Source organism: Aplidium turbinatum, chromosome 10 (assembly GCF_918807975.1).
Source record: "Aplidium turbinatum chromosome 10, kaAplTurb1.1, whole genome shotgun sequence".
Lineage (NCBI taxonomy): Eukaryota > Metazoa > Chordata > Ascidiacea > Aplousobranchia > Polyclinidae > Aplidium > Aplidium turbinatum.
In genome coordinates, this window is record NC_137481.1 from 5,704,737 (window position 1) to 5,835,002 (window position 130,266).

At 38.2% G+C, this 130,266-nt stretch overlaps 5 protein-coding genes across 8 annotated transcripts; 1 reads left to right on the top strand and 4 right to left on the bottom strand.

Moving 5' to 3' along the window:
* Window positions 1–16,698: 16,698 nt before the first annotated feature.
* LOC145778411 (prostaglandin reductase 1-like) lies at window positions 16,699–26,034 on the top strand. Its single transcript, XM_082589889.1, has 9 exons — window positions 16,699–16,858; window positions 17,477–17,522; window positions 18,616–18,666; window positions 18,795–18,962; window positions 19,624–19,741; window positions 22,254–22,409; window positions 22,906–23,011; window positions 24,816–24,940; window positions 25,566–26,034. The coding sequence occupies exons 1-9, from the start codon at window positions 16,753–16,755 to the stop codon at window positions 25,680–25,682; spliced, it is 993 nt and encodes a 330-aa protein (XP_082446015.1). The 5' UTR covers window positions 16,699–16,752; the 3' UTR covers window positions 25,683–26,034.
* Window positions 26,035–28,550: 2,516 nt separating this feature from the next.
* LOC145777988 (prostaglandin reductase 1-like) lies at window positions 28,551–34,310 on the bottom strand. Its single transcript, XM_082589364.1, has 9 exons — window positions 34,088–34,310; window positions 33,672–33,717; window positions 33,167–33,217; window positions 32,307–32,474; window positions 31,752–31,869; window positions 31,086–31,241; window positions 30,440–30,545; window positions 29,621–29,739; window positions 28,551–29,050 (listed from the first exon to the last, which is right to left on the bottom strand). The coding sequence occupies exons 1-9, from the start codon at window positions 34,191–34,193 to the stop codon at window positions 28,934–28,936; spliced, it is 987 nt and encodes a 328-aa protein (XP_082445490.1). The 5' UTR covers window positions 34,194–34,310; the 3' UTR covers window positions 28,551–28,933.
* A 15,192-nt stretch (window positions 34,311–49,502) lies between these two features.
* Window positions 49,503–55,845, bottom strand: LOC145778033 (prostaglandin reductase 1-like). Of its 3 annotated transcripts, none has more exons than XM_082589424.1 (9): window positions 55,692–55,845; window positions 54,504–54,549; window positions 54,136–54,186; window positions 53,558–53,725; window positions 53,091–53,208; window positions 52,331–52,486; window positions 51,703–51,808; window positions 51,095–51,213; window positions 49,503–50,344 (listed from the first exon to the last, which is right to left on the bottom strand). In XM_082589424.1, exons 1-9 carry the CDS (start codon window positions 55,795–55,797, stop codon window positions 50,216–50,218), a joined length of 999 nt encoding a protein of 332 aa, XP_082445550.1. In that variant the 5' UTR covers window positions 55,798–55,845; the 3' UTR covers window positions 49,503–50,215. The 3 variants fall into 3 exon arrangements, with proteins under 3 accessions (XP_082445550.1, XP_082445551.1, XP_082445548.1); XM_082589425.1 differs by lacking the exon at window positions 55,692–55,845 and adding an exon at window positions 55,067–55,138; XM_082589422.1 differs by lacking the exon at window positions 55,692–55,845 and having other exon boundaries at window positions 54,504–54,858.
* Window positions 55,846–68,330: 12,485 nt separating this feature from the next.
* LOC145778171 (prostaglandin reductase 1-like) lies at window positions 68,331–76,080 on the bottom strand. The gene is made up of 9 exons (XM_082589603.1): window positions 75,938–76,080; window positions 75,437–75,482; window positions 74,948–74,998; window positions 74,421–74,588; window positions 73,904–74,021; window positions 72,947–73,102; window positions 72,081–72,186; window positions 71,304–71,422; window positions 68,331–70,096 (listed from the first exon to the last, which is right to left on the bottom strand). Exons 1-9 carry the CDS (start codon window positions 76,041–76,043, stop codon window positions 69,968–69,970), a joined length of 999 nt encoding a protein of 332 aa, XP_082445729.1. The 5' UTR covers window positions 76,044–76,080; the 3' UTR covers window positions 68,331–69,967.
* A 6,763-nt stretch (window positions 76,081–82,843) lies between these two features.
* On the bottom strand, window positions 82,844–95,588 carry LOC145778558 (prostaglandin reductase 1-like). 2 transcript variants are annotated; one of them, XM_082590066.1, is made up of 9 exons: window positions 95,438–95,588; window positions 93,171–93,216; window positions 91,630–91,680; window positions 91,040–91,207; window positions 89,582–89,699; window positions 85,328–85,483; window positions 85,094–85,199; window positions 84,443–84,561; window positions 82,845–83,614 (listed from the first exon to the last, which is right to left on the bottom strand). In XM_082590066.1, the coding sequence occupies exons 1-9, from the start codon at window positions 95,541–95,543 to the stop codon at window positions 83,501–83,503; spliced, it is 984 nt and encodes a 327-aa protein (XP_082446192.1). In that variant the 5' UTR covers window positions 95,544–95,588; the 3' UTR covers window positions 82,845–83,500. The 2 variants fall into 2 exon arrangements, with proteins under 2 accessions (XP_082446193.1, XP_082446192.1); XM_082590067.1 differs by lacking the exons at window positions 93,171–93,216; window positions 95,438–95,588 and adding an exon at window positions 92,428–92,541 and having other exon boundaries at window positions 82,844–83,614.
* Window positions 95,589–130,266: the final 34,678 nt, after the last annotated feature.

The following is a 130,266-nucleotide window of genomic DNA, read 5'->3' on the forward strand; positions in this document are numbered from 1 at the left end:
TAGGCATAGCCTACCGTGGTTAAGTGCCTTGTCAAAGACACAGTCAAGTGCTTTTAACAGGATCAAACCGACGCCTTTCGAACATCAGCACTCTTGTTAACGTACCATGGCCGATCTTCATAGCAAATTTTTATTTATACAATTCTTGAAAATATCAGCTACAGTTAGCCTATAATATTAGGCTATGGGCTGTTTTTTATTTTTGTTTGTAACATTTTCTTTTAGGCCTATTTCCTTTTCTATCTTAAATTTTTCTGAAGGTATTGCGACCGTTCCAAATCCTTTAACTTAATAACTTACTTCGGTCACAAGCACGTTTTAACGTTCGCGTTTTGTCGCTTCTACCTTTTTCTCAACCTTCGCTATGTTGACGTGTATTGTTTTTGCTGTGATGGTCAGAAATAAAAACAACTGAACTGAACTTGTCAAGGACACAGCCCACAACCCTTTGAGTGGTGTCGAACAGGACCCCCTTCGACCGTCGAACCAGGGCTTTAGTTCAGTTTCACCACTAAGCTACGCAGTAGGGAGGGCCGTCGGAAACAGATCGCTTAGCAACTCGAGTTTCTTAGGAGGTTTGTCGAGTAAATGGCGAAATCGAAAACCATTTTTTAATTGAACGCCAGGAAGACGGTGTACAACACGGACCTAATCGGTAAATCACCCCATTCCAGGGATATTGCCAGGGTTGCCATACCGTCCTTATTTCTAAGATTTGTCCTTATTTTGAAGAACTCTATCTTTAAAAATATTACTGTCCTTATTGCTAGGAAATATCCTTCTTTTTGATTTGAGTCTTTATTTTGTCTTATTTTCAACAATTAGTGAATAAACTTAGTGGAATGACAGCCAAATCCCTACTAGAGTAAAAGTAAACCTAGACCTGAGTTGTCGTGAGATGCACAAAGTATTTTTTACGAACAATGAGTTGCTGGAACACATTGTTTCTGGCAAACAATATGGCATGTGATATTATAATGGCTCGTATAAATGCTGAGATTTGTTCAAAAACGTTTGTTTTATTTTGTATGAAAATTTAATTTTTCTGTTGTCCTTATTTTGGGGTCCATGTCGATGGCAACCCTGGATATTGCAGTGGCGTATATTCAGAGTGTGTGCGCCGCACACCCATCAAACATGGTTGATCAGGGTTGTCATAATGGCGTTTTTTCTGCCAAATTCCACAAATTTGGCGTTTTTTTAAAGCGTTTGGCAGGAGAAAATTGCGCTTGGCAGTTTGGCATTTTTTTGGCGTTTTTCATTTTTGTGTCTGGCATGTTTTGGCATTTTTGTAATTATTACCGGTACAACTCACCACTACAGTTTTTCAAAAACGTTTAGTAATGAAAGTCCATCAAAAAACTTTAATTTATGGACTGGAAACTCCGAATTCCTAATTTATTCAAATGGAAGCTCCAGAGGCCACTGGGCAGTCACCAACCAAAGTTGGACTGGACAGCTGGAGGGATTCGTTTTTGACATTTATTTTCTTGCCAATGGTACCGTAAGTGTTAACAGGTTATGGTTAATGATGCGATGTCGCAGTCGCACCGTTTGAGTTGAAGCATTGCTTAGGCCAGAGACCTTGTATAAATTTGATCCGGAACGTATTTAGCCTACCGGTACGCCAAATAAGTTATCACTAAATGTAAAAAAAACAAAATACATGTTATTCAATAATACAAATAAACTTTCAAACCTCTCTTACACACTATCTATATGCAATCAACCCATTGAACGTGTCAACACTATTAGTTTTCTGGGCATTTTGCTGAGCGAAGACTTGTCATGGAAACCCCACATGCTATCTTTACTGCAAAAACTTCGCAAAAACTTTGGAGTTATCTGCAAGGTTAAGCCCTACCTAAACACCAACAATTTGATTTGCCTTTACCATTCCTTAATTGAAAGCAATCTCCGGTATTGCATAAGTGTATGGAAGCATGGTCATGTAACTGTTTTAAAAAAGCTTCAAAAGATTTGCGACAAATTTATAAAAATGATTGCAAAACATGAATCAAATCACTCTGAATCCCATAATTTCTTCACAATTGACGAACTATACACAATAGAAACTGCAAAATTTATGTTCAAACTCAAACACAATCACTTACCCCAATGCTTTAATTCTCTATTTCAACTTAATAACAATTTGCACTCAATATCAACCAGAAGCAACAATCACTTTTTCCTCCCCTACTTCTCCAAAAGCTTGACTCAACAATCCATTCAGTTTAGTGGAGTTAAAGTGTGGAACCATCTCCCGAAAACCATCACTGAAATTGAAACCTTTTCAATATTTTGCAGTAACCTGAAAAAGCACTTGCGTTTTGAAAATTAACCTCTAACAACCTATGCTGTAACTCTTTAATTATCTGACTGTATTATTGATTGTTGCACCATATCCTGGTATAGCATGCCTTTCCAAATGCCACTTTTGTAAATTTATCCTACATATCATATATTACTATATTATACATTAACATATCTTACTATACGTATATCTTATATATTACACCCGACCGGATAAGGATGATGATTACTATCTTTACTCTTTCATGAATAAGCTACTATACCGTATTGCATAATTTAATATTTGCCAGATAAGAATATATCACTAAGTTACTACCAGCTTGCATCTAACTACTCCCCTGATTATTATAAGCTATTATGTTCGTTCAGAGGATCGCTTGACTTTTCGTAAGATTATTATTTAGGTTGGTTTGGAAAAGATGCATGAAACAACTCAGACACTACATCCTTCATCGGCGCTACCAAAGAGTCTCCACCTCTCATTAGCGATACCAAAAACACTCCATCCCTCACTGACGCTATCAAAGATGATTCAACTCTTATTAGAAATACCAAAAACACGCTGCTATATCATCATGCTTGTTATGCTCTTACATGCGCAGGAAATTAATTTAAAAAACAAAGCTTTTTTAACTATTTTATCTTGATAATGAGCTGCCATATTATGTATTTGTTCTACAATATATAGGCTACTTAATATCGTTGCTGCGAACACTTTATTTCTGTATGAAATCTGTAAATAGTCCTTGTTTTGATAGTCCGTTATGTAATTTCAATATGTGTGTGTAACTGTGTATATTAGTTTGTTTTTGTGATGTTGGGTTCAGTCGTGTTCTCATTGCTTTAAGAATTGGCGCTCCAGTTGTTCCAGGAACGAGGAGGCGACTGATTCTTAACTAATTCATCAAATTATTTTAAAGTATCAGGTTTGGTGGCCGTGCTTAACTATATTTATTGATGCATATACCGCAATATTAGATCCTTTCACGCACGTCTTAAACCATTAAGGTTTTGCCACCTTTTCCTTTTGTTAGTTTTGTTACTGTATTTCTTTTTCTCAATATCATTTCTTTTGCATTCTGACAAAGAAAAATAAATTGAATTGAATTGAATTGAATTGTGTATGAATGGCTGGCTGGGTCGAACACGTTGGCATACAGGTAGGGCGGTAGGCTACTGTCTTGAACAGCTCACGGTTACTGTGCAGCCTACCAGGAATTTCGTTGATTTGAGCTGCTGAATTGATGAAGTTCCTGAGTAGTTAGTTCATCACCAGTAGGCCTACCGTAGGCCTACATACAGTGTACCATAAGGATGCAATAAAAACTGCCTTTTTAAGCCCATTTCAACAAAATTTACTGGTAGGCCTACGCCAAATGCATAAAAAATTCAGAAGAATTTCAGTGGGGTTTTGAATCCCCTAAAATCCCCTTCACCTAAATATATAAATCGAGAAAACGTAGGGCCTACAATATGTGTGCATTGTGTCAAAAAGCCATCCAAGTATACATTTATGTCTTTTTTTTCAATCATAAACAGCTAAAAATCGATTTTGATCAGCTAGCAGGTAGATCATCTTCGGTCAAGCTTATTCAAATAAAATGTTTGCAATTTGCGACGCAAAAGTTTCACACAGCTGTTTGATATTATGAATGCATGTGAAAACCCATCGGATGCCAGAATAGCTCCACATCCATTTGTAAAAACATGCACTACAAGATGGCTTGTGAGAGGGAAAGTTCGTTACAACTTATCAACCAATTGGAATGAGCTTACCGCATACTTTTCCGCAGCAGAAAATGCTCAATCAAGACCTGATGCCAGATATAGGCCTAAAGCACGTTTGCTTAAGCAAATGGTAATAGATCGCAAAAATTATCTCTATTTTGTATTTTCTACACCAATCATCCAAGAATTTGAGGGCGTCAATGCAGATGCCATGCATTTGTGGTAATAACTGTAGCGTCTTGACATGTAAAGTTATTAGGTGTATATATTTCCTTTATGCCATTAACATTGGATATTTACCATGGTGTTTCTTGACATTGTCCACTAGAACCTTTGAAAGTTTGTTTTAATTTAGCTTGATAGTACATACAGTTTGTGTTTCATTATTCGTACTAAGTGATCTATCAAGTTAAATCAAGACAATATACCATCAGAGCTATATGTAGCACCAAATATTATGGTGTAGGCTAGGCTATGGCCTTGTTGATTAACAAAACAAGCCGCATTAACAGTTTGGCAGCTTTTTTGGCAGTTTTTTTGAAAACCAGAAAAATTTGGCAGTTTTTTGGCGGTTTTTATAAAACATTTGGCAGGCAAAGCTATTTTGGATCTGGCAACCCTGTGGTTGATTCATCAATCATCATACAGTTAAACCATAGATATCTTATATATAGATATGCAACTCAGTGGTGCGTAACGATGTTTGAAGGCTAACAGCGTAGCTATGGCTGTATGCATTGACTTCAAACTTGGCACAGCAAAACAACTTTATTTTTAATATATTTTTTTGGTTTTTGTTTAAATAAAACTTTCTTCGTTTTCAAGCTGACGTATGGATTGCTTGTGATGACGTCACATTCTCGTTCCGCATGGACTGCTTTATGGAGATTCTGGCGATTGAAAACAAATCACAGTCACAGAGGGTACCTCTAAATACCCATTGTCTGGCATTGTAGGCATTGTCGGGCATTGTCAGGCATTGTCGGCTTTTTGGGGGGTTGTGGAGCATTTTCAGGGGTTGTCGAACATTTTCAGGGGTTTCAGGTATTGTAGAGTAGGCTAACTACTTTCAGGCATTGTTGGGAATTTCTAGGCATTGTGTAGGATTTCCAGGCATTGTCGATCATTATCAGTGGTTGACAGGCTTGTGAGGCATTGTCGAACATTTTCAGGCATTATCGAACATATTCAGGGGTTGTCGAGCATTTTCAGGGGTTGTCAGGCATTGTAGAGTAGCTACTTTCAGGCATTGTTGGGAATTTCCAAGCATTGTCTAGGATTTCCAGACATTGTCGATCAATATCAGTGTTTGACAGGTTTGGTAGTCATTATGGAACATTTTCAGGCATTGTCGAACATTTTCAGGGATTGTCGAGCATTTTCAGGGGTTGTCAGGCATTGTAGAGTAGCTACTTTCAGACATTTGTTTGGAATTTCCAGGCATTGTCTAGGATTTCCAGGCATTGTCGATCAATATCAGTGTTTGACAGGTTTGGTAGTCATTATGGAACATTTTCAGGGATTGTCGAACATTTTCAGGGGTTGTCAGGCGTTGTAGAGTAGCTACTTTCAGGCCTTGTTGAGAATTTCCAGGCATTGTCTAGGATTTCCTGGCATTGTTGATCATTATTAGTGGTTGACAGGTTTGTCAGGCATTGTCGAACATTTTCAGGGGTTGTCTAGCATTTTCAGGGGTAGTCAGGCATTCTAGATTAAGCTACTTTCAGGCATTGTTGGGCATTTCCTAGCATTGTCTAGGATTTCCAGGCATTGTCGATCATCATTGGTTTTTGACACGTTTGTCAGGCATTGTCGAACATTTTCATGCATTTTTATTCTCAGCTCTGCATGCGCAGCAGAATGATCCCTTTCTATTTTGCGTAGGTTGTAAACGTATTTACAGTATACACAAACACAGCAGCGTTTAAATGATCTGGCTATCATAAGTATCGACAATGCCTGACAAACCTGTCAAAACCTGGTAATGATCGACAACCCAAGAAAACGTTCGACAATGCCTAACAAACCTATCTAACACTGAATGTGTTCGACAATGCCTGGAAATCCTAGACAATGCCTGAAGATGTCCGACAATCAGTGGCGTAGCTAGGGGGGAAGGAGGGGCGGACCGCCCCGGGCGGCACGTCTGGGGGCGGCACTTTCAGACTACGATTTTTGATTTTGATTATAATCTGATAAAAACGCATTTCATTTTCACACAGGGCCGGATTTAACTGATGGGGGGCCCGGGGGCACTTTTAGATCAGGAGCCCCCGTGCAAAAAACTTCGCCTACGGCACGAAACACCCCCTCAACGTCTACAGTAGCATCAATCCAGCACTGCACAACATTTTGCAGAAACCACAAAAGCTAAAAGAAAAAAACTAACACGAAATCACATTTTTTTTACATAGGGGGCCCTTTAAAAGTCGGGGGTCCGGGGTACCTGCACCCTCTGCCTCCCCCCTAAATCCTAGACAATGCCTTGAAATTACCAACAATGCCTGAAAGTAGCTACTCTACAATGCCTGACAACCCCTGAAAATGCTCGACAACCCCTGAATATGTTCGACGATCCCTGAAAATGTTCGACAATGCCTGAAAATGTTCCATAATGACTACCAAACCTGTCAACCACTGATATTGATCAACAATGCCTGGAAATCCTTGACAATGCCTGGAAATTCCCAACAATGCCTGAAAGTAACTACTCTACAATGCCTGACAACCCCTGAAAATGTTTGGCAATGCCTGAAAATGTTCTATATTGCCTAACAAACCCGTCAACCACTGATAATGATCGACAATGCCTGGAAATCCTACACAATGCCTGAAAGTAGCTACTCTACAATGCCTGGCAACCCCTGAAAATGCTTGAAAATTTCCGACAATGCCTAACAACAAGCCTGTCAACCATTGATAAGTAGGTAAAGACCTTTTTTGGAGCTGTAGTTTCAGGACAAGATGAAGTTTTATTCAATTAATCTACTGAGTGTTACCAAAATGAAAGTTACTGCTGGCTACCGAAAGCTGTGCTATAGCATTTGGTAGCCTAGTTATGGTGTGTACCAAACATTAAAATTGTCTTGGTTTGGCGGTTGGATCCGTGATGCTAATGAAGCTGTCTCAGCAGGGGGGAGGATGCCCCCTGCCCTCAAATTTTCTCTGGATGGGGGGCAATGGTGCCCTTTTAAGGTCATGTAAGCTACTGCACATTTTGCAATATAGGCTAACAACTTCTGCTATTCCCTTTTAGCCAAATTATAGGGCCTATAGCCTACAGTAGGCCCACACAAATTATCCCGTGGACACATTTTATACTTTGCAGCAGATTGTGATGCTATGAATGGGAAATTTACCTTTCGTTTCTTGTTCAAGCTATTTCAATCATTCATCTGTCTCACATTTCGACTTTCATGGCTAATAACGGGAAAACGAACGAGTTGCCCAGCATTATCGCTACCGTATATTTCACTCTACAATCGTTCCGGCGCCCCTCTATCTCAGGTTTGTAAACTGCCTACAACAAGCTTTAATGAGTCACTGGAAATAAGCTTAAATGGTAGTTCCAACGATCATGAAACAGAAGTTGCATAACCTACGTGAAGAAAGATTATTGTCTTGATTTTTCATAGTAGGCTATTCTGTGAAAACTTGAAATATAGGCCAAACAAAATATTCCAAAGGAGCTCAAAAGCCGCCACTCGCCAAGCCCAAACCGTACAATAATAGCCTACCATAGATACGCTAGCCAAGCTGGCAACCTTGATTGTTGATTGTGTCCATAAAGTCAGTCGAGCGTGACGATAATTCCACGATTGCTGAGTTGCATATCTATATATAAGATATCTATGGTTAAACATGCAAGTAGGCTACTTGGTAGCCTATATAAATGATGAAGGCAGGGTATACAAGTAGCCTAAGTACTTGGTAGCATGTATAAAAGGTGATGGTAGAGTATACAAGTAAGTAGGCTTCTTGGTAGCCTATAAAAAAGGTGAAGACATGGTATGTAAGTAAGTAGGCTACTTAATAGCCTACATAAAAGGTTAAGGCATGGTATGCAAGTAAGTAGGCTACTTGGTAGCCTATAAAAAAGGTGAAGGCATGGTATGCAAGTAGGCTACTTGGTAGCCTACATAAAAGGTGAAGGCATGGTATGCAAGTAAGTAGGCTACTTGGTAGCCTATATAAATGATGAAGGCAGGGTATACAAGTACGGTAGCCTAAGTACTTGGTAGCCTACATAAAAAGGTGAAGGCATGTTATACAAGTAAGTAGGATTATTGATACTCTATATAAATGGTTAAGGCATGGTATGCAAGTAGCCTATAAGTACTTGGTAGCCTATATGGGTAAGTCTTTGTCAACTTGACCAAGCTATGTAACCCATAGTCTCAGATTTTGATGAAACTTAGACACTTTGCAGAGCAAGTCATTCTGAGAAAAATGATACCAATCTCAGCAAAATCGGTTCAGCGGTTTTCGGGATATGGCCATTTGAAAATGAGGTGTTTTTGCGTTCGCTCAAGCATGAAATTAGTGAAAAGTTGGTACAACAATTTTAAACGTAAATAAAACATACACCATTAATGTTACAAACTTCAAATTTTGTGAGAACTTAGATTTGGTTGAAGTCAACACATTTACAAACTTTCAACAATTTTGGTCATGGTTGAATGATTTTGAAGACTAGTTAATATTGTTGTGGAATTGAAATCAATCAACCGTGACGTAACTTCCAAGCACTATACTGAAAAAGGCCCCTCTTCAATTTTTTCGAGTAATACATCATTTGAAAGGTCTTGACTTCCCCTATACAGTGAAACAAAGATATCTTTGTGTATTTGAGAAAATCTAGATGTAGTAAGTCGAAACGTAACATATACACAAAGTGGCTAAATTGATTGTTTTTATAATTGTTCAACAGTGCTTTGCTTCCCTTTTTTCCAATTATGCACAAAATATATACATTAGTAGACATAATAGGTAAGTTGAAAGCTTTGAATATCTTGCTTAGTCAATTAACCATACTAATTACTATGACTACTTAAAATCAAAGCAAAGATTATTGAAATTCAATGTGTAAAATGTTTTACTTGAAATTGGTTTTTAATAATTGTATAGTTTAATGCCAGAAGGAAATAAAACCAAGAATACTAATAGAGAAGTGGCTCTTTTTACCTGGTCCAAAGATGCAATTTAATCAACAAAAAAGGTTATCGTGCTTTGAGAAATTTTGAGAAAAACATAACGATATATCACAAAATTCGTCCGCAAAAGCCAAAGGATAATTATATTGAACTCTCATTGCAGTTTTCAACCATAAAAACTTTTGGGCTGCTTTTCAATTTATATTCCCAATTTAAAGAATTGGTCAAACTGGATATTAATGTATATATAATATATTCCAAAGCATATGTGTGACAGAAATTAATTATTTATTAGCTGATCTCCAATGAGTTTGAATTTGTTGCTAACATTGCATGGAAAATTGATATTGGTCTTGAGTAGTTGCAAGGGTTGGACTGTCTACAACACACAAAACATGTTCAAAAGGAATCCAACATTCGTCTTTGTTTCTTGGCCAATGAAAAGATGGAGACGGTCCATTAGGGTGCAGAAAATTTACAACGATGACACCATTTTCTGTGTCAACTACCAAAGTTACTCCAACATAACCACTTTCCATCATACATGGCTGCTACAAAGTTTCCTTGATTGATGCTTTTGTTGCTGTACTTGGTATCAAAGTTGAAAGTGTAATTATATGTGAGTTCATTGCTTATTCTTTTGATGCCAATTTTAGACTTGTCAACTGGTTCAAAGTAATGAAATCCTCTGGTTCCTTTTATTGTACTTGCTAGCTTCCACCTTTCTTCCAGGCGTTTTCTTTCCTTCGTCAAATCTTCCTTGAGAAGTTTGATGAAATGTATTGAAGGCAACTTTACAGTGTAGTGATCCATCATTTCATCTAAAGTACCAATTTGATGATGTAGAGGTCTTCGTAAACTTTCCATAGCTATTGAATGCTTCACAGTGCCTCCAGTGCCATCGCAAGGTGACTTACCATGACTTGTGGCAAAGAAAGACCATGATGTTTCCAGGCCAAAATCATGTTTGTGCAGGCACAAATGAAATTTTCTTTGCCAACAAGCTAGCAAGTGCAATAAAAGGAACCAGAGGATTTCATTACTTTGAACCAGTTGACAAGTCTAAAATTGGCATCAAAAGAATAAGCAATGAACTCACATATAATTACACTTTCAACTTTGATACCAAGTACAGCAACAAAAGCATCAATCAAGGTAACTTTGTAGCAGCCATGTATGATGGAAAGTGGTTATGTTGGAGTAACTTTGGTAGTTGACACAGAAAATGGTGACATCTTTGTAAATTTTCTGCACCCTAATGGACCGTCTCCATCTTTTCATTGGCCAAGAAACAAAGACGAATGTTGGATTCCTTTTGAACATGTTTTGTGTGTTGTAGACAGTCCAACCCTTGCAACTACTCAAGACCAATATCAATTTTCCATGCAATGTTAGCAACAAATTCAAACTCATTGGAGATCAGCTGATAAATAATTAATTTCTGTCACACATATGCTTTGGAATATATCATATATACATTAATATCCAGTTTAACCAATTATTTAAATTGGGAATATAAATTGAAAAGCAGCCCAAAAGTTATCATGGTTCAAAACTGCAATGAGAGTTCAATATAATTATCCTTTGGCTTTTGCGGACGAATTTTGTGATATATCGTTATGTTTTTCTCAAAATTTCTCAAAGCACGATAACCTTTTTTGTTGATTAAATTGCATCTTTGGACCAGGTAAAAAGAGCCACTTCTCTATTAGTATTCTTGGTTTTATTTCCTTCTGGCATTAAACTATACAATTATTAAAAACCAATTTCAAGTAAAACATTTTACACATTGAATTTCAATAATCTTTGCTTTGATTTTAAGTAGTCATAGTAATTAGTATGGTTAATTGACTAAGCAAGATATTCAAAGCTTTCAACTTACCTATTATGTCTACTAATGTATATATTTTGTGCATAATTGGAAAAAAGGGAAGCAAAGCACTGTTGAACAATTATAAAAACAATCAATTTAGCCACTTTGTGTGTATGGTACATTTCGACTTACTACACCTAGATTTTCTCAAATACACAAAGATATCTTTGTTTCACTGTATAGGGGAAGTTAAGACCTTTCATATGAGGTATTACTCAAAAAAATTGAAGAGGGGCCTTTTTCAGTATAGTGCTTGGAAGTTACGTCACGGTTGATTGATTTCAATTCCACAACAATATTAACTTGTCTTCAAAATCATTCAACCATGACCAAAATTGTTGAAAGTTTGTAAATGTGTTGACTTCAACCAAATCTAAGTTCTCACAAAATTTGAAGTTTGTAACATTAATGGTGTATGTTTTATTTACGTTTAAAATTTGTTGTACCAACTTTTCACTAATTTCATGCTTGAGCGAACGCAAAAACACCTCATTTTCAAATGGCCATATCCCGAAAACCGCTGAGCCGATTTTGCTGAGATTGGTATCATTTTTCTCAGAATGACTTGCTCTGCAAAGTGTCTAAGTTTCATCAAAATCTGACACCATGGGTTACATTTTCCCTTTTTTCTGGTCAAGTTGACAAAGACTTACCCCTATATAAAAAGTGAAGACATGGTATGCAAGTAAGTACGGTAGGCTACTTGGTAGCCTATATAAATGGTGAAGGCATGGTATGCAAGTAAGTAGGCTACTGCCGCTACTTGGTAGCCTATATAAAAGGTGAAGGCATGGTATGTAAGTAAGTAGGCTACTTGGTAGCCTACATAAAAGGTGAAGGCATGGTATGTAAGTAAGTAGGCCACTTGGTAGCCTATATAAATGGTAAAGGCATGGTATGCAAGTAGGCTACTTAGTAGCCTATTTAAAAAGTGAAGGCATGGTATGTACTGTGAATAAGTAGGCCACTTGGTGGCCTATATAAATGGTGAAGGCAGGGTATGCAAGTAGCTTAAGCACTTGGTAGCGTATATAAAAGGTGATGACAGGGTAGCCTATGCAAGTAAGTAGGCTACTTGGTAGCCTATATAAAAGACGAAGGCATGATATGCACGTAAGTCGGCTTCTTGGTAGCCTATATAAAAGGTGAAGGCACGGTATGTAAGTAAGTAGGCTACTTAGCAGCCTATAGGGCCTATAAAAAGTAGTCAGGGTATATGGACGACACAGGTACCGTAGCAGATAAGTATCAGTGCTCAGTGAAGGCAGAACAGGTAGGGTGTTACCCTACTGACTGAAGCAAGTAGGCTACCATAATTGGGTTCTGTTTCAGTGATACATATAATCATAATAGTGAAGTGATATTTAAAACACAATTCGCAATTTATTACAGGTATTCAGGACAGTAATTCGTAATAGTGCTAGTGTGGTAGCCTACCAGTCGTATTTTACGTTGATTGATTGAATGCAAATAATGACAACATACTAGTTGCTCCGGTGAAGTCAGCAGAAACTCACTGAGCCATCAATTCTACGCGATTTCAGCATCCAACAGCTCACAGAGCTTTTCGTCGAGACCGATGTTCCTACATCGATTGACAGTTTTCCATGCTGCACACAAGCAGTTGAGCGCGCAGTCAAACTTGCCACCGAAGTGAGCGATGAAGTCATCGGCCATGATAGCAGACATGAACTTATTGTGACGCGAACTGCTGCTCGTTCACAGTGTCCACGTTTTGAGTCAAAGAAAGATTACGTTTTGTGATTGTTTTTGACTGTTTACGTCGTTTTGTGTATTTTTTATTTTTTTAATTACTTTTGTTTTGGAAAAACAATTTATTTTATTTGGGTGATATTGATTTTTTTGTGCGGCGTCTTCCCGCGGCCCGATCTAAAAAAGGTTTTCAGATTATTTGTTTGTGACCTAAGCCTCCTATCTGAGCCGAGTTGCTAAGTGATTTGACAAAAAAAGTGCATTGACGGCCCTCCCTACAACGCAGCCAATAGATAGCATGGTGTAGGCCTAACTACAGTGCAAGTATAAAATTTGTATTATAACTTTAACAACATTTTGTTGCTTCAATTCATCTAGGCTACTGTAGAATGTAGATTACTAAAATTTGTAAAAACAAAACTTCAAAAGAAAAAACTGCTTGCATTGAGCACTGATGGCAATCCAAAAGGTGGTAATCTCAAAAAACAGTGCTCTCATAATGACAGTGCATTTTTGAGATGAGCAAACACTTTAGAATACAAGGGAAGTGACATTCTTTTATGCTGGTGTAAGGTTTCACGAAATCGCAACCCGTGCGTGTAAGGTCACACATGAATGCACACATTCCGTGATGAAATTCAGCGAGTGTACATTGCTGCAGCCGGCAGTGGTTAGGCCGCACAGCGCACGTAACGTAGTAGCTATTTTCTGCTATTTCATTTAGGTTATGCCGGTTTGCTGGCAAATACTGTAGGCTATAATTACTTGTCAGCGTTTGATGGCGGTTGTCACGTAATTCTTCATCGTGGTGGAACTGCTACTTGCTGAACAATTACAACAGAAATCATGTAATGATAACCTTTCCGTTGTGAATGCAGAGTACAGTTAAGCTACCGGTATTTATTTTATAAATCTATCGTGAAAATGTCAAGCGCTTGGATGCACCGTAGCCTAAACTAGTTATGCTTTGTGACAGAGGAACAAAGCAAAAGTTAACAGCGAAAGACACCAGTGTTTTGGATGGGGTTGGGATCATTGGCAGTTTTAGCTACTTTTTATGTTTGAAGCAATTTTTCTTAAAATGTTTGAAAGGTTTGTGTTGACCAGGATGCAAACACGCCGCCTAAACCTAGATTGCTGTAGCCACAACACAAATTTAACCAATAAGAAAGTAAGTACGGTATCGTAGGCTACAGCAGTTTTTCTCTCGCGGCAAGGAAATGTTTGTCACTTTTAAGTTGCAGTTTGAGCCGGTGGCAGGCGATTTAGGAATGCTTCGTTACAAAACGTCAGTTTCAACAAAATTTTATAAGGCTTGTAGGGTAGACAGGATTATCAGACAATCTTCAGGTACCGTATCCCACGGTGGGAACGTTCAAATATTACGTAACGCTTTTTTTCCGAATTTTTGACCCCCCCCCCCATGTAACGCCAACGTAACGCTTTTTTCAATCCCCCCCTCCCCCATGTAACGCTTTTTCACTACAAATTCAGCACAAAAAACTACCATTTCGTACTCGAAAGCGTTACGTAACGTTTTGCTTGAACCCCCTCCCCCCCCCCCGATGTGACGCTAACGTAACGCTTTGCATAAACCCCCCCTCCCCCTCGAAGGCGTTACGTAATATTTGAACGTTCCCGGTCCTCTTAATCCCTTTCAAGCAATTCTTTTCTACCATGGCGGCAGCCCAAGTACAAACAAAACAACTAATAGAACGTGAAATACGAGTAGCAGTCGCACAAACAGCGAAGTAAGCAGCTGGAGCGTCGAGCGCCCGAGAAAAATTGGACTGATATGATATTTGATATGATCTGCCGTTTGTTCTTCACAACTACATTTGCTAGAATTACAGTAGAAAACGCCACTCGTCATTGGTGTAGCCTACGGACCTACGGTAAGAGGAAAACTCCACAGTCCGTGTAAAAATGGTTTAAGCGTCAGCCAAGTCTGTGTTAGGTAGTAGCATGGGCTGGTGGCGGAGTCGGAGATAAAAGAACAGAAATTGGTGGTGTTTAAATTCCATTCATGGTCCATCAACTTCATTGAGCAAAAGTTGGAGCGGTTGAAACGAACCGGTGTCTTGATTTCAATCGACTTTGAATAAGGTGGTTTGTCACCAAAGCCCGACTAGGCCTACTGAGGGAAAGAGTGCTTCTTCGCGACGAAGCTCAAAGGGTAAGATATGCCAGCAAAGATAGCGAGATTGTTCATCGATGTGGGACACAGCCATCGGTCGTCGGACCACTCAGCAAGTGCTTCGACTCTGCAATTACATTTCAGCTACCGCCAAGTCAGCAAATGGGATCTACGTATTCAAGTCGGACTTGCTTGGTCATCGTTTGCCAAACTGATTTTGCTGACTTGTGGCATGCCAAGTAATGGCATGCTCCGTCGTTACTGAGGCTACTCAGTTGCATCCTTTACCAACTTGAGCCACTTGCTCAAATGTTGCTAGCTTAGTTGCCACTCTTGCTCAGTTGCCGTTTTCTCAGTCCACAACTGCTGGCTTGTAGGAGTCTAGGTAGAAGACTCCAGCCAAGCCATCAGGTCACAGTGTGCATGTCGCGGTTGATAGCAACGTTGATGTGACAATGATTATATTATTGTGGCTTCAAGCAGGTGCATCGTATTCTTCACAAGAATAAAAAAGTCTCGGGCTGATATTTGATATTAAATCTGCATGCGAATTTAATAATTTTCATTAATAGTTCATAAATTTAACATTTAAATTACAGCTAACAAAAATTATTGCTTTTACAACTGCACAATTTTTTTTTCCGATTTCCAAAGATATCTCATGAATAGCTGTTATGAGCTGTGTAAGCATTAGTAAACTTTTGTTCAACTTCGCCATAACAGCGTCCCTAACAGTATCCGTGTTGAGTAAAGGTAAAAACATTTAATGAACGTCATTCTAGTTCCGAAGCTCAAACATCGCACGAAGACATATTTTGATGTGTCAAAGTTTGTCTTGTGCGTCTCAGGATGTTTTCCGAAATGCGTCGTTTGACTAAACGAGAAGTTTTTAAGCCACAACAGAAAGAGATAGCCCGTTCTTATTTTATACCCGAGGGCTATCAAATGCTGCGCGAGGTGTTATTGGGACACCAGGTTTCACAAAGGCAGAATTCAATTACAGTGTTGAAATTTTAGATATGTTATTATATTTTACCAATGCAGATGCACAATTTGAAAATTTAGAACATTATGTTAGATAGGTCAGACCTGGGATTCTGCCTCTTTTTTTTGCAGCATGACCATCCCATCCCAAAAATATTGAATTGTTTTTTGCCTCTTTTTGAAGAACCCGTCCCGAAAATATTGTCAAGGTTGCAAGCGCCTATTTCTCTTAACTACAGTATATAAATTTTAATGCTAACAATTAATTGCTTTTTCCTAAAATCAAATTAATGCATTTACAAAATGCCCCTCAGACTCCTTTACAACTTTTCAAAGAGTCCAATGGTCTCCTCTATCGTCAGGTAAGAAACCTCTCAGTTGCAGGGTGAGAGAATCGCGTCTCAAAGGGGTGCTGAAACTGGCTTTGAGGGAACGTTGCTGTGGAGTGCTAAATAGATGACAGTATAACCAAGTGTTAACTACAAAAATGTCAATACAACGTTCTGAGCATTCTGCTCGTGTTGTCGGGGGATAAGCCTGCAATTGTATTCGGACAACAAGGAGGACTTTTTCAAAAAACTGACAGTTGATTGCAATTCAAGACGCCCTCAACGTTAGTCCTGAAAAAGAGCCTAAATTTTTCTACAAATAAACAGCAATGTGATAATAGTTTCAAAAATGCGATTTGCTGTATCGACATGAGACAATAGTGTTGTGATAAAAAGTCATTGCTTGACAATTGTCGATAGCTATGCTTGGAATAAAGTTAATTCTATTTTGTATACTTTTTTAGCATTACCACTTAAAAGTTGTCTAATTTAGAAAAAGTTGATCTTTTTTTAACAACCACAATGAAGACTAAATATTGGGCTAAAGTTTCAGATTTTGAAGGTCTTCCAAAATTATCAGATTTCAAAATCATTGAAGAAGAAATTGATGAAAATTTAAAAGAAGGAGGTGAGCCTAAGAATAAGTATGATCTACGAAAGTAAACTGTATACAGTATATAGCCATTGTTTATTTTATTTGTATTATCGCCTACCCTCCATATCTTGGCTTAGCCAGTTTTTGACAATGAAACAATGCGCATAAGTATTGTAGGCTGCGCATTTTCAAGGACTTGATTTAGACCAGGGGTGGGCAACGCGCGGGCCGCATGCGGCCCTTTATCTTCTTCCAGCTATTTTTCCCCAAATAAGGCTATTTAAATTAAGGCTAGTTTCATCTCGATTTACACAATTTCGAAGCTTAAAAAGTGATATGACCGTCTTTTCACTCCCCTGTACCTGTGAAATAAGTTTTGCGCCTGTAGAAATTCAGCTTGAATTGAATGCACTGCAGGAGGAGGACATTCTTGTACAAAATTTAAATAAGATAAACTGCATTACTGAAAGTATGAATTAGTGTTTATTTGATGTGCGGCCCTCCTGTAAGCATTACATTTTCCTAACTGGCCTTTGTATTGAAAAGGTTACCCACCCCTGATTTAGACTAATCGAGATTTTTTTGTATCCCTACTGCCAGTGTCCTTATATTAGACTTGATAAAACTAATTTATTAACTGTTTTCTCTTAGAAATTCTCACCGAAGCTCTTGTTGTCAGCGTAGATCCGTACATCAGGTAGGAAACTTGCTAATGTTATGAAAATCATGATGAATCACTAGGAAGAACATCATGATCGATTTAATATACTGTAGCATACATCGATGTGTAGCCTACGTTACATTAGTACAAGTGACGAAAAGCCTAATTTATGATCTAGTAGAGTTTAAGTTTATTAATATCTTGCTGGCTTGATAATATCGCATCGCGATAATGAGCTTCCTGTTATCGGGTACATTTTACAAGCGCTTTGTCTGGGTTGCCACTCTTACCTTAGTATTTTTTAGTCTTCACAAATAAGATTGACAGTAGTGCAAAAGGACGGTAGTTGTAACCTACTGCAATTTGTTTTATTAATATTTTGATTCTTTCTCACATCTCAATATTTTTATCGCATCGTAAACTTTTAGTATTGTCTCATGGTGGCTCCAACCAAACTTGTCAGCAAAATTGGCCGATGAGTTTAAAAAGTGATTGAAAAACAAACGTATGATATTCCTACTGATCATCATTCTGATATAAGTTTATCACACATGTTTTATAAAAAGGAGGTTGGAAGCGCCAACACTTGCTCGTAAGATTGTGCTACCGTACTGCTACTACTCGTATTTGATTATCACAGAAGCAGCAAAAGCAATTGGAATTGGCGATATTATGCTTTTGCTTGAAGATAAATTGGTATTCCTATTGGCATCTATTCCCTTGAAAGGTTTAGTTCCTACTGAGACTTGAACCAAGTTTCATGTCATTGCATCATTTGTATATCGTCAATTCGGTTACATAAAAGATTACTTAAGCTGCCAACGGGGTAAATGAGAAAGCTGCTAGCTTTTTATCTTAGCATTTCAGCGAAACAAATTGCTGCATTTTTATTAGTGGAGACTAAAAGCACGATAGCCTATAGAACTATGCCAAAAAAGGACATATGTGGGCTTTCAGTGGAACAACATACTGTCTAACAGGGTAGTCTTACAAAGATATAACTAATAGCTCGAGATAGTGACACTGAATCAAAGAATGTATTTCCTTGAAGAATGATATAAAACTTAATTTAATCGTCATAAAAATTTCAATATATTTTTTGCAAATAATTTAACTTACTTTTTTTCAGAGCATTTCCGTTTCCAAATGGCGTACCGGTCAATGCATTCCAGGCTTCCAGGTATTATTCATTTTGTAATTTTATGAACTATCAATGGATAACTTGAACTGTAGACTATAATAAAATTAGAGACAAAACACGTTAAAAGCTAATATTACTTATTAAACTCGAATTTATTTTGCAACCAGAGTCATAAAAAGCGCAAATAAAAAGTATCCAAAAGGAAGCATTGTGATGTTCCATGGAGGATGGCAAACTATTTGCAAGACAACAGATGAAGATGTTTGGTCAAGGGTGGATGACGTTGAACCAAAAGTTAAAGTCTCTCATGCAATTGGAAGCATTGGAATGCCAGGGTATGAATTAGTTTACATTTAAGATAAATAGTGTTTGGGTGTTCTACAAATTTTTGGGGTTCCTACATATGTTGCAGTCGGTGGCGTAGCATGATTTATTTGATTTGGGGAGAGGTACTCCAGAAGCACAAGTATTTAACTTGACATAAAAATTAGGCAATTTTTACTCCATAAAATTTGAAGTTATCAATTATTATCCAATAAACGCCGTTGTGATAAAACCTGGCCACTCTCACCTTTGTAATTCAGCCTATTTGCAAACTCATACGATATTCACCGCACGAAAAAGACTCATAATAGACAAAAATAAAAACATATACGTAATTTGACATACGCGAGGTTTTTCAATTTTTCTGAATTCGGCAAACGGGTTTTGAAGGAATAAGGCCTAAATATTATTGAAATTAGCCCACAGTAAGTAACAGAAATTTAACTGTAACTAGGCCTGCAGAAACATAGAAAAGTAAGAGTGTTTGTATCATTTCGCAGTCTTGTTTTAGCAAAATAAATTAATTTTAAGTAACTCTTTTGAGAAATCAGTGAGAAAACCACCTTAACTGCTCAACTGGCAGAATACCATGTAATAAAATCCGTTCAAACGATTGGAACGTTTCTAAAGTTATTGATTGCTGAAAAGTTTCTTTTTGTATTCAAATATTAGTGTTGCTGCTTACTATGGATTATTGGACTACTGCAAACCAAAAGAAGGCGAAACGGTTTTCGTGAATGGGAGCGCTGGAGCTGTGGGTAGTCTAGTCGGACAAATAGCCAAGATAAAGGTGCAATTTTTTAAGCTTTGTTTTTAAAATATCTGTTGATAATGTGTTTCAACTTAATCCTCTCCTTTTTGGGCCCATGATTTCAAATTACTGTATATTATTTTTGCGTAGTTCTTACGTCAAACAATTGAACAACCTGTGATAGTAGCACTCAGGCCTTTGTATTAGGTCATCGTGGCAGTGTCATAAAAATTAAACTTGTATGTTTAAAAGTTTATTCAGTGCAGCTGTTTAAAAAACATGGGTTGGCTGGTAATGCAAAAATGTCGCGTCTCATAGGCAAATGGTTGGATAATAAGCTACACAATAAGGATAGAAAGGATTTGCAAGTGGTATGCCTTTGTAGGGATGTGCTGTCCCGGATTTACAAATAGTAATGTCACTGTATAATGTGTGCACTGTGTGATCATGTAAGCAGCTGTTTGATATGATGGAAATGTTGCTTCTTCCAGTCATGATAGAATTTGACTACAAGTAGGCAAAATTTTCTCTAAAAACAATACAATCACGTTGGCGAGTTTTAATGATAATGTTATAGTTATTTAATAAACCGTAGCTTACGGGTAACAAGATCCAGTTTTATAAGCTACAAAACGATAAATCATTACTGTATATCTTCCGTCGCGGTTGTTTTCGTACTGCAACATGTTTTTGTTTATACAGACTTTTGCAAATTGTTTGCTTTATTGTTTGCTATTTTTCACTTTTTTTCTAAAAAATGATTTTACAATGATTCGACAAATCACATGTTTCCACAATCTATCAAAGAATATACTTGTTCTAATCACCGAAGTTGTGCTCTATGGTAAATATAGCTTAAAATAGAAAAATAAAACATAGTAACTTTAGCGGGTTTAGCATACTTTATTTCACACAAAATATAACATAATTAAAATAAAATAAACTCAAACGTTTTCGACACGTACGTGTGTCCTCATCAGGAGTTAAATCTGCAATACATAAAATGAAAAATCGTAAGATAAATTTGACTATGCACTGTAACTGTAACGACACTCTGGACTGAAAGCACAAACTGAACAAAAGGCTTCCATGATCTTAGTCTGAAAATCAGATCTGCCTCGAGAGATGATTTTAAATTGGTCGATCGAGACATTGTCAGTGCACGTTTCACAAGAGGCGATGTGCTCTTTGATTGCACTTTTAGTTATTAGGTTTGGATTTAAGTGCTCCCCTGCCCTTGTCAACAAATGTTTGGTTGACATACCAATGTATGTCTGGTTTGCGTCACGCAAACAACTAAATTTATACACAACATTTGAAGAAAGAGCAAAAGGGGTAGGCGACTTCAGTTGAAAATATTACTGCACTTTAAATGTTTTATACACAGGATGAATGTCACATGAAAATTTCTTTTTTATAAGTTTAGCTAGGTTTTTTGCAAAGCTTGTTGAATCTTTTCCTAAAAAGGGTATATTAATAAAATAACTAAAATCTACTTCTTCAGGCGTGTCTTTTGGTTCATCAGCCATGAAGGTGTTTAAGACTTTATTGAAAAAGTGGGAAGGATATCCATTTAAATAAAACATGTTTTTTAATTTCTTGATTTCTTTCTGAAACAACTGATCATCAGAACACACCAAACGAGCACGAGATAACAGACACAAGATTAAACCAGATTTCCATTTGCTAGGGCATACAGCGTTATAATTTAAAAACAAGCCAGTGTTGGTAGGTTTTCGCCAAATCCAGATGTCAAAAGAATTGCGTTTAATTTCAATTTCAACATCTAAAAAAGCGATGGTATCATTGGATTTTTCAAGTGTAAATTTGATATTTTTATGTTGCGAATGTAAAAGGTTTAAAAATTTTGAGCACGATTCATCATCATCAAAAATGGCGAAAATATCATCAACATAACGTAAATACAGTTTGGGATAAAAATCACGATAAAATTCAAATATTTTGGTTTCGATGTGTGCGAAGAAAAAGTTTGCCAGTGTTGGGCCCAATGGGGAACCCATGGTGACGCCATCTCTCTGTTGAAACAAACTATTGTTGTACAGGAACATGCCTTCTGTGGCTAAATGCAATATTTTTATGAAGTATTTTTTCGCAATGGGCGGTCGATTCGGTTGGTTTTCACTAAAAATATGGTCAGCAATTATAGTAATAGTTTCTTTCAGAGGTACGTTAGTAAACAGAGACACAACATCAAAACTCACCATGCGACTATTGGGTGGACACTTAAAATCTTTTAACTTTTCCATAAATTGATTAGTTGAATTAAGCATGTCGTTACAGTTACAGTGCATAGTCAAATTTATCTTACGATTTTTCATTTTAGGTATTGCAGATTTAATTCCTGATGAGGACACACGTACGTGTCGAAAACGTTTGAATTTATGTTATTTCAATTACGTTATATTTTGTGTGAAATAAAGTATGCTAAACCCGCTAAAGTTACTATGTTTTATTTCTCTATGGTTCAACAAAGCAAACTCTCTACCAAAGCTTTATAGCTTAAAATTTAAACAAAAAATGCAAATATTAGGGTTGCAAAGCTGTTGGTTGCTGCGGGTCTCAAGCCAAAATTGACTTTGTTAAATCCGTTGGATTTGATGACGCCTTCAATTACAAGACTGAAAAACCGTGGCCTGAAGCTTTGAAGAGAGTCGCTCCAAATGGAATTGATTGCTTCTTTGACAATGTATGATTTCAATACTTCATATTAGCAGTTGTGTGGTGTTATTGAATGTAGTATTCACCACATTGCTTTTTATCTGTATAGTATATTGCACACAGTAAAAGCTTAGTGAGTTTTAGATTGTTTATACCGCGACTATAGTAATTTTTTTACTTTCTTACCTGGACGAGTTTTTAAAAGATCTATTTAAACGTTTTTTATGCAGCCTACAGTAAGTAGGCTATGATGGTAAGCTTAAAGCAGCGTATAATTGTAGCATAATAATAACAGTTTTAGTCAAAATTTCACTATTGTAATCTCTAATCAGCGAAGTGTAATTTATAATTTAAACACTTGAGGCTCAATTTTTCGACTTGAGTTGGGCCTCCTACCATTTAGCCTCCATCCCCATTGTTTGCAGTGATTGCTAGTTTGCTTTGCTTTTGTACTTTGTTTATAAACTTTATTAATTCAGACTTAAGTAAGCTGTAATATTAATGACAACTTGCTTTTTATTTAGGTTGGCGGGCAATTGGCATCAGACACTATGTACCAAATGAATATGCATGGTAGAGTAACGGTGTGTGGCTACATGGGTTCTTACAACAGCTCAAACATGCCGAAAGGTAAGTTACAGCAATTGTAGTATCTGTGCATTTACATAGTTTATATTGGAAACCCATAACGCGCTAGCATGTAATGACTCGTGTCTTACTGTCTCTGGTTCTTTTGTTCCTCCGCGCCAGTTAAATCTGAACTATCAAGTTGTGTAAAGCAGACTAGGCAGACACAACAGTTCTACACCTTTTGATTCAGTGTTTGCAAAACTTCAGACGCAGTAGGTACGAAGATAATGTTTAACTCGGTTTGAGAAATAACGTATTTCCTTTTTTACCAAAGCGCCATCGCTGAACGCAGGCAAACTAGTCTATGTTTCCACTCTGTTAAACGGAAGTTCTTTGCCTGGTTTCCGATTGCTTATTCTTTTTCACAGTTCAGATTCTCTACGCCACCAAGCTTTATTGATTTTGACAGGGCGGTTACACTGCAGTACAAATAGTCCCTCAAAAAAGTAAACACTCAACTCCATAGAAATGAAATCACGTTTAGCTGAGAATCCGTAGCTTAGCGCAACTCTTGTTAAAGCTAGATTAGAAAAAGTAAAAAGTTAGCAATTTACCCGCATCAACACTGGAAGGCGCGCAAAGGATCACCCTGCCGTTCATTATTTATCTTTTTGCCAAAGTTGAAAAGAGTTTGTATTAAATAATTGACCACGTATTTTTCGAAGCCTACTTTTAATTTCAATAGGATGGTAGGTTTTTAATCTTTATCCTCGGACTGACAAAGCCTTGATAGGTTATTTCCAGAGATGTACGTAGGCTATAGCCTACGCCGCAAATTCTACGCCGTAGACTTGCGGTGTAGACTTGTTGTTTACGCTAACGCTTGCGGCCACATTTTTTTGGATAGTTGTCGCTTGAGGCTACGCCGTAAAGTTTTCGCGGTTTTTTAGCGCATAGCGTCAACGCATACTTTTTAATGTCTTAGCTGTTGTTTGCATGTTTTTTTATCAAACTTTCCAAATTTTGAATAAGTTGAAAGAATGTTTTCAATGGGCAAAGACAATTGAAACCAAAACGCAGCAAAATGTCAGATGAACACTTTCAGATGCTTGTGTTTCTTCGTGGAAATTCAAAATAAAACTTGTTTGTTTTGAGTGGTTTATACCGTGTGAATGTTTGGCACCTAGCAAACAAAATGAGTTTACGCTACTGTATGCGCTGACGCCGCCAACTTTTTTTTACAAGTTACGTTGACGCATACGGCGTATGGTTTTTCGAACGTTTGCGTTTACGCTGACGGCGTTAATATTTTTTGCATGCGCGTACATCACTGGTTATTCCTGGTATAGTTTCGCATACTTGTAGAGGGTCTTGACGCAGGGTCGGTTACCAAGATTGACTGAGTGAAGTTTGCGATTGTTGAAGTGTTGTTGCTGGAGAATTATTTCATCCATTAAGTGCCGCTGAATGGAGAGCAGTCCTTAGAATGCGTTGCTCAAGCTCGCACCCCGAGAGTCGAACCAGCGCCGCTTGATCTTGAAGCTTCTTCGTTCACGAAGACACGCGCTAACCAACTGAGCTATCGAGGCAGGCTTAGAAATGTGATTATCTTATATAATATTGTAGAAGTGACGTAACTAGAAAGAAAATTTTAGGAGGACAAAGCAACTGTTAGGGGATAAACGTCATTCAACAATAATTACAATGGTGTTAAAACGTTATAGCCTAATAGTACTTTAACATATTTTAAGGGGCTAAATAAAATATTGAGAGGGAGATTGCCCCCTTCCCCAAGCCCCTCTCTCCCCCCGTGGTTACGTCTCTGTGTAGCTGTGTAAATCAATTAACTCCTTTTGTTTTTTAGCTGACATCATTCAGCCTGCGGTGCTTGGTAAAAGGCTTAATATAAACAGCTTTGTCATGTTTGATCCACACTTTCGTCCCAAGTTTGCAGCGGCCATGAAACAGCTTTCTCAGTGGACCAGCGAGGTGACGAAAAATAATAGCATGTTGTATTTTAATAGTTGAAAACGTTAACGTTAAAAAATATGGATAGACCTATATTTGAAAATCTTTTCCGTTAGAATTCATGCTGTATAGGCCTTGCTATTACGGCTTAGAGCCTATTGTTTAAGCATATTGCAACCTCATTTTTTTTAATTAGGCCTACATACCGCAAAACATGGCAATATGTTAAGGTTAGATAGTCTCTTAATTGACTTGGCACGTTGATTTAGATAAACATATGTTGTTGTTTTTTGTTTTTTTTCGGTGCCTTATCGGTGGAGGCTATAGCTTCAACATGAATCAAAGTGATGTGTTGCATTAAGCCTACTGAAATAAGTTTCGAGTTGCCTCCTCATTTTTTCCTTGTTTAATACTACGCCCACTGCAAATAAGTAGAAAGTTCTACAGAATACTTGACTTTATATGTAGAATTTCAGTGAAAGCTGCTGCGTAGTAAAAGTTTCATTCTAGTTACAAATTGTATTGTTGCTGAAATAAAGAAGAGCGCGTGCTAGTTTGTAGCTAAGAAATAAATTGCCTGCTACAGACACATATTATCAAAATATCTTTAAATAATATTGCCCTAAAACACATTTTCCATTTTTAGGGAAAAATCAAAGTCAGTGAAAAGATTGTTGACGGCTTTGAAAACATACCGACAGCATTCATTAGCATGTTGTGTGGAGAAAACATTGGAAAAACTGTCGTTCAAGTGTCCAGCTGAACACTAAACAGCTTTGGTGTTTTCAAGCAACCGATAAAAATTACTGTCCAGGGGATGTCATTTGTATCTTATAGTTGTATTGCTTGTAAAGTGTGATGTGATATTGTAGCGTAGAAACATAATTTAGACTTTAACAAGTTGACATCTTTAGCAAGTTGACATCCTTAGCAAGTTGATATCTTTTGCAAGCTGACATCTTTAGCAAGCTGACAGATTTTTCACTCTTGTGGAATGGTAGCCTAATGGTATCCTAAAAAAATAACTGACATTAATGTCGTGCATATTTTAAAAACATTCTTGTTGTTTGCCAATAACAGTTGCATATCTAATAAAATCTTAATACCTGAAGACATTTGGTATGTTTGTTTTAGTCAGTCAAATACAGGGGGGTTTAGGTGGTACTTTTGGACCCGGGCCCAGAATATTTAAGGGGCCCGGATTTAAAAATTTCCCTGCGACTTCAAACATTATCAAGATCTTAATATAATCAGATCTAAAGGAATTGCCATCAGAGGTTAAAACAGCCATAAGATGGTAAAGTACCGGGCCCCTTCTGGGTACCGGGCCCACTTCAGTTTTCTTGTAGTAAAATAGCCACTTCTGCCACCAAACAGTAAAATAAGAATTTAGTCTAGTCCTTATAGTGATTTTCTTAACCACAAGTATTACCCGAAACACGAATTTCAAAATAAACAGGCTAATATTAGATCAAACTCAAAAACTGAAATGGCACAGGTAAGAAGATTACTATCCCTATTTCTGCACTAAAAATTAGACCAAAACCGCTTTTCAGATTGCAGCAATCAGCAAATATTTGACCTAGGCCCAAACACTTTTCCCAAATCAAATTGAAAACTTTCTGACTGCCTGCAGTGCTGTAAATTCTCTTCTGGTGAGCCTAGAATGACCAGTGAAACATCAATGGAATCGGAAAGTAATACTCTAGCGCCATGTGACAAACAAAAGTTTAAAAAAGCAACTGCTAGATAGAGATAGTAAGTTTTGCGGTTCAAGAAGTTTTAAGATTGCGCAAGATTTGTTAAATGACCATGCTTAAACGACATCAATAAAAGTTCGTACACAACCTTTATATTCATAACTTTGTCGATGAAGGGGGCCCGAAAATAAATTGATACCGGGCCCGAGAAATCCTGTCAACGGTCCTGGTCAAATGTGTAATGTATAGATACATTGTGTCGTTGCTAGGCTGCAGCATAGGTACCGGTATTCAGGAGCGTAGTCAATAGGCCTAGTGGGCAAAGGAGGCAATTCTCCTCTCCCAAAATTTTTTGCTGGCTGCGTCCCTGTGGGTATCTTTATGAGAATCTTATTCACTTTTAACCCTGAGCTAACGGGTTGTCGCATCAACACCACAGAGCCTCAGGACGTTGCAATTGCTCCTCGAAGTAATGGTAATGAACTTACTATAGAGTTGGTACAAAGTTTTTTTGCAGGCTACCACAATCACATGAAACTGCCCAGACAGCAAAATCCGTCATTTTTGCATTGATTCGACGTTTGCAGACGTACTAAAGAGATTCTCGGCTCCTAAAAGACATTCTCAAAAAAAATTGCTGTATCCAAAGAATATGTGATAGTTTCTTCATGTTTTCGGGCCCCTTGGAATAGATACGGGTCTCTAAATCAATTTTGGATCCGGATCTAAAGGTAGGTTTCCACCTGGACTCCCCTGTCGACGCTACTTCCAACTACCAAGTTGCTTACGAATAAAATTTGGTGTTTTTGCAACCTCATTGATCTAGAACTGCATTGTTTCAAGTAGGCCTAGCCTACACAAAATTGATTTTAATCTTCACAATCACCAAAACTAGAGATCTTGCCCATCATTGAGTGTAGAAAAAAAATTTCCAAAATCAGCGAAGGAAAGAACGCATCAAAAAATGTTGGGAAATCACTGGTATATAGGAAAAATAATCTCTGTGATAGTTTTGTTCTTCAGATAGGCTATAGTTAAATTGATTGATTGAATCTTTATCCTCGGACTTGGAAAGCTTCTTGCAGAGCTTAATCCTGGCAGTTTCGCATACTTGTAGAGGCTTTGAATCACTGACGCAGGCCCGGTCACCGAGATTGACAGAGTGAAGTTTCCGATTGTTGAAGTCTTGTTGCCGGGGAACTATTCCATCCATTAGATGCCGCTGGATGGAGAGCAGTCCTTAACGTGCGTTGCTCAAGCGCACACCCCGAGAGTCGAACCAGCGCCGCTTGATCTTGAAGCTTCTTCGTTCCAGAAGTGACGCGCTAACCAATTGAGCTATCGGGGCGGACGATTATTGACAATGACAAAAACACATTTGATTCGCTTCTTAATGTACAGTAGGCCTACGTAGCCTAGGTTATTTGTTGTTATGTGTGCTAATGTAGCCTACAGTAAATGCTATATCTGGTTGTGGGAATTGGATGAGCCTATGTTGTTGGTTGTCTTCGTGGATAGAGTACCAGTCTTTGAGCCGATGCTTGTGGGTTCGATATCCTATCAGGTCATGCCAAAGACATGATAAAAATAACACAAAATCCGACTCCTACTTAACACTTGGCATGGACTTACGATGCTGAAAGAATTTAAACGGCCATGCTGAAACCATGGTTTTGTGATACCGGTACCGTTTTATTTAAGTTTTTGGTTGTCATAAGCCTGGTCATAAGTCAATTGCTAAACGACGTAATTATTCGTGAAGAACTTCGATTATACAGCAGTTTGATTGATTGTATCTTCAGACAGAGAAAGCTTCTTTGATAGCTTAATCCTGGAGTTTCGCATATTCGCAGAAGCTTTGAACCACTGACGCCGGCCCGTCTACCTCGATCGACAGAGTAAAGTTTCCGATTTTTGATGCGTTGTCTGTAAATTATTTTATTCAATATTTGCGGCAAGTTAGGCTTAATAAAAGAAAATCGACCATGTCATTCTTCTCGTTGATAGAAGCGAATAAGGCCAAAAAGTTTCCATTCCATTCTCATACACTGCGATGCTGAACAAGCTCTACATCAAAATTTACTAGCAAATTCACACGCATAGGAATCTCATTTATTACGTCGCCAATGGAAGCTATGTATTTCGGAATCGTCCGTAGAAGCTTGCGTTTTAGTACTTCTTTTGGTGACACAATTTTGATCACGTCATGGACTACAGAGGTTGTGGCCAATAACAAGTTTAGCAACCCAGATAGCAAACGTGTAGTTAATTATGCTGCAAATTAACGATTGAACAACATAGATGGAACTCGTGTTCAAGATGACATTCGGACAACAGCTTTCCCTGTGTTTTCTCCAGTCAACATTCCAATGAAAGCTTTTGGAACATTCTCGAAGCCATTTGTGGTTGTCTCCCGAACTTTGATTTTTCCCTAGAAAAAAAAATTATCTATCAGCTTGAATCGTTCAATCAATGCATTGCATCGCAGCCTGCCAGCAATAGGCTACTCGTTGGCAGAAGAATATTCACAGGTTCAAACAGTTGATGTACTGGGCGTTCGCTTGCAGTTTCTCGTAAAGCTTACAGATAGGGATTTGTGTGTTGGGTAAGTCGGAACTAAACCTCAATCAATTTAAATTCAAAAGAGAAAGTTTGTTCAAATTGTTGGAGTCGATAATCAACAACCACTTCATCATCATCATAAAGTTGATGTGTTATATTATAATAATAATCGTGTTTTTATTTGCGCCCATTGATAACATTCAGTACACTGCGAACACAGATGAGATACAAGAGACGACAGGAAGCAGCGAAGTGACATATAGTCTTCGAGTCAGCTGCTCCCCAATTATATTTACACAGTGTGATCTCAAAAATTAAAAGTAGGGAGCTAAGGCTTTCTCCAAACAATATAAAACGACTAGTTATATCTGTCATTAGTTTAAAACAGTATTTATAGCAAAATAAGAAGCTAAATTTAACACTGCACTGTATAACCCACCTCACTGATCCACTGGGCCATTTGTTTCAAACCTTCGGGGAATCTTTCCTTCCATCGATGGACCAAGAACCCAGTGATAGTGAGCTCCTTGAACAAGATGGTCGGCTGCAGAATTTCGACTGAAACAAAATATAAATAACCATTTTAAAATGACGTCACCAATCAAACGTGACCCCAATGCTTAATTCCAAGCATTAGGGTGAGAGGATAAGGTTCTCATTATATTGATTCTTCGGCACTAACAAGAGTAGAGTGCCAATTACTTTCTCTCGTCTGCCTGTTCTTCAGAAATTGATTACATTGAGTTGAGATGACGGATTGTTTTTAACAACCAGCCTAAGTCTGGAATGGAGCCAGCTTCGCATGATCGCAGAACGAGCGCCTCATCTGCTGCGCTATCTCATTCCAGGTATGCCACGCCACTCATGTTTACAATACGACAATATATCTACAACAGAAAGATACCTCATATTGCAAATTTATGTACTACTTACAGTATAGTATCCTTGAAATGAAAATAACAGAAGTATCAGCAGACCCAATACTAACAAGCTAACAGCAAAACCCGACACAAAGAGTTAAAGTTTCTCGCCAAGCAAACTTCAGGCACAAACTGAAAAATAAAACAAGGAAAAAAACTTCTACCAAACAAAACAAAACAATCATAAAGTAATTTTCTATTAAAAAAATTAAAAAAAAAAAATTTCTTTGTAGATGTCATTCTACTGCTTAAATGACGCCAAATGATTTTTGTTTCTGGCTGCCTGCAATGATATTTCAGGCAGTCGGTCACCAATTATTGCATTGCGCTTGGTATACCTTTCGGCTTGCTGGTGCTGTTGTAAGCGCTTATACATCCACAAACGGCAACTCGGCCAAACTTGTTCATGTGATCCATAATGTCAGATGCCAACTGTCCACCGACCTGTAAAGCATTGTTGACAAAACGATCAAATTGTTGCGTGCAGATGCAGAGAAGTTGCGAGGACAAACTGGGTCCGGTAATAAGAGAATAGGCTATCGGATCCCTTTGGAAATTAACAAGCAAGCTCTAATCAATGTATTTTAAAGGTCACTCCTTCATTGAGAAAACACGGCCATAGTATTTTTTTGTACGATTTAACGTTAAAATTTTCCGGGTTCTTAAAACGACACAAAATCTAAAAGCACCCCCGGGATTACCTGCAATGCCACTGTGCAGATAACAACACATGCAAACAGTAGCCTGAGTACACTTTTTAAACTAGTTTAATTTTTGCAACGCATGAAATACCTTGAAACATAACCTAGTAATAGTGACAATTTTTAAATTACACCTTTCAAGACGGGTTAAACCAGATTCAGTTTCATGTTGAAAGAAGTAGCTTACAGTCGTAGAATTTATAAGCAAAGAAGCGAAATTACACTTGATTGTCTCATATTGTAGAAAATAAAAAAATAAGCTTGTAAAAATGCTCATTCATACATTGTCAAAGAAACAATCGATTCCATTCGGAGAAATTCTCTTCAAAGCTTCGGGCCACGATTTTTCAGTCTTGTAATTGAAGGCGTCATCAAATCCAATAGATTTAGCGAATTTTACTTTGTCGTCTGTTCCACAGCATCCCATAACTTTGCAGCCCTGCATGTTAACAAATATTGAAGGTAGGCAACTTGACTAAAGTAGTAAACGACGTCTAGATAGCAATTGCAGTGGTAAATGAAGAGGCTTCAGCACAATTGTAACTCTTATATTGATTATCTCAACAAATGCATGTACCTCCAAGGCAAATCATGGACATTGGATAGAATCATGATACGGCACGCACAGGAGAGTCGGCTACTGTGGTATTGTCAACGTAATATTAGCATACCCCGCTGTAGGCCTATCTACGTAAGAAATTGGTATGGCACGAAACGTGGCCTTGCCTGTAAGTGCAGCCAAGTTCTGCAGCGTAAAATATATTGCTACGAATTTCACTTGGGAGACAGAATGCAGTCAAAAGTTTCTTTTGTTACTGTAACGAAGTAGCCATCACAGTATGACAACCAGTACCGCAGGCTACCCTTTCAGGTAACTAAGAAACACACACGTTGAAGTAGAAGCTTAGCCTAATCTTGTAAATTTGGTCAATGATGCAGAGCAATCTACCTTGATCTTAGCGATTTGTCCGACCAAGCTTCCCACAGCTCCAGAACATCCGTTCACAAAAACTGTTTCGCCTTCTTTCGGTTTGCAAAGTTCCAATAGTCCGAAGTACGCAGTGAGCCTGCCATTGAAAAGAAATATTGAGGATTCGAGGAATCACAATAACAATTATGAACTAAAATTCTTGAAAAGAAAGAAATTTATTGTCGAGCACGCTTTGTAAGTTTTGTTCTTGGCTGAAGTGATGCCTACAAGCTTACCATCGCTTGAAATTCATATCGTGAAAGTATGCTATTTTACAGTTTTAAATTAATGTGTTTGCAAACGCGTTGTTCTAATATCACGATAGAAGTAGCTCACACAACTTCTACACTATCAAACTTGGTCGGCTGTATCATTGCAGGTTGTTTTAGCAGCCAATGCCAAACTGACAGCTGAAAGGTTGCTACAGCTTACAGTGTATCCGTGGAAAGGATGGTTTGAAGAAAGCATATTTATTGAAGTAAAAAAGTGAGAGAGTCTTAGAGTATTTCAAGTATTTCTAAAGTATTTCAATACCCTGGCATTCCAACAGATCCAATTGAATGTGTCAATTCAATCTTCGGTTCGATCGCGTCCACTCTTGACCAAATATCGTCTTCCTTTGTCTTGCAAATAGTCTTCCACCCACCAGAAAACATCACGGTGCTTCCTTTAGGATACTTCTCATTCGTGCTTTTCAATACTCTGTGTCACAACAATCGAAGGTAAGTTGTAGGCTACGTGAGGACAAAACAGTTAAATTGCGCAAACTCGCTGCATGTCATAGAGCAAATCAACACATGGTGACAAATTAAAAATTAATTTCTTGCGTTCTTCCGGTGACTTACTATCACAAGATGTTGAAATAATGAGTAGGTTTTTATCTAAGCGCAAGAAATTAATTTATACTTTTAATGCCTGGTGAACACTGAACAGTCCTATTTTGTACTTGGTGGTAAACCATCAATGTTGCCGTTCATCCAATGAAATGAAGTTATCACTTGGCTAAGCAAAAACGCAAGTTAGCAGATTTTTTGTTACTCAAAACCTGGCTGTGTTTGCGTTAGTGTACATTGATCCAGAAAGGCTTTGTATGTTCACACATAAAAAGTTTTTGAAAGCAAACACTGTCGTCATTTCTCGCTGCTAATTGATTGAGAACGCCTCTTTCGAAGCTTAATCCTGGCAGTTTAGAAATAGAGCTTTTCAACCCATGAAGCAAGTCCGGTCACTGATATTAACAAAGTGAAGTTCACGCTTTTTGGTAAAGAGCTGTTGTCTGTAAATTTTTCGCTCTACCAGGTGCCGGTAAATGGAATTAGACATACCAGATCGCTCGTTTCATGCTATTGTAGGCTACTAAATCTGGAATTAAAAAAACACACAAGTTCTCTTACTTGGAAGCCTGAAATCCAATGATTGGAATTCCCGGGGGGAAAGTATATGCTCTGAAAAATACATAAATATACTTCATAAAATTGAAAATTTTCCTTGTGCACGTTGAAATAGCCAGCTGCATGGCTAAGTGGTGAGAGCCCTGGTTCGACGTCCTATAGGGCGCCGGTTTGACACCGCTCAAGAGCATGTGGCTGTGTCTTTAGCAAGAAATTTTAAACGTGTGCCGTCGATTGCGGAGTGGGGCCCCTTCAACTATAGCCCTAGATTTCTCTCATGATTATGAGCAATAAGCTGCTTTGGACAGAAATACCTACTCCTTTTTCAGGGCTATGGCCTACTGAACTAAACGTAGCAATTTTAGTAATATATACTAGTTTATAAACTCCAGATTGAAATACGACTCGTCTGCATTGTAGACCAACAGAACAAAGATACAATTTCTAGCTAGATATAACACAACTTTGTTGTTTCACAATCAGTCCAAGCATAAGAATCCAAACTAACCTGATAAAAGGATCGACGCTAACCACAAGTGCTTCAGTGAGAATTTCTACAACAAAAATATTAATGAATATTAATAGCTCTATAAAAAAGAGTGGCGAGCAAAGAAGAAACCAAATGAAGCAAGGTCTTAGTTTTACTAGGTTCTGAGGCAGTTTTAAATTAAAATTCTCAAGGTTTCTGATCGTTTTATTCATCAACTTCCATGGAAATGAAACATTTTATTTTAAATATATTAAATGGTTAGATTCACAAGAATGCGAACATTTTGCTGCTTTCGCATAGCCATTTTTCTATCATTGTTACAGCTGCAGTATATTCTACACTCCTACAGATTTGGCAAAAAAAATTATTTCTCTCTCTAGATTTTTTCATTGTGCTAAACTTAGTGCATTGTAAAACAGTGTCAATAATGTTACCTCCTGGTTTCAGATCTTCATCGATTTCTTCTTCAACGACTTTAAAATCGGATAATTCTGGAAGTCCTTCAAAGTTTTTAACTTTGGTCCAATACTTAGTCTTCATTTTAATGTAGTTGTTAATAACTTAATAGTAACGTATAATGTAACCGTAGCTATAACAAGGATATAACTTAATTTTGTTTTTAGCTTATTTTCTTTCGCTTCCGTTTTGACAACATTGGCTACCTAGCCTAAGTAGGCTAGTCTACAAATAGCGCAGTAAAAGATGCGAACACAATAAACACAACAAATAACTTATTCCACAGTAAGGTGCGGTCATCAAGTTAGGGTTGAGGTCACGTCAATTTATTTTGTTTCCAACTACCAGGGCTGTGGAGTCGGAGTCGTGGTGTCGGAAGGATTTTGGCGTGTCCGGAGTCGGAGTCGTTTAAAAAAGGCCGACTCCTACTCTGGCTTGATACAAACCAATAAAACGTTTGTTTGCAAATGTTTTTAGGTGCATTTGGCATTTTTTGAAAATTTGGTCTGGCAACCCTGGTCAAAGCCAACCAGTTACAAACCTCGGAGTCGGAGACCTACATTTTTGCCCGACTCTACAGGCCTGCCAAATACGCAGCCAGTGATGGGCATTATCGGCGATAATTTACCGGCGATAATTTACCGGCGATAATTATCGCCGATAAATTTTTATCGCCTATCGATATCGCTCAATTATTTTTTCAGTTATCGTTTATCGTTATCGCCAAAGGCAATATTTGATTATCGCCGATAAATTTTATTTCGGATCAACACACAAGTGGAAAAACCATGAAAAGTAATATTTTTACTAGCCACCTAGTTAATGAAACTAAAATTGAAACCAGTTCTTCTTCAGTGCCTGAAGTGTGTGTGCACAGGTCGTTGTCAGGGGAGGGGGCACGCCCCCCTCTGCAGCGACGGCCCTGACAACACAATAATTATTAAAGTTGCAAATTGCAATAAAATGCATATGTAGGGACCCGTGATGAATGTCTATTGTTTTTAACTTTCTACAAAATAGAATTCTCCCATAATATTTGCGTTTCTTAGGAAGCTCACTTGTTTTGAGCAAAAGTGGTGATTCTGTTGTATAGCGATTGATGGCTCAATTTTCTCCGTTTTAGCAAAACGTTGCATTATGACGTAAAATCATTATGACGTAAAAACTTTGTAACGCCAGCAGCGTATCTGCTGTCTTCAGGGGAATAAACATTTATTACAAAAAAAATGTAGAACCCCTGCACATGCAACAATTCTCTTGTTGTTTTGCTTCAATCGGCAATCGCGAGCGAATTTTACAATTAAAATGTAAGCGCACAGGCGACTTTGCTGTCAACAGCCCTTTAAGCAGAAAGCAAAATACAAAGTTTGGAATTTTTTATGGTATTTTCATTTGATTTAATTATTTTGCCTACTGCACGTGAGCGGCAGTGTAACTGAATTGATAAAAGCATCCAACTGATATATGAAGGTATAACTATAAGCACGGCGGTTACCTCAGTGGTTTGATTCTGGATCAAGAGGTTGAAGATTCGATACCCACTGGCGCTGTTGCGATTCTATTCATGCATAACCTACAAAAAGTTTTGTCCCTTTACAGTATATTATGTTCGATTTTTCGTCATGTTGATGAAAACAGTTCGTGCTGCATGGGATGGGGCAGTGCTAACCAAGATAAAAAAAATTATCGTTATCGGACATTATCGGTGATAATTTTATCGTTCACCGTTATCGCTTAACTTTTTTTTGGTTTATCGTTTATCGTTATCGCTTTAGGCATTTTTCGTTTATCGTTATCGCTTAACTGAAAAGTAAGTTATCGCGCCCAACACTGTACGCAGCTACGTGGTTTCTACAAGAATCGAGCAAACAACACTCTGACCTTACGTCATTATATACGTACTTTAACTTAGACAGCACCATCAATCCAATCGGAATATGTACAATCACGTTATTTTTACAAGTGCCATAGCCTATAATTGTTTCTAATAAAACCAAAACGTACGGTTGAGAACGCACACGACTTAACAATTACATGTGTTGCTAACCTTGTAATCTTTATGATATACTTTTGATCTGAATCACGTCATAATAACGTTCATTGTTTGCATTGAAAAACAGCACCACGGTTGCTGCAATACAATGCCACTTCGGGTGGTCCAGCATTCTACCTGAGGCACGAGTGAAGATTTTGTGTGACCGAACCGCGACAACTGCACGCATTGAGCGGCCTTCTATGCCCTCCTTTAGGTTGTTCGTCTCTTTTTTAGTTTGTTGCATCGTGGTTAACTCCTCCGAATGACAAGTGGGTGGTGGCCCATGTATTCATCTCCAGTGGTCGGTACGGTATACGACATGGTAGCAATATCCAGAAATCTAGCGATTTTGAAAGGCGTTTGGCTACACTTTTGTGGATTGGCTATTTTTGGAAACCGATTTGTAAAACTGTGTTTGGTTACTTTTTGGCAAAAGTTTGGATCCAAAATTGTTTTGAATCTGGCAGCCCTGGTATATGATCTCTACCAAGATCGAATCTTTTAGTTTTAGATACCGTATTTTCTTGAATAGAAGCCGCCCTCGAATAGAAACCGCACGATTTGATTAAAAATAAACAACAGAATACAATGATGAACAGCTTTTTCGCTTCTTTACTGATAAAAGAAAACAAAAAGAGCTTGCACGCATGGAAAAACAGCAGCTGTCACATTACACTTGTGGTCGGATAGTAATAGAAAAATAGAATAATAACTTTTTGACAAAAAAGAGCGCAGATTTTATTGTCACCTAATCATAGGCTTACCATACGTCCCGTTTTAGGCGGGACAGTCCCGCTTTTTAACGTCTTGTCCCGGCGTCCCGACCGGTCAGCCAAACGTCCCACTTGGGCGTTCAGCCAGACAGCATAATACACGAACATTACCAATTAGCATGTTCTCGTTACTGTTGTTGCTGTGTAGCGTACCGGTAGCCTACTTGCTGAAGGTGAATGCGTGATTTTGGGCAAATAATGGGCAAAATAATGCAAAGGCAAAAGGGAAAAATAATGTTTTCTTCAAAGTGAAAGAAAAGATCGAAAGAGATCTGACAGGGATCGGATGTGCAGCTCATATTGTTCACAACTGCCTCCAACATGCTGTGGATACTCTCCCTGTACACTACAGTATGTGTCGAAAGTCTTGTTGTGAAAATCTATAAATTTTTTCACATTTACACCGTTCGAGTTACTGAGCTGAAATTTTTTTGTGATTGTAGATATTGAATATCAGCGTATCTTGCAACATGGCAATACAAGATTTATCTTTTTGCTACCAGCTTTGCAAAGAATACTTGAAATGTTTGAGGGATTAAAAAGTTACTTCAACTCCCAAGAAGGTTGTCCTACTCTCATCAAAAAATGCTTCGAAGAATTAACCAACACAAGAGCTCTATTTGAAATTTGTTCATGGGCAGTTGAAATACTTCAACGAGACTATTCTAAAGTTAGAAAAGGAAAACGCTAGTGCCGTAGATGTGGCACATGTTCTGTCAGAACTAAAGCTAAATTTACTTGAAAAGAAAGAAAACAACTTCATCCCATCTGCAGCATTGACTTTCTCAGGCAAGCTAGAAGAAGCAGGCGAAGTAGGGTAAACGTAAACTTGTTTTACAAGGAAGCAAAAGATTTTTACGATAAATGCTTATCGTATCTGGATCTTTATGATGGTTCTTATAAAGATGTGCTTCCTCATCTTTGGATCGACCTAAACAAAGAAATATCCTGAGGGCGTGTGTGTGAGTCTGCGGAAAAGATCAACATGATGTTTGGGAAGCAGGTGATTAACAACGACTCTCTTTTTGACGAACAAGTACTAGTGAAACGGCACATGTCTGAACGTTGTAAGGAAGAGAGCTGACAAAATGCGCCTTTGAAACAAAAGTGGGTCGAGATGTTCAAAGAATTTGAAAAAAAATGCATACGCGTTTCAAACTTTCAAAAGCTGGTAGAGTTCATATTTTGTTTACCAGGAACATCCGCACCCGTTGAAAGAATTTTTTCCATCATGAAGAGCATGTGGTCTGAGTGCAGAAGCAGGATGCTGGAGCAGAACGTGAAAGCCGTTATCACATATAAAATCAACACTGATTGGTCCTGCTCTGACTTTTACGAGAATGTAAAATTGAACAATGTCTTTTTGAAGAAGGTGTTATCTACAGAAAAGGGATTGGGCGAATAAGTAAATTCGCAAATGCTTGTACGCAGTGTTGGGTAAATTCAGTGCAATTGGGAGTTAGCCTACTTATCGACTTGAAAACCGCAGGCTATTTTATTATTCTTTCTTCCTTTTGCTTTACAGAAAAAGTCTAAATTCGAATTATTTTGTACCGTTAACGTCAATTCCTTTCTATTTTTCGAACTGAAACCGATATTTAGACAGAGAAGATGCGCATGACTCTTGATGACAATACGGTCAATGAAGACAGCCGGGAAGGCTTTAAATGTAGGCCTATGTAATAACATCGGAAAGTGTAAAGTTAAAAAATCACAGCTAAGTGGTCTTGGTCTTTGGAGGCGTCCCGTTTTGAAGTCACAAAAATATGGTAAGCCTACCTAATCAACACTACCGGTTTTGGTTATGTTTGCTTTACACAGATGCGACAATAATAGCAGCAGCCAGCAGCCATCGGCTTAGCCTAGCGGTTTTACAAAGAGACATTAAAATTGCAGTTGACTTACTGTTTCTGTTTTCTTGTTACCGGTACTTTTGGTAGATAAACTCGAATGCCCACTGAGCACCAACTAGAAGACAAAAACGTTCATATTAAAAAAAATAGAAGCTGTCTTCGATTGGATGCCGCACAAAAACGTTCAAAAAAAATAGTAGGCCTAACCGAGGTTTCTATTCAAGAAAATACGGTAGCCGCTTCCTTTGGAGGGTATCCCCTTCCCCTTGACAGGCAGCGAATAACATTTTTATCAAAATAAATCAATTAAGTAAAACGCTTTGGACACTGCATGCCACCGGGAAAGTTGGCAACACTTACGAGCTCAGCACCCACTAGCTAGGTCATCAACAGCTGCATGGACGACCATAGCCTACACATGAATAACGTTCACGTTTCGTCTGTTTACCTGTTTCTGACGTTTAACTGTTCCTGACGTGCTACATAATGATCTTTGTAACTTTAGCATTGCTGTTGTTTGCCGACAAAGAAAAATAAATTGAATTGAAATTGAACGGTTTAAAATACTTTCTGAATCAAGAAGATTACTGCGTTTAACACCTTTGCCCAGTTAAGGATAGAGGTGATCGTACATTGCAATCTTGCTTTATGTCTGGCAACCTCGTTTTACAAAGTTAACCATTCATAAATCATTAAGACCAAATACCAAAAAACCCTATCCTATATGAACAAGTTGCTGACTAATCTAATTCTGTTCACATTTTACAGCGAGTATTTGTGAAAACGTATTTCCACCAAGTGCAGAGACTGCACTTTGGTTTATTTTTTCAGTCTGCACTTAGGGTTGCCAGATTGATAAAACAAAAAAGGCCAAATTATAGAAAAAAAGGCCAAACCTGAGGTTTTGTTCTCTTTGTTGAAACCAGTGGTGTTTTTGCACTTACTTTTAACAACAAATTAGATAATATAATATTTACCCAGTTTCTATTGTTCTACATGTCATCTGTTACAGAAGAATTGCTTAGTAAAACTCCTGAAAAAAATGCAATCCATAAAATACAAACAGATAGGTATGGAAACAATTACAATACAACATTAGGCTAAGCATCATCCTGTAGACTAAAAAGCCATTAACGTCCACCAGTGAGACCCTGGTGACTAGTGAGAAGGAGTAAATATTGGCATATCACTTAATGCAATATGAAATAGTATGCTTGGTGTTGTGTTAGTCTGATATTTTGTGTGATGACTGTTAAAAATTTGAATTCTATGGACTTTGAGTCTGATTGCAAATAAATAATAATAATATATACAATATTTATACTCAATACAATTACTTGTAGGCTACATTAAACACCCAACACTGCAAAATCAGAGAAATTAATTGCATTTATGTCCAACATTCTTCCACAATGAGCACTCCTTATTCCAGGAATGCTAGCGCCTCTGCCATTTCGTTACTGCTAGTTTCACCATAAACAATATCAGAAGTGAAACGCCTTATCATATATGGCACTGGCAGGGCCGGATTTACCAATAGGCTAGGCAGGCTGAAGCCTAGGGCCTCAACGTCCAGGGGCCTCGAAATTCGGTTTCGAAGTTTGTAATTCTTTTAAAAACTTGACAAGTTTAAACCCTAACTATAAAGTATATATAATTATATCCAGTGATGTACGCGCATACAAAAAATATTGACGCCGTCAGCGTAAACGCAAACTTTCGAAAACCATACGCCGTATGCGTCAGCGTAACTTGTAAAAAAAAGTTGGCCCAGCACATACACTAGCGCAAGCCCGCAACCAGGGGGGGCATTGGGGGCATTTGCCCCCCCCCCAACATTTTTTGAAAAAATTTTAAGCGTTCTATGCAGTATGAAATGTACTATGGATAGACGTACGTCGTACACGTATAGCCATACTGAGAGTAGAATGTAGACCAGTGGCTCCCAACCAGGGCGCCGCGGCACCCTGGGGTGCCAATTGTAATGCTCAAAGGTGCCGCGAGATATTGCAATACTGCAGCCCATTCTTTATTTTAACTTTAACCCGTGAAGTGTGGAATTTATTTATTTATTTTAACTCTAATCCACGGTAAGCCTTTGTTTTCTCGTCCAGGAAAAACAGCGCGAAAGAGATTTTGACTCGTTGCTGTTTTTTCCATAAAAACGTTTGAAACGCATCATTATTGCCAGGTTTCATGATTTTATTTTGCTTTTCACGGAGCACATAGTCAAATTGCAGTGATGGATTATCGGATTGTGTGACCCAGCACGATTGTAAAATTGCACGATTGTAAAATTGCACGATTGTTTGCGAACCATTATAAAATAGAAACTTTTGCATGAGGGATACCTGCGCATACCAACACGATACATAGCTAATCGAGAAAAGGCTAAGTTATAATTGATTTGTTCTTTATAGCCTACTTATGAATATATTTTGTGAATTGCTTTGCGATTACAATTGGGTCTCCAAATTAGTGGATTTTCCGTACAAACGAACATTAAAACTAAAAAACGAGAACGACTGCTTGTAGTCGAGGAAGAAATGTGGGTGTCTTTGTCGAATGTGCCTTGAGATATTAAGGGACTTTGTGCAAGAAGTCAAGCCCAAGTTTCACACTAACTTTTGAATAAATACATTTATTTACGCGCGTTATACTGTACAACTCATTCTGTGTTATTTCATACAAATATTTGAAATACAGAAATCTCATAAAATTGACCCAGTTTTGCCAGGGTGCCGCAAGGTCAAAAAGGTTGGGAACCACTGGTGTAGACTATCGAAACCGAAAGTAGGCTACGCTGGTTGGAAGCCATGCTAACGATTTTGTTGATAAACTCTCATGCAAATCCATCGTACTCAAATTCCAAGCGCGGAATTGGTGTTAAATGAACTTGCCAAATCAAGTGGAAAGTTAGACATTATGCTCTAAATTAAAATGTCATTTTGCATTTGCAAAGTCAACTTCTTTGGGCCTACAAACATAAAAACTTGTTGAGCCAACAAAATGTTTCAGGATTGTAATTTTTAATTACCGTGTTGAGTTTATTCATATGTATCTGTTTGTGTATGTTGATGTAAATATATGTTATTGATTAATTTATGACTCCAGTCGTGCCAATGCAGTTCGTAGCCTACAGATGTTGTATTTTATTTGTAATCGACTGAACACATTAGGGGTCTGCTACTATTCGGTGAGTTCCTAACCTCTAACCCTAACCCTAAAACGGCAATGATAATTAGGCTACGGTACCCGATAATTTAAAAAAAAAATTGAAAAAAATCCCCCGTTAAGGGATCGGACTCACCAAAATGGGCCATTCTGACACATTAGGCCTACTGTATTATCATAATTTTCTTCCTTGGGTAGTCATACCTAAATGAGAAAAGATTACAAAGGCTAGTTTCCTTTAATGCTGTACTAAACAAAAACGTGATTGACATAAGTTATGACCACTGAACCGTAACATGGTAGTGCCACACACTCTATCAATGGGCGTGGACATTAACATAAAAATGTCACAATGCATCATTTTAATGTTTGTTCTTTGATAAAAATTAAATGCCCCCCCCGAAAATATTTGCTGGTTGCGGGCCTGCACTAGCGTAAACTAATTTTGTTTGCTAGGTGCCAAACATTCACACGGTATAAACCACTCGAAACAAACAAGTTTTATTTTGAATTTCCACGAAGAAACACAAGCATCTGAAAGTGTTCATCTGACATTTTGCTGTGTTTAGGTTTCAATATGTCTTTGCCCATTAAAAATATTCTTTCAACTGCAGCGTTGGAGGTATTGGCGTGTTGTAGCGAAAAAAATACATTAAAAAGTATGCGTTGACGCCATGCACTAAAAAACCGTGAAAACTTTACGGCGTAGCCTCAAGCGCTAACTATCCAAAAAATGTGGCTGCATGCGTTAGCGTAAACAAAAAGTCTACGCCGCAAGCATGGGGCGTAGAATTTGCGGCGTATACGTAAATCTCTGATTATATCAAGCTTTTCAGAGTAGAAAATTCTATACACAACTGGTTTCAACGTTGTAAACAGTCATTATTACGTCGTTTGCATCATAATAAAGGCAATTATTACGCGCATTCTGCTGGAAGCTTCTATGTTAAAGCATAGGTTAAAGTACCGTAGTCTTCTCTGCAAAATCCTTCTCAAGGCTCAAAAGCATCAAAAATAAACTGAGATCGACAATGTCTCAAGAAAGGTTGTCCGCACTGAGCATTCTGTGTGTTGAGAGTGACAAACTTAAACAGGTAAATTTTGATGAACTTTTGCATGATTTTGCTTTGACAAAAGCTAGAAAAAAAATTTGGTAGCGTAGTCTTACTTTATTTTGATGGCTGTAACTATTTCATACGTCCTCGTAAATAAACTTTACAATCATTGTAACGGTTGTTTGATCAAAGAAATTAAAATTAAAAGCAAAACTGCCTTAACTAAATGTTTATTCCTTTAAATAAAAATCTGCACCCATGAATATGGAAAATGAAAAGAACGAAGAGTTTAATGCACTCATATTTTAACATTAAGCAATGACATGTGATGTTGTTTAGAGAGAAATTCTGAGCTCAAAAATTGGGAGGGGCCTCACAAATGGAATAGCCTAGGGCCTCTCATGGTCTAAATCCGGCCCTGGGCACTGGCATCAAAGTTTGTGCAACATTTTCCATTCAGCAGCATGTCCGTTTGTATTCGCAAAATCGCTTCCAAAAGCTCAGTTTGCATTTTGTTTCGTGGTTTTGTTTTCACTGCAGTAAGTAATGAAAAAATCCTCTCTACTACTGCTTTACTGACAGGGATGCAGAGACATGTTAAAGCATAGCTAGCAAGGTCTTTGAAATGGGCATGATGTAAAACGCTACACAAAAACTTTTCACTGTTGCTAGGGATAACCAAAAGAACTATGAAAACCACAAGAAAAAAAGGCCAAATAATGCCAATCGGGAAACTAAAAAAGGCCAAAAAAAGGCCAAGCGGCCAAACAAAAATTGTCCAGCCAAACACTTTTCAAAAAGGCCAAATTTCTGAAATTTGGCCGTAAAAAGGCCAATCTGGCAACTGCACCAGTGCTTCCACTTTTACAAAGCTAGATTACCACTTGTATTACCACATTTGTCCTCAGATTACCACATTTTTTACTGTGATTTTTTACCCGATCTTAACCGTATTTCGACTTACTTTTACATTAACACAGTGGCTATTTTTACCCACTTGTTGCCATAGTTAATATCAGGTGTTGTCAGAGTTAGGATTAAAGTTCGTAAGGGTTAAGGTAAGACTTAGGAATAAGGTTAGGGTTTTGATCTTTACCCAGAACTAAAAATTTTTCTAAAATGCAAGTTTTTGTTTTCAACAGCTTTAAACTTTTCTCAAATTACGACAGAATTCCTTATCCGGCAACGCTATTATTTGGTTATATTTACACTATATAGTGTAAAATAAGGCCTAAAATAACTACTCAGTTTATTAACAGAACGTCCGAAATAAGAAAGCAAAGTACCGGTACCAGTAGCTTAGCCAGGAATTTTGAAAGGGGGGGTTTTGACGGCCGCCGGCCTCTTCGCCAAAGGCGACACCCAGCGGCGGGGGTCTGGGGGCCTCCCCAGAAAATTTTGAAAAATTACTTTAAATTTGGTGCATTCTGAGAGCATTTTTAACAAAAATGTGGGTATAAATATTCCTGTAAAATGGTGCTGTCTGGTGGCATAGCAAAAGAATAAGATCATGTTTTCTTGGGCATTTTTCGGTAATAAAGCTAAGTCTCTATGTTTTCTTGTTGCTAATTCCTGGCTGAGATATTTGAATGTTTAGTATTTGCAAAACTCGCTCTTTTAATGCAGTTTCGTTTAAAATTAGGCAAACTTTGTTTTAGAGACATAGAGACTGAAAGCATCATTCTCAATATTGTGACGTCACACGCGTGCCAAAGGGGGGGTTGTAACCCCCAACCCCCCCCCTGGCTACGCCACAGCAAAGTACTGTATTTGACACCGCAGCTAGAATCTGAAAGACATCTTGACTATGAATATGATCACATGGTCAGTGGTCACCCTACCTTCAAAGTCAAAAGTCAGGACGCATTCCAAAATCAAACCGAAAACGGCGGAACATGCTAGTCACATATGCTGTTATAAGTAGTTTTTTGCATATCTGTTCGATTTTGGAGGACAACAGTTTAAATGCTCTTATTTATTGATAATATTTTATGTCAAATTTTCAAAATTTATAATTTCCACATTTTGAAAACATTTCCACACAAAATTTCCATATTACCACAGTTTTACCACAAATTTTTCATTACCACATTTTTACCACAAGCATGATGAAAATTCCACAATTGTGGTAATTACCACAAAAGTGGAAGCGCTGAACTGCACTGCAGACCAGTGTTGTTCAGGATCCGGATTTTTGGAGTCTGATCCTGCCGGATTTGAAGAAATTTTTCGGATCCGGATTGGATTGGATTCAATTTTTTCCAAGCTGGATCCGGAGCCGGATTATCCGAATCCGAATCTGTTTAACTTTGTTTAGTTACGTTTTAATAAATTGAATGACATAAATTCCATGTAGTTGCTGTTCTACGTTTCAGGGAAGCTAGCCTCCTTAGATCTGGCAGCACTAGTCTGATACCGATGTACGGGACTCGCCACTCGCAGTCTGTCGCAGTCAAAGCAGCAGAGGTAAACCGGCAACTAAGCAAAGGCAGGCACGCCACGCTAAGAGGTTGATGAAAGTAGCCTACCTCGGTACTAGAAAGTGCTGGCCGGTGCCCAGCAGAAGCTAAAAAGTTTGCCATAGTAGATCTCCTGTTTCTGTGCAGTATAGGCTACTATTATGCTTTTGACTTGACATTTTAGATTTTATTCACATTATCAACTGTTAATGCTTTACTTGTACTCAACTCTTTGTTTAGGTCTGAGGAAGAATAGTTTTCTGAACGACTTACATTTCTGTATGGTTCATGGAAGTGAGCATGTGATTAGTGACAATTTATTATACACTGATCTTATAATGACATAATTTGTATCATTTTATTCAAAAACAGTATGCTTTTGATAAGTGTGTGCAACTGTGCATGCTTACACTGCTATTTTCTTTGTTTTGTTATTGTCGTTTATTGTTGTGTTTCAGATTGATTACTGGTAAGCTGAGTGCTACTTTAATATCAGTATAAATTCATTATGCTGCCATTGAGACAAGGATGGTAGGGACAGGGTAAGAAAAAAATGTTAGTGTAACATATGTCTGCTATAAGTATAATGCTAGTTTTCGGATATTCGGATCTGGATTGGATATTGCTTTTCCTATTATTTTTGGATCAGGATTGGATTCGGATATTTCTAAAAAATTTCGGATTGGATTGGATTATCAAATTTCAATATCCGCACAACACTACTGCAGACTGAGAGGGCTGACTCCAATAAGTGCACTGTGCAGTCAAGCGGAAACAATAGAGAAAGCAAACAGCTGAAAAAGGCACATCCAGAACTTAAGGTAGTCCAGAATTGCCAAGTTTGAAAATTATGGCATTCTTTTTATCCTTGACAGAACAATACGGTTTGACTATGGTTTGACTATAAATAAGTCAATCAATTAATCAATGGTTTATTTGTCAGTAACAGGAGCATAGTAGCCTAAATGTTTGAAGAATGCAAGTAATATATACACAATGCAAAAGCGATACAAGTTCCCATACCGACAGGGAGACAACGAGAAGACCATACAGTCTACTAGTAAATTGCCAACTTACGGAAATGACGATTTTGCCTTATAAGTCTATAAGTAGCTTATAAATCTAGAAAAGCTGCTCGGCAAAATTTTGTTTGGTGCTCTTAAAGCTTCTTGTTAAATTAAGGCAAAACCATGTTTTCGCTAATTACAAACAAATTAATTATAGATATTATTTAAAACCAAAATTTAACTTCAAATAAGATGACTAATTATTTACCTTGAATCAATTTGTTTAGTTTACTGACAAAAATCAAGAGTAATCAACTACAGTAGGCTACATGAGTGATGAAGTCAGTCAGAAAACTTATTTTAGGTGTGTAAAAACAGCCATGCAAACAAATATGCTTCTTGCTTATGAGAAAAAGCCAGGGGTTTATAAATCCCTAGAAAAAGCATATTCGTCTACATTGCTGTTTCTTGCACACCAAAAATAAGTTTTCTGTCGCATACAACAAACAAGAAAAACATGGACACAAACAAGAAAAAACAATTGAATAAACAACTTAGTCTTAATAGCTTATTTGGAAAACGAGAATTGAAGATAGTTTTAAAAATATTGGAAAATCAGAGTCTGGTATTTTGAGTCGGCACCGCACCCAAATTTACTACACGTAGGCCTAAACTAAAAAAGACAATCTGCTGAGAAACTTTTGTAAATACTGTTAATGAGCTGTTAAAAATCTGGCAACATTACATAGTTTTAGCGTGACATATGACATTACTGATGTTTGTAGCGGTATCGAGATCGGTTAGCAAGAAATTTTGCGGGCTCCTTTTTGAATACGGGTCGGTCGGTGGAGTGAGGCACACTCCAGTAGCCTACTCCACTGACCGCTTCGCCACTCAATGCGCCAAAATAAAAAGAATTATGACGGTGGTGGGAATCGAATCCATGTCACTGAAATGTATTCTACAGCCTTAACCCACGAGACCACGCTGTCTACTATAATACGCTCCTTGGTGGGTCGCGAAGCTATTTCAGGTGGGTCCCGAAGCATTTCTAAACGTTACTCAATGTTAAAATTTTCTAAAAAATACTGACATTGCTATGAATCTCACAAGCCGCAGTTTGGTTTTGAACAGTAGGCTACTGCGCCTTCGCCCGCGCTACTCTTATCTTCACTTCATTTGTTCACTTTCCATTTTTATTAATTGTGCACCCTGCTTTCTATTAGATCGGGAAATTATTGCATTATTGTTACGTAACAATTATGCAACAATGTAACTATTTGATATATTGTGTCGGATTAACTATTTCAGTGCGTACCCCAGTAGTAAAGATGCCACAATAAAGATGTCATATCTCATTGTGGGTCGCACAGTAAAACTTGCATTAAAAGTGGGTCGCGAACTGAAAAAGGTTGGGATGCACTGCTTTAGAGCATGACATCACATTGTGATTGTGCCTTCGGCAAGACAGGCATGTCCGAAGCTGAATACAAATATCGGTTTCTTTGCCTTCCCATCCACTTAATCTAGATCTTTAGACTTCAACTATTGCGCGTAATTAGCCCAGTAAGGACCAATAAATCTATGTCAACAACATAATCAGCGACATTTGGTACAGCAGCCTACTTTGTTGCGCGGAGACAGAATATTTGCTCAGTCATTGACTGCAGTGAACCGAATATATTAACAAGCATACGGTATAATATGTTAAATATTTACATTTAGCCTATTATTCGGTCTACTCCTGGGCAGTGGCGGATTCGTTATGGCGACCCTCTCTAAAATACAAGAAGGGAACTTTACAAGGTCGGATGCCATCACATCATTGTGTTTTGTTGAAATTGTCTTTTCTGACGCGACTCAGCCTACAGGATGTTGTAAATTTACGTTTTTTTACGTTATGTTTCTACATTATGGTTTCTCTGCTCGGCGCGTTTTACCTTGATTGTTTTCTTTGTTCATGCCTATCGGCTCACTCAGTCTCGTTTTCATAAGAGCTTTGATTACAGTGTTCAGTTAAGGAGACTTTTTGTTGCTTAAGGGGATACTAAAGGAAAAACCTGACTTGGCGATTGTACACGCTCTTTGTGTTGAACATGCTACCATAAAACGATTTTCAATAAAATTTTGCCCCATTACGGTCTGATCAGCAATCCGCGCGTGCTTTTGTCAGAGCTTTCAAAACGGGAATGGGCGTGAGCAGCGAAGCGTGCGACTGTACAGTCTACGTCACTATAGACTAGCAATCAGCTGATCGAGCAACAGTTGTTACTGCGGGCGATTTAACTGTAGGCTATGTATTTATGTACATCAAAACATCAGATTTCAACATCAAAACATCAGACAGTTTGCTCAAAACATCAGATCTGATGTCAAAACATCAGATGTGGTAACGTGGCTTTTGTTATTGCTGTCGATAGTGACGTATTCTCGAGCAGGGTTTCTACTTTTTGGCCATTTTAAAAAAATTAAAAATAAATGAAGCATTGGACTTTGGGCCTTGCCAGTGCCTTTAAAAACAATTTTTTTTCGGTAATTTTTTTTTTAATGTATTCTTGAATGTTCAGTTTACGCATTTTAATGCTTAATTTTCGTTTGAAAATTTCATTTAGTATGCCTTTAAAGTTCTGATTGTGTGAGACTGACTTACTTTTTAAAATATTACTTACTTTTTTGTCGCATTTTTGGGCGGGAAAATAGCCATAAACGATTCAACGCACACAGAGAAGCAATTGCTTTTTCTAAATATGATAAGCTGAGTGTTCAACTGCATGCGTTTGAAACTGAAACATCCTTGTTTGGCCTTACCACTTCTTCACTCATAACCTATGTAATCGACCGAGTTATGAGTTTAATTCCTGTGGCTAAAAGCAAATCTGGTGGGCTCTAAATTATTGGTTCTTTGACAGCTTAATTCCGGGTGAGAGCCTTATTGATACGGCACTAGAAAGGGCGCCGGTTCGACACCACTCAAAAGCATGCGTTGGCAAGACATATAGCCTAAAGGCATGCCTAAAACTGAAGGTGAACACAAAGATTAGCTTTCTTGCCGTCCATTTAATTTAAATCTTCAATCTCCCGGTGTAAGCCTAAATACGACAAAAAAATCACAACAAAAATTTTCAAATACCCTAATTATGTTTCTTTATAATTCGTTATCAAATGTACATCATTCAAAGTACTGTATATTGCAACAAATACTGATGAACACTGGTAAAAGAATAAAATGAATCATGGTATTTTGAAAGTGTAAAAACAAGGCAAAAAAAACACACCGTAACCTATATTTAAAACTGCAGATGGAGATACCACTGTTTTGACTGCAAGCTCTCATCAGTGCAGTCAAGGTAGGCTACACTGGATAGCACGTTTAAGGACTTTATGTAGTACCGGTAATTTAGCGTGGCGATGCTCCATTTGTGGTAACAAAAATAACACATATGTATGCATATATATTTATATAAAAAATGGAATCATGGCACCATGTTTGAAATAAACAAACATTTGCATCAGTTTCTTAAGCTGCTTTGCTGCTTGTCTTTGGAAGAAATACCAGTCAATCACGCCGAATGCCTTTAGTCTTCACATTGGCAGGATTTTCTCCAAAGTGTTCAGATTTTAAACGAAACATTACATTTCAATCTATTAGAGAGATGGTACACTGTATATCAAAGTAAAATTGTAGGCATAATAATTGGTGGTGCTCGCTTGCCATACATTTGCTCTTAATTTACGAGGACTAACGAAGGCCTAAAATGCCGAGCCTGATGACATTTTAACCACAGCTTTTCCTGTGTTTTCTCCATTCAACATTCCAATGAAAGCTTTTGGAACATTCTCGAAGCCGTTTGTGGTTGTCTCTCGAACTTTAATTTTTCCCTGAAAGTTAAAACTACAAATTATTTTCCATCACTCAACCAATACCGTTTTCTTAATTTCTGTCTAAGCTCCAAATTTATATCAAGCGAAGATGAGGCGGAGACATCAGTGATTTACTGTAGAAAAGTAATCTCGGTAACAGTTTATTTTCCAAGTAATGATCAATGCAAGAAGAGTTAAGAAGCCAGTCTAAAGAAGTTTTATGTCAGAAGTGTAGGAATTCCACACTCATACGTATATATCAAATGTAGTTACAAATTACCTAAAAACAATGACAGCCTGTTTCACCCTAATGGAAATCTTCAGAAGGTTCTTATTCAAATAAAACATATAAATAGATGCATATACCACAAAAAGATCATTATGTGCAACATATTTTGCTTCATGAAATATGTGCTTTTGTCCGCCCCGTTAGCTCAGTAGATACGCGCCCGACTCAAGATCACGCGGCGCAAGTTCGACTCTCGGGGTGTGCGCTTGAGCAACGCACTTTCAGGACTGCCCTCCATTCAGCGGCACCTAGTGAATGGAATAATTCCCCGGCAACAACACTTCAACAATCGGAAACTTCACTCTGCCAATCTCAGTAACCGGCCCTGCGTCAAGCCCTCTACAAGTATGCGAAACTACCAGGAATAACCAATCAAGTCGCTGTCAGTCCTAGGATAAAGATTCAAAAACCAAACCAACCAAACAGAGCTTTCAACAACCAACCAAACAGAACCTACAAAAACTATGATTAATTTTTACCTCGCTAATCCACTGGGCCATTTGCTTCACACCTTCAGGGAATCTTTCCTTCCATCGAGGAACCAAGAACCCAGTGATAGTGAGCTCCTGGGACACGATGGCCGGCTGCAAAACGTCGACTGAAAGAGAAAGCGAATTCTGTCTTAAAATAACGTTGTATACAGGATGTTTAACGTCATAATGGTCATTATTTACAACACTATTTTACACATAAAATATTTATTAAAACAATGAAAACTATTAATACTACAAAAAGTGCTCAATGCCAAGCAAAAAGGCAAAGCAGAGCGAATTAAATCAAATATAGTTATTACTATCTGAAGCCTTTACAAATTGTTTCACCTAACGGATCATCAGAAGGTCTTATTTAAATAGAATCTATCATATCTATTATATATATAAATTATATTATATTATATATATATAAATATATATTATATTATATAATCTATTATATAAAATATTTATTATACAGACCTTTGTTATTATTATATAAATGTTAGTAAATGAAGTCATTACATTATTAGTTAAAAATACACACTTTTGTTTCAGGTCGCTTGAAATTATGTTTCACTCAGTTGTGAATTGTTAAATTACATTTTGCATACCTTTCGGTTTGCTGGTGCTGTTGTAAGCGCTTATAGAGCCACAAGCAGCAACTCGGCCGTACTTGTTCATGTGATATAAAATGTCTGACGCCAACTGTCCACCGACCTGGGAAATGTTGTTCACAATACAATTTAATTGTGGCATTGGCGACAACACAAAATATAACACGATTTCCAAAATAAATTATTTTATTTAATTCATGAATTTATTTTATAGCACTGAAGATGAAAACAATATAGTTTTCGAAACGTTTGTTCGTTGAAGATGAGTTTAGTATCTACATTTTGAGCTCTTTATTTTTTGATTACAGTAGCCAGGCGTTCCAACCGTTTTGCCCTTATGATTAAAACGTAATTTAATAAAAGTAACTTCGTTTTGACATGGCACTGTGATCTTATGATTAAATGCTTAAAATTTAATCATAATGCTTAAATGTGATTAAATGCTCCTTTCAAAGCGTTATAAAGGCAGATACCACCAGTGATATTTTGAAAGAGGCGGAGGCAACCCATTGTGGGAGAACTTGGATATATCCTACAATTTGTAAGCAAAAAATTATAAATTAAAAACTTGTTTTTCCGATTTAATGCAACATAAAAAGCAATAAGCTGGTGAGAGAGCTCTTACATTGTCAAAGAAGCAATCGATTCCATTTGGGGCAACTCTCTTCAAAGCTACAGGCCACGATTTTTCAGTCTTGTAATTGAACACTTCATCAAATCCAATGGATTTAGCGAATTTCACTTTGTCGTCTGTCCCACAGCAACCTACAACTTTGCAGCCCTACAACATGTTTACATATATTTAGGATAATTGAAGTTATCAAAATAATTAATTATTATTATTGCCTTGTTTTGCTACATACTTTTGTTTTGGGATTTCTTTATGTTTTATACGTTTGCATTGTAGCAAGAAATTTTTTATAGATGTAGTTGCCTTTCAATATGGCCTAAAATAGTGATACAGTAAGTGTAGTGAGTTCACTTCATTAGATCACAGGATTTTTGGGTTAAGGTTAGGGTTGTTTTAGGGTTACAGTAACCCTAATTCCCTTGGAGAATCTTCACGCTCTAAGAACTACTGTCCAGACAATAGCTCCTTCAGTAAACATTGACGTAAAAATAAGGAGTTGTATTTATAGTCTACCATTTTACAAAAATGTAAAATAGCAAAATGTTTTACGACAATCTATCTTTAAATACCGTTTTGTTTCGATTGATGAGACCCTTCCTCTGACACTATTGAAACTTTCAAAAACGTTTCTTACAAAACATACGACCCAAGTATCCTATTCCTATTCATGAACTTACAATTATTTTAAAGTATTATGATTTGTTGTAAATACAATAACTTTGAAGAATTAGGTCAATGTTGCAGAGCAATCTACCTTGATCTTAGCGATTTGTCCGACCAAGCTTCCCACAGCTCCAGAACATCCGTTCACAAAAACTGTTTCGCCTTCTTTCGGTTTGCAAAGTTCAAGCAGTCCGAAGTACGCAGTGAGCCTGTGATGAGAAATTCAATAAATCTTTATTATTTTTCAAGCTCTCAGCGCTGAAAACAAGACGCTTTAGCCTACATGTCGCCAAATCCAACAAGTCCTTGAAATAAACGAAGAATCTCCGAATATTATACAGCTTATTTTCAAAGTCTTGGAAAAGTAGTAGCCTATGTAGCAAAGTTCATTTGACCTACAAACTTAAAGTTGTGATTTTGGTTGAAAGTGCTGTTGGCTCGAAGCTTTTCTACCAATTGAACGAAGGTTTCGTGTTGATTAGTACCCAAGCATGTCTATAAAATATGCTCAGCAGAAACATTTTCTATTAAAGTAAATATTCAAGTAAGAAAACATACCCTGGCATTCCAACAGATCCAATAGAATGTGTCAATTCAATTTTCGGTTTAATAGCATCCACTCTTGTCCAAATATCTTCTTCTTTTGGCTTGCAAACAGTTTTCCACCCACCACTAAACATCACGGTGCTTCCTTTAGGAAACTTCTCATTTGCACTCTTCAATACTCTGTTTCAGAAGAAAGGTCTGATAAGTTGTAAGCTATACAGTAGGCCGACACATGAGCACAGAGAAGTTGCATTACGAAGTAATACAAAGTCGCTGGATGCTCAGACAATACAACGAATCCCTTATAAATATAATCTAATATGTAGGATGCGCATAGGGGTATATTTAAAAAGATGATGATATTTAGTAACTTGCTTAAAATAATTTAAAACGATGTGATCATTTGGATGCAGTTGTAGGCTATTATATCTTTGCCATAGGCTGCGTTGCACAAGAAAATCTTTGCAAATGTTCAAGCTGTTAAATTAACCAAGTGTCGATATTCTGTACTGTTGAAATAAAAAAATCTGATCTCTTACTCCATATTTTTGCGCTAGAGTTAAATTGGACAAACACACAAGTTATCTTACTTGGAAGCTTGAAATCCAATGATTGGAATGCCTGGTGGAAAAGGATGGGCCCTGAGAAATGCACACAGGTAAAGCAGAATTCAAACACACGAAAGTTTCTTTTTCTACTTTTACCGTTGTGACAAACAATTTCAAAAATGGATCTGTTAACAATTTTTTTTTAAGTCAAATGCAAATGCAAACCGTCTTCATTGCAAGTAGCCCCATGGGTAGACATATGTCACAGTAACTTACGAAAATGCAATTTCTTTCTAGACGCATCACAAGCAAGAAACGCTGACAGATGTGTTTGTAAAGTTAGTTTGTGACATTACTAGGCAATTTTTATTGTGATTTAGGTTTATTGTTTGAGATCAGTCCAAACTAACCTGATGAATGGATCGACGCTCATTGCAAGCGCTTCAGTGAGAATTTCTACAACAAACATATTAATGTGAGCATCTACATGAAGAAAGCCGGTGCCTACGCTTAGGCTACAGTAGATTAAGTAATAGAGATGCAGCGAACCCAAAATTTTTATCCGCACACCGCACCGCAACTGACTCATCTATCCGCGCACCGCACCGCACACCGCAATTTATCTGGAACTTTGACACTGCACCGCACCGCACACCGCAAATTACAAAATTAAAAAAAAATATTTTAACGAGTTATTGTTTAGAAAGTCAATTGTAGGAAAAAGCATCCATGGCATATAACTGGTAACCTAGTACCAATACAGTTGTGCACTAATTGGCCAGGCTAACCAGATCATATTCTCTTATCAGCAATGCATCTAAGTTCTAAGACATAATACAAACTAAGACAAATAGAATGTTCCTGGATCCAGTATCAGGACTTTTGAACACTTTTTGTAAGCAATAATGCAATTATAATGCCAGTGGCTATATGAACTACACACACAAGAGTAAAACTTATAGCCTGAACTCACTGGGCTAACTGATATAGTAAATAATGCGGTAGTTGCGCTAGGCCTATAGCCTGGTAACTGAGCTTATCAGCTAGGCTACTAACCAAAAACATTCGTACAGCTTCCCTGACAAGCAAGCCCTAAAACCCTGTCAACTGCAAGCCATTTGCAATTTGCATTTGCATAGCTTTCCATCTTAGGGTTTCCGAAGGGAAAAATAACTGATCCGTGTTTCCAATTTAAATTTGAAGTTTCATAGCTGATTCTTGAAAAGTTGAAAGTTTACGTTTACGAAAGTTTAATTTCTTGAAAGTTTACGTTTACGAAAAATTAATTTCTTGAAAGTTTACGCGGCAAGCGGCGCGGCGCGGCTTTGTCATTTCAACCTTCCACGCGGCGCGGCGCGGCACGCGGCGAAAAAGTCAAAAGCGGCCGCGTACGCGGCGCGGCGCGGCTTGCATCACTATTAAGTAAATCAAGATAGGCCCTAGCTAGAGTAAGCTATATGGGTGCATTTTAATCAGAAATTCTGTTGCATTTAGATTAAGAAATTGTCAAAAGTGTAATTGGCTGAATGTTTCAAAGAACTTTTCTGCTGTATAGATGCTAAATTTTGTGCACTGTAAAACATTGTCAGTTAACTTACCTCCTGGCTTCAGATCTTCATCAATCTTTTCTTCTACCACTTTGAAATCGGATAACTTTGGAAGTCCTTCGAATTCTTTAACTTTAGTCCAATACTTAGTCTTCATTATGATGTATTTGTTAAATCTAAACTTATTATACTCTATCAAGTTGCTGGATCTGTGATATAAAGACCTAAATTTTGGATATAAAATTTTGTGTTGCTTCTTTTGTGTCATACCGTTAGCTTATGATACATGCAGTGGCAGATGCAACACAACAGGTATTCGAATCAACAAAACACTATGCAGCCATCAAGGTAACTGCTTCTAGTTAGACATGCCAAGAAATAGTTTGTCATGACACAGCCGATGCCCTCGGTGGGATTCGAGCCAAGAACCTTATTAGGGTAACTCAGATAGCCTCTCCACACTACCACTCAGCAGAAATATAGACAACAACGTACGATAATTGCGACAAAGGAGATTGTTTATTTTGACAGCCAACAGCTAAATTGATAACGCACGTAAAAATAGTCACTTATTTGGAAAGTTTTTGAAATCTTTTGTGTTGCACACACTGCCCTAGTAAGCTAATTGTAGCCTTGTTTGGTGCTTCATGCAACTCGAGATTTTTGTGCAGTATATTTTTCTTCCAAACCTTTTATGAATCAATACAGTATTGCACAACAGCGCTAAATAAATGCTCTCACAACCGCTTCGAAAATTCCCCAATTGCAAACAACCACACCAACGTCATTTCGCAGAGAGTCAAGAAAAATAGGTTTTTAACTCGTTTTGCGTGTTGAAGCTGATTTTCCGCCAAACAATATTGAAGTTACCAGGTTTTGAAGTTTCCAGGTGTTAAAGTTACCAGGTTTTGAAGTTACCAGGCTTCCAGGAACCTCAAATTTTCCTCGGTCACAATTTTGTTGTCCTGAACGACCAGAAATTTTCCCATAGTAGGAACAAAATTTCAGTATGGCAAAATAGTATCGAGATCGCCTGATTTCGAAGCAGCACTAAACTTGAAACGAAATAGGGATGTTTGAAACGAAACCGTTTCATCTCCACGTAAAAATTTTGGCTTTGATTTTGTTTTGTAAAGAAAGATAGGTCAGTTAAGTTTGTTTTTATTTCTGACCATCACAACGAAAAACAATACATGCTAAACAATGGGGCGGTCGCAACACCTTATTAGAAGTTTTAAAATTTAGAAAAAAAAGATACAACAATCGTATAACCTCATTTTGATAAAAAAAAAAAAAAAAACATCTTGAGCAATGCTAGTAGCCTATCAGAAACAATAACCTGCGGCGGTTTGCAAGTTTCTACTGTAGCCTACTTATGCTATGACTAAAGTTTAGAGGTCTCTTTCATAAAATCGTAATCCATTGGTGTTTGAGCTTTATAGACCTAACATCATTTAGTTTTGGCAACTACGATTCTCAGAATTTCATCTCATATAATTCATTTGACCTGCGCATCTTTCACTGTCCCTGTTACTGATTGAATTTATATTTATACTGCTTTGCTATTTACTCTCAGATGCTTCTCGATTGCGACAAGTATAAGCCTAGACAGCGTAAAGCTGAATCATTGCTTGCCATTCAGTCTCAAACAATCGTGTATAAATGTTGCTGGCTTGACCTACAGTAGGTTTTTGCAAAGTCATAAAGAAATTACCGGCTTTCGGTCGACTTTGTACTCTTTCATATAATGCCTTTGTCACGCTGAGTGCGCATCGTTTGTGGATTTGCTTTGCTAGTCATTGTAGCATGGAAAAGTGAAGCGTTTGTCAAATATTTATTTTTCTTCCATTAAATCAGCTCTGTTGATTTTAGATTTGCTTTGTTGGTTGCGTTCGTTTTATTCTGTAGGGTGGTCACAGCGGTAAACCATAATCTCTTCGTGGGAAAATTGTAACGTAAGATTCCCAAATCCGTTCGTCTGCATGCAATGACCCAAAAATAAACACACTTTCGAAACGTCTATTCAAACAGTGTATTCCAGTAAAATTAGCCCGAGGCTATCGAAAATAGGTGTAACGCCTACACCTCTAAAAAAACTGTCACTACAATACAGATTAATTGGATAAAAGACGGAACCTTTGTCCAGCTAGCAAGCACTAAGCCAACAGTTAAATGTGCGGCCAACTTTCAAACAATCATTTTACGAATGACCAGAATAGATAGCAATATCTCAAATTCACGTATGCAGTACTGTGACGCAATAATGAAAGACAATTATGAAGTCATTCCAACAGGTGTTTAAAGCTGATGTAATATTTCCTGTTTAAACAGGCCCAAACAGGCCCAAACAGGTCTGACACAATTCTTATGAACGCTGGTGCAATTTTGGCTCATGTTTTAGGAATTTCCATGACGTAATATTCAGTAGACTTGAACGGTTTTTATATGACGTTTGATTTGGTGAAAATTGTCGGGAACATAGCGGCCCCTAGTTATGACAGTCTGACATGGCATAACTAAAAGGAAATGACGACAATTGTGAGCCAATGAATAAAAACACACGATACACAAATTTTTTGAATCACTCACGTTTAAGTTAATAGGCAAATACAAAGGGCATGCAAAGAATGAACAGCAATAAGAATAAACACGACGATACATGAAATTGGTACCATAGGTACACGCTAAATGACGCTATATACAATAGTTGCGATAATAACCGACTGTTCCGGGCTCAGACAAGGGTCGGCCACCGCAGACAAAACCAGGCTCAAACCCTAACACTTAGGTGTTCTTTACGGGGGCGAGGCACGAAATATCCCTCAACACGTAGTCTACTTTTACTTTCCCCGCACTCTCATCATAGTTGCAGACGGCAACTTTGGCTCTACGAACCACAGGCTTCCCTTTCCTAATTTGTGGAACTACCTCATGCACCCTCCCAAGTTGATACTTCCCACGTTTACCAATGTCTTGGAGAGAACCTACCACTACAAGTTGACCAGGCTCCAAATTCTCGGCCATTTTTAGCCATTTTTTCCGGCCCTGAAGACCTGGCAAGTAAAAATCGATCCATTTACTCCAAAACTGTTGAGAAAGTGACAAATTGAACCGATAATCCCTTCTTAATTGGTCACGATCATGTGGTTGCCCAACAGCACAGTATGGGTCTAAGTATGGGGTCAAAAGTGAGGCAGGGGTGATGACAGTAAAATCCCTAGGGTCGTCACTCAAAGGTACCAAAGGGCGTTCGTTCACGATCCGAACGGCACTGCCTGTGTACGTAAGCAGTTCAATAAAATTGGGCTTACGAATTGAAGAGTCCAAAATGTGAAAAAATGCAATTTTAAATTGTTTAACCATTGCCTCCCAGGCGCCACCTTGCGCCGGAGCATACGGAGGTATAAATTCCCAGTTTATCTCTCTCTGTCTCAGGGCGTTGTGAAATTCAGCTGATTCTATCAACTCGGGTAACTTCTTAGATGCTGCCTGAAAGGTACTTCCATTATCGGAATAGATAGCATTAACCTGCCCACGTAAATCTGTAAACCTTGTAAAGGCAAGTAAAAAATCACTCAGCGACAATGACGTAACCAGCTCAACATGAATAGCGCGAGATGCCATACATGTGAATAAGAGTCCCCAAGCTTTTTTGTGACTCCTACCTTCAACAAAGGTCAATGGTCCAAGATAGTCCAAGCCGCAATCAAAAAAGGGTTTCCTATGGGCAGTTGTGCGAGACAAAGGTAAATCAGACATGAGCTGCCTTATAGGCCGAGCTTTCTCAATCGCACATACACCACAATCATTAAGATACCTCTTCACGGAAGCATTACCATTAGCGATCCAAAACTTCTGTCGCGTAGACAACAAAGTGTGCTGTACTCCACAGTGCGCATTTCGATTATGATACGACAGTACAACAAGCCTAGTGAAGGGGTGTTTCGAAGGCAAAACAATCGGATGCTTTGCTTCTAGAGAAATCTCGGGAGAATTACTTAAGCGCCCTTCAATGCGGATTACACCAGCATCATCTACACAAGGTCTGTACTTTTTAAGTGAACGCAATCCTTTCAAGCGTTCCTTCTCACGTTGCGAAGCGCCAACACTACCCCGCTTTATCACTTCCTCAAGTGCATCCGGCGATCGTTTGGTCATTAAATGTAACACATCGCCATACACGCTTTTCTGAACAAACTTCACAGTTAAGTCTAAGGCTCTATTAAGATAAGAGGCGTCCAGTTTTGGCTTCATAAAGCTACGCTTTCTCGTTTTACAGCACAAAAATTCAACAAAAGCAACCAAATAAGCAATTCTCTTTTTCATAACATACAAAGAAGGTGCGGCCTCGATCAATCTGTGAAGGCCACCCTGTCCAACGTCAAGCGACCCCTCTTCGTCACGAAGATATAGGCTATGGACAGGTACTGGAGTGGGGTTTTCTACAGATGGAATTTCTTCACACTGATAGAGAAGACTAGAACCATTTAACCACAACTCTCGAAACTCTTTCTTTGTAATAAGATTTGGCCTTGTGCCAACATCAGCTGGGTTCATATCGGTAGGGCAAAAACGCCAATCCTGGGCTCCAGACAACAATAAAATATGCTCAACTCGACGCGTAATAAACTTATTCAGACGTAAATCAGGGTTTTTAACCCACTGCAACACAGTCCGAGAATCACACCAAAAATACTTACTGCAGTCGGGCATCTTCAATGCCTCGTAGGCCTGCTTCACGAGTCTTGCTGTATTTAAAGCGGCAACAAGCTCTTTCCTAGCTATCGGCCAAGAAAACTGATTTTTTACAACAATGGTAGATTTACCCAGAACGAAAGACACACTCGGAACTCTGTTAACCAGTCTACGTAAGTAAACAACAGAAGAGAAAGCTTGATTCGAAGCATCACTAAACCCATGCAATTGATATGAGACAATATCATCAGGACTGCACACACCAGAGTTTGCAAAATACCATCTCGGTAACGAAAAATCCTTAAGCAGGTCCAAAGAGCGAAGCCACGACTCCCACTCTTTAACAAAGCTATCAGGGACCTCGGTGTCCCAATCAAACTTGTCTATCGCCAATTGCTGAAGTATAAGGCGTGCTTTTAGAAAAAATGGCGCTCCAAAGCCTAGCGGATCAAAATTTTGTCCAAGCTGACTGAGCATACTTCGGCGCGTGTGTTTAGCTAAGGGCTTTAAGGAACATGCGATACGCATCTCGTCAGACTCGGTTTGCCACACACAACCCAATGTCTTCGCTGATGGCAAAGTCATATTTTCAGTCTGAAAGTCAATGTCACGAATCAAAGGTGAAAGCATCTCATTATCCAAATTTGACAAGACAACCATAGCCTCCTTGTTAGCACTCCACTTAACAAGTTTAAACCCACGACTATCAAACAAAGCAATTGATTCATGAGTGATTTGCTGAGCTTCCTCTAAGCTATCAGCCGAAAATATAAAATCATCCATGTACATATTATCTGCAATATTGCAGAGAGTTAGTTCACCAGCACCGCTGGGGTTCTGCTCGATCATTTTCTTTATAGCCAAGCAAGCGATATATGGGCTACTCTTTATTCCCCAAGGGTGTACACAAAAACGAAATGGTACCATCCTACCATTTTCAAGGTCATCATCTTCAAACCACAATATACGAAACAAATCCCTTTGCGACTCAGGTAACTTTATTTGAAAGAAGCATTTAGTCACATCAGCCATGAGACCAAATCTACCAAGCCGAAATCTAGCCAAGACATCTACCAGAGGGTTTAACAAGTCAGGACCCGAAAACATTACATCATTAACACAAGTTCCTCGAAATTCAGACTTGCCATCGTAAACAATGCGCTTTTTTAATTGTGACGTCACAAAGTATGGTAAATACCATTCAAATCCCTTGACATTTCCTGCTTCACCAGCACGCTCAATATAGCCATTAGATTTAAGATCTTTCATGGTGTCAGTAAGGAAATCACGAAGTTCAGGTTGTTTTAAAGCCTTCTTTCTTAAAGCAGCAGCTCTATCTGACGCCAACACAAAATTGTTAGGTAGATCAATATCTTCCTTCAACGGAACAGGTATCTCAAATCGACCATCTTTCAACTCAATATTCGGTTCGACAAGTTCTCTAGCCAAAATATCATTGCGAGACAATTCACAGGTTTCATTTTGCAAAGTCAAATCCTGAATGACTTTATTCAGGTCTGCTATTTCCATATCACGAGACTCAATTTTACGCTGAAAGCCAGAGATGACATCCGACTCTGAAGACGTCTGCACTCTGCACACTTTAGCAACGCTTTCAACTAAGGGTGACTTACCACCACAAGCCAACCAACCGAGAGGAGTGAGTAAAGCATGCGGTTCACTGCGATTTTCACCAACACGTTCTTCTTTTGCCCACATCAAATAAGCGTTGTCATTGCCAATCAGTACATCTACAGTACTACAATCATTCAAATGAAACATATTCACGTCATGAAAATGACGGAAACCACTTAAATCTTGTTTATGAGGTAAAGTTTTAACATCGTCAGCCCAAGCTGGGTTAACCACCGAGGTTATATCACAAAACAGTTCATCAGTCTTTAACGACTGGATGTTGAGTTTAACAAGGTCAGCACAAGTAGGTTTCTGACCAGCCAGAGTATCCATTTTAAACGACGCTTTATCATACGGTTTAAGACCAAGTTCGCACACCAAATCACTCGAAACAAAGGTCAACTGCGAACCAGGATCATGCTGACAATACACCAACTTCGATTTGCCAGTCATTGGATTCAAAACACGAGCAGCAGTAACGCGGTTAAAGGCTGCTTTAACATTTCCAATCTTAACATTACGCACAGGAACTCTAGCACCAGCATCATCTTTACCGACCGAATCCAGAGAATCACGTGACGTCACATAAAAATCATGCAGAAGAAAATAGTGTTTCCTATCGTTGTTAGGCCCACACTGACGACAGTTGTTTGCATGATTACAGTCCTTAACAATATGCTGGCGCAAACAGTTCAAGCATTTTCCAGCTTTCACAATGACATCTCTCCGACCTTTAGGTGTCAAGCGCAAAAATTCTTTACAATTAGACAAAAAATGATATTCAACTTGACCACGTGACGAACAACAAAAACACGCCGGTATGTCACTACGTCTGGCCACACCGCCGCGCGGTGCGCCAACAGCAGTCGAGTACTGCGAACTCCCTGAAATCACATTATCATGGGGTTTTACCGACGTCTGCCTAACCGGACATGAAGGCAATTTTCCTTTGCCAAACTTTTTAAAATGCTGCGACTCACCAGAATCGCCCATTAGCATAATGCTAAAATCAGTCGACTTGCGCGTTTCCTCCCGTACTACAAAATCAAACAAACTCTGAAAGGTAGGTTCCTCAGTGCTACCATACTGATCACCTAAAAAGTCAAGATAACGCTGCTTAGCGTCAAACGGGAGTCGCTTAGCCAAATCCAAAACAAAACGTCCTTCTAATTTATCACGCTGACCATAAGCTTTCGCGTAAAGCAAACACTGCGACAATTCATCTTTAAACTCTTTCAAATCACTGGAAGAGATCGAAGTCAATTTGCTACCATAGCGATACTTTCTAATTTCTGGTTCTGCAAAAAGACCTCCACGAACCCCAAAACGCTGGGACAAGCGAGCTAACGACATTTCTATCCTGTCTTCTTCTGACAAGCCAGGGGTGTCAGAAACCAAATTAGCAATCGTTTGTGCAGCTGTTCTAACACAAGCTGCTTGCAACAAAGTCAAACGAGTTCCCTTAAAGGGCGAAGCTGCCATCAAGGCCATAACACGATTTTTAAAGAAGACAAATGGCATATTATTACCATCGTAACCAATCAAGGCCGCCTTATCGAAGAACGTCCTACTATTTTGGTATTCAAAAAAGCAATCCTGCTGTTGAGAACTCGATTTAGCGGGAGAAGACAAGCTATATCCCTTAAGGGGCTGAGTGGGCTCAGTCACATGCACAGCCCGATCACGATCCTCAAACACGTTAAAATCAGGAGACACGATACGCCTCTCACAACCACCCAAATTACGTGTAGCTGGGCGATCAGCAACTAGCGGCGCAGAAAACTTTGAAGGGGGCAAAGCATTACTGCTAATGGCGGCCCCGTGACCTGTACGCTCTGGGGGAGGAGTTCGGTTGTAATTTGCAGACCTTGGCTCTACAGCCTTCGGAAGACCCTTAGCCGCGGCCCCGAGACCTCCTGAAACAGCTGGAAAACATGTGGATTGTACAGGTCCACTTACAGATTGAACAGGCGTCTGGAAAAGGTTAGGTAAATTAAACTGCGATTGATGTTCACTTCTGGAATGCCTAGAAGAGCCCTTCCTAGAGCTACGCCGGGAGCCCAACTCAGAACGATATTCAGCTAAAGCTACCTCCTTACGTTGTTCAGCCCTCAACTGTGCGTCTTTGAGTGCGAACTCAGCAGCTCTCGCTTCGGCTTTCGCGGCAGCCTCAGCTCGTACGGCCTCAGCTCTCGCGGCGGCCTCAGCAGCTCTCACTTCGGCTCTCGCGGCAGCCTCAGCTCGTATGGTTTCAGTTCTCGCGGCGGCCTCAGCAGCTCTCGCTTCGGCCTCAACTCGTATGGTCTCAGCTCTCGCTATGGCCTCAGCAGCTCTTGCTTCGGCCTCGGCTTGGATCTGGAGCTCCTCTCGTCTTAGCTGTAGGTTAATTTGTGCAACTATCCGTGACGAGCTCTCAGACATCCTAGTGCTTACATTTGAGGCGCTATCCTCAGGATGTATGTCAGCATCCAACCTATCTGAGAAATCACTTTCTTTTTGTTCGAAGTTATTTTTTAACGAGTTAAATTCGGGATCTACCCTATCACGAAGTTCTGCCAAGATTGCAGAGTTAACAATTTTACTCAAAAGAGCATGGAAATGCCGTAATTCCTCTTCTAAAGTAGATAAGTTAGATCGAAAAATTAACAGTTCCTGCTTATCACTCAAAGAACCTAGGGCTACAGAAAGTTTCCCAATTTGAGTCAAAATATCCCGTCTAAGATGCCGGGCCTCTCGAACTGACTTAGCCTCATCGTTAATGGGCCCCTCCCCAGAATGGCCTGCCCGACCGCAAAGAACATCATCAGGCTTAAACTCAGTCGAGTCGACGGCGGTCGAGTCCCTGTCACCACCGAGTGTAGACATATTAAATGTTAGGGCTAAATTTAACAATTAAAAAAATTAAGTTACACAAACACACAAAATTATTACAGTAGTTATAAAAACTTAACTGTAAAGACCGTAAAAATACAAAAAAGAATTTAAATGCACGATACCGTATCTGTACGAGTATGAAGTCCTAAAGTCCACAAAACTTGCTTGGATTCTTCCACTTGAATCTTCAAGCACAGATGGATTGCCTTTTAATCTTCTTTCTTGCCAATGAATGTCAAAGTTATTTTTCTTCTGTATCAAACTGAGAAGAAATGTCTTTACTTTTTAGCTTAAAGTTCTTCAGTTGCCTACCGAGAAGAAATGTCTTTAATTTTCTTTGCTTCTTTAGACTACCAACCAATAAGATCTTCTTTTATTATTTCTTTGCTTCTAAGTGCTTCTTAGCCTACCAACTAACAAACTTCGTCTTTTATTTTTTATGGTCACAGCGGTAAACCATAATCTCTTCGTGGGAAAATTGTAACGTAAGATTCCCAAATCCGTTCGTCTGCATGCAATGACCCAAAAATAAACACACTTTCGAAACGTCTATTCAAACAGTGTATTCCAGTAAAATTAGCCCGAGGCTATCGAAAATAGGTGTAACGCCTACACCTCTAAAAAAACTGTCACTACAATACAGATTAATTGGATAAAAGACGGAACCTTTGTCCAGCTAGCAAGCACTAAGCCAACAGTTAAATGTGCGGCCAACTTTCAAACAATCATTTTACGAATGACCAGAATAGATAGCAATATCTCAAATTCACGTATGTAGTACTGTGACGCAATAATGAAAGACAATTATGAAGTCATTCCAACAGGTGTTTAAAGCTGATGTAATATTTCCTGTTTAAACAGGCCCAAACAGGCCCAAACAGGTCTGACACAATTCTTATGAACGCTGGTGCAATTTTGGCTCATGTTTTAGGAATTTCCATGACGTAATATTCAGTAGACTTGAACGGTTTTTATATGACGTTTGATTTGGTGAAAATTGTCGGGAACATAGGGAAAACGGTATATTATCGCAAAACAACATCTTCTGCATACAACAGGGTTGGCAGAAAACGCAGCATACCTTTTTGAAGTTTTGTATCTACAGTCTACAGTACTGTCTCTCTACACTATAAAACTATGTGTACAAAGTGCATCGTATTTTAAGTAAAAATAAGTGAAAAATAAACTGTAACGGAGAAAGTAATATTTCGGTAGGCTACACCGTTAACACATATTGTACAAAATAAAACGAAAACAAAACATACAAGCGTACAGTTTTCCATGCTGCGTCGATTTGCAGTAATAGGCTATAGGATACTGGTGGACTATTGATCTAATTCTATTCTATACGTTCATTCCTCACTTCCCCTTCTTTAAGTTTGTAACCTACACTCAGGCGTCTGATTTGTAAAAATCAAAGCACATGCGATGATATACAGCCACGGTAGTCTCAACTAAAGTTTCCCTTCTCGCATGCTTTTGTGATCACCGCTTAGGGCTTACGTCATTTAGTCTTTTACGTCATTATCCGTCTTGTTAATGTATGAATATTGTCACGCCTGCACAACAAATTTTCTTTCAATTTCTCTCCCACACAAAGCGTTGTAGGTCATCTCCTAACGAAATACAGCAGGACGCGGCAACCAAACGACTCATTAACTAAACCCCGCAATATTGTTAGGATATTGTTTGATGCTCCTGGGTCAGTCGTCTACCTTTGGAAAGGTGCCGCATCCCTTTTTTTCCTTTATTGAATCTTCATTTGATGATTGCCTTTGCTTCTTTTATATTTTATTTAACTGGTTGCCGTACTTTTTTTCTTACCGTTGCTGTAGCACTAAATTTCTTAGCGTTATATTGCGTCATGATGATTCACTTTTTTTGTTGTTTTACGGATCTAGAATTAAATCCTCTTTTTCTACAATTCATCCATGTGGCAAACTTGTCAGTTGTTTTTTCACGTTTTCTTTTAATTTTTGCTTTAGCAACTATTTGTAACCTCTCAAATCGCCATTCCTCATTACCATGCCATTTTTTATATTATCCACGAAGTATCTTTTGCATCTTAGGTTTACTTTGACTAGGAGCAACGCATGTAGCTACAGGCTGCATCGTCTGATTTGTACAAATCAACGCATTTGCGATGTCACAATCTCAACTATATTTCCCCTTTTCGTATACTATTCAAGTGAGACTTCCCGTGACCGCACCGAGAATTGAACACGGGCCGATGGAGTCCGTCACCACTCCACTGACCACTACGCTATTCAAGTGAGACTTCCCGTGACCGCACCGGGAATTGAACACGGGCCGATGGAGTCCGTCACCACTCCACTGACCACTACGCTATTCAAGTGAGACCCCCGTGACCGCACCGGGAATTGAACACGGGCCGATGGAGTCCGTCACCACTCCACTGACCACTACGCTATTCAAGTGAGACTTCTGTGACCGCACCGAGTATTGAACACGAGCCGATGGAGTCCGTCACCACTCCACTGACCACTACGCTATTCAAGTGAGACTTTCCGTGACTGCAGCGAGAATTGAACACGGGCCGATGGAGTCCGGCACCACTCCAATGACCACTACGCTATTCAAGTGACACTTTTCGTGACCGCAGCAAGTATTGAACACGAGCCGATGGAGTGTGGGACCACTCCACTAACCGCTACACCACTCTATGGGCAGTGCGAATGTAGACTTTTAAGAGTTAAGTGAGGCTTTCCGTGATAGCGAGTTTTGAAGACGAGTCGGTGGAGTGCGTCACCACTCCACTGACCACTACGCTATTCAAGTGAGACTTCTCGTGACCGCACCGAGTATTGAACACGGGCCGGTGGATTGTGGCACTCTACTGACCACTACACCTTTCAAGTGAGGCTTGAGTATTGAACGCTGCGATAACGTTTCTTCGTCTTGTCACACTGTCGTCTTTACTCACTGCTGTTTGTTTTCTCTCTTTTCAAAGCAGGCTATAGCCGGCTAAAGCAGGCTATGTTTGCATGATTCGATGGGCAGGGACCGCCATGAGCGCTCCCCTGTTGCATTGTTCTCAATTTATTCTCAGTTTTATCATAAACCTCTTTTTCTACAATTCATCCATGTGGGAAACTTCTCGGTTGTCTTCACACGTTTTGTTTTATTTTTCGCTTTGGCGACAACTTGTAACCTCTCAAATCGCCATTTTCCATTATCATGCTATTTTTTATATCATCCACGAAGTATTTTTTGCGTCTTAGGTTTGCTTTGACTAGGGGCAACGCATGTAGCTAACCGCTCTGTCTGATTTCTACAAATCAACGCATTTGCGATGTTATAATCTCCACTATATTTCCCCTTCTCGTATACAGTTTTGATCACCGCTAAGAGTAGTGACTACACCGATTAGCATTAAGCATTTATTGGTCTTGCTGTAAATATTGTTGCAACTGCACGACAAATTTTCTTTTAATTTCTCGCACACTGTGCACGTTGTAGCTAGGTCACCTTCGGGTGAAACAAGACTAAAGAAATATAGCAGTACTTGGCAACCTTGACACTTGCGGATAAACCAGTTCAGTAGCCAAATGGTGTCTCCTTAGGCTCTGGAGCTGGTAGACCTGAGATGCATTCCAGATAGAGTCAAACTGAAGACTTTTAAAATGGTATCGATTGTGATTCTTTCTTGCATAATGCTGTGAGAATAAGTCGGGTAATAATGTGATGACATCGTAAACCTGATATAAAATTTAAAATGAGCCCTGTAGTTAATAGACCTTAGCAGTTGTAGAGGGAGAATAAATAAAACCACAACATTATTACTACTCGCTGATAAAAAAAAGCGTTTACTTTAGATTTAGAACCACTTTCAACCAAAGTTAAACTTTCACCACGTAATGGTGACTGACTCAAGCGTTGTGAAATGATGAACTCTTTGACAGGTGAACCAGCAAAGAGCTGTTTGCACGAACAACATACATTACGTGTTGATTTACAATGTTATATTAATGTTGGAAAAATCACAAAATGTCTTCTTTTTTTTAATTTGCGCATGACAACGCTGATTTAACGCAGGGCAGAATACTAGGCGAGATCACCGTTATCAAAAACACAACAATGTATTAAACTTGCCAAAGTGAGCTACAAACTACGAACAAAGATGCATAACACTGAACGATTTGATGAAGTTAGTATAATGAACAACACATGATCTTCAAGACACTCAACAAGAGTCTTTCCAATGTTATTCCTAGTAACATTTCAATGAAAGGTTTTGGTATGTAGAAATAAGTACAAAGAACAGTATATTGTAACAAATACTGATAAACAAGTGTCTATTGGTGCACCAATAAAATCAATCATCAAATTTTGGAATTGTAGAAACCAGGTAAAAGGATATAGCTATCGTACATTTACACCTGCAGACAGAGACGCTACAGTTTTGATCGCAAGTTCTCGCCAGTGCAGTAAACGTTGACTACGATAGATAGAACCCAATGCAAAGAAATTAATTTTCACGCGAGTCAGTTCAATCATATATAGCTAAAAATAGATAGATAGAACCCATTGTCACTTTTTGTCGCAATATAGCGTGGCGATGTTCCATTTGTGGTAACAAAAATAACACACATGTATACATAATATGCATATACAATTATACAGTGTATAACATAGTTTGAATCATGGCATGCTCTATAGGTAGCCATGTTTAAATTAAACAAACATTTGCATAAGTTTCCTAAGCTGCTTTGCCTCTTGTGTTTGGGCAGGACTTTCTCTAAATTGTGCTCAGATTCCGAGCAAATATGATAATTCAAACTATCAGAGACGTGACATCAAGGTAAAGTGATTGTAAGCTCAAATTTAAGCTCCTTGGCGTTCGCTTGCAATAGATATAGGCAACGCTTTCACTAGAAAAGTATAGTCTACTAAGAGATTGCTTACGAAAAGCTGTTTTCTTTTCTTCTGGTTTGTGTTTTGTTTCCTATTTCTAAGATACTTCTGACGTAAACGTGATTGTTTAACAGACTCTAAGCCACTCGTTGCAGTCGAGCTAAGAAAAGATACACGGCTCAGACACTAAGAATAATAATTATAGGTTATAGCTTTTAATTAGCCAATTCACGAGGCTTAACGAAGGCCTAAAATGCGGAGCCTGATGACATTTTGACCACAGCTTTTCCTGTGTTTTCTCCATTCAACATTCCAATGAAAGCTTTTGGAACATTCTCGAAGCCGTTTGTGGTTGTCTCCCGAACTTTGATTTTTCCCTAGAACATAAAAACTACGAATTAGTTTCCATCATTCAACCAATGGCGTTTCCTTAATTTCTCTCTAAGCTCCAAATTCATATCAAGCGAAGATGAGGCGTAGACATTAATGATTTACTGTATTGTAGAAAAAATCTCGGTAACAATTTATTTTCTAAGTAACCTAATCGATGTTAGTAGCATTGCTGAAAAAAGCCAGTCTAAAGAAGCTTTATGCTGGGGGTGTAAGGGGTTCCACACACATAAGCCTATGTAGGCTACAATTGTACATATCAAACATAGCTACAATCTTAAGTAGGCCATCTAAAAATCTTGACTGCTTGTCTCAGCCTTGTTGGAACCTTCGGAAGGTTATTATAAATAAAGAATACGAAAAATTATACTGTATAATTATATATTTTGGAGATAAAATGCAGCAGCTGTAAATATGTGCTCCATGCAACAATTAAAAGCCAAACATATTTAAACTGACAGGACACGGACAAGGAAAAGTTAAAACTGACACGGAAACGGGCTACGCTACCAAAGGTTTCAAGCGGCATTTCTACTTTTTCGTCTTATTTTTAGTTTTCCGTTTTGTGCCTAAAGATTACTATCTGACATGAAACCTTAGAGGTAGCGCAGAATTTTTGTACATGAGCTACTCAAATCTTTGTGGTTACAACTCATAACAGATGGTGTTTAAGATGATTGTCCTGTACAGTGTACATCTTTGTCTTTTAAAGATGACGCTTATTTCGAGCTATGGGCTACCCTGAGGTTTCTCAAAAACGCTGTTTGCGTTGGTTAGTCTAAATTCAATTTCCATTGACTTCGACAATTAAAAAAAAAATTACATAGCTGAAGTACCGGTACTGAAGTCTATGTAACCTGGCGGAGCCTATTAGCCTAAGCTTGAAGTTATCAAAAAAGGTATGAAGGAATCAGTAACACATTTCTTGAAACGCAAGTTGGTAAAAAATTTGATATGTGGGGCTCAGGAGAATGTGAAGTTACGCTTAATTTCCATTACCATTCACATACTCCAAGTCTCACAAACCTTTTCACAGATTGAAGGTTCAAGCCGACTGAAGATAAAAAATAAAAAAACTTCACTGCAGCAACAAATAACTTTAGCAAATCAAAATTATAAAAAAAAATTATGAAAAACATTTGCTTCATAAAATATTTACATCAAAGCAGAACTTAAGAAAACTTTTATGTACACCTCACTAATCCACTGGGCCATTTGCTTCACACCTTCGGGGAATCTCTTCTTCCATCGAGGGACCAAGAACCCACTGATGGTTAGCTCCTTGAACACGATGGCAGGCTGCAAAACGTCGACTGAAAGAGAAAGCGAAGCTCGTCTTAATATAACGCCAAAGATATTTTCTAATGTTGTTAGACCAACTTAATAATTTTTAATATTTATAACACTGTTTTACACACAATAGATAGATTAATAATACTAAAAACGTTTAACTTTAGGCCTAAGGTATTGCGACCGTGCTATATTTGAAAGTGATTATCCTGTTTTGGTATCAAGCACGTTATAACGTTCGCGTTTTGTCGCTTCTACTTTTTTCTAGATCTCTGTTGTGTATTGTTTTTCGTTGTGATGGTTAAAAATACAAACAAACTGAATTGACCTTTATATCACATTTATGTAACAGTGTTTTTGTTATATGAATGCTAGTAAATGAGGTCATTACGTTATTAAAGACACACACTTTTGCTTCTGGTCGCTTGAAATTAGTTATCAATTTTTTTTTTTTTTTTTTTTTTTTTATCTCGCGCAAGTTATCAATTGGTACATCCCTTTTTGCATGCTTTTAAAAGAATTATTTAAGTGAGTTCAAAACTCGCTTGAAAAACTTTCTACCTTGCTGAATACTATGACTGAAAGTACCGTATTATTTTATCACGATCGTCATGTAGCGTACATCGCCCAACAACAGTTTGCATTGTGGATGTGGCGTTATATAAATGTTGTTGTTGTTACCTTTCGGTTTGCTGGTGCTGTTGTAAGCGCTTATGGATCCACATGCAGCAACTCGGCCTAACATGTTCATGTGATGTATTATGTCTGACGCCAACTGTCCACCGACCTGAAAAATATTGTTCACAATACAATTTAATTGTGGCATTGGGACAACACAAAATGTAACACGATTTCCAAAATAAATTTGTTTTTCTAATTCATAGATTGATTAAAAACACACCGGTAACTCAAAAAAGTAACTTGATTGAACACATAACTTAATGCTTAAATCAAATACAGTTATTACTATCTGAAGCCTTTACAAATTGTTTCACCTAACGGATCATCAGAAGGTCTTATTCAAATAGAAATGATCTTATTAAGATTCTATTTGAATAAGCCCTTCTGATGATCCGTTAGGTGAAACAATTTGTAAAGGCTTCAGATAGTAATAACTATATTTGATTTAATTCGCTCTGCTTTGCCTTTTTGCTTGGCATTGAGCACTTTTTGTAGTATTAATAGTTTTCATTGTTTTAACTTAATGCTTAGTAGTTAACTTGATATAAATGATTCTACTTCATATAAATAATACTTGAATACTAATACTAATAATTTAACTTGATTGATTAAAAACATAACTCAAAAAAGTAAATTCTTTTTTATATAGCCTAGTAGCTTATTGTGATCTACAGTTTGCATGCTACTTTTAAACAATGTATGGCCAGCAACTACAATCAGTGACATTTTTAAAAAAGTAGAGGCAACTCACCATCAAAAAACTTAGATATATCGCGCAACTTATAAAGGAAAAAAGTGATATAGCCTAAACTAAAATTTTATGATATTGAACATAAAAAGCAATAAGCTCGTCAAAAACCTCTTACATTGTCAAAGAAGCAATCGATTCCATTTGGGGCAACTCTCTTCAAAGCTTCAGGCCACGATTTTTCAGTCTTGTAATTGAACACTTCATCGAATCCAATGGATTTAGCAAATTTCACTTTGTCGTCTGTTCCACAGCAACCTACAACTTTGCAGCCCTACAACATGTTTACAAATATTGAGGATAATTGAAGTTATCAAAATAATCAATTGTTATTATTGCCTTGTTTCGCTACATACTTTTGTTCTGCGACTTGTTTACATTTCATGCATGCATTTCATTACCTTTCACTTCTTTACATCATTTGCATTGTAGCAAGAAAGCTGTTTATGTATATTTTCTTTTATTGTACTTGCCTAATTGCCTTTAATTTCAACCCAATAAAAGCTGAGATAGATGGTAGGCCTATCTACAGTAAGCGTAGTGAGTTCACTTCACTATATCGCATGATTTTTGAAAAAGCTTTAAATTCTGCACTGTAAAGTCACACTTTACAAGGCGCTAGTATACACCCTTTCCAGAATAATTATACAACTTCAAAAAATGGTTTGTTGCTTCCCAAATTAACAAGTATGGCATGGCAATAGTTATGGCAAAAAAAACTATCACCTCTCAGCTACCAACATTTAAGCAATATCTCCTTTAGTAGGCAGTGACATGAAAAGGAAGGGTTGTAGGCTAGATATAGCTTATAATTTCATTAAAACGTAACAATGGCAATCATCATGACGCAAAATGTTTTCGGACATTCTATCTTCAGAGCTTTGTTTCGAATTATGAGACCTTTCCTCCGATATTATTGAAGCTTTAGAAAACATTTCTTACAAAACATGCTACCCAAATATCCTATTTCTTTAAAAGCTTAGAATGAATAAACCTACAATCATTTCAAAGTATAATGATTTGTTGTAAATACAATAACTTTGAAGACTTTGAGCAATGTTGCAGAGCAATCTACCTTGATCTTAGCGATTTGTCCGACCAAGCTTCCCACAGCTCCAGAACATCCGTTCACAAAAACTGTTTCGCCTTCTTTCGGTTTGCAAAGTTCAAGCAGGCCGAAGTATGCAGTGAGTCTGTCATTTAAAAGAAAGTCATTAAAATTTTCATATCTTCCAAGCTCTAAGCGTTAAAAACAAGACACTTTACAAGTTTACATGTTGCCAAATTCATCCAATCCCTAAAATAAACGAAGAACTTCTCCGGAACAATGTACAGTAGAGTTCATTTTCAAACACTTGGAAATGTAGTTTGTAAAAGAGTTCAATCGGCAATAAAAAAGTTGAATTGACCTACAAATTAAAAGTTTTGTTCTAAATTGAATGTGCTGTTGGCCCCAAGTTTTCTATCGCTTGAACGAAGGTTTTGTGTTGATTTATACCCAACCATGTCTATGAAGGATACTTGGGAGACACATTTTCTATTGAAGTAAATGTTCTAGTGAAAAAACGTTAGCATTTAGCATATCCCAATACCCTGGCATTCCAACAGATCCAATAGAATGTGTTAACTCAATTTTCGGTTTAATAGCATCCACTCTTGTCCAAATCTCTTCTTCCTTTGCCTTACAAACAGTCTTCCACCCACCATACAACATCACCGTGCTTCCTTTAGGAAACTTCTCATTTGCACTCTTCAATACTCTGTTTCACAAGAAAGGTCTGGTAAGTTGTAAGCTATACATGAGGACAAAGAAATTGCGTTAATTTGATGTCAGTGAATGCTCAAGCAAGGCAACAAATCCCTCATAGAAAATCTAATATTTAAGAAGAGAATATGGATATTTAGTAACGTACTTAAAAGAAGTGAAAAGGATTTGATCATTTGGCTGCAATTTTACTATATCTTTGCCATAGGCTACTTTGAGCACGAAAAGTTTCGCATATTTTCACATACAAAATTGTTAGATTGAAAATATAAAAAACTGTTGAAAAAAACTCCGATTGCCAACTTCATCCCCTTGCGCTAGAGATAAATTGGACAAACACACGAGTTATCTTACTTGGAAGCTTGAAATCCAATGATTGGAATGCCTGGTGGAAAAGGATGGGCCCTGAGAAAAACACATGTGTAAAGAAGAATTCAAACACATGAAAGTTTCTCTTTCTACTATACCATTGCAAAGAGCAATTTGTAAATATGGAAAGTTTAACATTTTGTTAAATGCCAAATGCAAACCGTCTTAATGATAAACCAAGGTCACAGTAGTTAATCATTCGCTATCTCCGCTTGCAGCAGATTGCGCATCAACATGGGTTACTTGACAGGGTTCCATGTGATTTTATGAGCCGTACTACTTCCATGCTGGCTCAAGGCAGATTGGAAAAGGGATATATGTCACCAGTCACAGAAGCTTACCAAAATTTAGTTTCCTTGTAGACACAATGCAAGAAGAAACGCTGACAGATGCCTTTGGAAAGTTGCTTAGTTACATTACTAAGTAATTCCTAATGTGATTTAGGTTTACTGTTTCATGTCAGTCCAAACATACCTGATGAATGGATCGACGCTCATCACAAGCGCTTCAGTGAGGACTTCTACAACAAACATAATAATTAATGTGAGCAGTGGGGTACGCAGGGGGCATTGGGCTTTGCCTCCAGTTTTTTAAAAAAGTTTCAGTAATTTAACTATGTAGAAAACGGCATTTAACATGCTTTGATGCTTTGAATAGCACTGTTGATGCAAATAACAATGTTATTGTAGACCAAGCAAATACTAAATCCATGGCTCAATCACCTCTCTACCCTCCCCCTGCTTACGCCACTGAATGTGAGCACCTGCATTGAGCAAGCCGGTGACTACGCTTACATTGAACTAAAGAAATGAAGATACAGCCTAGTAAGCTATATTGCTGCATTTTATTCAGAACTTTTGGTTACAATTAGATCCAGAAATTGTCACAAGTGTGATTGGTTGAATGTTTCAAAGAACTTTTCTGCTGTATAGATGCTACATTTAGTGCGCTGTAAAACATTGTCAGTTAACTTACCTCCTGGCTTCAGATCTTCATCAATCTTTTCTTCTACCACTTTGAAATCGGATAACTTTGGAAGTCCTTCGAATTCTTTAACTTTAGTCCAATACTTAGTCTTCATTATGATGTATTTGTGAAGGGTAACTTATTATACTCTATCAAGTTGCTGAATCTGTGATATCAAGAACAAACTTTTAGATGCAAATTTTATGTTGCTTCTTTTGTGTTTTGTGTCATACCGTTAGCTTATGATACATGCAGTGGCAGATGCAACACAGCAGGTATTCGAATCAACGAAACACTTTTCAGCCATCAAGGTAGCTGCTCCTATAATTAGACATGCCGAATTTGCCATGACACAGCCGGTGCGCTTGGTGGGATTCGAACCAAGAACCTTATAAGCGTAACTCAGATAGCTTCTCCACGCCACCACTCAGCAGAAATATAGACAACAACGTAGGCTACTGTGATTCTGACAAAGGGGATTGTTTATGTTGACAGCAAACACTTTCTTTCACTGTCCTGCTCTTCAAGATTAGTTAAGCTATACACTTTTTGATAAGCCATGGTACGGAGGGGCAGGAGTTGTGCTCTCCCGCAAATCTACCATTGTCTCCAAGCTTTTGTCAAAGTTACAAGTTGTTGCTGGAGATGGTCGTCTGTAAGACCTTGACGAAGGTTTTCCGCGTTCGTCAGGTTATCTTGACTACAGGCGTCATTGTTTTGTTTGATCACAAATATATTGTCAGCGATTTCTGCCAGTTGATCGACTGTTTTGTCTTGCAAATGCCCTGCTAAAGCGACGCGTACGTGACTAGGCATTTTTTGAAGGAAAATATTTGGCCTATCAGTAATTTTTCACAATCTCTGGATCTAGTTGGCCTTCTCCAAGTCATGTGGTCGCGAAAACAAAGGGAAAAATACGTAGGCTATACAATTACAATATGTTCCGATATTCGAAGAATACATTATTACAAAACCAGACAGATACCCCTAGGCTAGATAGAAACCCTAAATTATCCTTTTGTAGCTAGAGATTCAGAATTTCTCAATAATCAAAAGACTAATTAACATCAAAGAGCCTACAAAGCCAGTTATTTTCTATTTTTTTATGCCTACGGGTCAATGAAGTTTGCGGAATTCAAATTGGAAACCACTGAACTAAATGCATCAAGTTGTACAGTATTACTTACTGTCCATCAATTTTTTTCGGTTTATTTTGCGTTTTACTTGTTTCTGAAAGTGTTGTAAACGTGATAAGGTTTGTTTTGCTGCCTTGATTATGTTAATTTGTTTTTAAAAAATTCGTTTTCACCAAAAGAAATTTGAAACAGCTCTAACCTAAACAATAATATTTTATGAAGAACGATTTCAAACAAAATCAAATTTTTATTCATGGAAAAAACTTAATATAAAATCAAAAAACGACAAAAGTAGTTTGTGTCAAAAAAAATCAGCCTAGATCGAAAGTTATTTGAACTATTCGACATTGCATAAATGCACATCTACACAGTTACACACACTGCTCCAATGGGCAAATTGTAGTCTAATCTGGTGCTGCATACGGCTCGAAATTTTGTACGCCACGGAAAGTTACACTTTCTTTCCAGCCTATGACGTTACTGAAACAGGTTGCATCAAATGTGAAAAATGACCAATTTGCTGGCTGAGCAATTGTAAATCACTTCACCCACATCATTTAGTCGCAGAGCGTCATAAAAAAAAGGGGGTTTCCCTTTTTACTGAAGTTACCAGGTTGTCGAATTTATGATGCTTGTCTGTCATCCTACTTTCGAGAATCTCAAAATTTCCTAAAGAACAACCTTTTTTGTTCCAAACGACCTGAAATTTTCCCATATTGGGAAAAAAATTTCCTTATGACGATAGAATCGAAATCGCCTGTATTTCGAAGCAGCACTAAACTAAAAACGAAATCGGGATGTTTCAAACGAAACTGTTTTGTTTCGACACAAAATTTTTGGCTTGGTTTCGTTTTGTAAAAATCACTAATTCGTTTGGTTGTGAATTTGTAACGAATTTCAATTTCTAAAACTTACGTGTACAAAAAGATTCCAGGGCACAACAATGCGTATCGCGTTGTTTTGACCAAAAAAAATCTCGAACAACGGCATTAAGTTGTTTATCATCCAGGCGCATGTTATACAGTAATAGCCCAAAGCAGTTGGCATATTTCTATTCATACTATGTTTAACATTTAAAGAGGCCGCTTCCATTTAAAGATTATTCATTTTTTGCAACAACGAGCCTCAGATTTTCAACTCCTCATTCAGTTGACAAACATTTATTTTGATGTAAAGTTTACGATATGTCCACCCCGATAGCTCAATTGGTTAGCGCGTGACTTCGTGAACGAAGAAGCTCCAAGATCAAGCGGCGCTGGTTCGACTCTCGGGGTGTGCACTTGAGCAACGCATTTTAAAGACTGCTCTCCATTCAGCGGCACCGAATGGATGGAATAATTTCCCGGCAATAAGACTTCAACCATCGGAAATTTCACTCTGCCAATCTCGGTAACCGGCCCTGCGTCAAAAGCCTCTAAGTCTACAAGTATGCGAAACTCCTAGGAACAAACCTATCAAGGCTTTGTCAGTCCGAGGATAAAGATTCAAAACCAACCAAACCAATGTCTCTGTTGCTGATGGCATTCATATTTATACTGCTTGGCTATTTACACTCCAGTCTGACACTATTCGATTGCTATGTAGTTACAGCGTAAAGCTGAGTCATTGCTCACCATTCAGTCTCAACAATCGTGTGTAAATTTTGTTAACTTGACCTACAGTAGGTTTTTGCAAAGTCATATAAAAAGTTATGGTGTTTAGTCGACTTTGTAGTCTTCCATGCAATGCCCACGTCACGGTGAGTGCGAACTGTTTGTGCACTTGCTTTGTTAACCTATGTGGCATACTAAAGTAAATCTGTCAAACATTTACCTTTGTCGGTTTCAGGTTTGCTTTGTGGGTGCGTTATGTTTATTCAGTTCGGAAAGCAGTATATTATCGCAAAACAGCATCTTATCCATGTAACAGGATTGCCCGACAAACTCAGCCTACTTTTTTAATATACAAAAAATGGAGTTGGCAATTTAACGTATTAAAGAACAACTACATTCCCAGTCAAGCCGGTGCTAAAGAGAAGCCCAAATAAGGTTCCAAAGGTTGCAATGCCTGGAAGTTTGAGTGCTTTACCTTTTCTGAGTTCTGTATCTACCGTATAAAACTATGTGTGTCCGAAGTTCATCGTATTTAAGCAAAAATAAGTGGGATATAAACTGCAACGGAAGAAGTAGCCTATATTCCGGTTCCGGTATAGGCTACAACGTTAACACATACAGCGTTGTACACAAATAAAATACTGCGTCAATTTTCCATACTGCATCAATTTGCAGTAATGTGCTGGTAGATTATAACCTATAGCCTTCTACGTTCATTCCTCACCTCTCCATCCTTAACCCTATCTTAATACGAGCTATTTTCGTTCGAGAAAAGTACGTCACTGGCTATCTTAGCCCCGTGGTCATTAATCGCTAATAACGGGAGCTATGAAAATCACACACCCAAAATATTTTACAAGATAATAGCCATGTGTATTGTGCGTATAGAAATTAAATATTTACCCAACAAATTTATTGAAACCAAATGTTTGAGATAAAAAAATGTCAGAAAGTCGGTTTTTATTCTTCTTTCCCAAAAATAGCTTTAAAATTGAAATTTTTGAATTATAACATAGAGTAATGCTAAACTAAACAAAAAATTACTTTTTCTAATAAATATAAGGCATTTTTGGGCGTTTTTACATTTCAAAGTAACTGCACTGACATTTATATTGCACTAACATTAAATTATATATATCTAGCATTGCACGAAAATATCTAGCCACCTGAAACGAAATGCTTATTGTGAAGGGCAGGAAGGTAGAAAAATGATCAATGTAGGTTTAGAAAATTCGCAAAGAATAAAAACTGAAACGTGTACTGAAGCTATATCGTCAGCCCTTCAACATTCATCTTGATAGCTTGAGACTAAACCGGCTAGCAATGTTGCAATGTGACTCTATTGTTCAGTCATTTCTGTCACTCCGACTGGTGACAGCATCAATTTAACCCTTTGAGAACCGTTGGTACATATGTGTACCATGAACTTTTTCCACGATGTCTAATCATTTTCTTTTAGTTATCAAAAAGTATTTGTCTCTAAACGTTTCTTAAATAAATAATCTATTTATAAATAAAAAAAATTTGGAAATTGTATTTTGTTTTAGCTTTGCTTTAACTGGTTTTGTTTGGTGAGTTGGTCAGGGTTTGAAGCGGTAAACTTTGAAAGATCAACAAGACAAGTAAAAAATAAAAAAAATATAATTTTTATTCTACATCAATGTTTAGTGATTAATCTGACTTATCCCATCAGTAAAACCATAAAAAAAATAAAAAAACATGTTGCTAGACAATGCTAAACTTTTGTGGTACACATATGTACCAAAGGTCCTGAAGGGTAAATTCTATTAGTCTAATGAAAGGATATAGTGATGTGGGAAAAACTTAGAAATTAACCGTGAAATTTTAATATAAATAGGCTAACACGTAATATTTTAGGAATGTATTTTAGATCTACATGCAAAGGTAAATTTAACTGATGGCATTACTTCCGGTTGAAAAATTTTCAATAATTTGGCACGAATTATGTCAATACTGTACAAGCAATTATGATTTTCGTCGTCGTCGCCGTGTGAGCCTCTGAAAACAGCCCCACCTAACCGAATAACTTTACAGACTATTTGAAGTTAGTTTTTATTTCGCAGAGTAGCGATGAGCCATGAATGTAGAAGTGTTAGCTGTAGAGTTAGGGTATTCAACAGGTTATAGGAAGTGACAGTCCAGCCTAGGGCATCTCAAAATCACTTGAACCTGGTATACAACTGCTAGGCTAGTCAAGACTAAGCTCAATACTAGTAAAGTTTGTCTCCAAAGCAATACTGTTAGGTTTTTTTTTAAATACAGCTTAGGAATATCAACTTTTCAACAAAGTTTGAATGCATTTTTTTTCAAAATTTAGGGTAAAAACGAGGAGACCCCCCAGACCCCCTCGTGAAGTCGTTCGACTTCGGCGAACTCAGCGGCGGGCTTCACCCCTCCCCACTATTCAGTACAGCCCCACTGCTCACAAACAGACCAGCCGCCACTGTGTAAAACCATACCAGCAATGATACTAAACGATATGTACCACAGCGTAACTTCTATTTGAAATAAAAAATATATAATTTTTGTCAAATACCCCTTTAAAGTGATAAACTTGTAGGCTAGTAAATATCATCAATATTTCAATAAAACATGTCTCAAAAGTTTATGGTCCTCAAAGGGTCTGAGCTGTTTGTCATCAACGCTGTAATCCCTTCCCTCAGTCTTGTCTCAATCCAAACTCTCGAAGTAATAGCGTAGCCTATATTTAGGACTTCACTCTCGGACGCCATCCGTTGTCTCGCAACATCATTGTCGCACGAGAGTAGAGCGACGTGCTCTGTTCTTTCACTTCAGCCTGTTATGTTAGTTCATTCTCTTTTCTCGAGGCAGGGCAGCCATGGACAGTTGGACACGTATCCGTTGCATTACTATCAATTTATTCCCAGTTTTTTTATAAACCTCTTTTTATACAATTCACCCCTGTGGCAAACTTCTTAGTTTTTTCGCGTGTTTTGTTTTATTTTTTGCTTTAACTACTAGCCTACCGGTCGGTGAGCACCGGGAACGGTTCACATGGCCCTTATTTTTAGTCTCGGTTAAAATATATTTAAGCCCGCATGACAAATTTTCTTTCAATTTCTCGCACACAGTGCACGTTCTAGCCTAGCTGTTAGGTCAGCTTCGGGTCAGACAAGACTAAAGAAATAGGCTATAGCAACACGTGATTACATGGAGAATCATCCATCTTACTGTACACTACATACTTGTAGATAAAAAAAACGTTTACTATTGCTCTTCCAGCCAAGGTTACGCTTTCACTACGTAAAGGTGACTACAGTACCTCAAGGGCGATAAACTGCTGAACTCTTCGAGCGTTCAACCAGCAAAGAGCGGTTCGGACGAAAGAAGTGCAGCTGACGTGTTGATTTACAGTTAAGTTACATTTATGCTAGAAAAATCGCAAAATGTGTGTTTTTATAAATGTGCACACGACAACGCTGGTTCACGCTATTGTCATATCATTGTTCCGGCGCTATACCAGAATATGCGACGCCAATCACATTTATAATAAACGCTACAACAATATAATAAACTTGACTAGATCGCTTCTTCTTCAACAGTGCATATCCTTGGCGACAGTTAGTTTAGTTGTTTTCTTTCTACAAAGGTAAGAATTCAATTGACAGACAAAAGCAGCGGTCGAGAATACTTTTAATTCAAACTAAAGCAAAGCCCGTCTCCCTGGCCCGTTCCACCATTCTAACTTTTGTGGACGCGTCGCACAAAATTCTTGATCCACACTTTCCTTCCACAGGTACCTAGACTCCCCAGCCTGGCCTCCGCGACCTAAGCTGGTGGACTTCCCTTCCGGGTGCATCGCCGCTTCCTCGGGGCGTGGCAGGCCGGTTCTTTAAAGTCTCTGACCTGGCTATGTTATTGTGTTCTTCTCGTTGTGTCAATTATTTTGTACTCATGCGTTGTTGACCAAAATAAAACAGTTCATCACCTTTGACCTGGCTATGTTTATTGCGCGAAAAAAAAAAGATATGTTTATTGTGTTCTTCTCGTCGTGTCAATTATTTTGTACTCGTGCGTTGTTGACCAAAATAAAACAGTTCATCACGGTTGTGCACAACTCTCTGTGCTCTGCGAGTAAAATTCACTTAATGGAATTACGATCCTCTGAAATAAAATCATCCAGTACTTTTGAGGAATTTATTTAAACGTAGGCTACTATTAGCCCCTGCAGAATGCCCCACATTTTCAATTAAATAAATCTTCCGTTTTGTAGGAGACCACAGCTTTTAACTCCTTGCCGCTCACAATAGCAGCCGGCCGGGAGTTCCCAGGAATTAAAACTCAGCTGTTCTCTCCAGCAGACCCAAACCTGCCGGAAGACGAACCCCCATTGCAAAAGGGCGGTTCGTACCCGTCTCTCTGGTCCGTTCCGACTTTCCAAATTTTCAGCCTCATCAATCGGAATTTCAGCCACCACATGTATTTGAACATTCGCCCAAAGTTAGCAAATTTCGGAAATTTCTGCAAAATGTGACAAATCAGGCCGTATCTTTAGGTAGCCATGATCGGGCTCATTTTATTTTTGAGTCGGTGGTTACGTCTTGTCGCTACTGATGCAAATAAAAGTTCAAATGAGTGATGCTATACTAATGAGCCCAGCCGAAAGAAAAAAAGAGCCCAGGCTCATGGCTGAAACACGTGTCTATTGCTGCCAATTCTTGCTACACTCGACTGCCGGGAGGTAAACTTGACTGAGTAATACAAACTATGACCAAAGTTACATAACACTGAACGATTTTATAAACTTTGCAGTGTTAGCATGCCACGCTAGCCCACAGTTTATTGGACAACATAAATGATCTTCAAGACATTCGAACAAGCGCCTTTCCAATGTTTTCCCCACACATCATTCCAATGAAAGCTTTCGGGATGTTCTCAAAGCCATCTGTGACCGTTTCACGAATTTTGATTTTTCCCTAAAAATAAACAATATTCAAATTTTTTGTTTTTGTTGAAATGCAGAAGAAACGACACTGTACAAATAAACTACAGCAATAAACCAACAAAAGAAAAAGGTGGCAAAACCGTAATGGTTTAAGACGTGCATGTACATGTAGAAGTAAAAACTAGCCTTTGATCGAGGATTCTTGTTTTCAACTTTTTAATTTGACGTAGATCTTTCAGCAACGTGAGCGGAAATACAAAAGTTCAATTATTAAGGAGAATCGATTTCGCATAAAATATTTCAAAACAAATTGGAATGCACAAGGTTTGAGGGTCAATAAAATAAAGATTGTGTTTTGGTTTGTCATACAGGCTATGCTCTAAACGTAAAGACACTGGATACTTAAATTTTTGCTCTTTTTTTATTGGAAGAAATCGTGGTGCAGTAGTAGGCTCCACTAGCGTTTCTCAAATCAGTTTTCGCTACAGCTAAAAATTACTATATTTTTTGCGGCTCATTAGTAATTTTGCCTTTCGTTTAGTTTTGTTGGCATTCTCTTGCAATCAAAGGCTTCACAGTCCAATTCAACCTTTCTCTTCCTCTACTCTGAGAAGCACTAGGCTGGAGTAAATAAGCAGTTCCTAGTAGGATATATAGAAGAAGAAGAAAAAGAAGAAGAAGAAGAAGAAGAAGAAGAAGAAGAAGAAGAAGAAGAAGAAGAAGAAGAAGAAGAAGAAGAAGAAGAAGAAGAAGAAGAAGAAGAAGAAGAAGAAGAAGAAGAAGAAGAAGAAGAAAAAGAAGTGAAAGTAAAATTACATTTTTCCATTAAGAAATTAAAATTTTCTAAGCATTAATCTACCTCGTTGATCCACTGAGTCATTTGTGAAATTGCTTTTGGAAACTCGGCTTGGAATCGAGAAATGATAAATCCGTAAATTGTAAGCTCCTGGAAGAGAACGATCGATTGCGAACACTCAACTGAAACGAAAAGGAGACTTTTAGTAAGTTAGTAGCAACTTAGTCAGTTGTCGTGTGTTTTCGTTAATTTTCAAAATTTAGAAGAATTGCACAGGGTTGCGTCTATTTAAAAAGTACCTGTTTGTGAAGTAGCGCGACAACGCTATATACTATTAGGCTTCTTGACAATGAATATTCAAATGACATCACTCGCCAGCTGTTAGTGCACAAAGAAGCTAGTTAAAGAAGCTTGGTCTGGCAGTGGCGTTGTTTTTGTTGCTAGGGTATTCTAAGATAAATATTAACAAGATGCAGCGCTGGATGCTGCATACAAAATGCGTCCTTTACTGGCATACGAGCCAACCTAGCTCAAGTTTTATCAGTGTTGCCCACCACAGCTTTCCTCAGTGGCAAAGTGCTCTGCGTGCAAAAAAGGTTGACTACCCCTGTTGTAGGGCAATGCAACAGTTATTATTCCTATTCGCCCCTGTAATGATGAACTGCGCTGGTTAATTTTAGAAATAACTTAAACTTCAATCAAAACATACGTTACCTTTAGGTGGGCTGCTGCTGTTGTACGAGCTTATATTTCCACAAACCGCAATTCTTCCAAATTTATTCATTTGTTTCATGACGTCAGACGTCATTTGTCCGCCAACCTAAATGAAAACCCACTGACCTTGATTGCGTAGCCACACATGTGAGAATGAAGCTTACTGGTTGTAGGCCTATATACAGTTACGGTAGATAGGTCTATTTGATAGCTTACGAAAAGAAATGCTCATACATTGTCAAAGAAGCAATCGATTCCATTTGGAGCAACTCTCTTCAAAGCTTCAGGCCACGATTTTTCAGTCTTGTAATTGAAGGCGTCATCAAATCCAATGGATTTAGCGAATTCCATTTTGTCGTCTGTTCCACAGCAACCTACAACTCTGCAGCCCTGAGACGTTGATAACACTGGGGAACAATTTTGGAAAAATTTTTTGTTGACTTTGATTTTACACTTGATTTAGGCTAATTCCGGTGTGCTGATTTCAAAAATGCCGCCAGTTTTCTTCTATCACGTCAAGTTTTTGCTCTACAGCATACATCCAAAATATGCAACTTTTCACGACTTTAGCCGTGTATTGCTTTTCCATACGCAGAGATGGGCAAGATCACCAGTATTGGTGATCTTGAAGATCAAGATCAAGATCACCAAGAATAGGTGATCTTGAAGATCAAGATCAAGATCACCAAACTATGTGATCTTGAAGATCAAGATCAAGATCGTGATCTTGAAGATCAAGATCACTTTCAAGATCACTTTTTTTGTGCTTGAAAAAAAATTAAGTTTTTGATCAATGATGTTGCAAAAAATAATCACTATAAGCAACCTGGGTAAAGGCATATAGTTGGTATTGCTAGCTTTTACTTTTAACTACTCGATCACTGGCCTATTATTGTAATAAGTTAGTGACTGTTGCTATTAGGCCTATCAATTGCTGACGTAGTTTGCGTAGAATCGCAACGTCACACCCAAGGCCGAGGTTAATTACAGTTGCACGGTACTGAAAAGTCGCAAAATTTGCAATTAGTTTTGTACTTTTTATTTATAATAAATAAATATAAACTTTGAACTGCATCATTTTTTACCAAATTTTTGTCTGGTTCATGTGGGAATTTTTATTCGTGTTACTAAGTAGTTTTAAGTTTCACTGCATTAGGTCAATGTTTATTGCACTATTTACCCATCTGATAGTGTTGATAGTGTTGTCAACTTTGATAGTGTTGTCTGCTTTCAAAAACGTTCTGAGGTTTGCGGTCAGACAAACCACTCCATACCCAGACCTTAAACAAGTCTTGGTCTGGTTGGTTTGCTGCAATAAACCACTTTACATGACCAAAGTCGGCTAGAGTCCAGATTTTTTAACACCGCCATTCTAAACTTTTGAAACATCTAAAATTGAGCCAAAGAAAGCAAACATTTCTTTAAAATTCACACATGGAACTTGTGAACAAAGTTAAATGATTTTTTATTATACGTCAACATAAAGTACACGGAAGTTGACTTCTTTATTATGACCAATACAGAAAACTTTTTCAATTTTGAAATGGCAACACTGACCAGATTAGATGGTGACTTTAAATCGTCTTTTGTTGGACACATATTATATTAACAGTGGCTTAATGTTAGTAGTTGCCACTAACTACTTTGTACAGTACGAGTTCTAAAAAAATGCTTCTATCTAGTAAGTAAAGTTCAATTTTAAAGTGATCTTGATCTTATTGTTTTTCAAGATCAAGATCACACAAAAAAAAGTGATCTTAGATCAAGATCAAGATCACCAAAAAAAAAGTGATCTTCAAGATCAAGATCAAGATCACGATCTTGATCTTCAAGATCACTTGTGATCTTCAAGATCAAGATCATGCCCATCTCTGTCCATACGTAATAGAAATGCACAAGCTAATCATATAGTAAGTTATATACAAGAAGGGTCAACTGAATTATTAAGCAAAAAAGGCACATGCATCGATTTAGGTCGATGCTATTTCCCCCACTTTTGGTTGGAGGATGCAATCGTCCAACGATGCAATCATCAATTTTGAAGTTAGTTGCTTTCCACTTTCAACCATGTTTGTTTGTTAGAATACTATCTTGTCTGCCACTGTGTCTGTTGGTTCTCGTCGTCAGTGTCTCAATAACCTGGTTTCCTTTTGTTATATTTGCGGCAGTTTTACTATTCCTAGCCAAAGAAAAGACTTCAGTGCATTTGTCAAACAAGCCTACTTTGCATATTTTAAAATAAAACTTGGAAATCAAGATAAGTCTTGGGCACCCCACAAGGTATGCAAGCAGTGTATCGAGAGTTTGCGGATGTAGACCAAGGAAACACGTGACAAATTGGCATTCGGTATACCCATGGTTTGGCGAGAGCCTAAAAATCATTAGACAGACTGTTACTTTTGCTTGGTGCAAACTTCAGGGTATAAAAAGAAAAACAGACGTAAAATTGAGTACCCAAGTCTTCCATCAGCTATACGTCCAGTGCCTCATTCAGCTGAAATCCCAGTTTTTGTTCAAACATCTATGCTCGAAAATTTGGATCATGATGAATGTATTAGTGATGACAGGCCTAATGATGAAGATTTTGCAATGGAAAATGATTCAGAACGTGTAGTCTTCCATCAACATGAGTTGAATGATTTGGCACGAGATTTGGGACTAGGAAAAAAAGCTTCAGAACTCTTAGCATCCAGACTAAATGAGAAAAATTTACTTGGGAAAGGAGTGAAGGTATCACTTTCCATCGAAAGAAAGTGCGTTTTTACCGTGCTTTCGAAGTGACAGTAGCTTTGTGGCCGAGATCTGACCTTAAACCTGGTGATCCTAATATTCTAAATGAGCCACTTGTTGACAGAGTGAAAATTATTTTTCCACCTCTGCATATAAAGCTCGGCCTGACGAAGCAATTTGTTAAAGCATTGTCCACTGAAAGCAGCTGTTTCAATTACCTCGTTTTGGCTTTTCCTGGCCTGTCAATACAAAAAATTAAGGCTGGTGTATTTGATTGTCCACAAATTCGGCAACTCATCAAAGATGAACGTTTCAATGGTTCAATGTCAGAATTGGAAGAAAATGCGTGGTTATCATTTAAAAACTTTGTCAAGGGATTTCTTGGGAATACACGGGCAGAGAATTATATCGAAATTGTTCAGAAGCTATTCGAAAGCTACGAAGAACTCAGCTGCAACATGAGCATCAAGATGCATTTTTTGCATAGCCGTCTTGCTAATTTCCCGGAAAACCTTGGTGCGGTCAGCGATGAGCAAGGAGAAAGATTCCACCAAAATTTGAAGGTGATGGTGGAAAGATATCAGGGAAGATTGGACTTAGATAGCCTATGCTGGCTGGCTATTGCTGGAGTATTAAGCGAAACTGCTCATAGCTTGAACATGCTAGGAAAAGCTACAAGTGTAAATTTTTGCCCTAAAACTCGCACTCTATTTGTCCTGCAGAAGCAATATCCGTTTTAAGGAACAGAATATAGCTTTATGAATGTTTATTTGAAAACCATGGAGATACTTTCGGTTGCTTGTAGTTCTTAAAACGTTTTATACAATAAACGCAGATGTCTTAAATGTTGTACTTTTGTGGGTTATGAGACAAGGTGGTGGGTGCCTAGCTCAAAAACTTGACGTGATAGAGAAAAACTAATGTCATTTTTGGATTCAGCGCCCAAAAGTTAGTCAAAAACAATTGTAAGATCGAAGTCAACAAAAATTGTGTTCCCTTGTGATGATTGAACAAATTAAAAGTGAAAAATTAATTTGAACAAATTAAGTTTACAACGTACAAAAAATAAAGCATTTGTTCAAGATGTAGGTTATGTGTTTGCTTGACATTGATTTTGTGAAGATAAAGTCAGCTTTTCTGTGACTTTATATTCATTCCCTAGATAGGCGAATATTGATGTCAATTAGAATGACATAGAGAAGAAAAAATGAATCCAAAATCATACTTGAAGAACTCAAGCGCACAAAATTGTTTTGTTCCACTGCCCAGACGTCAAGCTCGGTTTAAACCGGCTAGCACATATGAAAGATGCCAGCATCGTAGCCAAACTTATTATTTTAAATGGCAAAATCGTCATTTCCGTATGGTGGCAATTGACTAGTAGACCGTATGGTCGTCTCGTTGTCTCCCTGTCGGTATGGGAACTTGTGTAACTTTTGCATTGTGTTTATTAATTGCATATTTCAAACATGTACCTATGTTCCTGTTACTGACAAATAAAACATTGATTGATTAATTGATTGATTGATTGATTGATTGATTGATTGATTGATTGATTGATTGATTGATTGATTGATTGATTGGTTGATTGAATGATTGATTGAAGTTGTTCCATGATTTCTTTATTGCATACGATATTATTTCATGTTTATATTACTCACACACAGTAGCCGGCTTATAAGAAAAACAAACATAGTAAAAAGAATCTGCAATAGCATTTCAAGTAGACTGACGGAACAGCAAATAATAAATTTTTACCTTAATTTTTGCTATTTGTCCGACCAGGCTTCCTACTGCTCCACCGCAGGTATTTACAAAAACTGTTTCCCCTTTGTTTGGCTTGCAAAGATCTAACAATCCGAAGTATGCCGCAAGTCTGTAATTGCAAACAAATAAATTTAAACAATACATCCAACAGGATTTGACATTACAAGTTAACCCTCTGTCTACCGTGGGGTCCAATGGACCCCAAAACAAATTTCGCTCTGCGATTTCTTAGGACATGTAGCAGATGCGATATTGATATACCTTGACTTTTCACAGCTTTGCTTGATGTTTAGGACAATATTATAATTATTGATCTCAAACATACGTTGGTAGCAAAGAAAAAAATAATAGCATCTTGTACCGTGGGGTCCAATGGACCCCAAGCCTGCTGCATTTGAAGTAATCTTGTATTACAACAGTACTAAAGAAGGAGTTGACACTACTGACAGCAATTTTAGGAAATACACTTCCAAAAGAATGACGAGAAGATAGCCGATAGCTCTATTTTACAATATGATCGATGTCACTGCTGTCAATGCTTTTGTGATATGGCATCAATTGCAAGGCGAAAATAGCAGCACAACATAGAAGCATGCATGCATGAAAGAGAAGAAAATTTTAGATCCAACTAGGAAAAGAGCTTGCTGGATTACCAGCTTCGACTTCAATATCAACAAGACATCAAATTCGCAACAAAATAAAAGAAACAGTTGTTGAAGATCAAACGCCAAAATCAAAGAAGGCTATAGATGCTATCTTTGTGAAAGACACAAAGACCAAAATTGTAGACAATTCTCTAGGCCTACTACTTGCAAACTCAACGTTTGCCAAGAACATTCCCAATTCATTTGCAACAAATGTGGTAATATATAAACTCACAATATTTCTTGTTAACTAATATGCGTTTTTTAGCCAAATCTCTCAATAGTTTGACCATTGCTCAAGAATAGACCAATTCCGTATCGGGTTGGTTTGTGCATGGGCTACTGTATGACTTCTTTGTTAAGTTTCGAGTATTTTTAGTTTTTCTACAGTGTTTCTAAGTTATGATTTTTTTTAGTCTGTTACGTTCTTTCCTATTGAGCTTTAATTTTATCATCTGGGCTGATTCTTTTTGTCCATAACAAGTACTTTGGAATTTGGGGTCCAATGGACCCCAACGGTACAACTTGCATGTTTTTTTTCGGTAGACAGAGGATTAATCACATTTTACTCATACAAGAAAATGAAGAAATAGATCAAACAATGTCTGTGTAGCTCTGTGCCCTCAAAAACCATTCAACTACATCTGTAAAAATAACAGTTAAACGTTAAGTTTTTTAATGTCACCATAGGCTACACTAGCACTTGAGTTTTATCTCCGAATTAAAAATTCTAAATCCTAATCAATCACAAATCTGTCAGGATTATATAAAAATCAACAACATGGCAATCGTTGTATCCAAATACCCGGGCGCGGCTATAGCTGAAAGTGAATGCGACAATTCAAGTTTAGGTTCAATGTTGTCAATCCTTATAAGGAAATCTTCGTTCGTCCTTTTGCAAATAGTCCTCCATCCACCGTCCGTCAACACAGTACTTCCCTTAGGATACTTTTCATTTTCACTTTTTAAAACCCTGTTTATGATGAAAATACAAACACAATTTGATATTTTGCCATTTCTTTCTTTGACGATTATTATCGTTTGAAACAATTTTCTTCAACATTTCAAGAAATGGCTTGTCAATCTTATATTTGAACACTCACATCACCAAATCCAATAGATTCTGCAATGCAGAGCTTCCACAGCAGTAATTACATTTCTGTTTTATTTTGCGTCAATTGCAAAAACATATGGTATACTGCCTAACATAGAAGACAACCGGTGGTAGCAAAGAAACAAATGCCATCTTGTCTACACACAACTGCGCAGTTTTGAAGCAGTGTCGGACTGGCGTTGAGCGTTGCACAAATATTCTAACCACTTAGCCACGCAGCCGGGGTTTAAAACGACTTCTACAAAAACCTGAACTACAGTATATGCTTACAGCTCACTCACTTCGAAGCTTGGAGTCCTATAACAGGGATGCCTGTGGGAAAACTGTGCGCCCTGCAATAAAGTATGAGAAATTCAGTTAAAATTGTGGCTTTATAGGAGGCCTACTACAAAGCTTACTACATCAGCTAGTTTGACTTAAATTTAAACTAGTTGAGCTATTACTTGTGTAGACTCGTCTAAGAGTTTACGATAGTCGCTGGCAAAACTTAAATTACAGAATCAGAGCTGTGACAGGACTTTCATATTTTAGGCCCAAACTTTAGGCTTATAATCGTCGCATTCAACTTGAAACTTAATTTTTGTAAAATAAAATTGACACATGCATGAAGCTGAAACATAGGTCTATGAAATGCACATTGCACAGCTACAAGCGATAAGCCCATTTCAGCCAAAAACGAAAAGTTTACTTTGAAGCATCATTTATTGTTAAAGATGTTTATTTTTTGTCTCTATGTCAATTGATCTTTAAAGTTAGTATCATTTCTTTTTATTTATCATCATTTCTTTCATTAACAAATAGCCTATTTCATTGCTTTCTTGGTTTTAAATCGTATTTTGTATTTTTCTTGTTTCAAACAGTAGTGAAACTTGGAGTATGGACGTTTGGATAGTAGCAATTACGTTTTGCCTTGTTTTGAGATAGATTGAAAATGTACTCCACAAGATAGGCTACATTGTTCTGCTCTGATGAGTTTAATGTTGTGAATACTGTTTTGTTGCAGAATAACATGCTTAACCTATGCTTCACAATGCCGCAGTTCAAAGTTTGCCAAGATGATAAATCTTTATATAACTTACAGGAAACATGGAGGGTTTGACAGCATGAACACTTTGTTTAAAGGCAACAAACTGTACGTTTGGCGAAATCCTCGGTGATGTTTAAATAATCTCAATTCCAGAAGAGTTAAAACGTCACCTTAATAAAACTACAGTAATTTGCTTTTTTTTCTTCTCCAAAAATGGAAATTTTTGATAAAAAAAGAACCAGTAAGCACCAGTCCAATATAGGCTAGAACGTATTAAAAAGACCAAGCCCCTTATAGGCAAATTTTAAACGGATCATAAATAGCGGGGTTATTTCGGACGAAACGAATTGTGAGATTAGCTTTATCAAACATCTCTAGGCCTAATTCTGAATTCACAATCTATAATATGAACGCAAAGCTTTTCTATCTTATAAAATATTCACTAGTGGGATAAGTTGTTACAAACCATAATCTAGGCTGATACAATACATGTGCAAGTGCAACCATGGGTTGTGGCATTACATTACGAGACGTATAACTCAGCGTTTCTGGCAACATTAGAAGAGTTAATTGCCACTTTAACACTTTTTCGTTGCCTCGCTTCTCGCTTACTTTCAACAAAACAACTTCAATTAGCCTACTTCAAAACCAACTTTCTCCCTCTTATATAACCTACAAAAAGTAGGTTACATAATTTTGTAAATCAGAAAAAGGAAAACTTTTAATGGTGCGGATAATTCAGAAACGGATGTAGTTTTGTATTCTCATGATTTAAAATCTCTGCTATGGCCTTACCTGGTGTATGGATCCACACTAATCATAAGCGCTTCAACGAGGATTTCTGAAAAACAGTAAAAGTGTTGGTTTTCGTGGCTCTCCCTTGAAAAGCAGGAATCTGTAGAATGGATCAGATGGAAACATATTATTATATCTCAAATATGCGCGGTGTTTTTTTAAAATACCCTGTCTACCCATAGTGTGGCTCCGGCGTGGGACTCCGGGTCCATAAAATCACCCTGAACTTTGGTCCAAAAGTAGGGGAGAGTGGGGTTGGTTGAATCATTTTAAGGTTTTATTCCGCTTGTGGGCGCCACAGACTACAGATCATGGTGAAAATTGGTCTGCTGATACTTGGACATACACTCTACTAGATGAAAATGGTTTCATATAGATACTACAAAGCAGTTGAAATTGATGCAAATTTCAAAAAAGGTACTTTTTTTAGACAACGGGGTTGGTTGAATCACATGGTGGGGTTAGTTGAATCATTCATAAAATCATTTTAAAGAATTCCTTGTTGTGCTGTATAACATAACACATTATTTGGAATAACTGCAAACTAACTTAATGGCAAAATATTTATAGCATTCCACAAAAACAAGCAAAACAGTTTAACACACTTTGTGCACATAAACAGCCCATCTGTACAAAGCTCATGAGCCCATTACGATACATTTCACCCAAGCTTCTCTGTCAACACTGTTATTGTAATTTTCTCCACATTGGTTGCATAGCCAATAGCCATGCTCTTCCATCTGCAGTAGCTGCTGAACCTTTTTTTCCTTTTTTTTGTGATTGAATCTTGCTCTTCTTTTGAGGCTTCTTAGCAGTCCTATGCTCAATTGCTTTTTTTCTGGCGTGTTCGACAGTAGGTCTATCGCACACTTGAGGCGTTTTCTTCTTCCGTTTCTTTTACCGGCTTTGATAGGAGCCTTGGGGAACTTACGCACCATTTCAGGGCTGAATGGCAGTGAATTAACTCCGGGACTTCTCAATGCGAGTCTTTTCCTACATGAACGAAAGGTTGAAGGTGTATTGACCGGTTCCTCATCGCTTGTGGCGGCCAACAAACCTTGCACCTCAGAAATTGAGCTTTCGTTCGAGGCTGGTGGCTCATTAGCAACGCCAATGCTCTGTGACATCACAGACGTTTTAACATGATCACATTGGTTAGTGGTTTCATTTGGCAGATTATTTGACTCATCTCTGATTAATGATTTCATCAGGTGAAAATATAACGAGGTTGGTTGAATCACGCGATTCAACCAACCCCACCAAGATATCACAGAAAATAAGAGTAAAAACTATTTTACACTGAGTTTGAACTTGGCCTTCATTACTGATTTCTTAACACTTAGCTAACTGGCTACAAAAATAACTTCCACTTTCTCATCTGCACACTATCTAACTAACGCTAAACGAAAAATACAAACAACACTGAAATGTTACAAACAGCTATAAAATATGGGGGTACTCAAAAACGCCAACTAAACACCAACTTCGAAACTCGTGCGTTGCAGCCTGCTGAAATGATGGCCATGCCTTGCGAAAAAAGTTATCTGATTTGGTTCAATGATTTTAGTCTCAGCGCAGTCGACCGTGATTCAACCAACCCCCGATTCAACCAACCCCACTCTCCCCTACCTCCTCTTAAGGTTATTGTTGACGAAGAAAGGTATTTGATAAACAACGGCATTAGTGACATCAATCACACAAAATGCCGTCAAAAATAACTATCATGCTTTCGATGGCGGTGTTGTTACACTGGTAAGCCCATACTCGGGCCGCCATCGCTCGTTCTTAGAGTTATTAACTTTTTACAAATCGCCAAAAAGAACGCCAAAAATCCCTTATACGCCAAAAATCCCTTCTGAACAATAACTCTGATAACTCAGTTTTTAGATTAGGATTTTAAGCACGAGCGAAACGCAAGATGAAGAAGCGCTCGGTGCACTCTTGGGATGTGAGCTTGAGCAACACATTTAGCCTAAAAGACAATTCTTTATTTAGCAGCACCTAGTAAATGCAATAATTAAAGACTGACTACTAAATTGCCAACAACAAGCGGATGCCGCACTTTGTCAATCTCGGTAACCGAGCCAGCGCCAATGGTTCAAAGTCTCTACCAGTATATGCGAAACTTCCAGGTTTAGACTGATGAAGAAGCTTTCTCAGACAGAGGACAAAGATTCTATCAATCAAATAAATTCACTAGGCCTATTTTGCGCTGATTTGTTCACAACAGCGAGTAGATTAATCCCTAATCATATTTTTTTACAAACCTCCGGGCTTTAAATCTTCATCAATTTCTTCCTGAATAATCTTGAAATCTGATAAGTTTGGAAGTCCTTCAAATTCTGAAACTTTGGTCCAATATTTTGTTTTCATCCTGTTTCGCAGAGTCAAGTCTATGAGTTGCACAGTAATGATAGTGATTCTAAATAGATTATCGCAGTTAGATAGCTTAGCCTTCGAATAACTATATAATATATTACACAAAACTGATACGGAGTAGGCTGCAGACACAGGGCAGACAAAGTCCAGTTGGGATTTTTCTTGCCTGCGCAGTCTGTTAGGTAGCCTCAGATTGCCAGATATCAAACGTTATGGACTTTCTATGATTATTAAAACAGGAAATGACTTTGATTCTTCAAAAACATTTTATTGTTCTTGAGTATTTCTAGGACTTCATACTTTGACTAGGCCTATATTACAATTTTACTGCGGACAAAACTGTCCACAGTAAATACACACAAACAAAAAATAATTGCAACAGAAATTTTCAAACGGGGGTAGGCTACTCGAGAACAAACCCAAAGTTGTCAATGTTTTTGTGAATTTAGGTCTTACAGTGCAGGCAAAAAAATTCACATTTAGGCTACATTGAAAAAACTTGTACATGAAAAACCCATGTGTGTGTTTAAATTATTGTTCCTGCTGTAAGCATCGTGTCACAAGAACATATACAGTATAGCTAAATGATAAACTGCCTGGCTTTCTTTCACCTTGCGGTCATTGTCTTGAGTGCCTCGTGTTGTGTCGCATGATGATGAATATGTATACGGGAAGGTGACCATAGTTGTGCAATTTTTAACATTTTAATCAAAAACTGAAGCATGAGTAAAGTTAGCAAACAAACGTTATGATGTGGTTATAGTACAAGCATTTACCAACAAAAAACAATACAAAAATCAAGTATTGCAGATAAGCTGATAGGTGCTTTTGACGTTTTAAAACGGTGACTAAAATTGCACAACTATGGTCATGGGTGTCCATAGTTGTGCACTCTGATTCCTTACTTGTGTTAATTGTGCAACTGTTTTGTGTATTAACTTTAATATTGCACTAGAACGAAGTGCAGGCAATACAAGCTCTATGAAGCTCAAGCTCCACAAATAAGCTCACTTTCTTGGAGAACCAACATCTATTCAAAATGACAACTTATCTGATATCTCAATAACCAGGGAAAAATGCAACAAACTAACATTTACAGCAACAGCTCGCAAACAGTACGCACGAGAAATCTGTTACCTATTAGAAATTAGCACATTACTTAGAGGCATCACATGAGGGGTGTCATGCTTAATCAACCATGCATGAAATGGCGGGAAATGGCACATGCACAACTATAAAACCTGCACAACACTATGGTCACCTTCCCCTACTGTGAAATCGAGCTCTTATTTTCATTTTCCTGAAATTTTGAGGACTAAGAAAAGCTACATCCAAAACTAAAATGGGTTGAAAAAATGCAAATAAAAAAATAATCTTGTGCCTTGTCTTTGTAGAAAAGGGTCATTCTGTAATTAGTGTGGTAAAATTATTTTTGATGTCCCAAGAGAGGCAGTTTATCAATTAAAAAGACCGGGAAGAGTCGTTGCCACTCAAGATGGTATTAAAGAGGCAGTCGCGCTCTGAGAAGCTCGGCTTGCTTATTTTTTTATTCACCTGCAGTTATAAACGGATATGAAGTTACTAGGTGTTGAGACCGTGCCATATGTTTAACTGATTGTCCTGCTTTGGTATCATACGATCATAGCCTACACGTTATAATATTGCGGAGGATGACTAGCCCTCACACGTCACACCTATTGGTCGACGTTGCCTTACATGCAAGAGTGGAAGCTCCCGATGTTAGGGTTGCGTCGACCCTTGTGTTTTACCAGAAACAACTTAGGTTTGTACATACTAGGTTTGTAGTACCGAAATAGAGCAAAATCCGGAAAGCAGATTAAGCTGTTTCGTGCCACAATATACTACTGTAAGCCAAATCCTAACTGCTTTAAGTCTAATTTACTTCAGAAAAATTGTTAGCTGTGAGACATTATTTTCATGGAAGGCAAAGATAAAAAGTTTTTCTCTTGTAGCTTTTAGTAGATAAAGTGCACGCCTCTGATAGTTTCCGTTCGATACCCTGTCAAGTCATATAGTCTACAAAACACTTCCTACAATTGGCTTTGAATCTCCTTTGTGCTGAACACTTAGCGTTGAAGGAATGCAACAAGGTAACCTAGTTGGCTTTGCGTGCACTAAAAGCAACGCGTTTCTGCAATACTTGTACAGCAGCATTGAGTAAAATCATAGCATGAAATAACTGTAGAGATGTCCCTGACTGAATAAAGAACCGATTAAAAAATCTGAATTTTCACTACTGGCAATGATTAGTTAAACAACAAGCTATAGAGGGAAGTATCACAATTGCTATTCGATTACTCATTACCCGCATCATAGCCGTACGAGCCAGGGGGGCAGGGGGGGCAGCTGCCCCCCTGTTGTTTCAAAACGTCGCGAACTCGGGCAAAATCTTGCAATTATTAGGGCAAAAATTGCTATATGAAAAGCTTCAAAATTGCATGAATTAAGAAAAACTACAAATTAATATCTTTTACCTATCAAACTAAGTATGGTACAGCCTCTTATTTGCACAAGAAATGTGCCGCAAAATTTTCATTTGGCGCACCCGTATTGATGTATTGTGTGGTGATCAAACTGTAGTACGAAATGCATTTAACCAACTGCATCATGCCAATCTGAGCAGCCACCAAAATATGTCTCTAATACTTTTGTGAATCTGCCCAAATCAAAACACAAAATTTGCTATATAGCTCATTTTATTAATTTTCACAAATGCATCGTGTTGATTTGGGCAGCTGAAAACATGACATTATCTGATTAGTCTGTTTATGCAACTGCCCAAATTAGCGTGAGGCAGTTTCCCCAAAATGAACAAATTCATTAATTTTTCTCATTTACATAACTGTATCGTTTAGATTTGGGCAACAAAAAAATATGAAATTATCTGATCATAGTCTATTTATAAAACTGCCCAAATTGGCATGATGTAGTTGCCTCGGCATCAAAATTTACAAAGTCTTTAATTTTTTTCATAGGCCTAATATCCATAAATGCATCATCTTGATTTGGGCAACTACAAAAAATGAATATATATAAATCTGGTGATTACTTTTATAAAACAATTCGGGTGGAGAGGTTACAGTACTTTTTCAACCATAAACGGACATAGCTAAGCAACACCACAACATTTAACGAAAAAATGTTAGCCTATAGCCTGTAGTACCTGTTAAATGTAATGTTAATGTTGTGGTGTTGCTTAGCTTTGTTTGGTTACTTTTATAAAACTACCCAAATTAAAATGATGCAGTTGCGCCCCAAAATAAAAAATAAATATTTAGTTTGTATATGCAACTGTGTCATGTTTATTTCATCAACATTTAAAATGCTACTGCTGAAGTATATGATACTCCTAAATGTTACTCCTACCTACCATGCCAAAGTGCAGAAGCATCGAGCAATGCACAAGCAAGGTATACTCATAGATGAATTCAGTTGTTCTATCTTGATTACTTGGGTAAGAAACTCTAGCTAGCTGGTGATCTTGTTATGTTAGTTTTTCACTGTTATCATGCACCGCATACATTCTATTTGGGCGATTTCTATAAAAGTGTGCAGATTTGGGCAAATTTACATTTTGCCCCCCCAAAATGGTTTGGTCTCATACGGCTATGACCCGCATTCACTAAACTTTTGCTGACTATGCCACCAAACTAACTTGAAAATTAATATAAAAACTATTTGCTGTCGTTGAAATGCTCGCTTACATAAGTGTTCCGCTTCAGTGACTTTGTACAGTAGATGAAGAACCTGCTGGGCTTTGTCGCTTTGCACGAAATGCTGTGTCGCCTATCTGTGCAATTCCATTTCTAACTTGAATCACCGAAAAAAAGTATATTCGAAACAATAAGCGTTCATATAAACTTTTTGAAGTCAGTTTTAATCACGTGTTTCATGTGTCTTACAAAAACTAACAATATATGAAGAAAGGCGTTCTTCCCGGCTATCAGCACAAGGCTGATTACTCACTAGCACAGCGAGCTGCATTGACGCTTCGCTAACCAGAACGGTGTAGCTTCCACGCCAGCCATTGAGACCTCCAATTAAACGTTTAAGTTATTTTGGCAGCCGATTGTAGCATCGAATAGACAGCGATAGACACGTGTTTCGCCCATGAGGCTGGGCTCATCAGTATCGCACCGTATTCTTGCCACTTGAGTAATCGACCGCCGCTTTACCAGTCAGTTTAACTCTTATCTTTGTGGAAAGAAAGAGCCAACAAAACCAGCAGGTGCCAGGGGTAGGTCAATGTGAAGAAAGGCGTTCTTCCCGGCTATCAGCACAAGGCTGATTACTCACTAGCACAGCGAGCTGCATTGACGCTTCGCTAACCAGAACGGTGTAGCTTCCACGCCAGCCATTGAGACCTCCAATTAAACGTTTAAGTTATTTTGGCAGCCGATTGTAGCATCGAATAGACAGCGATAGACACGTGTTTCGCCCATGAGGCTGGGCTCATCAGTATCGCACCGTATTCTTGCCACTTGAGTAATCGACCGCCGCTTTACCAGTCAGTTTAACTCTTATCTTTGTGGAAAGAAAGAGCCAACAAAACCAGCAGGTGCCAGGGGTAGGTCAATGTGAAGAAAGGCGTTCTTCCCGGCTATCAGCACAAGGCTGATTACTCACTAGCACAGCGAGCTGCATTGACGCTTCGCTAACCAGAACGGTGTAGCTTCCACGCCAGCCATTGAGACCTCCAATTAAACGTTTAAGTTATTTTGGCAGCCGATTGTAGCATCGAATAGACAGCGATAGACACGTGTTTCGCCCATGAGGCTGGGCTCATCAGTATCGCACCGTATTCTTGCCACTTGAGTAATCGACCGCCGCTTTACCAGTCAGTTTAACTCTTATCTTTGTGGAAAGAAAGAGCCAACAAAACCAGCAGGTGCCAGGGGTAGGTCAATGTGAAGAAAGGCGTTCTTCCCGGCTATCAGCACAAGGCTGATTACTCACTAGCACAGCGAGCTGCATTGACGCTTCGCTAACCAGAACGGTGTAGCTTCCACGCCAGCCATTGAGACCTCCAATTAAACGTTTAAGTTATTTTGGCAGCCGATTGTAGCATCGAATAGACAGCGATAGACACGTGTTTCGCCCATGAGGCTGGGCTCATCAGTATCGCACCGTATTCTTGCCACTTGAGTAATCGACCGCCGCTTTACCAGTCAGTTTAACTCTTATCTTTGTGGAAAGAAAGAGCCAACAAAACCAGCAGGTGCCAGGGGTAGGTCAATGTGAAGAAAGGCGTTCTTCCCGGCTATCAGCACAAGGCTGATTACTCACTAGCACAGCGAGCTGCATTGACGCTTCGCTAACCAGAACGGTGTAGCTTCCACGCCAGCCATTGAGACCTCCAATTAAACGTTTAAGTTATTTTGGCAGCCGATTGTAGCATCGAATAGACAGCGATAGACACGTGTTTCGCCCATGAGGCTGGGCTCATTAGTATCGCACCGTATTCTTGCCACTTGAGTAATCGACCGCCGCTTTACCAGTCAGTTTAACTCTTATCTTTGTGGAAAGAAAGAGCCAACAAAACCAGCAGGTGCCAGGGGTAGGTCAATGTGAAGAAAGGCGTTCTTCCCGGCTATCAGCTATTCGGCTATTCACATTGACCTACCCCTGGCACCTGCTGGTTTTGTTGGCTCTTTCTTTCCACAAAGATAAGAGTTAAACTGACTGGTAAAGCGGCGGTCGATTACTCAAGTGGCAAGAATACGGTGCGATACTGATGAGCCCAGCCTCATGGGCGAAACACGTGTCTATCGCTGTCTATTCGATGCTACAATCGGCTGCCAAAATAACTTAAACGTTTAATTGGAGGTCTCAATGGCTGGCGTGGAAGCTACACCGTTCTGGTTAGCGAAGCGTCAATGCAGCTCGCTGTGCTAGTGAGTAATCAGCCTTGTGCTGATAGCCGGGAAGAACGCCTTTCTTCACATTGACCTACCCCTGGCACCTGCTGGTTTTGTTGGCTCTTTCTTTCCACAAAGATAAGAGTTAAACTGACTGGTAAAGCGGCGGTCGATTACTCAAGTGGCAAGAATACGGTGCGATACTGATGAGCCCAGCCTCATGGGCGAAACACGTGTCTATCGCTGTCTATTCGATGCTACAATCGGCTGCCAAAATAACTTAAACGTTTAATTGGAGGTCTCAATGGCTGGCGTGGAAGCTACACCGTTCTGGTTAGCGAAGCGTCAATGCAGCTCGCTGTGCTAGTGAGTAATCAGCCTTGTGCTGATAGCCGGGAAGAACGCCTTTCTTCACATTGACCTACCCCTGGCACCTGCTGGTTTTGTTGGCTCTTTCTTTCCACAAAGATAAGAGTTAAACTGACTGGTAAAGCGGCGGTCGATTACTCAAGTGGCAAGAATACGGTGCGATACTGATGAGCCCAGCCTCATGGGCGAAACACGTGTCTATCGCTGTCTATTCGATGCTACAATCGGCTGCCAAAATAACTTAAACGTTTAATTGGAGGTCTCAATGGCTGGCGTGGAAGCTACACCGTTCTGGTTAGCGAAGCGTCAATGCAGCTCGCTGTGCTAGTGAGTAATCAGCCTTGTGCTGATAGCCGGGAAGAACGCCTTTCTTCACATTGACCTACCCCTGGCACCTGCTGGTTTTGTTGGCTCTTTCTTTCCACAAAGATAAGAGTTAAACTGACTGGTAAAGCGGCGGTCGATTACTCAAGTGGCAAGAATACGGTGCGATACTGATGAGCCCAGCCTCATGGGCGAAACACGTGTCTATCGCTGTCTATTCGATGCTACAATCGGCTGCCAAAATAACTTAAACGTTTAATTGGAGGTCTCAATGGCTGGCGTGGAAGCTACACCGTTCTGGTTAGCGAAGCGTCAATGCAGCTCGCTGTGCTAGTGAGTAATCAGCCTTGTGCTGATAGCCGGGAAGAACGCCTTTCTTCACATTGACCTACCCCTGGCACCTGCTGGTTTTGTTGGCTCTTTCTTTCCACAAAGATAAGAGTTAAACTGACTGGTAAAGCGGCGGTCGATTACTCAAGTGGCAAGAATACGGTGCGATACTGATGAGCCCAGCCTCATGGGCGAAACACGTGTCTATCGCTGTCTATTCGATGCTACAATCGGCTGCCAAAATAACTTAAACTAACAATATAGTTAGTTACCGTATACTATTTAGAAGTAAACACTGCTCACTCAAATAACCTAGCTAATTAACAATTAACTTGACAAATATTGGTGTTAATGGAGATTGGTTATCAAATGAAATGCAACATACCGTGAAAATGCAATAGGTCAAGCAAAGGTAGGGACACGTCAGATTGGTTTTCGAAGTTCTAGTTTGCTGAAAGGCTACGCCATACTAAGCTATAGCCAGTGTTGTACGTTGACGCTGAGCCTAGCGCCGTCAGTTTATTTTTTAGTTGACGGAAGTGATAGCGCCGTCAATTACTTTGCCGATTTTAAGCGTCACGCGCTATGCATCATTTTTCGTTTTCATGGAAAATCTCGTTTTATAAAGAGAGTTAAATTTGTTGGACTCTTTGACTTTCAGACTGATAGCAATAAAGAATCTCTTTCTGTGGCAGCTGTTCGTCTATCCAATTATGCAATTTCAAGTTTGTTTATCATATCCTGGGCTAATCTGAGTCGATCGAGAAAAGACGAAATCCTTTTTTGCAGCTCGAAACAGTCTCAAAACCAAACTTGTTAGAAATCGAATACTTCCGTTTTGTGAGACCCTGGCTAAAATAGCGCTAGAAATTAGCGCTGACACCGTCAATTTCTTTAAGGGCTTACGCAGTACTTTACGCCGTAAAGTTTTTAGGCAATTCGCGCTAACGCTGACGCCGTCAATTTATTTCATTGACGCGTGCAACACTGGCTATAGCTTACAAATTTTCAAGAAATAAATTATTGAAATTTTTCTGTGGTGGTGACCGTGAAAGACGTTTTTTTGTAAATGCGAGGTTAACTTACATTTTAAACCAAACCTTCAAACAAAATTCAGCTTTAATTTGATGAATGTGAAATTAATTTGAATGTTGAAATAATTTGAAATTTGATAAATGCACAAAGAAACCTTCTCTTTTCATACCCGACACTTGAATCAAGTGTGGGACCACCTTTACCTTTTTATATGTGTCCACAAGAGCAAAGTAGAGCTAGACCTACATCCAGGCCTCCAAGAGCCCTGCCGGGCCGCGAAATATTTTTTCCTACGAGATTTTTGTCTCATTTACATATTTTGGTAAAAGTTTGTATTAAAACCGTGTGGAATGCAACAGATTCTCGTTGGCACGGTTGTTCAGTGGTATCATCCTCCGCCTAGTAATCGTGAGAACGAGGGTTCGACGCCCGTCGAAGTCAAACTTTTTTTTTCTTTAAATTAATTTTTGCGGTGCACAAGAGCTTTTCAAAAAAGTAGGGTTAGGGAAAGCTTATATTTTATTATCATTGCAGAATTTTATTGGCAAATAGTTATTTCGCAATCTGAATCAACCAATCTCTCAAACACTTTCGGAAAATCTTACTTTTAAAGTGACTAAAATAAATGAGACAAAAATCTCTTAGGAAAAAAATTTCGCTGCCGGGCCTCGGTGCAGATGTTGCTGCCGGGCCCTCCAGCGCGACATGTCGCGTGATATCTCACCAATCACAAGTAAAATTTGCGGTGTGCGTACTTACAAAGGATAAATTAGGTTAAAGTATTAACACTCCATTATTTCACAAACAATGCACTATGTAAATATAACTTTAAATTCACAGATACACACTAGTTATACATAAAGATAAAATGCTGTAAAATGCTAAAACACTACATAGTGTAAATATAGCCTCAATAGCGTTGTCAGATATGGAATTCTACCCCAACTTGGGGAAAAGTTTATAGCTGTTGAAAACAAAAACTTGTATTTTGGATATTTTTTTTAGTCCTGAGCAAAGATCAAAACCCTAACTTTTCCTAACTCTAACCCTTCCTAACTCTGGCAACACCTGATTGTAACCATGGCAACAAGTGGGTAAAATCAGCCATTTTGAAGATAAAAATTGTAATACTATCCGACATGACTGACATAGCATTGCATATGTGTGCTTACAGCTTTACATTAACATACAATACCATTTCTGACCTTGAAATCTGCAGACTAGAGCAGCAAAGTTAGGATGAATGCATTGCTATTGTTCATGACATTAAGAAATACCAACTTCAATATAAGAAATACCAACTTCAAAATATTAAAAAAATTGTATGCAAAATTCTTTACACTTAACACACAAATTTAAACATTTTATTGGCTCCCTGAACGCAAAAAAACGAAAATATTGTTGTTCTAAAAAAGGGCATAGCCTACCCATGAGGGGGCCCATTCAAAATACAAAACTAAAATTCATGTAAAAAACAATATTTTATGCAAAATCGACCTGAACACGCAAATTTAAACATTTTGTCGGGCCCCCCTAAACTCAAAAAATTTTGTAATTTTAAAAAAGGGCATAGCCTAGGCTACCCATAAGGGGCCCTCATTCGACATACGGAATTAATATAAAAACAATATTTTATGCAAAATCGTTGAAATCATTCTTTTTATCGCGTGAATTTAGACATTTTGTCGGGCCCCCTTGAACTCACCGGGCCCCGGTGCAATGCACCGGTTGTCCTCCTCTCTTGTGGGCCCTGCCTACATCAGCAGATTAGATGCTGACATGTAGGCTACATTCTGTTATCAACTATTACGCCACACGTTGAATCTCCTTCTGCTCCCAAAATAGTAGGTTACAGGAGTCGTGAGTAGCCTATTTAGGAGCCGGGGTCGAAAATTTGTTGTAAAAACAGGAACCTGATCTGAGTCCAATTTTTTTGAAAGTTGATACTTTTGGCATAGAAATATATCGCTGCCTACTTAGCGCAGTTGTTATTTTTGTATAGGCTACTTTTATATTTTTAATTTTAAAAGATGCTTTTCTTTGATGCTCTTGACGTAGGGCCAGTTACCGAGATCGGCAGAGTAAAGTTTTTCGATTGTTGCCGGGGAATTATTCCATCCATTAGGTTCCGCTGAATGGAGAGCAGTCCTTAAAATGCGATACTCAAGCGCAGACGCCAATAGTCGAACCAGGACCGCATGATCTTAAGCCGGGCGCGTAACCACTCAGCTAACAGACTTTGATTGTGGTTTGCGTGCGTGTCAATATTTCCAAATATTTGGAGCAGAAATTCAATCACAGACTTTGGAGCTCAAAATATCTGACCCCGTAGACGTTTGGCTTAGGGTTAGTTACATTACGTTTGTTACGTTACGTAACTTTACGTTACGTTTACGTTACTTTACGTTTACTTTATTACATTACGTTACGTTACGTTTGGCTTCTATGCAAGCTTATTCGTCTCGATAAAATTGGTAATTAAAATTTTCCAGAAAAAAAAAACTAGAGAGCAGGCCTGCCAATGCCATACTAAATTGGAAAATTCTAGTTTAGTAGCTTTCGCTACGCAAGTGTGACTTCATCAGTAGGCTACAATATTTCATCTTTTTCAAATAGAATTTATTTTATTTTTTGTTTTATTGAGTATTTTATTACAATACACATCTTTTTGGATCATTGAAAAATTCAAAGGAAAATTTCGTTGAAAAAAATTTCGATTTAGTGACGACGTTTTATTTTTAAAATTCTTTTGCTCTAGGCTACATATTTTGTTAAATATGTTATTTTTATTTAGGGGAAGGTTTGGTTAGTTGAGCCGGGTAACGGTTGATCCATCCGGTTTTATCGCAACGTCGTGCATGATTAGTCAACCGTTACGCCGTACCTCCCTCTCATAGGCCTTGGTGACTGGTCCTGCGTCAAAAGACTCTACAAGTAGACTATGCGAAACTACAAAGAATAACCTAGGCTACAGTATATCAAGGCGTTGTTAGTCCGAGAATAAAGATTCAAAACCAGCTAAGAACAAATATTTGTAAAAATCAATGTAGCAGAAAACTACAAATATCTTAGCCTACATATGCTGTAAAAGTTTCAACTGGCTTTTATTACATTGTGCACTTTCGATGATTTGTTTGCGGTATGATTTTTATCACGATTTTATGTGATAATGTATCACAAAATAACTAATTAGACTACAAGTTAATAATTGCTTATAAAAAATATATACGACTAACTTTTAAAGTCATAGGCTAGCCTACTAAAGGAAAAAACTGACTTGGCGATTTTCCATTTTTGGCTTTGGACCTACCTAAACGACTAAATTCAAGCATAAAAGTTGTTATTCGTTTATAGTCCTGGGGAGGGCCCGTAATGTAGAAAAAGTGCCCGGAAAGGTAATTAAATGCATTGCGCGCAAATTACTGGTGATTTAATGCTTTACATGCAAAAATGTTTTGTTAAAAGCACTCTAAATTAAATCATAAAAGTGATTTAATTTAGATGATTTAATTAAGATGTCCAATTCTGCAGTAAAATGTTGTATGGTGTGCAATACGCCTAAGCAAACATCACGCGTTTTGCCCAAGACAAAGGGGGTCAGTAGTGAGAAGGGGGCCCGAAATGACTCTTCGTACGGTACCCCTAGTGAACATTTCTCTCAGAGGCCCTGCCTGGCAGTGCCCTAGAATGGAATAGAAACGACAAAACACAAACATTAAGGCATGTTCGAGACGAAAATGATTTATTATATAGGCTATAAGAATTTGTAACTGTTGCAAAATTTTGATAAGCACAAAAGTGAAGAAAATATTTAATAAGATTATTCTCAAAAAGTGTTCGAGTTCGAAAAACTAGCCTATATAGCCTAGGCAATCGTAAAAATAGAACTCGGTTATTGTGATATATTCCTGTTGTGACACTTTCTCAAAGGTCCCTTCAGTGTCACAAGAGACGAATTTTACTGCTCAGACAAAAAAGAAGAAATAGTCGTATTGGCCGGTTATAATGCGATAAAGCAGGGGTCCCCAACTGGCGGCCCGCGGAAGGTATCAGCGTACAAGTAAAACCAAAAATACTGTTCTTGAGGAGTTAAAGAGCATGAATGTCTGCAAAAGGTTGTAAGTCAACAATTCTTGCCAAGCTGGTAAGCACCGCAAGTGACATTTGTCTAATAATCAAAGAAAGACGGTTTTATAGACTCTCGTTAGAAACGATAGTTACGATAGTTATGAGTTACGATAGAAACATTTTTTCGATGATTTCTACAAGCGTTTGTTTCATGGTGCCTATGGTTTCTTTCTTCCTGTTGTTGGAACCTATTTTTCGCTGATATGTTTGCAGGTCACTATTGTTGCCTATATTGCGATGTGTCAAACGTTTCCTTATTTACTGAATCTGTTAATTGCAAGGTATCTTTTGTGAAGCGAAGTGACAACACCACTTTTGCATAGCGATAAATATTCTGATGAAACCGCTCGCTTCGCTATAAGTGCGCAAAACAAGTGGCCTCGTTTATTAGGCATTGTTAAAGAAACCAAAAGTGATGTAGCCTATTAAAGGAGCTTGGCCTGGCAGTAGCGTTGTTCAATTAATTTTGTTGCTGCGGTATTCTAAGATAAATATTAACAACATGTACCGCTGGATACTGGGTACGAAATGCGTTCTTTTCTAGCATAAGAGTCAACCTACCTAGAATTTTATTATTGCGGCCCGCCACAGCTTTCCTTGTGCTAAAGTGGCCCGCATGCAAAAAAAGTTGGGGACCCCCGCGATACAAGATCATGAGTGTAGACAGCCAATGTGAAAGACACAATTCACTGAAATTTATGACGATTAAAATTCACAACAAAAAGCAATAGAAATTTTACGTAAAATAAATTAATAAAACATAGACTAACACTTGAATGACCATTGTCACTGTTAACCTTTCAAATCAACTTGGCACATGCAAGCTGGCTTGTAAAAAGATCTATCAATGTCAAGTCTCAATATTTTTCGGACTCAAACGTGAATCATCCGTCATGACGTATAGTTATGGCGCATACACTTCATGAGTAAAGATCAAGATACCAAGGCACCTTTTAAATATCAAACATCAAGTTATTTGTTTCTGCTCTTCACCTCCACTTCTATGGGCCGCCAACTGTGGTATTTGAACCCTTGATGAAATGTTGTAAAATTGTTGAAATCTATTAATTAAAGAAAGAATCACGATCAAACATGAGTTCAAAGTGGTCAAGGAATAAAAACAATAACAATTATTATAAATATATTAGTTTTCCCATAAAAGCCTTTGTGGAATAATATATTAGCCGAATTTTTACTACCACTCAGTCTGATACTGCCGTAAATAGATATTAATTTTTGCACTTCTGAAAAGCTCGTTTCTCCTAAAACATACATGCTTCTACACTTTGCAACTTTACTGACATCAGCTTCACACAGTCTGGCATCACTAGGTTGACCTTGACACAAAGTTTTATCAACTCTGAGGAGGGTCCTGGTGTTAATGCAATCTCTATATCGAGTTTCAATGTAATCACATGGTCTGCAAGAAGCATCATGTTTCCAGCCTCCCCATGTCGGTGGTCTACAAAAGCCGTTTTCATAATACTTTGAAAGAATTCTCCAACGACTTCCCACACAAGGTGTAAAAAGACATTGTCTATACTGAAACAATACACAAGCATATGACCTCATCGGGGTATGACTTGACCACGCTGTCCACATACCTTGAGCGTTTGATGGACAATAGCCCCACTCAAAACGTTTAACATCCGCATACAGAATATTTGTGGTTCCGCACCATCGAAGCGATACAATTTTTCGTCCTTCAGATGCAGACGGAGTTGGCTCATTGGTGCATTTATGATATGTTTTTCCATTATATTTAAAAGGGAAAACGCAAGGTGATAGCGCTCTGCCTAACACAGGTTTTGGCATCACCATGATAGGACCTTTCGCAGAACTCGGACAAGGTGGAACCTTGCACATATGCAAAGACAGTTTATTTGAATTTCGTAATCGAACTGGACAGACTGGTCGGGGTAAATGAGTGGACTTAAAATTTCGACAACCAATGTTATTATCAGAAACAGACTCATAGTATTGATTCCAAGGAAGACATCTCACGCCTGAACGAAATTGTGCATTGTTTGATGCAAAATCAACCCCTCTAGTACCAACGTTATAACAATTTCGTCTTTGATTGCAAGCAAACGTATTACAATGTCCAACTTCTTTTTTGTTTTTGCCAGAGCAAGGTGGATATCTGCAATGTCTTACATGAACATTTCCCCCATCACCACACGGCTTACTACAGTTAGCAATCCGTGTCCAACTGCTCCAGGTTCCTATAGAATGCTGCGAACAGAGCCCAAACAGCCTTTCTCTAATCACATCTCTTCTTCCGACAGCAATGCCGCAGTAGTATGTGCCGCTTTGTGGATGTGTTTGGCAGGAATGAACAAGTTTACCTTTTGACCTAAACGGGAAAATACAAACTTTCCCACCATTCTCTTGATCAGTGCCAATAGTAACAAGCTTGTCAATGCGTTGTCCACAACGGGGTAGGTCACACATTACGACACCACGGTAGTTGGAACGTAATCTGGCAAAACAGAACGGCATCTTATACCGTGAAGGCGCAATATTGCGACAAAAATTGTGATCACCATCACCAAGAAGATTATATCGCGCGTACCTGCTTTGGTCAATATCCAGCGTGTTCCATTTCAAGCATTCGAGAAGCCTGTTTTTAAACTTGAAGCTTTCTCTTCCCTTATAACTGGTTCCATCGCCAGAAAAACACAAAGACTCACACGGTTGGGTGTTGCATTCACCAGACATTTTGAGAAACAAAAACCGTACAGCACAAGGTTTAAATCGACACGTTCGATAGTATCTCAACTTTCCTCCTCCACAACGCTTTGTGCAGCGAGTTGGGCCATTAATTAAACTCCAAGATGATATAGTTCCAGAATATGCAGAAGGACATATTCCCCAATCTTGATCTGTACTTCGTGCAGGATTTTGATCAGAATTTGCTTTAGTAGCACAAAAATGCAGCACTGAGATTACACCGGAACTGTGAGTCCTTATCCTAGCAGTTTGACATGATTGATATTTTACACTCTGTGACCAAAATGGAAAGTGACATGGAAGATTGTCGCTTGGACCACCTACAGTTCTAATTTCTCCCATGTGAGTCTGACATCGCGGGATGTTGCAGTACTCCCATTGTGAGCTACTCAAACCAGCTACAAAGCACCATGGAGCTATTCTAAAACCTTTTAGACTTGGGTTTCTGCATTTATTTTGAAGAGCCATCCCAGCACCTTCTGCTGCATATTTGTGGTTTAGCTTTCTTGACCACCAGGGCAGGCATTTATGATTGTCCAAAGTACGATCAGCATTTCCAACATAAGCTATACCTTCACCCATAAAACAATCAACATTTTCAACCCACTTGCGCTGCCACGTACAAGGATGAGTATTGCACGATTCATCAAACTTATATTTACTACCATTGCAAGGAGGGTAGAGACATTCTCTCACAAGCAACAACTTTCCACCACCACAAATCTTACTACAAGTGTCGGTTTTATCCCAAGTAGTCCAATGTCCTTTATAGTGTGGAGGACACAAAGCAAATTTTGACACATCATCAGGTAATATTTCGGTGATAGAACAAACGTACTGCGATTGCCTACCGGATGTATGGCGAAAACAAGAGTGATACCAATGGTTTAAATATCTAAAAGGAAAGTGACAGGCTTTTCCTGACTTGCTGTATTGCACATGGCCACGTGATCCTGGTATAGTGAAAGGAATCGTATTTAGATTCTTGTCACTGCAATGCGGGATATCACAGTACATGACTTCCAAACTGTTTGACTTGTTTGTTTCAGGATAGCACCAAGGTATTGGTTCGGAGCCACTGGGATTTCGACAATAACGCCCTGTTAAATCTGGATAACTTTCTAATGGAAACTTTTTGCGGACGGAAGACCAACGCTTGCAGTTAACCCCAAGATATCCTTGACTAACGTTTCCTCGATAAGTTTCGCCTTTTTCCAAAAGGCAGTTGAGACACTTACCGGTATTACATGATTGAACTTTGCTTGAAACTTTAGTTGCTGCAGTTAAACAAGGTGGATGAAGACACTGATGATACCTTACATTCAAACCTCCACCACACTGGACAGAACATTTCTTTGCAACTGACCACGACGTCCATGTCCCTTGAGTGGACTGTGGACAAATCCCATATATACCCGCTTTAAAACCATTAAGTACTGCTGCTTTGAAGATATACATTTTTTTTATTCTATTTCTTCCGCTACCCAAATTATTAAGATTCATAGGGTTTGTTTCAAGCTCTCTATAATTACTTGGCAACGAAAATGCACAATACATGCCTTGCTTTGGCACAACAAATGAATGATCCCGTGTGCAGTTATTATGCCATATGTTGTCAGCACCTAAAAATGGGAAAATACATGGTCCGTCAGTTCGACGTACACCACTAAATTTAAAATATGGCAAACCAAATATTTCTCCTTCACTCGTTGGACATCTTGGAACATCACAATACTTCCAACTTCTTCTTCTATTAATGTAGCACCAAGGACCAAAATATGCACCTGGCCTTGGATTTCGACAGTAATTCTTAACTAATCTAGGAAACCCTTGGAGTAAGATGTCGTTTTGAATTCGTGCCAATGAGTCTGCTACATTAGTCCAGAAAATGCATGATTGACCAGTTGTAGTTTTGGACGAGTTGCCACTGTACATTATTCCCCTTCCAGAAAAGCACTGTTCACTACCTGGCTGATTCCAGGTACAAGGATACGTGTTGCATGGCTTTGTTCTGTCAAGGTCAACTGCTCGGCCAATACAAGGAAGTAAATAGCATTGCCGAAACTTCACTTGATACCCTGAGCCACAACTTTTGCTACATTCTCCAGTAACTTTCCAGTTCGACCATTTTCCTCTAAAATATGAAGGACAATATCTGGTGTTTGTGGTTCCTCTGGTTGACACAACACACTTTTCTCTTCCAACTTTGCTTTCATCCAAGAAAAAACAAGAGTCAAACCACTCATGTTGGTAAGAAAAAGGAAAAACACATGGAAGTGGCGGTTGAGCATTATCATGAAATGATGTTGGAATAGTGTATGGAATTCCAGGGACGTTAATATTGATGTCACATGGATATAAATCACAATACATCTTTGGGGGCCCTTCATTGCTATGTCTGTAGCAGTAAGGTTGACTTTCTTTATTTCCTGGATTTCGACAAAAATTAATTCGCAATTCAGGATAAATGCTTCTAACTTCTTTTGGATGACGATGAGGTCTTTGTAAATCCCAATTTTGGCATTGTGTTCCATCATTTGCTGTATTTTTACTACCACGATAACTTACTCCATCACCATGATAGCACTCAGGACATGGTTTCGTATTACACGGCTTGCCTATCATACTTGACTTACCGTCACATGGAGGCATATAACACTTTCGTGTTCGGGTTGTGTGGCCACCTCCACAAGATCTCGAACATGAACTATGATGATCACTTTGCTCAACCCAACTTGTCCACATGCCTCGGGTTTCGTTTACACAATAACCCCACTTTTGATGCTTGTCATAATTATCTGTTAGTGAACACCAAAGTCTACTTCGTGTATAATCACTTATGCAAACATCGAATACGAATGTTTTAAGAACAAAGGGAAACTTGCAAACACCTGCAATTTTGTTATCAATTAAAGTCATTACTCCATATGCAGGAAACAGATGAGAGTGGCCATCCACCGTAAAGATGCGGTCACCTGAGCATTGGTGATTGTTACAGGTTTCATCCACTTGCTTTCCTTGTAAGCTTCCTCTACAAGGTGGAAAAATACACTTTCTGGTTTTGAAAACATTACCACCACCACAAGTTTTATCACACATTCCAGGAGGAAGCCAAACAGAAAATGTACCTCGCTTATATTCTGGGCAAACACCCCACTTTTCTGGATTACGATCTAAATTTCCTGTCGTTGCACAAATGTGTAAACCATTTTGGTTTCGAATGCATTGCCAGACTTCCTGCCTCCGATAAATATATGGAAACACACAAAGCTTTCCGACTACATTTCCACCCACCGTGGTAGTAATTGAATTTCCTACAACTGACGTCTTACTTGTTAATCCAGCACTACATATGCATCGAGGTTGCTTTGATTTTACTTGATCATAAATGATCCATTGTGGTGCATTATTTAAAGTGATATCCCACTTTCTACTTTTAGGCAGTCGCATGACAGGTTCACCTCCAGATATTGTCCAAGCATCAAAAGACAATGTATGTTCTAAGTTATAAAAATTACGTGAAGCTTGAATTCCAACATTGCAAGATGCATCACATTTCCATCTCTGTAAAACGTTTCCAAAATCACATGTAGTAAGTTCAAGTTGACCTGATAAGGATCCGTCTTTAAGCGAAACAGCTTGCAAACATTTGTGAAGTCGAGAACTTTTAAATAAATTTCCATTCAATCTAGTCCAACGTGCAGCCACATTTTTAAAAGAACAATCATTGCCAAGAGTAGGAATGAACATATTCCTTTGGTTTCTTTGGCCAGTAGCATGCAAACAAAAGCCAGAATTTGATGATATGTAGCGATATATTAAAAATTCTTCTTTCACTCTAGCCTGGCGTTTGTGCCTTTTTCTGCTTCCATTTTTAAGGAAAAGTGATATTGTAGTACTTGTCAAGTAGAAAATTAAAAAAAGAAATACCCACTGCATACTTTTATGCATAGCCTAACATGATCACTGGTGGCTGAAAAAAGTATAAAACCAATTGTTAATTATGCTACCACAGCAAGTGTGTACTTTAATAACTTTGTGTTACAAGATGGCAATAATATAAAACGGCCTTGCTTCTCGTTTGCATACGAGAGATTAATTTAAGTCCAACTAGGGTTGTTTTAAGTTGCCATAAAATACTCAAATGATGACATTGGTCAATTTATCAAGCTGCTTTTTCCCGTGTTACGTGGTAAATAGCTGTAATGCAATGGAAAGCTTAACATCTACACATGTCAAGTATATGCCATTAACTCAATTACATCTTCATTGCAAACAGGCTGTTAACCAACTAACAGATATACCGGTAACATAACAAAAAAGCAAAGACATTTATAACTGTACCTCTATAAAAGCTGCTCCTACTATTCCATACGTTTTTACAGAAACTTTAAATGTGCCTTATACCCTAACGTTTAAGTACCGGTACCAGAAACTCATTTTACTACTGCAAAAGTTGACTTATCTACATTTTTTTTAAAACCTACTGACATGAAAGCTAATCGGTCTAAACTTAAATTTCATCCTTGCAAGCAATTAGGAATAACAACAACAAATGTATATCACCGAATAAACCGTTTAAAGTTTAATTTTAGGTAACCTGGTGTTTAGAACAACCAACTAATAAATAGGCTGAGATTAACAAAACAAATTTTCCACGGCTTTTTAACAGAAAATATAAAGAAAAACAATCTAAGTGGTACCTAGTGAGTGGTGGGACTCCACTGATTATACAGAATAAGAATAGACCATGTTACATATTTTTTACAGGAAAGATGTCTACCTTATCACATCCCACACAGATTAATTATATATATTATAGATCAATTATTCATTTTCATTGTAGATACGATAAGCAGTTATTTTTTGTTACTTGATAAGGGCTAACGTGTGTATGGCCGAAAACTTTTGTAGCTTATAGTTTTGTTCAAGTTTAATCGATTATGTTAAATGCCGTGTGGTTGCTTGGTTGTATATGTCTGTGGTTGAAGAAAGTGACCTCTTTACCAAAATTGAATTATATATATATTTGTGAAATTGTTTTCTACGTATTTGTTGTTTACAACCATGTAAAATATGATAAAGGCTAGAGTGGCCTATCTTCCTTATTAAGCTAGAAAATTACATATTGAGTTAGGCACATTGGTATGATGGTTTGAGTTGAAAAAACAGAAAAGCTTCTTTAGATTTAGCAATATACTTACAAGTAAGCATTACTAATATGTGCAATGAAACAATAATCTGCAGTCAGTTGCACAATCTGATTTCTATCATAGCCTAACTTTTTCAAAGCCAAAATCATGATGAAGGCACTTGGCTTATTTGGTCGTAGTTTGAATGTTTGAAAGTTGAATGTAAGACACTTAACTAAACAAAAATAATACACAAATGCTATAAAAAACACTCAAAACCAGCCGAGTTGATGATTACATAGTCATGCTTCCGGCCTATGTTGCATATCTTTCTCAATACAATATACAGTGTTCTCACACCGAAAACAAAACAAATTATGATGATTAAGTTAAATCAAATCATCACCTATAAAACTACTAGTCAATTTCCTACCAACGTGTACTGGAATATCAGCAGATCAGTCTGTACAAAAGGTAACACAGCTTAAATCAATTGCAATGGTACATACCTTAGCTTGCCTACAGTAATTACTGTACCGGTAGGCTAGGTAGTGCAGCTACTGACAACTCAGCTAACCTAACTCTTGCATTACCTTAATCCTAGAAAACAGCAACGCAGGGTTAAAAGATTCGTTCCTGTATAAATTAAAAAAATTGTTTCCTTGTTGAATGTAGAAACTGAATCAACTCAGCATCAGCAGCTGATCCTCAGCTCAGACTGCCGAAGTGCCGAAGTCAACTTGAATTTTGATTTTTTTTAAACCAGACTATCAGTGTTGCCAGTTTTTCCTACAAATCCCATTCCCAGCCTAATTGTTAATATTCAATTCAATTTTATTTTTCATTGCTGGCGAGAACATGTCAAATATATAATAAAGAAGGGGGCACGAAGGCTTACAGCGACTGCCTTATTTTCACAACACTAGAAGGGCGGTGGCTGATACTGTGTTATACATGCGGTTCTTTTAAAATTGCAGAAAATTTTGTAGTGCAGCTGATATGCTACAGTCAGCTATTAACAATGTTATGCAGAGCATATTTAAAGAATACTTGATCAGAAAGACAGTTGAAAGGTTTCGTTGCCTCTTGTTTGTTGTAGAATCTAGATGGTTATGGTGCTATTTTATTTGTACGGTTTATAATCGTACCGTATACTATTTTCGCAACAAACGAAATAAAAGTTTCTTCCCCCTTCTCTCTCTCTGTCTCTGTTAGGGACTAGGGTCTATGAGGTCAACATGTTTTGTAGATCGAAAAACTGCACAATGATGCATGATTGTTATGATAATCGATAATTAATCTAGAAGAAACTTTGTAGTTCCACAGCAAAATTACGCCAAAATTGGCTTAAATCTAAAAACAATTAAACAAACAATGCAAAAAAAACTACCGTACTTAGCAACTCATCAAAGCAAGGGGGAAGCTTCCTCGCTACAAAAAAATAAATCGAAAGAAAACCATTGGCAGCGCTGGTGCAGACCGCACTTGAAAGGAAAAACCTAGAACATCACACAACTCAGGCGAAAGATAAATTAAAAAAAGAAAACTAATCGGGAAAAAATTATGGTTTGCGAAACTGAGAGAACTTGTATACCTGAGACTGGTATATACGTCCCCCCCACCCCCTTGGTAACTCATGACAAAAACAGGACTCAATGGACATGGCTCTTTCGCCTTAGTTGTGTGATGTTCTAGGCGTTACCCACTTGAAATGATATAGGTTAACACATAACCATAGAGCTTCAGTAGAGAATTTGTCTTGTTGAACCATAGGCATACGAAGCCGAGTAACGTGATCAGGTTTGACATCTTCAAGTTTATTACATATAGAAACACAAAACTACGCAACGAATTAAGTATTGAACGTTTTCGACATCACAAGATGTCCTCTTCAAGAATAATATACATACAACTTAACTACATCTGAATAAAATACAATGGTTAACTAAATCTATAAACAAGAAACGACAAAAACTGCACAGTACTTCTGACTAGCTCAAACTCAACGACAGGCTCCACGAGACTCAAAGGCAACTGCATCAAAAGGTGTTAAACAGATCACACGATATGGTAGAAAGGCAAGGTGCGAAAAAACTAATTTTAAAATACAGTGAGCAAGAAAGACGAGCCGCAAGCAAACAATTGTCTGTTCAAAAGTGATTGTGACGTTTTATGTACAAGGCTTCCAAGATCTTAGTTTGATCCTCAGACCTGCCTCTAGGCATGATCTCAAATTGCTTGATAGAAACGTTGTTTTGACATTCTGTACATGAGAAAATGTGATCTTTAATTGCGCTTTTCTGTACAGAATTCAAATTGAGGTGTTCCCCAGCTCTAGTCGATAAATGTCTTGTTGACATACTGATGTATGTCAGGCTTGCATCACTCAAACAACTGAATTTATAAACGACATTAGAACATAGAGCAAAGGGCGTAGGCGACTTCAGCTGGAAATATCTGCCTACTTTGAACGTTCTATATACAGGGTAAATGTTACAATCAAATTTATTTTTGATAAATTTAGCTAATTTTTTGAAAATCTTACCGAATCTTTTCCTAAGAATGATACATCAAAAAAGTTGCTAAAATCGTCTTCTTCGGGTTTATCTTTCGGTTTCGTATCCAACAAAGCTTTTAATATTTTATCAAAAAAGTATGACGGGTATCCATTTAAATGTAGCATATTTTTCAATTTGTTAGTTTCATTGTGGAACAATAAGTCCGTCGAGCAAACCAAACGGGCACGAGATAAAAGACATAGGATTAATCCAGATTTCCACTTATTTGGGCAAAAAGCGTTGTAATTTAAAAGTAGGCCAGTGTTGGTGGGTTTTCTCCAGATTTGTGTGTCAAACGAGTCATAATTTATTCTTACTTCAACTAGGGGGGGGACTTAGACCAAAAGTTCTGCTCTAACCCCCTGAAAATATGGAGAAACATGTAAAAACACCAACCATTTTACTTTTAACGCTTAAAAATAACGTTTACCCCCTTGAACATAGGGGTTGAAAGTTTTGGAATTTTTTAAAAATTTTACTGTTTGTGGTACGTACACTACTTTTTTGGTTCAGTCACAATCGTTGTGATTGCTTCACTGAAGTCTTCCATTGTCACATCAGTCTTTGATACAATATTTTCAAGGTATAGTTTCAAGTTTGTTATGTATGTGTGAAGTGGAAGCTTCTTGTGTCCTTTTTTCAGCTTGAAAATATCGCTAGTTTTGGGAATTGATAACGATGTGTCCCTGGCGTAACGTATTTCCCTGTACAATCTGTTGGTCTGGTGCAATATTAGCGGATATTTTGTTTTCTGATATCGTTTTCTGCAAGTTATCTTGAAGTTTTGTCCGCTCTAGCTGCAATTCGGGAATAAGGATGGTTTTTTTGGTAGCCTATAACTTTTGAAAGATCCAGAAGGTATACTTTCAATTAGATCTTGGGATTTATTTTTTACTTGTAATGAAGAGGCTGCTGGTAGTTCTCTGGCCCCTCTGCGAGATAGTTCATAGTTAATGAAGCCAACACTTCTCTCAGAGTCAATGTTGTGGATAGGCACTTTTTCCAGTTTTTCCTCATCCATGTGGGCTAAGGATATATTTCCCTTTCGGTTATGATCTCCGAATCCAAAAATGTTTCCTTTTTGTCTCTGGAATGCTTCAGCGATAGCTGGTAGAAGAACTTGTAACATGCTTTTAAGTTGTGCTTTGTATGTGGATGTCACTTGTGCAATGCTTGCACATATTTCTGGGCTGTACTTTGTGGCATGAAAACGATCGGATGACACGAATTGGAATGCAGGATTATCAAGATCAAATAGCTTTTCAGGATTTGTGTTGTTCAGATCCTCATAAAGTTGATGGAATGCAGGTGTTGGTTTAGAGTCTGTGGTAGTTGGGGACAGAGTGAGTGACAAAAAAGGTTCAACCAGATGTAAACCCAGAAGAGCTCCAATACAAAACACAATCTCTAAAAATTCGATGTCAAAGAAAAACTTAACAATGCATGCTAGCTGATTTGAAACATGACAAAATTTACGCAAAAAATCAGCTACGTCTTCCATATGATACAATACAATAGCGCAGGACAGAGTCAAACGATTAAATCTTTCATCTTTGAGGCTTACTGATAGATTTTTTCTTGGGGCAATGTGAAGGTCAAAGTCTCTGGCTTTATTCCATGGTTTGTGATCAAAATCATGATTAATTAGCCTTGTTATGCAATTAAGAGCTTGTTCAATGACACTTCTTGCAGATGAGGTTGCATTAACAAGAAAGTTTGCATAAATTTTGTCTCTTCCAATTGCGTTTTCCAAACTTGCCCACTGCCCAGTGCTTACTTATTTCACGATTGAACATCAAGCTTGGATGAACATTGCAGAAGACATGATCTGGTAGTTTTTTTGTTTGAAACTTTTCAGCCTCTGTGTGGTCCACTTGAAAATTATGTGAAGTTTGATCAGTCAACACAAAGTCAATCTTTTCATGATCTTTAACCTCCACATCACTAGCCACAGAGAGGATCCGTAGTGTATTCATTTTCAAGTCTGCCAAATTAGCTCTGCTTTCTGAAACAATGGACAAGGTAGGCAGTGGTCTATATTTTCCATTCATTATTATTCCCTGTACAATGAAAAAACCAGCTCCTTGTTTTTTGATCCGTCATTAGCATATGTAATGGCTGCATTATTCTCAGAAAACATAATTTCTTGAACAATGGAATCAAGAACCATTGTTTCGATGCTTTTGCCGGTTTTCCTTATAATATGTCTGTCCGGCAAAGTGTCCAAATCGAGTTGATCCGGGTCACTACCATGAAACTTCCAAGTTTTTCCAAACATCTTGTTTGCTGTTTCCACGATAGCTACCTCTGCTTGGAGCTGAGACGTATGATAAACACTTTTTAGTTTGTCCAAGGTTTCATAAAATTCACTGAGAACATTTCGCAAAGTAAGTCGAGTCATCAACCACATGATTAATAGCTACTTTCCTCCTCTTTGGCTTAGGCTCTTCATCATCAGTTGGAGTGTGGTCTGAAGTGACCTCAACAGCACTAGATTGTTCAGAGTCTGAAATCATCTCATTTAATTCAGTTAAACCTTCATTATATTCTTTCGTGATTCTTTTTTCGGAGCACCTCAATCGTTCAAGAGCATGAAGATCTTGCTTTCGCTTTTCCATTGTTTTACACCACTGTTTGTCAATGTAATCCTCACAATATATTTTTCGTTCTGAGCGTTGATCTTTCAGAAAGTGCCATTCCATACTGGTCATCGTTACTCCATGGAGAGCTTCAAGTTTTTTTCTTTGTACGTTATTTTCACAAAATATATCAAAAACACCACTGGACCTGTCATTGAAGTCATTCACTCGTTTCTGATGCCGATTGTTTTGACGAGATTTTCTTAATTCTCAAGAGATACATAAATTCATCATAAATCTTAACAACACGGTTTTTAATTGCAATAGTGGAAACTGTATACAAATTGCAGAACAACCAATGTTCTTGCAACATCATTGCTATCATACCAGCAGCATCCAATTTACTTCTCTCATTTGCACCTGCTCTCTTAGGCTGTAACAAGTAGGCTACAACATGTTTTCAAGGACTGCCTTTTCTACAGGAAGGGTTCCTGCTGGAAAGCCAGCTGCTTCGGTGTAAACAACATCACCTAATTTCTTTTTTGCTTTAGACCGAGTTTCAAAAGCAGACATTATTAGGTGTAAATAGACTGCTAACTGCCCAAAGGGTATAATACAGTACGGTAGTACACTTTCAGATTTCTGTATCTTCAATATGATATAGGTTTATAGTACATCTGAAAAACAATAAAAATCAATGCTTGCTCCGGGTCTGTTTTGGTTATGGTATACTTGACTGCAATATTACAACACACCATCAAGGTGTTGGCCAAACAAAAGTTGTTTCAAAGAGCAAATTAAAACTTATCCTCAAAATAAATCAAAAAATCCAAATTAGGTTAAGGGGCAGTGGCCCCTGCTCCATTCCTCTCTACACCATAGTAAAACTCTGTAGATTTAAAACTGAACCAAAATAATCATTTCATTGCAACTATTGTACTGATAGTCACCAATGGCTAGGTTGGTTTCGCCACAAGCTATAGCCTAGTCTTCTACAAGATTGTAGGCTAAGAACTGTCAGGCATTAGCCTAATATGGCCTACTACAACTTTGAATTGTATCTAAATCAGTACTCTATTCTCAATTGGAAAGGCTTTACATTCATTGATCAGGCAATATTCCAATATAAAGTAGCCTAGTTGCCTTGCACCATCACTTATACTCACGTGTACAAATTACCAAAAGGCACACGCTTTTATTACATAGTCTCCAAAGCAGAACACATGTTGCCATTCACAAAAAGATACTATTTTTTAACTTAAATTTAATAAAGTGTGTCACCAAACAACTAATATATCTTTCTACATACTGGTAAATTATCAAAAATCTCAAAGTGGTCATCTTCAAGGGGTAGTTCAAGGGGGTAAACGATCTTCCAGAGGCATAAATTTGGGCTTATTGGAGTTTTTATATCTCGGTCCATATTTTTAGCCCATTAGAGAACCGTTTTTCGCCAAAAAGCGTTCTAAGTCCCCCCCCCCCCCCCTACTTCAACATCTAAAAAGGCAATAGTGTCATCAGATTTTTCAACTGTAAATTTGATATTTTGATGTTGAGCATTTATAAGGTTTAAAAATTGGGAACAAGACTGATCGTTGTCAAAAACTGCAAAAATATCGTCAACATATGTTCTAATGTCGTTTATAAATTCAGTTGTTTGAGTGATGCAAGCCTGACATACATCGGTATGTCAACAAGACATTTATCGACTAGAGCTGGGGACTACCTCAATTTGAATTCTGTACAGAAAAGCGCAATTAAAGATCACATTTTCTCATGTACAGAATGTCAAAACAACGTTTCTATCAAGCAATTTGAGATCTTGTCCAGAGGCAGGTCTGAGTATCAAACTAAGATCTTGGAAGCCTTGTGGGCTACATAAAACGTCACAATCCATTTTTGAACAGACAATTGTTTGCTTGCGGCTCGTCTTTCTAGCTCTCTGTATTTTAAAATTAGTTTTTTCGCACCTTGCCTTTCTACCATATCATGTGATCTGTTTAACATCTTTTGATGCAGTTGCCTTTGATTCTCGTGGAGCCTGTCGTTGAGTTTGAGCTAGTCAGAAGTACTGTGCAGTTTTTGTCGTTTCTTGTTTATAGATTTAGTTAACCATTGTATTTTATTCAGATGTAGTTAAGTTGTATGCAGTGCTGTACTCGTAAAAAAAGCACAGGGTATACTGTCAGATTTGCCAAAATGATCAATAATACACAACTTGCAAAATACTTATCTTTATTCTACCATAACATGAATTATCAACATCAAAATTGGACGAGAGGTACAAAATTATTTATTTTTGAAAAACCAGAGGGCATACTATAGTTGCTCGAAAAAGCAGAGAGTATACTGCGTATACCGCCGTATACCTTCGAATACAGCACTGGTTGTATGTATGTTATTCCTGAAGAGGACATCTTGTGATGTCGAAAACGTTCGATACTTAATTTGTTGCGTAGTTTTGTGTTTCTATATGTAATAAACTTGAAGATGTTAAACTTGATCACGTTACTCGGCTTCGCATGCCTATGGTTCAACATAACCATAGACTTAACAAAGAGAAAAGAAAAGTATTGTTAGAGAAGAAGAGTGTGTTTTTTTCCTTGTTGCTTACTCTTCTCTTTCCATAATGTTAGTCTTTTATTTTCTCGTTTTGAAAAATCACATTTTGATGAAGCCCTCGTTGTTTTGTCTTGTTTTCAAGATCGGACGCTCCCCAAAAATTGTTTGTTCTAGATCTGCTACTGCCAATGTTGAGTAGTTCAGACGTGTCATCACTGTAAAGTAACCACTGTAGCCCTAACCTGTAAAGTAAAAGTGAGTTCCATACTTAAATTTAAGCAACGGTGATAAAAAGATAAAGTTCTCATTGAGCAATACCCAAGCATGGAGGAACCACGTTGGCCTCGTGGCACACCTACTTTATTTTCTGGGTGGGCCTGAAGCCAAATTTTTTTGAAAAGGTACCATAGTGAAAATGGCAAATCAGAGAGGGAGTTCCAAAAAAAGGTCTTAACTTATTCGACACACACTAGTTTGATTATCTTTGATAGCTCAATGATGAAATCTAGTCTTCAAACTTTTCTGTTGAGCCCACTATTGATAAGCAGCACGTGTGGGTGTGGTTGCGTGTGATGGTGGAGCAATCTATCAATCAATATAATTATTCTCTGTGGTCTCTATGGTCAAAACAATAATGCTATTACATTGTACGTAGGCTACTGTATAGAGTATAATGCTGCAGAATATTACTTCCAGATGGTATTATAACTCTGTGTGCAGGCGCTCCGGACACTTCTTGAGAGTGGGGGGTAATTTAAGCAGGGGCGGGAACGATGTTTTGACATCGACAAGGGGGTTTATTGGATTAGCTCATCACATATACTTCTGGGAGGTCGCCCCCCAGACCTTTTTTTGCATCACTGAAAGCTTCAGTTTCTCATACAGCATCTTAAGGCGGCATGTTTCGCGCCAAGGCGCAAAATTTTTGCCTTTCAGCACAATTTAGAATCGAAAAATTATTTCAACGAATCTAAAATCGCAAGCAGAAGCCCTTTAACATTTGCCACATTTTTTGATGTTTTTAGATAATTTTAACTGGAAGAGGGGACGTACGCAAAAATTTCTCTCTGTATTCTTCCTTGGCTCAAGTCCTCCAAATTTTGCACTTCAGACGCTAAAAGGTTAGATTTAAAAGATCAAAAGCGTTAAGGCCAAAGCTTTCTATAACTTAATTTACACTTGCATGAATACAGCACGATAACTTGTGCCATAACATCCGCACTTCGCAGTGAAAGAAAAAGTTTCAGCATCTAGGGTCTAGGCCAGTGTTTCTCAACCTTTTTTGGCCACACGCCCCTTCATGAATTGGCAAAATTTTACCGCCCCTCCAACAACAACGATTAATTATGAAAAGCGAATATAAAACAAAAAATGCTATTAATGCTACAAAAAGTGCTCCATGCCAAGCAAAAAGCCAAACAGAGCAAATTACATCAAATATAGGCTAGTTACCAGTCTCTAAAACCTTTACAGCCTGTTTTACCCTAAAAAGGGGACCATCAGAAGGTCCTTATTCAGATAGAATTCTATTTCTATTAGAATAAGGACCTTTTGATGATTCCATTTTAGGGTGAAACAGGCTGTAAGGGTTTTAGAGACTAGTAACTATATTTGATAAAAAGCAAATATATATTTGCGAGCATGAAAACAGTATGACTATAGGCCTACTGGTAGTCAGTGTGAACCTTGGGTTTGGTGAGAAAGTGCCAGTTTCTCCACATCCGGTGTAAAGCCAGTGAGAAACATTGGAAGATCACCTCTTATGGATATGTCAAGTGGGTTGGTATGTAGCAGAAAAACACAGGTGAATCCCTTTTCCACCAGGTATGAAGTAGGAAATGCTACCACGACAATACGAGCTCTTTGACGAAATCGTTACGCTGGGTGGTAGATGGGTTAAACCAGAATGCACCCTAATAATCAAAACGCCCCCCTTAATCCGAAGTAATCATACCGCCCCCCTGAAAAACCAAAACGCTCCCCCCGGGGGGCGGTACCGCCCCCGTTGAGAACCACTGGTCTAGGCCTACATGCAATTCAAAATAAAATAAAATGAAAGTTAAAATGCGTTAACTTTTACAACAACCTAAAATATAAAGACATTGAAACAATGCAACTGTGGTGGGTTTCGTTTGTGAGTGGTAAAAGCGAAATTAAACAGTTTGTATCTGTGAGAAATATGACGTCACACATATTGTGATGCGTATATTTCTAACAGAATAGGCTACATAGTTTGGCGTTGTCTTGCGAGTCGAAGTTTCCAAGCAAAAACCTCAAAAGTTGTGCAACAAAATAAAAACATGAAAATAAAACACAAAAGTAAAAATATATTAAAAATGAAATTTGTATCTCTATACGTTAGTGGAAGGAGGGTAATTTTGCATTAGTTAACCCCCACTCCGATTGGTGGAGAGTAATCACCCCCGCGGCCCCCCTCTAACGAAGCCCATGTCTGTGTGTATTGTTGCCTTTTTATTTGTGTGTACATTGCCACATTTTGTACAGCGCTATAGAGCAGTCTAACAATGTTGTCAATTTTTTTACCAAATCGGGTCCAAAATGGAAATTTTTTTGCTTTTTGGCACAAAAGCAATCATGAAAACACAATTTATAAAGAATTTCAAGTATTAGGAGTGCAGCAATGTTATGGGAGGTCTGAGGGGTTCGCCCCCTAGAAGTTAAATTGGTTTGGACTGCTGCACCTCTGGGCGCCCCAACTTTTAAAGTGGTTCCTCCATGCCTGGCAATAGCCTACCTCTTACACGTTCAGCACTAACGAGAGTAGGGTAGCCACTGTTACGACAACCGTTCCCTAAATGAAACGTCACATAAAACCGTTATGGTTTGGCGTATGGGCTCTAGCGGACAAAACTCTTCAGACATTATTGTAAAGGAACACGCCACAATGGTCTACTTAACCTAACTGGCGTCTTACGTCATGGAAATTCCTAAAAAATGAGCTAAGATTGCAACATACTTCGTAAGACCTGTAAAACATTGCACCTGCAGCATTGCATTGCACAATCTCTTTTTGAACACCTGTTAAAATGGCTTCATAATGCTTATCACTGTTACGTCACATAAGCTGGTTAGCCTACGTGCAGTTGAAATATCGCAATCAATTCGTCATTTTAGAATTGTCATTTTGAAAAGTTGGTCGAATATTTAACTGTTTGCTTGTGCTTACCAACTAGACGAAATTTCCGTCTTTTATCTAAGTAATTTGTATCGTGGTGGCAAGTTGTTTTTTTTTTGCTGAAATACAGTTCTCGAAAGACATTCCAGAAGAGTATTTTTTCGTGTCATCGCATACAGACGAACGGATCCGGGAAATTTATGTTACAACTTTCCCACGAATATATTATGGTTTACCGCTGTGACCAGCCACTTCCTTACTGTCGGCCACCTTTCCTTCAGCATCTGCGCTCACCCGATTATTTATTACACCCTGGGTAGAGGTGAGCAGTGTTTTTCAACAACCAGCTTAAGTCGGGAGTCGAACCAAGATTGCATAATTGCAAAGCGAACGCTTTGTCCCCTATGTCATCCCACTGCCTCTAAGCTATATTTATTGTAATAAATGAAACGCCAACAAAAGCCCCTACGTCAAAAGCCTCTACAAGTATAGTATGCAAAACTACCAGGAGTAGCCTAACCTATCTGAGGCTTTGTCAGTTCGGGGATGAAGATTCAAAACCAACCAAACATTCATGAACCCCTGCTTTTATAGATAACTGAATCCAACTGAGCGAATTGTAATTCGGTGTATTTGTTTTGGGGTTGGGTTTGTGTTAAGTTAAAGCTTTTTTAAACAAAAGTTTAAGCGACATTATGACTTAGTCTAAACTCTAAATGCAATTGATTGAGTTTCCCTTTTAGCAGCATGATCATGATATCGTTAAAATCTACACTGTGAAGTAAACTCTAAATATTTGTTATTCTAGCCTAACTTCGTGATATGAGCCTGTTTGCCTTGCCAGTTTGATTCATTCAGCAAGTTTGACCGTTTTGTAGCCAACAGTTTCGAGCTCAATGAAACTTAATTTTTTGGCCCCATACTGGCTTTCACTTTGATTTCTGGCCGAAAATACAAAGTACGCTTACCATTCTTTACTACGAGATTACTTTGATTAGGCCGACAAAGGATGTCAGTTGTCAAAGTTGATTAGGCTTACAAAATGATGTCAATTGTCAATGAGTTACTAAAAAATAGACTGTAAAGATCCGACTGTTTGTTGAATCTGCATTCTGCAGCCTGTGCGTTAATGATTAATATTAGAATAAAGCAAACGACTTGTTTTTACGATTTTTACGCAGCTGAACCTAAAGCAGCTTAGTTATAAGTTTAAAAACATGGTAACCGCAAATTTAATAATACTAGAAACGAGAAAAATACATAGACTAGAAACAGGGCTACTCAACAAGCAAACCGCAGTCAGAATACGGACCTTCTGAGTGTTGAAGGTGGACCTCGAACTCTTAGAAGAATAACCATGTTTGGTAGCCTACCACATAAGCATATGGAATTTTCCCAACATTCAGTTAAAATCATAGCTTATGGGTATCTATAGGATATTCCTTCAAAAATTTTCTTTCAGAAACAAATGCAAGCTGTGATGATCTGCTTGTGCACAACAACGTGAGATGGCTAAGTAAGGGAAAGGTTTTAGAACAGTTTTAAGCAATTAGGAAGGTGTTACAAACGTTTCTTCAAGATCAGACCAGTGCGAAGACAAAGACATTTTCTGAATTTTTAAAAGATGATGAGAAAAAATGGAAATTGTTGCATTTCTGGATGACATGGGCTAATGTCACATTTGAACGTTCTCAATGTCAAACGACAAGAAGCAAAGCCCACAATCTTTGATTTGATTTCAGCAAACCAAACCTTAAGAAATAATTGGAACTTTCCGGACTCGATGTTTAATGCCAACTTCTTCAATTTCCACAATTTTCAGAGCAACTCAAAAATGAAACAATATTGTATATTCAATTCATTGAGCTGATCAAAAGATACGATTTGATGGCTTTCTGATTTCTTCGTTTGTTTCAAAGAAAAATCCAAATCGTGTTATGTTTTACCTTAAAATATGTTTCGGTACTCGTAGGCCACTACTTGTCTCATTTTTGTGGTTGCAGGATATTCCACTTGTCAAACTGGACCTTTTGCTAATATTAGTTGAGTACTCATGGGGTATACCATGGCTGGACCTAATAAACTAACTAGCCTAAGCTATAAAAGTGAGTAAAAGCTAAATGCTACTAAGGAATGGTTTGTGGAAATCATCAAGTAATTAATTTATAGCAAGAAGAATGTGGAACTTTAACTTGAATAGTGGCTCAACACTTACGGAGTAGGCCTACTGACGAAACAGAAAACAATAAGTTTTGTTGGACATAGAGTTCCAAAATTTCGTCTCACTGTATTGGCTATTTGTCATACTGGGCAACGGCCACCAATTGACGGGCTTGGAAATTTTTCGTTCTTGATGAAAAGCACGTTTTGAGAACAGTTTACCACAAATTGAACGTCTTTGCATTATTTTCAGTTCCCAAATAAATTCATTCAAACATGTCTATTTTCTGCAGAAGATAGGCTACCAAACATGGACAACCAATATTCTCAAAAGATTAGCATACAGTTATTGTTAATTTCCGGAGGAAGTGCAGCTACCCAGACTTGCAGCTGACCCTAACCCATATGGGCCTACAAGTGTTGCTGTTTCAGTAAAGTTGTAAAATAAGAGGAACCGTATAAGTACCAGTAGATTTGTTGTGAATGCGATAAAGCTATACCCTAACGTAGTCTTTTGCTGGAAGTGTAGATAACGAAGTTAGACGTCGGATCAAAAAGAGTGTTTTAAGAAATTTACGAGCAGCCTACCGTGTTTAGTTTTGAAAATTACTAGCCTACTGCATGTACATCAAAAGTGAGAAAAACTGACTGGAAAAGGTGATCTGGTACTATGACACTTCATACTATTGATTTGTTTTCTACTGCATGTACGTTAGCCTATTATTGTTTTCCTGCCATGGGTTCAAGAATGTGGCCTGGGTAAGTTGGCAATTTCAAATCCAAAAGCAAAAAGCTATAGACAGGAGCGCCGGAACGATTTTTGACTGGGGGGGGGCAGGATTTTGAAAAAAGGGCACTTTTTTAAGTTTTAAAATAAGATATAGCGATAATGCTGAGCAGTTCGACAGATGTTCGACTGTTGAGTTCGACAGTTGAGACAAATGAAGATAAATGAATGAAATATATTGAAATAGGTTTAAGAACAAGAAGAAACGAAAGATAAATTTCACGTTCATAGCGTCACAATCTGTTGCAAAGTATAAAATGTGTCCACGGGATAATTTGTATAGGCTACTGTAGCCTATAGTGTATATACAGGCCGACAGTAGGATGTAGACAAATATCAAACCAATCCGAAGTACATTTTACGCGCGCCGGTTGCTCGAATGAGCTTATTTGCAACAGCATTTAAGTCAATGGTGTCCATCTCCTGTTTAGTCGCAAACAGTCGGTTGTTTAAACTTTTGTCTGTCATTGTGGTACGATGTTTGTTATGAGGTACGATGTTTGTTGTATTGTGGTACGTTGTTTAAACTTCAGTCTGTCATTTGTCTGCCCTCAGCATTCACCTTTCCTAATTTGACGCTATATCATAACGGCTTACTTAAACTTTTTCTTCTAAAAATTTTTAACTTCCAGGTTCTGACACTCTTTGCTATGCCAAGACGTTTATAGGTTACCATTCCTTAACTTTTCTGCAATTCTATATCACTCAGATCTTTTTCTAACTAAAACCCAGACCACGAGGAACATTTTTTTTTCTCATAAGTCAGCCATCAACAATACCCGGCCATCCGGCCCTACCTTTGGTCCTACGCAATGCAAAACAGTCGTTAGTGGTGCCTCGAATCATTGGCGTTTGATTTTCACGGCTGGTGGTAGCACCAAACATAGTTGTGACAAAACCGTCTTTAAAAAAGCATAGGAGTGGTAGAATTGCAATAAATTATGTTTGTGAATTGTGAGCTACACAATAGCTCATTATCGAGTAATGACACAAGAACTACATACC

Excerpts from the sequence above, each read along its gene's own strand:
- LOC145778411 (XM_082589889.1), top strand. The coding sequence starts at position 16,753 with ATGAAGACTAAATATTGGGCTAAAGTTTCAGATTTTGAAGGTCTTCCA. Across the intron at positions 16,859-17,476 it reads TGAAAATTTAAAAGAAGGAG|AAATTCTCACCGAAGCTCTT; the intron begins GTGAGCCTAAGA and ends GTTTTCTCTTAG. Across the intron at positions 17,523-18,615 it reads AGCGTAGATCCGTACATCAG|AGCATTTCCGTTTCCAAATG; the intron begins GTAGGAAACTTG and ends ACTTTTTTTCAG.
- LOC145778033 (XM_082589422.1), bottom strand. The coding sequence starts at position 54,682 with ATGAGTCAGTTGCGGTGCGGTGTGCGGATAAAAATTTTGGGTTCGCTG. Across the intron at positions 53,726-54,135 it reads ATTGGATTTCAAGCTTCCAA|AGTATTGAAGAGTGCAAATG; the intron begins GTAAGATAACTT and ends CTTCTGAAACAG. Across the intron at positions 50,345-51,094 it reads TGGCCCAGTGGATTAGCGAG|GGAAAAATTAAAGTTCGAGA; the intron begins GTAAAAATTAAT and ends TTTAACTTTCAG.
- LOC145778171 (XM_082589603.1), bottom strand. The coding sequence starts at position 76,043 with ATGAAGACTAAGTATTGGACTAAAGTTAAAGAATTCGAAGGACTTCCA. Across the intron at positions 75,483-75,937 it reads TGAAGATCTGAAGCCAGGAG|AAGTCCTCACTGAAGCGCTT; the intron begins GTAAGTTAACTG and ends TGTTTGTTGTAG. Across the intron at positions 73,103-73,903 it reads GACAAATCGCTAAGATCAAG|GGCTGCAAAGTTGTAGGTTG; the intron begins GTAGATTGCTCT and ends AACATGTTGTAG.
- LOC145778558 (XM_082590066.1), bottom strand. The coding sequence starts at position 95,543 with ATGAAAACAAAATATTGGACCAAAGTTTCAGAATTTGAAGGACTTCCA. Across the intron at positions 91,208-91,629 it reads ATAGGACTCCAAGCTTCGAA|GGTTTTAAAAAGTGAAAATG; the intron begins GTGAGTGAGCTG and ends CATCATAAACAG. Across the intron at positions 85,200-85,327 it reads TCGATTGCTTCTTTGACAAT|GTTGGCGGACAAATGACGTC; the intron begins GTATGAGCATTT and ends GTTTTCATTTAG.
- LOC145777988 (XM_082589364.1), bottom strand. The coding sequence starts at position 34,193 with ATGAAGACTAAGTATTGGACCAAAGTTAAAAACTTTGAAGGACTTCCA. Across the intron at positions 33,718-34,087 it reads TGAAGATCTGAAACCAGGAG|AAATTCTCACTGAAGCACTT; the intron begins GTAACATTATTG and ends TTTTTGTTGTAG. Across the intron at positions 29,051-29,620 it reads TGGCCCAGTGGATCAGTGAG|GGAAAAATCAAAGTTCGGGA; the intron begins GTGGGTTATACA and ends TTTTTTTTCTAG.